Source organism: Lepisma saccharinum, chromosome 13, assembly GCF_977018435.1.
Source record: "Lepisma saccharinum chromosome 13, izLepSacc3.1, whole genome shotgun sequence".
In the NCBI taxonomy this organism is placed as follows: Eukaryota; Metazoa; Arthropoda; class Insecta; order Zygentoma; family Lepismatidae; genus Lepisma; species Lepisma saccharinum.
This window is the reverse complement of record NC_139241.1, coordinates 84,444,688-84,588,866: the sequence shown is the minus strand read 5'-3', so window position 1 is coordinate 84,588,866 and position 144,179 is coordinate 84,444,688. Positions and strand designations below refer to the sequence as shown.

Below are 144,179 nucleotides of genomic sequence, written 5' to 3'. Positions count from 1 at the left end.
TTTGCATTATAATTGCAATAAACAAAGAATAAAACCTTTCAGTTTATACATACTGCAGTAATGTGGTTTTATTTCTCTGTGCAGTGAATATTGTCTTTGCCTAACACTACCCCTGTACCTGAGAGGAGTCTGTGTACTTCACCGAGTCTCATCGTTCACCGCTGAGTATTATTAAGTTAATATTAATAGTAAAATAATACAACGCGTCAATTACAAGAACGTATCAAGTTCGTTGACTACATCGAAAATATCATAAAGATCTTGCTGTTTTTGACAGAAAGATTCTACAAGGGGAAAATATAACATCCATTGCTCATAGTGAGTACAAAAGTACAAAATCATCTACCATATATTTCTGAAATAGACTACTGAAATTGAACGAAGTTGCGAAATTTCATTGATGGACAATATATTTATTTCATATCATGATTATCATTGCACATAACGCTTGTAAACTGGAACGTAATGTATTATTCAAGAAGTACTGAATATCATTTATGGCTAGGAAGAAAAAACACGACCTTTACACTTCGAACTACACAATTTCCGACAATTTCCAATGCAGATATACAAATCGAAATCAACATTTTATTGAGTGTCAAGTAAAGGAATATTAGTAGTTACATCTGTTAGGTAAATGCCAAACTACTAGAGATTTACGTACGATGCTTCTCGAGCCCGATTGAGGCCTCTTGTTATATTAACTCTTTGATTCGATATTATGTAACTGGTGCATAGCTGAAAAGCCACAACCAAGTATACATTTATATAAAAAAAAATCGATACTGCTCTCGTGGACTACAATATTGGTGTAAGAATTTATTTGGATTTATCGCATAATCCTTTTTTATCATTGAAAATAGTGATACTTCCTATTTAGGGATCTGGTAAGTCGATCAGCTAACTAACGCAAACAAAAGTCCTACATAGAATTTGACAGTAACTCTTAGCAATAGCTCAGGCTGTCTACCAGTCGTGAAAGTCAAGAAAAAGTCAAGAAATGAACGAGTAGGTCAAGAAGTGAATAAAAAAGTCTAGAAATTATACTTGTCGTCAATAATTTTTGTTGTCAAAATAACTGATTGATTGATTTATTTTATTTTACTTCACTTTTCTGCACTTCTCTGCCCCTTTGGCTAATCGCAAAGATGATGATAAATGGTGGTAAGATAAGATGGATGAAGGGACAATGACAAATATACAGGAATGACAACACGAGCCCCACATATGATTGTACTGGCTGTGAGTCCAGACGCCAGAGCCTCGCTAGTCTGCCAAATGCATGCCAGAATGCTTAATAGATAAAGCAAGTCTAATTCTCTGGTTAAGTTCAGCTTCAGTTTACATCTTAACTGGCCTTTTGGTTGGGGTTTTTCATTAAAAAAATATTTAATTTCTTAATTCCTAATTTTCAACTTTACGTAAGTAGGGGTCGTATAAATAAAAGTTAAGAAAAACAAAGAAAAGGTCATGAAAAAGTCGAGAATTTTGGATTTGTTATTTTGGTAGACATCCTGTAACACCAGCAATTTGAAACGTTTATTGTCAACATTAAACACCACAATTCTTGAGAAATTCATTCATTTTCTCAGCGGCAAGTACGTGTTAAAAAAAGTATATTTTGTTCAAGTTGTCTGTGGAAAATTTGCACTCTTCTTGATAATGCATATCTTTTTAAATCTGAGAAAATTACAATTAAAAAAATAATTATCGTCGTGAAAGATCTGGTTTATATTATCCGTAGGATAGGTTATCGCAGTTAGATCGCCAGTAAGCGTTCTCCATCTTATCAATTTACCAACACGCCAAGCGGAGTCTAGATTTTTCAAGTCTATGGAGCGGGAGAAAAGCTGAGGAAAATTCCACAGAAGTTACAGAGAATGTTCCCAAGAGAATCTGCATTCAGTAGAGCATTGTTTATTGTGCGACAGCGTTACGTAATGTTCATTTCACTCTGGTTATGGAATGTCTAACGATTATTGATTAAGTAAGTATTAGCGAATTCTAGCAGACAATTCCATGGGGAGGAGGTTTTTAAAGAAATTATTCTTATCGCACCTGATATCCTATGTTCGTCTTAGGTAAAAAGATAAACAATGAATAAATGAATTCAGACAAATATAAATACTGTTTTGTAGTATACACCTTCGCCAGTTGGCATTTTATTCAATCTTATATCGTACATTGTTGCTGAGTGACACCGGGTGTTGGTAACAGGGAACAAATCGGGCATTTGGATGAATGCATTTGTTGCTTGATTTTTTAAACTATTGGAACACAAATATAAAATGTTGACGTCGGACTTACACCATCCAACATGGACGTCCGCAGGATATTTTTCATGGAGGGCAAGTATGGATTTTTTCCAGGGGTCACCACAAACGAGGTATATTTTCTCCAATAGTCTTGCCCTCTAAAAAAAAGGAACTCCTTCAGTTACAAAATTATATATTATTATTATTTAACTCTAAAGAAATCATTTATGTAAGAAATATAACTTCTTACGTCCTGAATAAGTTCAAATACGTCGCATGTCTTTGTGGATGATAAAACTACCTTTTCTATTCGTTTCTCGCTTGTGAATAATAGTGAAATAATTACTCTGTGGAATACACAGTCCTCCTATTCTTGCTTGTTACTATTTCCCTATTTTCGCTCCAAATACGCTCCTCTTTATTCAATTTCACCAAAAATTAAGCGCGTGGTTTTTTTACATGGGCTTATTTTTGTCAAAAGTCAACATGCAGCCATTTGACATCATCTGCTCAACCAATGCATGTTACTTACCCTGATGGATCCACCTGTACGTATCCACCCTGACTAAAAAAAATAAACTTAAGAATGCCTTACGTAATAGTTGTGTGAGAATTTTCTTTTTGAAAACAATTGTGAGAAAACTGGCAGCGTAACATGTCGTGAAGATTAACTGCCGTAACAAAAGTGATCCCCCCCCCCCCATCAGACCGCTTAAAGTTCTTAACGGACAAATAATTTTCAAGGATGACGATATTCATAGGCGGATCTAGAATTTTACTCTGGGAGAAGCACAGAATATGCCGTAAGTACATAAGATGTAGCGCTGGAAATAGGCTTACAATAATCTGAAGATTGTAAACAAATTAATGTATATATGAATATCACATCAAGACAATTACAAGGATTAGTTTTAGAACCAGTTCATGGTCCCATCGAGACTGGAATTTCAAAGTGGAATCTCTACCTAGCAGGAAACAAACCCAAGTAACCTTTGATTTTTTAAGATTAAAGCATTTTGTTTTATGAAATAATGGCAATACTAAATTATTTGTAGTAACAATTATTACAGAAAGGGATAAGCTTGAGAATGTATTCCCTTACGCAAAACTGAATACTCTCGCTCTGTATCTATCAGTTAATGTTATTACTTTCCAAAAGTCCCGGATTCGATTTCCGGTGTCGAGTTACTTAATTGTCTACTAAATCTAGTCCCGATTCAAGGACGTATTTAGGGGGGGTCAGGGAGTCCGGACCCCCCGAAAGATTTATCAAGAACTAAAATTAAATAATGAAAAATATATTCGTTTAGCCGTTGTATAATTTCCTCTGAACTTATTGGAAGACAAGAATTATATTGGGATCATACGGCTTTGAGGGACAGGAAGGACGTATTTAGGAGGGGTCCAGGGGTGCGGACCCACCCCCGAAAGACTTACCAAGTACTAAAATTAAGTATTAGCATTTGTTGCATAATCGATGGTTATTAATTTCCTCTGAACTTTTTTTAAAATCGAAAACTTACTTTTCTCCAACTACATGTGACATCATTTTTGTTATTCGATAAATATTCAATTATTCATCTCTTGGACATTAATTTCATTGCTACAGCACTTGTTTTTATTTAAATTATTCCGATCTTAATTAAAGGTAAGCTGCGTAATGAATATGCGCTGTTATACTGTATCTCTATTTTTACAGTCTTTTTACCTAACTGTGTAATAATAATACTCGTATAATATTAATTTATGTATTGAAGGGCTTGGCTGTAAAACATGGTAAGTGACATTTTGGTACTTTTTGAGTTACTAAGTAAAATGTGCCATCGTTCAATTTTCCAGTGAAATTGCCATGTCATACAATTTGCATTGAAGCCTTCTGAAATTTGTAAACACAACACAAAAACTATTTATCTACAGTATAGCTTCTAATAACCTTTTTTCTAAATAAACTCAGAAATGACCAAAATGTCACTTAACATGTTTTACACCCGAGACCTTATTGTAATTAGTATTAATTTGATTTAATATAATTATTTTAATTTAAACATTATTATTATTACAATAATAATTATTATTATTCCCGAGAGACTTGCTTCGTACCCCCCCCCCGAAACATATTTCTAGATATGTGCCTGTCCCGATTGATGTATTTGTGCTACACTTTGTTTTATTCTTTTGCTATCCGGAAATGTATTGCTTCAACATTTTTTGTTCATTGTAATATAATGCTATCAATAGTTTTCATAATACCATGGTCACATTCCACTCCCGCTAAATCCGCAAATGATGTATTACATTCGCTTCTGTAGTATTTGATATGGTATCAAAACGGCCACTGTTGTAATTTAAAAGTTGGACAACTATAGGAACACTGACAAGAGGAAGCAGAGGGAAATTTTTCTACTGTAGTTGACTTTCCACAGACTGCTGAGACTAACCTCTATTTCTCTCTCTCTCTCTTTCTCCCTCGTCTCTATTTTCCGTGGTTTTCTTTTTCTTTCTCGCTTATTATTATTTTGTCCCTTTATTTCCCTCTTTCCTTAAGCAACTTCTTCCTCTGTTCCTCGTTTTCCTTCATTTTTGTTTGTCCCCCGATTTCATTTCCTTTCTTCATATCTTTCTTCCTGTGATTTTCTGTCTTTGTTTCTCTCTCTTTCCCCTTTTCTTTCTCTCTACCTATTCAACTCTTTTCTTTACCTACTTGTCTCTAGTTTTCTCAACCTCTTTCTATCCCTCTACGTGCATGTGTGATTTTTGCTCTTACGTGAATGATTCTAGACTATTTGTAATGGCAACACTGTTTTGAAAGAAAATAATGAACATAAAAGGGACTAACAGATAAGATGAATGATGTAAGACTTGAAGCTTTCCTGGCAGAAAATGATGAAAGGATTCTCTCTGGCTATCGACCAGGTGAGTCGTGGAAAGGATTCCAAGCCAGAGTCTTTTCAAGATAAATGATACCAACTTCTACACTTTACGAAAAATATTCAAAATACGAACATTTTTCATTACATCAGGTAGCATTATGTTAATAGTCTGTGCTATTCCAATAAACTTTAATAGTTAGATAATGCATAATGGGGCGGTATTGATAGTTTTTATCCCCCTCCAAAAATAATAAATACTTTTTATGGGTGAATAAATTAAGCTACGAAATTAAGGAAATGTTCTCTGTAAATTATATTTTCCACAAAATGTTTTATTTCCTTTTTCACCTAAAATTTTACCCGAATTTCCCGAGCCGAGCGAGATTTTCCTTCGTGCGGCAACACTGCATATCCCTGTGTTGACATCCCTAGATATTATTGCTAAGTACTGGTTAAATAACTTTGAGACCTCCTCTTCTTCCAGCTGCCAAAATGCCATGGCAGAGATGTCTTGGAGCTCTCCTCTGGGTGGTGAACCGAACAGCGGACCCCCTCTTCAGGCTCGTCAACTACAGGAAGGGGAGGCGGATCCCGCCAATCAAGAACCCGATTCTGCTGGAAAGTGCCACGTCATTGGCTGAGAAGATTCGCAATGGAGAAGTAAGTTAAAATCCTATTTTATGGAGGTGTTATATTTCCATACTGTTATTTACGTATCTAAGATTATATGAATAACGTATTCTCCATGCTTCCTTCCTGCTTTCTGTGCTTTCTGTGGCAGAGGTAGTGTTGCTACACGAAGACAAATTTCCCTTGGTGCAGGGGAATCTACGTCCAATTTTAGGTAAAAAGGGAGATTTGATGAAAAAATATCAAGATTGCTGGAAAATTTGAAGTTGTCGGACTCCTGTGTTTGTTTTACTTCCATGCCTGTGTTGGTGTTTTGTTTCTACTGTATCTAATTCATCTAGATAAGCAGTGGCGGCCGGCGGCAAGTATGATGGGTAATGCCAACGTGATCAAGAAATCGAAAAAAAAAAACCTCTGCAATGCCCCCGTCCCCTCCTTGAGGTTGCCTCACTGGCCAAGATGTTTATCCTCGTTTGGTAACGTGGAAAACAGCGTGTGTTTAAGTAATAACACACTAATCCGATTCATCTTCACTCACTAACCCATCTTTATACACTACAGGACACTTCACTAAAAACACAATTACAAGAAGAAGGGAAAACAAATCTTCTCACCTTCTCCTCCCTCATGCACACGTATTCCAACTGGATGTTGAAAATATTCTAGACATTTGATGTAAAAACAAATTGTCGAAATGCCAAAGGAAACTCGCATCACCATAGGATTTTTTACTTTTATATTTTTAAAAAGTCTGGATTGCCCTCTAGGAGCATCTATCTATTATCAAAATGTTAATTTAACTTTGGAAAAATACTAGGTTCGTTTCTCCAAAAGTTGGCAGAAAAGTAGATAGTACCTTTTTCACGAATTACTTCCCCAACGGGTCTTACAAATCCGTCGTATTTAGCGACTTATCTCTGAAGATGGCAACTGTGTCAACGCTGCGAAAGTTCCCTCGCTGTGCCAAAGCGAAAATGGGCACGGCCGGTGTCTTATGGGCTAACCCCATTGGCTAACACCACCCCCTGCCACCTTCTTCCCGGCTCATGGTGGAAATGTTACTCGCTGAGACTTCTCCAACCCTCTGCACATGTTTCAACTTTGTTAGGCCAGCTCTTGGGTGGCGCGGACCGCTGCCTCGCCGAGGGTATGAAACAGCTGGCGATGCATTGAGGAGGTTGGGGCGGTCATCACGTCAGCTTGACCGATTGCAAGATTCGAATCTCCTTGTCTGTAAACTATCAATGTATTAATTTAACAATACTTGGGCGAGGTATGCATTTCTTCTGAGGGTAGTGCCATGGCACGGCGGCTCTCCCCCTTGAGCCGCCGCTGAATATAGGGCTGTGTGTGTATAATAAATGGACATCATTGTACACCATTTAACATGCACCATTGCTTTTCCTCAGTGCATGAATTTATGAACCTCCAATCCACAAGTATGTTGCCACAAGAGTGTAAGTGAAAATGTAATCAGTAGTTCCAACATAGACCCACAATAGGCTGGAAGCCTTATCACTAGGGATGTGATCTTCCATGCTGAAGATTTTCACATTGCTTTAATTCTGGAAAATTGAGACAAATTTTAGTTTTAATGACCAAAAAAAAAAATATAATAAGGGCACCTTTGTGAGAAATGACGAATTTCTTCCATTTCACTCTTTTATCTCATCATCCACTAAATATGAAATGTTTATTGAATGATATCACCCAAATCTATCAAAACAGTCATACATATAACCAGTGCCAGATCTACAAGCCGCAAGGCCCCGCAGTGCAGGGGGGGGGGAGAGAAGTTAGCCTTTAGGGGTCCCTCAGCAATTGACATAGTACAGGGTTCTTATATGCATATGTAAAAAATAAACGTAGGTGCTCAGGGGTACAGAAACTAATACAATATATACAGGTAAAGGTAAAGTTCCCTGTGCATATAACACCGTGTCATGAAGGCACATTTAGGGGGGCCCAAGATGTGTAGATCCAGCACTGCATATAACATTTCCTTAACAATGGCAAAAAAATCTCTCTGCGACCTCAAAATACCGTTTTGTTTACACACACAAATACACACCCCTTAACCCCCTCCCCTGCAACACAACAGGTTCCTAATCTTCTCCCTGAAAATTTTCCCGTTCCTGGGAAACTTCCCTTCTGGGAAGATCCCCAGCGAATTCTACTCCAGGACAAGTTCGAAGCATTGTCAGTCATTTCTCCACCAAACTGCAATAAATGAAGCGTGACTATCTCTATTGAATCGAACTTGCACCAGCTAGTCTAGAAACAACAGATCAAATAGCGCTGAACAGATGAAGTGTTTATATTGCATATTTCGAATTAAAGTGCCAAATTCGGTGTTATTCTGAAAAATTCGCGATTCCAAAACACCGAAAACTTTCCTCCTTAACCTATCCAAATACATTTTAAACACTTTATTTTGCTTTCCTCAACTTTTCAGTGTTATTGTTAAAACGAAAACTTCACGTCCCTACTTATTACATATCATATCTGTTATGTCATTTGAGTGCAATTCTTAGTATTGTATGTTGTTATAAGTCTTACCTTTATATAATCCCACAATAGTTCATTTCCACCTGTTCAAGTGGCTCCGGCACCCACCCAGCATTGTACAAAGTGGGTACCTGGAGGAAACTCTGGGGGGTAAAGGTGGCCAGGGGCGTGGTGCTGATCACATCATCCCCACCTTCGGCAGTGATCAAGAAAGTGTGGGGCCCTAACTCCACACCCCTATATGCCTTCATGGTGAGGTGCAAAGTACAGGGGAGCACTTTACCTTTACCTTTATATTGTAACCTCAACATATTTTACTGATGTTACTATTATATAATAGTATCACTAATCTGAGTACACACCTTCCAGCATAAAACTATAATAGGCTAAGGTATCATTTCATTCTATCAAGTCACTATATTATATTATTGTATTTCATTGTATTAGTATATTGCAATGTGATTGTGAACACCAATCGACCTGTCTGATACCACAGCATATAAATGCAAACATGTGATTCATGGATGAAATGAATCTAATCTAAACAACCAATAAGAATCGTTGCAGTTAACAAATAGCAAGTAAGGGATGAGGCGACAGACGAGTGGAGAAAGTTACATACCTTTGAACTGCACAATTTGTATTCACGTCCAGTTATTATTAGAATAATAGGTGGGCAGGTCATGTGGCACAAATGGGAAAGGTAAGAAGAGTTTGTATGTAGGATTCTTGTTGGGAAACCTGATGGTAAGAGACCTGTAAAAAAGGTAAAGTGCTCCCCTGTGCTTAGCACCATGCCATGAAGGCATATAGGGGGTGTGGGGGTAACGCCCCACACTTGCTTGATCCGGTCATGAGTGAGGGTGATGTGATCAGCATCACGCCCCTGACCGCCTTTATACCCCAGGGTTTTCCCCAGGTACCCATGTCATTCGAAGCTGAGTGGACGCCGGGGCCACTTCCTACGTTAGAAAAGTTCCCAGATTTGAACCGGCTGGGGATCGAACCCGGGACCTTGAGCATGGTAGTCAGATGCGTTACCAACTGAGCCACCGCAGCCACTGGTGGCCTGTAGGAAAGCCAAGATGAAGATTGAGGGATGATGTTGAGATGGACCTAAAGGAAATCTCTAAGGATGGAAAAGATTGGATTGACCTTGCCCAGGATAGGGACAGATGGAAGGCTTGTGTTGCTGCAGCCATGAACCTTTGGTTTAAGAAGCCTAGAGAGTGAGTTAGCAGTAAACCAGATCGAATTTTCAGGATACGCCACTGGACTTTATTTAGAGGGATGAGCATCCCCCTAACTCAATTTTAATATTAGGTATACATGAGTTACACTAGAAAGTAAGTTCCGATTATTAATAGTGTATAACTTAACTCTTGTGTTTTCAGCTTAAGAGTGAAGATGTGGTAAGAGCTTACATAGAGCGAATCAAAGAAGTGAATCCCATCATCAACTCAGTCGTGGACCAAAGATACGAAGAAGCACTTCAGGAAGCACGGAACATCGACATCTTCGTTCAGTCGACGACGAGAAGCAAAGAGCAGCTGGCGAAAGAACTGCCATTCCTCGGAATTCCAGTATCGGTGAAGGAAAGTTTAGCAGTGAAAGGTATAGTTATTTCACTGATTCATGGATTCAGTCCCACTTATGTTGAACATACATTTTAGCTTGTACTACAGACATGGATGTTGCCAGAAATTTTACTCACCTGGGAGGCAGAAATAAATAATAATAATAATAATAATGAGCATTATTATGAGCAGAAATAACTATTATAAATTGGTGGGAAAACAATTTTATTCTAAATTGATCTTATGATTGTTATTAATTATGATTATTATTATGTGCTTGGAAAGACTTCTACTCGATCCACCAGTGAGCAAATATACAACACAAATGTTTTTCATTATAATTTTACTTGCAGTGTACTGAAATACATAGTTCTGTTAGTAACTTTTACACACAAAAGTTGGGTGAAAATATTACTCATAATATTTATGTCGTGTGACCTCTCACATAAAACTATATTTTTTGGAATTTTGAAAACTGTGGAACCATTTAATCTTTGAATTAATGGCAGAATATGAATATATATATATAATGAATAATCAGGTTCCACTGTGGTAGAACATGCATGGAGTGATTCACATAGAATTCAGTGGAGCAACGTAACGGTGTCACAGAAAGAACCAAATTGGAAACTAAGGAAAAACAAAGAAGCAGCCATCATAGCAATGGTCCAAAACCCTATGAGTCATCCCAGTGCGGAATTCAAGTATTATGGTCCCCTTTCCTCAAAAATTACAAATGGTAGCAAAAATGGAGAAAAACTCAGTACAGAATTCTGGAGATGTGCCTTGAAGTAATTGGTTAAAGAAGCAGATTTGTAGTAAAAATCGCAGGTCTGCTGTAGGCTCGATTCCCGCCAAAATAAATTTTACCTGAAAACAAGAGAAGAAATGCTCTCTCGAGACTAGTGTTAGAATGAGGATAGCTCAAAGCACTAGACAATGAATAATGTCCAATTAACATTGCATGCGAACATAACAGTTGTTTATGCAAACCAATCCACACTTACCTATTGCAGCAGCAATAACTTGACACCAGTTCACAGCTTAAGAACCATTTCTGCCAACTGGTGTAACTCACCGTAAGCAATGCAGCGAAAACTTCCAACACTGGGAACTTACAATCGTAAAATGTTTACAATTTAGTTGATTGTAGGCTTTTAGGTTAAACACCCTGTGGAACAAAGGAAGTAAATATAAATATTAATATAAATAATAAAAATAATATAATAAGACCCTCCTGAAATGTTGCCCAGAATTATTGCTGTTGAGAGCTCTACGGGGCGACCTAATAGATGTGATTGCTAGATATATTTGTGAGTGGCTCTGTAGCAGGGGGACGATGGCAATTCTCGCTTAATTGCAAGGTAACACTTACTGAATATATATGTAAAACTTAATGTGGCTCATAAATTATATTGTAGCGTGATGTCCCAATTCCTTCATCAATATATTGTATGCCATTAATAATAATCACTATATTATAGGGCTGATCCGATATCAATGTCGATATATCAGTATCAGCCGATACCATTGGTATTGATGTTGGAAAGTATCGATTGGATTATATTTACCGCTACCGGTAAATCTTTTGTGAGGTCCGCAAAAATGGCACGTGACAGTTTTGCATAGTCTAATTATGCAGAGTGGTCACAAAGTGGGAGTACCCATCTTTATTTTTGACTACGATAGTAATAGTTGGATTACTTGATATTAACACATACCTGTGTCATTGATTCATCACCTCTCGGACTTCTTGGAGGCCCTTCAGAACGTATTGAGGTCTTACTCACACTTGCATTGTGAAATGTGCCAAAATATGGTGCAGAGTTCGGCTGTGCTACAAAAAAGACTGTCTCCATACCGATGTTCTGGACACGTAAACCATCAGGTGTGTGTTCATATTATCAAGCATTCAACCATAACCATCGTAGTGTCAAAAATACAGGAGGGGGGATGCCCACTTTGTGACCACCCTGTACAGAAAGTTTTGCAAAGTACGAATTTTCATTTATTTTGTTTCAATATTACATAAAGGAAGTAACTGTATTTTGTGATTACATTTATTCATATTTTGAGGTAATTTTTTTTAAATATTAATAGCTAAACTCTGGTAAATAGATACTTATAATTGTAGTGAAATATTCACCCAGTAATATTAACCCTAGGAAGATAAGGCTTCGTCAAATTACGTAAATACAAAAAGATATCCCCCACCCTTTCTTACCACATGATGCGCTTGGCACCCTCAGTATCTTCAATTGGCCTTGAACTGTGGAGGGAGTGATACTGTCAGAGGTCAATTGCTGTCCAGTTGACAAATTATTTTATATATTTATAATCATCGTGATGAAGCATTAGCTTTAACATAAGCAAATTTGACACATCTATTTTTTGTTACGACAAGGAAACAATCAATTGTGTTATACAAAACAAAACTAAAAAAAATGTCGTTTCACTGCTTTAGACAACTCACTGCACAGCATCCATCTATCAAACTTCCAAAAGGTTTAATTAATATACAGGATGACTTGTAATTAGATGTATTCCCTGAAAGGGGTGAAAGTAGAGACAATTTGCAATAAATTTGACCATATGATACCCCGTCCGAAAATTAGTAGTTTTTGAGATAATCGAATTTCTATTGTTTTTTTAAAAAATGACAATTTTCCACATAAAATGATGAATTGAGAAAAAACTGCTCATTGCATGGAACTTATTTCAGCATTTTCTGATAGCTAACAAATAAGTGGTTCGTTGAAAAAAAAAGTTTTTCACAAATAACAATCACATGTAAGTAACGAGTGGGTCTAAACTTACAAGTAATGATAAAAAAATGCACTCTTAGTTTACTTCGCAACGTATTAATAACAAAAATGGTATGACACAAAGCGTACAAATTACTTTAATTACTTCCTTGTGTCATCTGCTATCAAACAAGATACAAATGTTGCTAACATTCACATTTGTGTACAAGAAATAATACTTCATTCATCTTCATGTGAATGGAATCAATGAACAATACAATTAAAGGACATTGCACGTCTTGCTCAAAGTGGGCACCTCCGTTACGAATGCAGGCACGCAGGTTTTTATGGAAATTTGGTCTCATAACTCGTGATGTGATGGTGTCCTTGATGTGTTGACCAGCTGTTAAGATTCTCTCCCTGAGTTCTTCTTGCGAGTTTACCAGTGTCTTGTAAACTGATTCTTTCATGTGGCTCCAAATGTAAAAGTCGCAAGGCATCTTCTTGGGAACAACATGCTCATACACACGTTGCATCTGCAAATCATTCATGAGGCTATTGTGGGCCGATCCATGAGAGAGTCCTGTCATGTTTGCCAAGTCGTCTATCGACTGTCTGCAGTTTTGACGGACCTCTTCCTGAACTCTGGCAATCATTTCTTCCATTCTTGCTGATCTGGGTCTTCCTGGATGTGGATTATCTTCGGTGGACACGTGAGCCCTTCTGAATCCCTTGTGCCACTCGTGAACTTGGTCTGCGACATTGCTTCCTCCCCGTATCCTTGGCGTAGCAGAGTATCAGTTTCCGTAAATGTCTTACCCAGTTTAACACAAAATTTGAGGTTCATTCGCTGCTTTTGAAGCTTCATCTTGCCATCCAATGAACTGAGGTATCGCAGCAGATAGCCTTTGCCGTAACGTGTTTACTTTCAGAGCTGCATGTATGAACTGTCTGCTATGCACTTCATACCACACCAGCTAACCTTCTGTGCAGCCGCAGGCCAGTCATTGCAGATACAATGTCGTGGTGGCCAAAGTTCAGTTTATTTTTGACTGTACTGGTATGTACAACTAGCTAAAATATGAAACCAATTCTGATCTGCATGAAAAGTTTTCTAAGTAAATAATGTTGTTCACTTGAACTTCAATGCTCAACAACCCCTTGCAATGTCCTTGTGAATTTATGACTAAATGTCCATATGCAAAAGCTGGATTTTGTCCCTCCCAAGTTTAATGCTCAATCTCCCTCTTGGAAAACCTTCTACAATTTACTACTAAAAAATCTATGCAAAAGCTGGATATTGTCTCCCAAAACAATACTTTCCTTCTCTTTAGGATTCCTTACTATTGTTCAAGTTGCTATTAATATACAAGAATAACTAATCAATGATGAACCAGGGGCAATAATGAATCAATTTTTCCAGTCACATTTTCATTACAGGAAATTCCTCTTTGAACGTTCTGTGGATGCAACCTCCATAGTGGAACTGCGTACCTCTATTTTAATCCCACTGACTGAAATCAAGATTAATCTGCCATATTCTTTTTGTTCTGCTATAATCCGGTTGATATTAATTCTTAGTTTCTTTTTGCAACAATCCAAAAATGATTAACTCCAATATTTACAAATTGCTTATATGATATCCATGCTAGCTTCCTCCCTAGTCCCCCAGCCCTGAATTATTGGGGGGACACATTCCCCAGTACTCCCTGCTAATGACACCCTTGGTAAATGGAGGATCAGTGTTTCCTGAAATATACATCAAAATGCAAAACACTGGTGAGATTTACATTAATTATTTGTAATTTTCTTCACAGGTTTGAGCCACACTGCAGGCTCCCGGTCAAGGGCCAATCACAAGGCTGAAAAGGATGCAGTTGCGACCCTACTTATCAGGCAGTCGGGTGCAATCCCACTTGTCGTCACAAACGTACCGGAAATGTGTATGTGTTGGGAGACGTTCAATAAGTTGTACGGAACCACCAAGAACCCTTACGACACAAACAGGACACCCGGAGGCTCCTCTGGAGGAGAGGTGGGTGCTATTCAGAAATGTTGTAAGGGGATGGAATACACTATAAAGTACTTCATAATTACCATTTTTAACCTTCACGCCGACCTCCATGGCAGAGTGGTTAGCTCAGTATTCTGCATATTCATTAGAGAAACACTAAATGTCATCCACTCAAACCAATCAAAATTTACCTAAAACAACAAAGTACACAGATACCAAACAAGAAATTCCCAACGGTTTTCATCTGGAGACATGGGCGTCCGGAAGGGGGGCAAGGGGGGGGCATGCCCCCTCCCCCTGGAAAATGAAAGTCAACTAAAAATTATGTATTTCACACATATAATTTCATTTTAGCCACAATAATATGTTTTATTTATTGCATGAACATCATAAATTCAAATTTAAGCAATATTTTATTAGGGAACAACACTATTTTTGGAGTAAATGTGCCGTGTTTGCCCCCCTGGAAAAAAATACCTTCCTTGCCCCTCCCTGGAAAAAATCCTGCGGACGTCCATGTCTGGAGACACACAAAACAAACCACTCAACTAACAGTACTTTTCATAAAGGTCTTGTAATGTACAACAAATTACCTCAATGAATCTCTTGGACTTTAAGAAAAACATTAAAATACTGTTATTAAAACATTCTTTTTATTCTCTAGCCAAATACCTTGATGCACAATTGTAAGTTCTATTCCACTTTATTTGAATCTATGTGTATGTTTATGCAAGGGCGTATTTAGTTACTATTTACAAAAATTAAATAATAAAATAACTGAAATTACATAATGGAAATATACATATTCTTTAATCGATGTTTATTTATTTCTGCAAAACGTATTGGAAGGCAAGGATTATATTGTAAACATACTACGCACTTTGAATTAGAGTGGCAATGTTACTTTTAATGTAACATTCATAAACTATCATCAGGAACTTTACTTTTCGTCAACTGGATTTAACAACCTTTCTTTATATTTCATAAATATTCAATTCTTTATCTATTTGACATTAATTTCCTTGCCAGGGCAGTTTTTTGTAGAAATTTTACCGACCTTAACTATACATAAGCTAGACAATGAATACGTGCTGTTGTATCACTATTCTTGTACTATCCTTTTACCTATTCATGTAATAAAAATATATTAATTAATTTGAATATTTTAATAGTTTTTTAATTAATTTAATATAATAATTATTTTTGTTTAACATTATTATTATTATTATTATTATTTTGAGACACTTAGTTTGGAACCCCCCAAAAACTTATTTCAAGATACGTGCCTTTGTGTATGTGTGTCTATGAATATCCACCTATATATGTGTGTAAGTGCATTGTAATGACACCGTATATTGTAAGAAAAAATGTACTCTTGCTAGAATACGTACAATTTTAATTTTATGAAATTATATTGTATTGCTTACAAAAATGTTAAGAATCATGTAACATAGACGAAACCATGGATTATTGTAATCCCTAAAGGTGAATAAATAAATCAAATCAAATCAAGTCCCAGGTTCGTATCCCAGTCTGGGCAGTGGTGTTCTTTGTGAGTGTCCCTTCATCAATTTCATCATACCATCACTCATCCTCATCTTGACAGTTAGTCAAAAGTGGTGGTAAAAGGAGAAGTAAAATAAACCAAATCAATCAATCATTTTTTAACCTTTGTTTCAAAAGTCGTTTAAAGACAAAAATTGTAATTGGGAGTCATTTTTAAGGGGGATTGCACTTTCCTCTGCCCCCCCAAGTTCTTTACTTTGATTTTCTCAAAATTTTCAGAGGGGCTGTAGTCCCATCAGCCCCTCCCCTTGTATACACCAGATCAGTGAGCACAGTTTAACAGATAATCATTGCTAGGTGAAACCAACTGAACTTTTTTTTTATAAATGTATATTTGTTTTACATTTCATAATTTTACAATTTCATAATTTTATTATACAATATTTTCTCTCACAATATAGTTGGTAAGTAGGCCTACATATATTATTTTCTTAGTCGGTCTCCTCAAAAGTGTTGACAAGGCGTATGCGCCATTATATCCTGCTTCTTTTAGATCTCTTAAGAAATAATCACGCGTAGTTACATTAAGACGACATTCAAATATAATATGATCAGGTGTTCCTTCACTTGCACCACACTGACAGATTGGGGATTGAACAATCTTCCTAGTGTACAAGTCTTTAGGTGCTAGGGTGTAATTTAGCCGACATCTAAGAAGGCTTGTTAAAGAGTTTCTTGAGAGGTTAATGTCTTGATACCAAGGTTCTTTAGGTATAAGTGGTTGCATTGAATAATATTCCCTGTAATTGTCCATTGTTTCTGCCAACTTTTCAACAATTCTGTTTTAGCATGCGACTCGAGCGCTTTTGCAGAAAATTTGATCCGAATCGATCGGAGACTTGATTCTTCAGCTGCATACTTGGCTAATGCATCTGCTATATGGACCAACTGAACTTGAATTCAGACTTTGGTTTGCAATAATTCCTTTAAAATAATAATATTTGACTTTGCTCCATCGACATAGTAACGAATTTACAATAGATTTGGAAACAAGCAGTACTTCTGGTAGAATGAAGGGAGCAATGGAAAATATGCATCAGTTCTCAATTACATACAGTGTGTGACAGAAAAATGTAAAATCCGGGAATGTAAAATCAAGGTTCCAATGTATTTTGAAAATATAAATTTAATTTCAGTCACAACACTTTATGTTAATTAATATAAAGTTGTTCTGGTAATTACAAGTGAGGCTGATACGGGCCAACACAGGAATGTGAAAATTTCAAACTCGAGCAGTGTTTGTGAGGTGCCAGCACTGCTTTGAAGAGAGAGAAAAAAAATGTGCCTTAATTTCTTGTGATAACCTGTAGGCCTATTTAATTATCAGTCCCCTAGAATAATTAATGCAAAGTGCTGTCACTGAAATAAAATTACATGCTCAAAATGTGAAAAGTTTGTTCCTTTAATTTCTGGGGCACAGTTCCTAATGATTATATGGCTGATAATGTAAAATTGTATACCTTTTGTTGTACATTCTGCCTGTCTCTTTTTGATGTTCTAATCATAGCATTTCTCATTAACAGGCTGCTCTGCAAGGTGCTGGAGGGTCCCTGATAGGCCTCGTGTCCGACGTAGCTGGCTCCGCGAGAATACCAGCCATGTTCACTGGAGTCTTTGGACACAAACCAACACCAGGTGATTAAAAATAGCTTAACAAGATTGTCGACAATTATGAGAGCTGCACTCACCATGCGTTTTCATAAGCCACGAGAATTACTATTTCTACCATTATTATTATTTCTACTATTCAAGTTTTATCAATGGCCTGACCCCTTGGCATGCCAATTGTTCATAGCATATCATCAGAGAGGATAAAACATCTATCTTTGGTGATGTGGCGTGCTCAGGCTTTTCGAAAGGGGGAGGGGTATATCTACTTTTTTTTTTAATCAGCTCTCTCATTTTGCCATCTTTTCCTGCTTTGATGTTCTTTTTTTTAGGAATACTGGGCCAAAGGGCACACCACTGTGTACAGTTCATGTAACAAATTCTGAATTTAACATAATACGTATTTAGTAAATGTTTCCAGTTTTCCCCATTTATAAATATTCTGTCTTTACTTCAATTTGTGTACTTGTGCAAACATGTATGAACCTGTTAAAACTAAACAAACTTCTTAAACTTTCAATAAACCTTGAATGACGGCAGTGGCGGAGCGTGACCTTTCCAGCAGTGTAAGCCTATCATGATGAAGGTTATTTCCCATTGTGCTTATTTTTGGGCTGACATGGTTAGTGCTTTATCCACACACATCGACCCCCACCCCATTTTTTCAGAACACTTCCCTGGAATTTTTCATTTAATCCCTGGGATTGGTGTTTTCTTTGCTAGGCTGTGTATCTCCTACATTTCAACTGATAATTAAGTCAGTCTTATTCCTATCACAATGAGTAACATAACGATAAAAATATGCAAAGTTATATAAAATGAATAATAATAACAATAATAATAATAATAAAGAAACGAAAAAAGAAGGAAACAGAAAAGTGCTGAATACTTTTTACAACCGCATAACCAAGTATCAGCTTCGTACCATGAATCACAAAATTGACGCACTTTATTTTTCGTTTCTGTTACTATGCCTGCTAGAGAAGGAAGGGGTGGGCCTACCTACATCCACAAGTTTCTTCTTGGCAGCAAAATCCTTGCTGGACAACAGTGTCTTCAACAAGTTCTCCAGCCCACCTCACAATCACATTCATTTTATTCCATAATGCACTTCACTATCACACAACACCACAGGGACGACAGTCCGCTTTTCAATAGATGGAATTCGCAAAACCAATACCTCGAGACTTGAACAAACACATAACAAGAAGAAGGAAACAATAAGAAACCAGATCCAAAATCAGTCACTGCTCAAAGCAATGATCTTTCAAACTGTGAGGGGAATATCCCTTTCTGATATAAATAAATTCCCTCTCTTGCCTTAAAATTATATAAAATATAAAAGAAATGCTCACTAATTGTAGAGACATATCCAGAAATTTCTATCAAAGGACATGTAAGTGCTTTCTTAGGATACTGTAAAAGCAAATCTAGCACCTAAAAGATCATAAACAGGCTTTTCGAACGCTGTTCGAAGAGTGTTTGAATCACGGACTATGTAATTAATAATATTTGGTTCACATTTGACATGAGATTTGTAAAATTAGTGCACTTTTTAGCTCAATTATTACCAGCTGAGTACATACATAAACGGAAAACAGAGATCTTAATATTTGTGATGTTTATACTCTCCTACAAGCAAAAAACAGAAACAAGAATTTAGCACATCAATGTGTATCTAGTTTTCCCGTATCCCGCTCATTTTTAGGTTTCTCTTTTTCCCCCTTCCTGTTAGATTTTTGCTTCAGAATTCCCTGTTCCTGGAAAAACCTCCCTGAAGCACCACCGGCTCAAATTTCCTTTGCAGTCAACCATTCATACCCGACAATGCTGGAGCCCCTCCTCTTGCAGGACCTGTGTCTCGCTTGCACGTATTCAGTGAAGCCAACCCAAGCATAATGGTGATAAATCTCGCACAAGTTTAAAAAGTCGTTTGTAAGTTGGGGATATAAATAAAACAAGAGGGCCACTTTTCGTTGTGCTTGAATTCTCTCAAACTTTTCACATATAACGTCGAACCCATGCCGTTGGTTGAACCATTCGAATTTATATTTATGTTTTTGTTATAAATAAATATTAATAATATGAAGATCCCAGAACAATTTAGTAGTGTGTAGCATAATTTCGAAGTTTAAACGACACCATGGATGTCCAGAAGGGGCAAGGCAAGGAGACACTTCCTGAAAAATGAATGTCAACCATTTTCACAAATATAATTTCATTTCAGTCACATCAAATTGTTAATTATTGTAAGGGCGTTGCAGAAAAATGTTAACTTCAAATTGAATTAGTATATTTTGAGAAGGGAAATATACCTGGCTTACCCCAACCCCTGAAAAAAAAAATACTTTGCTTAATCCTCCCTGGTGGAAAGAAAAACTGCGGACGTCCATGAACAACACTTTTTCTAAACATGAGGTTTGCAATGCTGCTGTAAGCCTCTGGCCGTAGGTATACAAACAGGGTTTTGGTCCACTCTTCTCCCTATATTCCTTGCTCTTCTCCATCCAGATACGGTATGCGCCAGTAGGCACTGCTTGTTCGCGATCAGAAATTTGTAAGGCAACATTCAGATGGCTTACAACTTTCCGCAAGCAGAAGGTGGGAGTGCCGCCTGGTGTTGAAGTGTTGCAATGTAACAAACAGAATCTCGAAGACTGGTATCGGGCCGAGTTGAACTTTGAAGTTTTTACGAATTTTGCCATATAATTACATACATTTTACTAGAACTAATAAAGTGTAAGCCCGGCTTACACGGCTTACATGGATGCCTGAATGACGGTAACAGCCAAAAAAATGCCATTCTTGCCCTACCAGAGGACTTGATTTATTAAGTAAGCATTTAATTTGCATATTTTGAAATGTACATATAATTCTTTCTGTTTCTGTTGCAGTTGTTGTGTCTGGTGAAGGCCACATTCCGGCCGTGACAGATGAACAGTGGCACAGATTCTTCACTGTTGCCGTTATGAGTCGTTACGCTGTGGATATGCTGCCAATGATGAAGGTCATTGTAGGAAGAAACAGCCACAAGCTTCAGTTGGACAAAAAGGTAATAACCGCTGGAACAACAGCCCTTGAGGGCCAATGCCTACCTGCTGACTGCCGGCCTCACTCCCACCTACTGGGGTGGGAGATCATGCAACCAGTTACGGGGTGACGTGTGGTCAGATGACAAACACCCAGTCACCGTTGTGGGTTTCCATTAACGGGTTACGCTACTCATTCATAGCTCTCCAATTTCCTCATGATGGTGGGTGGCCACTGTTCCCATACACAGGCACGTAGCCAGGGGGTGGCCTAAGGAGGCTGAAGCCCCCCCCCCCCCCCGAATCCTACAAATATCTAATTTAAATAGTGTATGTTGGTAATTAATTTTACTTCCATAGCAAGATTAAACATTAGAGCAAAAAAAGTTTAGTGTATAATAGAGCAACCAGCTTATTATATTTTTATATTCTACAATTTAATCCAAATAACAAATGGATCCACAGCTTCCAAATTTATAGTTTTTTTTGGGGGGGGGAAAGGTCACACAATATAAACTGTATGAGTAAAATTTGCCCCTCAGTTTCAGTCTTTTTTTTATAACGGAATATGTAAAAGTTAATAACAAAATACAATAATTATGAACTTCAGTACACTTAACTGTACAAAATGTAAGGAAAATAATGTCATTCATATGGTGGATCAAGTAGCAAAGCCCCTCCATTTATATAATTACAATAATAATAACAAATTTGGATTGAAATTGGTTTATTTTTAATAACCTATAATAGTTATTATTGTAAAATGACAATTATAACTGTTGTAATAATTATAATTGTCATTAATATTAGTGGCTGCGGTGGCTCAGTCAGTAACGCATCTGACTACCATGCTAAAGGTCCCGGGTTCGATCCCCGGCCGGTTCAAATCCGGGAACTTTTCTAACGATGGAAGCGGCCCCGGTGCCCACCCAGCATCGAATAACATGGGTACCTGGGGGAAACCCTGGGGGGTAAAGGCGGTCAGGGGCATGATGCTGATCACATCACCCCCACTCATGACCTGATCAAGAAAGTGTGGGGCGTTACCCCCACACCCCCTATACGCCTTCATGGCATGGTGCTATGCACAGGGGAGCACTTTACTTTTTTTTACTTTACATTAATATCTCTACTAATCAAGTTTTATAAATGGCCTGCCCCCCTCTACAAATATTTCTGGAGACGCCTCTGCTGATTAGGGATGAGCCCCCCCCCCGAAATAAAATGCTGGCTACGAACCTGCCTACACAGGCTGAAATCTCAGGAGAAAAGTACGCCTTGCCCAGGAGACACTAACCTGCATGCATCCCATGGCAGAAGTCCAAAGCATGATGCCTTAGACCGCATGGCCAAGGTGCAGGACCATGCTGAATATAATCCTTCTATTATCATGACCATGATGTTTTTAAATTTGTTTCTTATTGATTAATTATATCTGTGACAAGGATTTGTTGCAAGAATGGCCCATGAGGTTGAAACACGTCTGCTTAAATTAAGACCCATTCTATTCTATGTTTTCTGTACTTGTTGCAAGCTTTCTTCTTAAACGATGATGCTGTTGTAACATAAAATTAATTCTCAATATCCTTGTTTGCTGCAATTAGTTACCATTTAGCCAATTTGTAACCACAACCTGGCACAGGTATGTCTGCATAATGCAGGCATGGATCCACAGGGAGGGCGATAGGGGCAATCGCCCCTCTGAACTTCCTGATTTTTGGATATATTATAATGCTTAATATTTTTCAAAACTTAAATGTCCTGTCTTTTATAACAAACTTTAACAGGCTCGAGAATTGTTTTCTTTTTTTACTTCCCTTCGCGGGTCGCTTGAGAAAAGTTCTGTCAATGGTCGTGCAAAGTGCCAGAGATCAGCTTTTTAAAATATGCTAAATTAATGGTCTAAAACGTCAAATTTTTAATTATTACTTTCAGATCCCCCCTTTGAAGAATTGAGATTCTATAAAACTGAGAAAATTTAAATTCTTTAAAATTATAAAAAGGCACTCTTCGTTATTCAGACACGGAACGGCAGACCGGATTTTCAGTATAAACTAGGTATGCCTACAGTCGCTCATGCACTCGGACAGCAAGGGTCTTCAACGAACCCTCCTTAGCTGCTCAAAGATCTTACTAACACTGAAAACAAAATTGTGCTGTGAAAGAGGAAGGTCAGAAACTCAGGTAGACAGAGGGAGGATGTTGACAAGACAATCATTGATAAATAATGATGTTAAAACCCCACACCCAGAACCGTGCACGACCAACTCAGGGTTAAGTTCACTTTTGCTTATAACTGGCTAATCGGAACTGGACCTACAGTTAAAATTTGGATCCGAACCACTCTGCCTCAACAAAGGGATTGAACCAAAGACCCCTGCAGATTTTTGGTTTTCGTTTATCGATTTCATTCTTAATATCTCATCGCTCCGTGCACCATGACAATGGAACTATGATAATAACGAAATGCAATAATAGCCAAGGCACTTATTTTCAGCACTAGTCCATATTTTGCAACAAAAAACCCCCGCTAATCTCTAGAACATAGGTGGTTCCTGCTAACAGAACCATATATTGTTTAAAACAGTGAAAGTATGGGTTACAATTGATTCTCAGTGAGGTGAAGTGAAATTCCCCCCTCCCAACTGTAACTTCTGGATCCGCCACTGGCATAATGTCATGGTAGTACTATACTTTAGCTGATGAGACTTTTATCAGTGTTTGGAAGTAACTAGTTGCAAGTAACTTGGTTACAAGTAACACTTACTTTTTTGAGGAATTGTAACTAACTAGTTACTTTTAAAATCAAGTAGCTGTAATTGTAACAGTTAATTTTTTCAGCAGAAGTAACGTTTCAACAGTTGCTTTACAACAATAAATTGTTATTGTGACGTAAATTATTTACGATTTGGTTTCGGTTTTCTCTTCGCCAGTCATTTGTCACACTTTCCTGTCAGACAGTTGGAAGTTGTGTTTGGCGAACACAGTAGCAGCTTCAAGGGATACCTGGAACTGTCCAAGTGGCGAGCGTCAAGACATCACCCCTGAAGTGATGGTCAACGACAACCTCCCCTTATCCCATTTCTCTGTCCATGGAATTTGCCAGAAAGTAACATCAATTCATAATATTCATCAATTTTATCATATCGTCACTCATTGCTGCGATTACCCAAAAGTGGCAGAAAAGCTACGTAAAATAAGCTAACGGGTATGTTAGGTGGTATCAAATCATTATCTTACGCTATTTTCTTGCAGTTAGTAGAATTCGCCTCCCCCACTGGAAATTTCTAAATACAATACTGATAATATAAATATGTGAAGACTTATATTATGTACCAGGAATAAAACACATGTAATTCCTCCGCATATTATTTTATTGTAATTAATGATTATTGATTGTGTGTAATTTATTTGCAACAAAATTTCCAGCAGAAAGTTACTGTAAAAGTAACTGTATTACTTTCTAAAATGAGTAACTAACTAACTCGGTTACTTTTAAGAAAGTAAGTTTCTGAACACTGGTTTTTATTAATGGCATTCCCTAAGTCTGCCCTTGAGTCAAGGCTACACGTATATGTTTTTGTTGCAGGTAAACGTAGCGGAGCTGAAATACTACTACATGGAGGACGATGGAGGATCCCCTCTAACACTACCAGTGCATCCGGAAATCCAGGGTGCCATCCGGCGATTTGTAACATACCTAGATGATAATTACGGAATAAAAGCTCAAAAGGTAACTGATTCTACCCTGAAACTTATACCGAGGAAACTACATGCATGTGAGTGTATGATAAAGAGAAGCATGTAAAGTATAAGCTAGCAGTCACTTTGATGTCTGGTGTGGTACATATCATTCTCCTGTGTGGTTGGCAGTTTTGCATCTTGTGATTTTGTGGCAGACTGCACGATCAAAATTTGATTTGGCGGGGAGGGGGGGGGGGTGTTTTCCTTAATATAAAATGCAACATGTGTATATAAGTCTCATAAGTAATAGCGCAAACTGACACAGGTGAAAGTACACAATAATAGAAGCAAAAAAGTCTCAGTAAACATGGGTCTGCAAATGAGCCGTTTTCGAGATAAGCCAATATGTGATTACCAGCCGCCACTGACTTCATTGTTTGTAAACATTGCTCTAGTTGGTAAAATGCTAATAATGTCTGCGAATATGTAGTTAGAAGCCATCACTGATTGCATTTTATAAACACCGAGTGCTTTACTCCTTGCGTGTTTCAAGGTTTGCTCTTCGTTTACAAAACAGAACATTTACGAGAGGTAGCATGGGAATCAAACAGGATGGATAAAGCACTTGGACCCATGTTCAATGAGACTTTTTTGTTTCTATTATCGTGTACTTTCACCTGTGTCAGTTTGTGCTATTACTTTTGAGACACCCTGTATATATATATTTGTTTAATACATGTAAATAAAAGTTTACACTAGCACCATGCTGCAATATGTGCAACGAGACAGGGGAGGAGGAAATCAAGATATATTTCCTCAGCAATGAATTTACTTTTGCTGGTTCCAAGTCAGTTTTGCTACTAGGTGCACCATATTTAATCTATTAGATGAAGAAAAGGAAGCATCTAGGGTAGCAGATCAAATGAAGTGTTCAGTAAAGGTACAAAATGAAACGTTCATTCGTAGGAGAGTAGGATACAGTGCTGTCACAATTAAAAACTTTATGGGGATTATATTATCTGGGGAGATGGGAGATGTGCCAGTGCCATTGGCCTTGGGGGGAATGGCCATCTCTGCTCCAGATATAGTTTATGACAGGAAATGAGTATGAAGTTGGTGTTTCCAAATAAAACAAATATACCACAGTTCCTTGTTGGCAAGTATTGTGTGGTGGCATGACAAGTACTTGCCAAGAACGGGCATACAGTTGTCCGCAACAAGAAATTAAACTTTGTTATGATGTAAATTTTTACTTGACAACAATATTCTTATTCTTTCTTTTTTTCCCTTTATTTGAATGTGATCATGCTCCCACAAGTAATGAATGACCGATTCAGATGTGCACTTGAAGTGCGAAACCCAGTCCTGTGGCATTGAGCTAACCTTTTACTAGTCTCACACCCAATTAACATTCTTGCCGTTACTTTGATTAAAACTGAGAGAGTCAAAATTTTGTGCAACTTTCTTTGAAACTATATATGGATGTATATTTCTTTCAGGTTAAAATAAGACAGTTGTACAAAGCTTTTGAGATAGCTGCAACGATTCTTCTACACATCAATGGTGTTCCTAATGTTCTTCAAAAGTCTTCAAATTCAGAAGTAAGTATTCATTTTGTTGATTTACTTGAAAGAGTTCCAAAAGTAGATTTCTTTTAATTTTCAAGACTCATTGCAAAGCAACGTATGGACATTTTTTTGGCATGTTCTCCGAGATTAAAATTGTGGAAATGATTTCAAGCCACGAAGAGCTAATGTCAACACAGTCAACCCTCAAAACTTACGTGAACTGGATTAACTTGTGTCTCTTTCACTTCCCATGGTGTGGCTCATGAGTGTAATTCTTCTGCAGACGTTGTTAAGTTTCAAATGTCTGCATGAATTGGTACCATTGTTTGGTTAACTACACCTAGAAGTTGGATGAGTTCAGGCTTCATTTCTTGAAATTATATAAGAGCCAAATTCTGCTTTTATGAAGTCGGAAAGTTTGTTAACTTCAGTATCATTGATACCCAATTGTTTTATTGTTGATTGTGTGTTTCTGAAGTGATCATGTGGTTTACCAGTGAGATATACTTGTAAGAGGATTAATTGATTATAAATTACATTAGTAAGCATTAGTTTAGTTTAGTTTAGTTTATTTGCGTTCAAGGACTACCGGTGTGTAAAGTAAAGTAAAAAGTAAAGTGTTCCCCTGTGCATAGCACCACGCCATGCAGGCATATAGGGGGTGTGGGGGTACGCCCCACACTTTCTGGATCCGGTCGTGAGTGGGAATTGATGTGATCAGCATCACGCCCCTGGCCGCCTTTACCCCCCAGGGTTTCCCCCAGGTACCCATGTTATTCGATGCTGGGTGAGCGCCGGAGCCGCTTCCATCGTTAGAAAAGTTCCCGGATTTGAACCGGCCGGGGATCGAACCCGGGACCTTTAGCATGGTAGTCAGACGCGTTACCGACTGAGCCACCATGGCCACCTACCGGTGTGTACAAATTCCAGTACATGGTAATATAGGACATGTCAATACTTACATTACATTACAATACTACATTAACAGATTTTACAAATACAAAATACATAGCCAAAAATTGTAAAAGATTGGGTCTTACTCTGGTATTATATCAAAATCACAAAAAAATAGAACATGAGAAGATATAGAACATTACAGCCTACTTCCAGGTGATACTAATTATCCACCTTCATTTGACATTTAAATTTACAAGAATAATATGTGATTATACTACATTATATACATTTTGCCTTATGTAAAAGTCGCTTCCATGTATTCAGCTATAGAATAAAAAACATGCTTCAGAAGCATTGATTTTATCTTGTGCTTGAATATCATCAATTTTTGTTCTTTCCTCAGATGTTGTGGTAGTTTATTGTAGAGATCTATGGAAGAATTTAAGGGGCCTTTCTTACATAAGTTAAGGCGGCAGTGTTTTATGTGAAGTTTGTATTTATTTCTTGTGTTTAGGCCATGTATTTCCTCATTTGTGGCAAAGTTGGAAATATTTTGCTTAACATAAATTAAGCATTCATAAATGTACATGCAGAGTTAACATATTAAGTTTACGGAAAAGAGTTCTACATGAATAAGTTTTCTTTACTCCAGCTATGATTCTTATAGCTCTTTTTTGAAGCATAAAAAGGACATTGGAGTGGCCCTTGTTACCCCAAACCATAATCCCGTATCTTAGTAAAGCATCAAAGTTTGCCATATAAAGGCACTTTACAGTTTGGGTGCTTGAGATGTCTACCATTAAATCTTTAACTAATGTAACAATATGCTTAAGTCTGTAAATTTTGATTATTGAGGAAATATTACGATACCTGTGTGTAACAATAACTCTACATTGTTCCTTTCTCCCTAGGAAACCAAAAATGTTCTTGTTGAGACGGTGAAGTGCCTTTTCCACATGACCAGCTACACCTCTCCACCTCTAATATATTGCTACCTGAAGAAGTTGGTGGACGAGATGAATCCAAGGCTATTTGAGCATTATAAGCAACTAAATGCAGAACTCCTTCACGAATTTTTGGTAAGTAAGAGTATCTTTATAAAATTTCATACAGAATTTGGCAGTGCATATTAGCAGGAAAATTCTGATAAATTATTGTTTTACAATAAAATTTGTACAGTTTATCTCCCTCGAAACAAGATATACTTATCTGGTAAGGAGAAAATTTGGAGAAAGTATGGGTTACAAGGAAAACAATCAAGAAGAAGTAGAAACATATGGATGACTATGTACCAAGATGGGCTGTGATTTAAACCAATAATAGCTGCAGGGTATGAAAGACCAACGTACAACCTTAGTGACAATGAAGTTCGACCAGTCACAAATATAGGAGTGCGTTGTGAAAGAAGGAGAACACATGCATATGCTGAACATATTTTATTCAGCAGGCTACATGGAACAAAGGAAAACATAAATTTCCGCTGCAACGCACCAATGTATGGTGTCCACACAAAATAAAACATTTTCGTCCATCTACACGTGACATTGAAGTTCGACCACTGTTAGAGGGGATCCTGTTTACAATGATGTGACGCTGCCCCGTCTGCGAATAACTGTGGCAATGTGTCGGGGCATGCTGCGGACGAGTCGTTCAAGGTATTCCACATCGATGCGGTGCCATTCCTCCTGCAGGCAGGCGATAAGAGCAGCCACCGTCGTGGGTCCCCTCTGTTGCACACGTCGCTTAAGAACACGCCACACATTCTCAATGGGCGAGAGGTCGGGACTCGATGGTGGCCATGGCAGAGTTCGCACGTGATGGCGAGTCAACCATTCTCTTGTCAGCCGCGCTGTATGAGGCCTGGCATTGTCGTGTTGAAAGATGAGACGCCGAATGTGGAACAGGTGCCTTCGCACTGTGGGAAGATGCCGCTCCAGTATGCATGTATAGGCGTGTGCATTCACAATGCCCTCACAGATGTGTAGTGGGCCAACCCCAGATGCCGTCATGCATCCCCATACCATCACCGACACAGGTTTCTGTACCCGACGTGCATAACATTTTGCTTCATTCTGTTCCTCCTTCCGACAAATGACTGTTTTCCGTATTTTCCCGTACACAACATTGAAAATGGATTCGTCCGTCCACAAAACCCTGTTCCACTGCCGAAATGTCCATCCCCGGTACACGTGCCCACCGTAGTCAATTGCCTTTGTTCAACATGGAAAGGAAGGGTTTACGTTTCGCCTTGTACACTCGGTAAACGCATCGCTCTAGGTAACGGCGAATGGTTCTGGTTGACACTTCAATGTGAAAGCGTTCTCGAGTCCACAGTCGTAATTCGGCCACAGAAACATGATTGTTGGTCTAGATATAGCGCCTAAATATCCGTAGGTCACGCACGCTCAGCAGACGTTTTCGACCGGGGGCCTTACCTGGCTCTGTAGTACCCGTATTTTGATGGTGTTTGATGATGTAGTGGACGGTTGACTTGGGTAAGTTCAGTTGGCGCCCTATTTCCCATTCACTGAGTCCATCCCGTTGCAACTCCACCACTCTTCTCCTCACGGTGTTGTCAATAGGTTTGCCCCTGGCCATGGTGATGATGCACTGCGGTTCCTCGGTGCACAGCACGTGCTTATATACGGCGGACTCCCTTATCGTGTCCGTGACGTCATGCTTCCGTCGAATGCGCCACTATCTGGAATGGGCCACTATGGGTCTGGTGCCTGGTCGAAGTTCAATGTCACGCGTATAGTTCCCCGTTTTCGTTCTTTACGTGACCGTGGGTGCAACATGCTGGGATCACAATTCTTGCCTGCTCACACGCCTTCTCTTACACACATGCATCACTTCTGCGGGTCACCCATTCCACCGCCTATACCTTTGTGCATTTAATCACGTATTCCTTTCTGGTCGAACTTCATTGTCACCAAGGTTGTATTAAATCAGGGGTGCCCATCCCCACCAAGACCAATGCCACATCCCCCCAAAATCATGTCATGCATCCCCCAAAATCAAATAATTCGCACCCTCAAACCACAAAGCATTTATTTACGACAGCGTGTCTACCGAAAGTAACTTTTTACTTAGCTTTACTGTACACTATACTTGATCTGCCCTTCCTCCCTAAACAGGGTGCCCATCTCTCAAGACCACCCCTAAAATCGTTCATCATAATCAATAATATCCTTAAATACTTTCTTTTCTTCACCTAATGGATTAAATATGGTGCACATAAGGTGTAAAATTATTATATATTATGGAAAAATATATAAATGTTGAATTTTATATTATTTGAAGGGAAAAAATCCCCCCAGAAATCTTGAAGGTGCAGCCTGCACCAATATTCCTCCTGTGAGCACCCATGTATTAAATAATAAAATGGTTGTGCTGTGAGTCTTGCCAATACTGATATGAGAAATTATCCAAGTTTGATATTTTTTACGGCATGGAAATAGAGAAATGTTTTTTTTGCAAAAATGTTTGAATTTATTAAAAGTAAGACTTCTGATTTGCATGAACAGGCAAATATATGTATTTAACGCATCATTGTGCTCGAAGTAGAAAAGGTATATGGAAAAACATTGTTTTCCATTTTGAGTAAAAGCTGTGACTGGTACAAAATGAGAAGTGCATAATTAAGTGAAGATTAGTATAAAAATAACTTTTTTAAAAAAATCACTGATTATAACAGTGATGCAAGGCTGTTGCAAACATTTTTGATGCCCATAAATACATTTAAAATGATAGTAAGTGCAGGTAAGGGAAATTGGGAGATGTATATCTGTAAATAACAATAATACAACAAACACCTTGCAGAGAAAATTGAGAGAGGGAGGTAACATATGGACTGCGGCATTTTGAATCCGGCCCTACCTACAGTGAGCGAATATATATTCTAGTGCTCAAGGTAGAACTGAAGGGACGTTTTAAGACGAGCACCAATATAAGATTCCTCATGTCTACCAGAAGTCAATTGACATGAGAAAAATGAGGGGATTGCTAATTTGTTAATTTTTATATAGCTTTGTGAATTGAAAAATCAGTGCTAGTTTTCAGGGAGCTTTCAGATTGAAGCAACAGGTGACAAGCGGCACATGTTGCTTGGAAGTGAAATCTCAGTAACCAACATAACCATTCAAACTGAAGTGATGCGACACGTTACATGTATCACTTGTTGTTTACATGTCACTGAAACTGGGCAGTTTTCTCAAAATTGTGCATCACGTCATGTCAGTCTATTGGTAGCACATGTGTACTGAATACTTGCTTATAGACTGAAAGAGCTCATGTCGCTTGTTGCTTCGGTGCAAAAACTGCATGTCGCTTGTCTCCTGTCACATGCCACTTCAGTCTGAAAGCTCCCTTAAATGTCTCATCACCCCCTCCACTTCCCTTAATTTATCCATGTTCAGGGAAATTTTTGATATACATAAAGTACATTTAAAGTGATGGTAAGTGCGGATAACGGAAACTGGAAGATGCCTTTCTGTAAATAATAATAGAAGAAACAGCTTCACAGGTTTTGTGTGTGGGTCCAACAGAAGAAAAAAAAATTACAACTCTTGCATAACCAGCACCTGATGTGGAAAATGTTGGCTGGGGGATGTTTGGTCGAGCTGGGGATACCTGTAAAAAATTTGCTAACTGGGGGGATACCTTGCCCCCAACATCCCCTCAATTTGAGCACTTCCTATAATTATATTATATGTATTATTATATATTACTATATATCTCTGTGTGTTTTAATCATCTCTGTTATTAAACAAGTGCAATTGTTGCTTTTTCAGGACCTGTTGGGTGACAGTGGTGTGTTCATTTACCCAACATTCCCACGCTTTGCAGGCTATCACAACCAGACATATTACAGATGCTTCAGTACATCGTATTCTATGATATTCAATGCTCTTGGGATGCCGGCTACAAACTGCCCCATGGGACTTGGTGGGAAAGGACTCCCTATGGGAATTCAGGTTAGAAAAAATAATGCTTTTATTGCAAATTGTACCATGGATTTTTATGACTCTTGGGCGCCATATTTAATTTCTTTTTCAGAGGGGTATGAACACATTTAGATTTTGAGCTTGTAGTAACATATTTCCCATAATATCTAAATATAGTATTTCCATCTTGTTCTATTTTAAGCTTTCTTTTCTTCATTACATTTTCCCCGCTTCTTGCATAATCTCTGGGTTCTGTTCTTCTCGAAGCTTCTCTTTGGCCCACCATATTCTCATATTTGTATTTTCATTACTTAGCATTGCTTTTCTGCCTCTATGGTGAAATTGATGAAGGGGGACTTGCAAAGAACCCCCACGTCCAGGCTGGGACTCAAACCTGGGACCCCTGGCATCACAGCATGCTGTGCTAACCACTCTGCCATGGAGGTCATCTTATCTTGATTTAGTGGACTATCAAACTTCTGTTGTGGAACCACATGTTCCTTCTTTTGAGCTCTTGTAGTGTAAAACGTTAAGAATAAAAATAAAATTATTGGAGCCCATTTTTACAATTTCAATGTTCACTGCCAGGCACGGATCCATGGGGAGAGATGATAGGGATGATAGCCCCTCCCTACTCCCATTTTTTTGGATATACATATTATTATTCCTAATGTTCTGTCTTATCACCGAATTTAATAGGCTCAAGAATATTTTTTAAAGTTTGATAGTGGCCGCGGTGGCTCAGTCGGTAACGCGTCTGACTACCATGTTCAAGGTCCCGGGTTCGATCCCAGGTCGGTTCAAATCCGGGAACTTTTGTAACATTGGAAGCGGTCCCAGTGCCCACCCAGCATCGAATGACATGGCTACCTGGGGGAAACCCTGGGAGGTAAAGGCGGTCAGGGGCGTGATGCTGATCACATCACCCCCACTCACGACCGGATCAAGTAAGTGTGGGGCATTACCCCCCCCCCACCCCATATACACCTTAATGGCATGGTGCTAAGCACAGGGGAGCACTTTACCTTTTTTTTTTGTTTGATTGAAGCCCACTTTATGCTCATGATAGGCTAATCGGAACTGGACCTACAGTTTAAATTTGGATCCGAACCAGAGACCCCTTCAGAGAATAGGTTTTTGTTCTCTTTGTTTCTGCACTTTACTCCTCAACTGATCATTCCTTTGCCATGGCAACGAAAGGAAATATGATATCGACATGCAATTATAACCATCTATTCCAGCCGTGGACTCTATTTTTCCAAGAACATGGAAGTCAGCTTGGTTCCTGCGTATTATGGTATTGTTTACATGAAACAGCGGAAGTGTAGGTTACAATTGATTCTCAGTGACATGACGTATTCAAACCAAAATTCGCCTCTCCCAGCTGTAACTTCTGGATCTGCCACTGTTCACAGTTCTCTGGCACTGTAAGCTTCATGCAATTACGAACTAAAATAATAATACCCGAGTGTCCATTGCAACAAAGCATTTGATTCCTAATATGTGTCAATGTGGCATTGGTACATAAAACTGCATGTCCACTCCAAACAGATATCTGTGTAAGAAGAAACTTGTATATTCTTCTCGTGTGTGTTTTAGGGATATCCAGATCCTAGCAGATCCAAAATCTGGATCCAGATTTTTTGGATCCGGATCCGTTTGGTCATCCCACATGAACGCTTGTTTGGAAAGTAAGAATGTGTTTATAACATCGACAAATGGGGCATCTGGAGCAAAGTCATATTTTTTTTTAAATGGAACCATATACAAAAACATGCATAATATAAAAGAGCACACACAGAGAAACACAACGCCGTTGGTCTCATGCATCTACTGCACATAGGAACGAAGATATGGCCAAGTGAAAATATGTAAACAAACTAACAAGTGGCCCACTTGACCGTCAGTACCACGGCATGTAAGACTTCTCAGGTGCCTGACAGAACTGCCTTTACGCAGAGCAAGTTTTGATAGCGGGTCCACGAGATCGTGTTAGTTCATAGCAAGCAGTCGTAGTGGTAAGAGCGAAGATTATGGTGTTCACAAACATAGAAGAAACGGACATGATCCTGATTTATGGGGAATGCCGAAAGAATGCCTCAGAAGCCTACCATGTGTACGCAGAGAGATATTCGGACAGACGACAGCCATCTCGACGTCTGTTTGGTAAGTTATTTATTAAATTAAGAGACACCGGAAGTGTAACACCATGAGCACGTGTGCGGAACAAGCCAACTACAGGTGAGGCAGGTGCAACAAATGTTCTCGCCACTGTTGCTGTGAATCCGCACATTAGCTCCCGTGAAATTGCCATGGATGCTGGGATGAGTCAGCGAAGTGTATTGCGCATACTGCACACACACAAGTTTCACCCATATCATATCTCCCTCCATCAGGAACTTCACGGGAATGATTTTGTGGACCATGTTCAGTTTTGCACATGGTTGTTACGACACGACACACCCGATTTGTCACGTACCCTCTTCACTGACGAGGAAACTTTTACCAATCATGGAAATGTCAACCTAAGGAACATGCACTATTGGTCGGTGACAAATCCACATTGGCTTTGCCAAGTGGAACACCAGCGCCCATGGAGTGTGAACGTGTGGTGTGGTATAGTGGGTGAACATCTCATTGGCCCTTTTTGTATACAAGGGACACTGAAAGCTGACCGATACATACAGTTTTTACAACTTGAACTGCCTGTACTATTGGAGGACATACCACTTCAGACAAGGAGGGACATGTGGTACCAACATGATGGGTGCCCAGCTCACAGTGCAAGACGCACTACAGCATGTGTGGAAAATACATTTCCAAATCGTTGGATTGGACGTGGAGGGCCTGTCAAATGGCCGGCTCATTCCCCAGATTTGACACCGTTAGACTTTTTTCCTGTGGGAAAAGCTGAAGGACATTGTCTACCGGGATGTGCCAACAACTCCAGAGGATATGCAACACCGCATTACTGCAGCCTGTAGGGACATTCCCTACGAGATGCTACATTCTGTGCAACGATCTTTGCGTGGGCGCCTCGTTGCCTGCATCTCAGCTGACGGCCACCACTTTGAACACACACTTTGACAGGTTTTCGCTTCTTACGCAGTGGTTCTTCGACATACTGTCATGGTCATTTTCATTATGCTGTAACACTGTCAAATACATGGTGCTGACAATGTCTACTGTATTTTCTCTTCCTTTAACATGTTCTGTCTTCATCTTGTCCAATGGCTTCCGACATCTCATACTTGTACATGCCGTGGTACTGACGGTCAACTGGGCCACTTGTTAGTTTGTTTACATATTTTCACATGGCCATATCTTCGTTCCTATGTGCAGTAGATGCATGTGACCAACGGCGTTGTGTTTCTCTGCATGTGCTCTTTTATATTATGCATGTTATTGTATATGGTTCCATTTAAAAAAATATGACTTTGCTCCAGATGCCGCATTTGTCGATATTTTTCGACCCACCCCATACCTCCAATTTACGAGCCCCATTTGATATTATTGTTTCCCGCAAACCTCACATCGCTACTGTTTCTGGTTTCTTCGCTATTTCAGGTGGTACTTTTAGGTGCCTCATGCGGTATATATATAATAAATACATAGGGTGAGTATGGAGAGAATAGTGTTGCACATATTAAAAGTTCTAGAAATTTAAATCTTCTTTTGAGTGCAGAATAAATTCATCTATTGAGTAGAAAACCTCTTCTCTTAGCCAGTCTTGCAGAAAATTTCTAAATTTTTCAAGAGGTGCATAGTGGGCTGTCCCTGGCAGCTGGTTGAAGAGTTTTATTCCCAAGTGTTTGTTATTATTTTGTACTTTGCTTTGCCTGGGTAGAAAGATTAAGCTGGGAGTGCAAGAGAGAGGAAGTGTAGGAATGAGAGAAAATAGACCACGATAGAGAGAGAAAGCAGACGGGGACAACCTCAGAGAGAGAGAGAGAGAGAGAGAGAGAGAGAGAGAGAGAGAGAGAGAGAGAACAAAAGCAATATAGGGAAAGGACGAGAGAGCAAAGGAGAAACAAAACAAACTTGGAGAGAGAGCAATATAGAATAACACAGATAGAGAGTAATATAATGAAAGTGTGTGATAAGTAAAAGAATGGACACAACAGAATGGTATAGACCAGAAGATAAAGAAGAAGAGACAGCCAAGATATTGTTGAATGAACATCATTCTTGTTGTATATGGAAGCAAAACTGAGATACATCATTACTAGGGAGTGGAAGTTGATGAAATGTCATCTTTTTTCTGACATCTTGGGCACGATGCCCATTAAATAAACACTATATTACACTTCGTCTAAAACCCAAAAAAGGTAAATCTAAAGTGCATTTATTTTTGCCAATTTTCATGATTTAGGTCATTTTCCCTGATTTTCGACATTTTTCCATCATTTTTCGCAATTTTGGTGTATTGTTTCATCATATTTTGTCACTTCTTTCATTTTGGTAATATTCTTGAGTCTTTTCACCAAGGTGAATCATTTTACACCAATTCATTCAGTGTATACGACCTTTTCATTAAATTGTTTTAAAATTATTCGGTCGTTTCCATTGGAAATCCTCGTTGCATATTTTAATTGAATGCGCATGTGGTATCATTTGGTACCTTTTTTTTTTTTTGAAAGCCAGGTTGCAATTTGTTTAATTACCTTCTCATTTCAATTTTTAACCTGAAACTAACAAATTTAATGGTCATTTTATGCATTTTTATGTCATTTTTTCCCATTGTTTAGGGCATTCTATAGGTCATATACCTATATTTTTTAGGTCATCAACTTCCGCTCCCTAATGATTACATATTCATATCTATGCAAGTATTTAATCTGAAAACTAATATTATTTCAGATTGTAGCAGCTCCGTACCAAGACCATCTTACTCTCGCAGTAGCGGAAGAAGTGGAGAGAGCATTTGGTGGTTGGGTGGAACCACCGCCATTTGTTGAAGAAGCCTCTTCATCTGCAGTGATTGATTAAGCATGTGCTTCTTTCAACAATTGTGTTCAAAGTAGTGGTAGACAATAGTAATATTCGGACAGATGGGATATGCTATCTAAATAATATGCCATGTTAGGGAAAGAAATATTCCCTCAGCAACATGTATATCATGTGGATGATATTTTCTTTACAATTCACTATTTCACTAACTCATAATCTTCCCCATCTGAAATGTATTTTTAATAACTAAAATCCAATTGGATTGAATTGTTGTACAGTCAATTCCATTGGATTAAAATGGAATAAATTGTGTAAGATTCTTCAATTAATTGGAATAAATTACACAAATTGGAATATTTACTCACAATTTTAAACATTTACACTGTACTGAAGCATACTTCATATGAAAAACATTTTAAAGTGAGTATAAAAGCAAATATTACAAAAAATTAATATAATTCTAATTTATTGAAGCATGCCTAGTTCAATTTTGCTCTGGTTAATTCCAATTTACGAGTTGGTTCTTTGTGTACTGGAATATACTGCATTCAATTGTTTATTGACTTTGTTTATTTTACTTTGATTTAAAATAATCCAAGTCAATAAACAATTGAATGCAGTATATTCCAATTCACATCTTGAATTCAACGGGTTCATTCCAATAGAATGTGCAGTGCAACCAATAGAAAAATCCAAAAAATATATTTTTTAAAATTGATTTTCAGTCCTTACCTTTCTTCATCCTGAACATAAAAAATACTTTTGTTCAACACAAGACTGTGACATATTTTCACTGTCCATTGCTCTGAAGAAATTCAAGTCTTGATACATTTTGATTGGCCAGACAGCACTTGTTTTCTATGTATAGTGTTAAAAAAAAATGCCGCATTATAAATATACTTACACAAATACACACATGGTCATACGTGTATGACACAATAAATCCTGTAAATTCATATTATTTCACATTTCTTTAAGTTATTTCTGAATTTGAGTTTATCAAGCTGTGTGTTAATTATTTCTAATTTAGATTTTTATTACTAACATATGATATCCTAGAAATAGTAAAACATAAGACAATATTTTGATTGAATGAACCAAATTTTAGAAAGAAAGGCACACACATGAGAGTATGTACATACATGTTTATGAAAATGTTTGTGAACAAACAAAACACATTTGCATTAAGATATTTTCATGTGATGTAGATACTTTTTACATTAACACTAAAATAAACTACACGTTTAACCTTAACGATATTTAATTTTTAGAAAATTTTATCATGTTTTTTTTTTTAAAAGAAAAAGCAAATAATTATTAATAACAAAATGACTGATTCTTAATACAGTATTTGCAATTTGAAATAATTCTAGAAAAAGATTCCTCAAGAACACTGAATGAAACAAATTCGCTGTGATTAACTTTAAAAATAATATCTTCCTTGTTCTAATTTTATAACTACATATAGACTTTGAACTGCCTCAGCACATGAAAACTGAACGAGGAGTGACATATATATTTTGTATAAAGAAGATTTTTATGTATATATTATATTCATATAAAGATTGTTTGATCACTTGTACTTGCATTATACTTAAAAAACCTCTAAATCTAAAAAAAAATACTAAATGTATATGCATTAAGAAATTGTTATATTCTTATTGTTTGTATAGTTCACCTACAAATAACTATTAAAGTGACATAATTCAAGGAATGAATGAAAGACATATTTTGTTTTTAAATTTCTCTTTAATAATTACGTTTAACAATATACACATGAATAAAAGTCACACTTTGTAATTTTCATTCATTTTCATTAATACAATACTGTATAGTGTTAATATTTTGTCATATTTTTATTTATTGTCATCTTAATCAGACAAATATATTCTAATAATTAACTATGCTTCTATCTGTAAATGCTACAAGCAACATTATGTTCCATTTTCAAGTTTTATGTGTGGGGTTTTGTATGGGAAATTGTAAATAATTAGCATTGTATGTTTGAATATAATGAACTTTTGTACAGCTTCTTGCAAACTCTGAATAGTAATAGTGTTATGTTTGATAACTTTTATTAATAAACAATTAAGTTTTAAATGAAAATTGTTGTTTACAAAATACATGTTTCTTGTACTTTTTTCTATAAACTGAACTATAGCAATTTGAATTCAATAATAATATATACATACACTTTGAGCAGAAATATATTTTTATTATTTTTACTGTAGATAATAATAGAAACATAATAACTAATGTAAAGCATGTATATGACATTTGCTCAAGTAATGTACTATATGGTAAGAATTTAATAAATGTATAATTTTTGCGAGTGGTTAGAAAATTGGTTATGAAGAAAGTAAATCTGTGCATACATATTAACAATGGAATTGACTGTAAATAAGTGTAGTTTAGGAAAACTAAATTTTAATGTGCACTAAGAAAATAAAAAAAGTTATTTTTGTAATGTTTTTGTTGTTGTTATTATTTTTAAAGGAGATTTTGGTCCCATTTAGGGTGACCAGACATATACTTTTAAAAAAGAGGACAGGGCATGGCGAAAAAGGAGGACAAACCATAAAAAAGAGGATAGCGCAAAAAATGGCAAAACATTTGCAGTTACTCATAACTAGGGCTCGGAAGTTGAAGACCTATAAATTGCCAAAAAAAATACCTAAAAATATCAAAAAAGGACCTAAAAACAGAAAAAAGGATGTATAAATGTGATCCAAATTAATTAATAACTTCAGTTTTAATTAAATATTTAATGCATAAAAAAATACAAAATTTTGGTGGTATGGAACACACAGTGTGAAAGAACAATATGAATGAAATGCATCTTCTTTCAGATATTATATATTTTTTAGATAAACATAATTTGAAAATTCATATTTGAATAATCATATTTGGCCTAACCACACTAGGGTTACAGAAATAGGACTTCGGAAACCTTACCTCAGTTGGGTGTGTGTATGTGTATGTGTGTGTGTGTGTGTGTGTGTGTGTGTGTGTGTGTGTGTATATATTTATTTCTTTACTACAGAAAGGATGTTTAAGAGGTGGTGAACTGATGATGATTCGAATTGAGAATGGGCAGTAAAAACGTAGTCAAAAGAAGGTGAAGTTGCAAAAAAAAAAAAAAGCCGTTAAAACCTAAGAAAAGGCTAAAAAAGGACCAATAAGCCAAAAAAGGCAAAAAGGACAAATAAAACCCACCTTTTCCTGGCCTACAATGACCCAAAATGAACATATATTATGTTGGGCCTCGTCTTCGGACACTAGGGGAAAAAAATGATTTTTCCTCAACTTCCGAGACCTACTCATTACTTAATCAATATAATACACAGCTTGACAAAAAAACCCGGCCACTTGCGTTTTTTTGTGATAACGCATAAATTCTGATTCGAAGGCTAACTAAATTACTGGAAATATATTCAACAGAAAACAAACTTTGAGGATTAAGGTGTCCAGTTTTCTTGTCCAGCAGTATAAAATCTTACTAAGATTTTGCTCACATATACTTTTCAGGTGATCCCTTGCAATAACTTCATCTTACCTTTAAGCAAAGAAGGAATCTTCTAATCTGTTATTTAACAAATGACAAAGAATATCTACAATTTGAAGCACAGAATTTTACTCCTTTTCTAATTCTTGGATATTAGAATGAAATTTCCCCACAAGTGAATGCAAATGTAACAAGTAAGATTCGCTTTAACTTATTTCCAAAAACAGAATTAAAATTTTGGATAGTTTAGATTGGGTAGAGAAATATGATGTTAATGCCACGAACATTTCTAGCTCTCTTTCAACAGCAGGGGAAAGTGATATCCACCTTACACTTTATCTCATATTCGATTCTTCCATCCTTTTCTTGCAAAATCGTTGTTAAATTTACAGTTTCGCTTCGTTATTTCATGAAAGTAAATATTACATAATAATCAAAATTCTTACTATACGTTTCTGTATCGCGTATGTATAACTCGAAAAGAAACTCGCTGAGTGGTTAGCACATCGCGCGACAATGCCAATGGTCCCACTCTGTGCATGGGTGTTCTTTGTGAGTGCTCCTTCATCAAAATCATCATCATCATCGCTCATCCTCATCTTCGCGATTAGCTACGTAAAAGTGGCAGAAAAACGAAGCAAAATAATCCAAATTGGAACATTGTTTACTACATTTTTTCTTACAATGGCGCAAATTGTTTTTGCATCAATTGTTTAAATTCCTACAGTCGTTAGCACAAGCTCTTTTTGTGAGAATTACTTTAATTGACGATTCCCTGCAAATGTGAATTTCGATCAAAAGAGTATTAATAGTTTGTTAATCGTTAGCCCACTATTATGTATAAACTGAAGTGCTAATACAGTACAACTGTGCATTGTAAGAAGAAAATTGAAATAAGTTCACATTCATTGTCAGTTTTTAAATGTTAAGGTGCCTATTTTCGTATCTTTTCTAAATTTATAGTGCCTTCTTAAGTGCCTATTTTTATCATTTTGGTGCCTATAAATCAGCACTAAACTCAAGACTAGAGTATGGTTCCTTTATGTACAGTCGCGGACACTTCTGGGTTGTAACAACCCAGCAGTGTCCGTGACTGTACAATGATAATCTAAGTTGGGCTTTTAACACGTTATCTTCTATCCAATATAGCAGTTTATCCAGGATTTATGGCCTTTGGAAAGGAACTCCAAAACAAGCAACTTTCGTAGAAGTGGGAGATCCACCATACAAACTTAGAGTTAAATATCTTGCGAGCAAATTTTTACTTAAGAAAATTGCCAACACGACATCTCCGATCATACCAAAACTTCAATTGTTAGACTCTTTGATGCTCAACAGACGTACAGCAAAATATAAATCCAGATTACCTATACTACTATATTATGCTTATAAGGACATTAATAAATTTCAGGCTAATATTATTAGTTTACCTAATGCACCATGCTTCATGACATGAGGATTCATTTTCCTGCCTACCCAAGTAGAGATTTCAGGAAGACAATCCCTACAATTTCAAATAATATATATCAAGACTACATACAGTCAAAATTACAATGCGAATATCACATACAGGGTGGCCCAAAAGTCCCGGAACGATCACATATCGTGAGAAATACACATCGAATCGGAAAACGAAGAAATACGTGTTTAATAAGTGAAAGAAAGCTATTCAATGATATCACACTTGATTCCCCACCCCGCCCCCTGGCGGAAACTGTGAGATTTTAAATGGAAACCACCATTTTGTATTGTAGAATCGGAAAGAGGACTTCATTCATAGTCCAACGAGCTATCCAACCATCCTCCTAGCTCAATTAGGAACGGAGATATGGCGATTAAAAGAAAATAAAAAATCGAAGGGACGCCCTACCCTGGCCCTAATTGAGCTAGAGTGAAAGCAATTGCAGATTCGGAATCTGCACGTCAAGACCTTTCAATAGAGTATATGGTAGACCCCCTTTAAAATCTCTATAGGCTATCTCCGTTCCTAATTGAGCTAGGAGGATGGTTGGACTCGGAATGAAGTCCTCTTTCCGATTCTACAATACAAAATGGGTGTTTCCATTTAAAATTCCACAGTTGCCCCGCGCCCCACCCCCAGGGGCGGGGGTGGGGAATGAAGTGTGCTATCATTGAATAGCTTTCTTTCACTTATTAAATCACGTATTTTTTCGTTTTCCGATTCGATGTATATTTCTCACGATACGTGACCGTTCCGGGACTTTTGGACCACCCGGTATATAGAGATGCTTCAAAATCAACGTCTGAAAAAAACAGGAGCAGCATTTTACTGTGATAATTCTGCAGAATTATTTTTTTTCCCTTTGCCATCGTATCTGTCCATTTACACTGCAGAAGCTTTCGCAATACGACAGGCATTGCTTTATGTACAAAAGAAGAAGTTAAATTCAGTTCTAATTGCAACCGATTCAGCCTCTGTGCTAAATTCTTTACAGTTTGCATCATGGTCATGTCATACAGAATGGTACATTGTTAACATAAGAATACTCGCACTGAAATTAACGAGATTGGGATATGATATCAACTTTATTTGGACACCTGGACATTCTTTAATAGAAGGGAACAATATAGCAGATACTTTGGCAAAATATGCAGCGAATCAAACAATCCAACGGCCGCTTTCAATAAAGATTCCGTCCGTAGTTTTGGAATCACACACTAGAAAAATACTACTTACTGACTGGACAAATACTGGCACTCAATGCGGTAAGGCCTACTATTCTATACAAGAAAGAATTCCAAAGGAATGTTGGTTTAAACAGATTAACTCTCCCGGAGTTCCCTCACAACTATAATGCGCTGCAGGTTAAATCACACTATCGCCGCAGCTCATCTGTACAAGAAGAATTTAGTGACTTCACCAGTTTGTTTGTGCAATGAACATACTGCAACTCCAAACCACATTATATTTCAATACAAACTTTATGAAACTTACAGAGAACCATTTTTACAGGAATTGTACAGGAGTGGACATCAAGCGCCACTGACACTGCCTTGTTTACTGACTTCACCTTCATCCTCGGTAATCTATATTCTTACAAAATATTTTAATAAGTCGAATATAATTCTGTAAAAGTGTAATGAAATTTGGTAACTATTTATTATGAAAGGAATAATTGTGAGTAAATATTATGTGCATGCATGTATATAATACCAATTGATAAATTGTTAACTGGTGCATGGATTTTGTCCACAACCAATAAATATTTTATATATTAAAAAAAAAATCCGCACGCTACTAATGACTCAGTTGAGAAAGTGATCGTGTTCAGCTCCCAGATGCTAGGTGAGCATTCCTCGAACACTTAACGCACCCCAAGTGATATGCCTTAAATGATGATCCTTATGTGTGGAAGCATTCTCTAGGCAGCACATTTGCTATGGTCGATGGTATACTCTATCCAAAAAAAAGGAGGACATTTACAGATTTCTAAAAAATCCGCCCGGATGCCGGACAGACACCTAAAAAGGAGGACATGTCTGGATAAAAGAGGACGTCTGGTCAACCTAGTCACATTTAACTTGAACTCAGAATCATCTGTGACAAATTTGAGAGTAGATAAATTAACACAGTTACGTAACGTAATACAGTCAAGGAGAACAATTTGTGTGCTAGTCCTAATTGGTTTATCACAGATAAGTTTTGTGAATTTTTCAGTAAATTTGTACATCCTTCACAGAAAATATTGCAGGGACTAATGCAGATATTTCGGAATATGAGCCAGGTCAGTTCCGGATATACTTCCCAGCTTTCAAGGGTTAACATCACTCACATCATCAGACATTCAATCCCTTAGAGAGCTAGTGTTACACCATCAAAATACTTAGTTTAACTTTCCCAAGTCCAGGAGTGTGTCGATCCCGTGTTTTGGGTGAAAAAATTAAGTGTCTCACAGCACATGAACACGAAAATGTATTATAATAACAAATATTATACTTGTGGTCGTGCCGCGTTTGCTCTCACACACGAAGACAGTTAGTTCAGTCCTGTTACGTCATGCATATGATGCATACTTCACGTGGCAATTCCACACTGCCATCTAGCGAGCAACCTAACATACATTTAAATTATAATTATATTAATATGACAGAACTGAACACTAACACTACTACCATCTTCAGGAATTCAACCCCTGAGAGAGCTAACACTACTCTTATAGGGCTAACATCACTCTCATCTTAAGGGATCGAATCACTTAGTGAGCTACTGCCACTCATCTTCAGGGATTCACTCCATTGGAGAGCTAATGCTACTCATCTTTGGTGATTCAATCCATTCGAGCTAACACTATTTCCATCTTCAGAGATTCAATCCATTAGAGAGTTAACAAACGTCTCATCTTCAGGAATTCAATCTGTTAGAGAGCTAATGTCACTCATCTTCAGGGATTTAATCCATTAGAGAGCTAACGCCACTCTCATCTTAAGAGATCTAATCCATTAGTGAGCTAACGGCACTCTCATCTTAAGGGATATAATCCATTAGTGAGCTAACGGCACTCTCATCTTAAGGGATCTAATACATTAGTGAGCTAATGTCACTCATCTTAAGGGATTCAATTCATTAGAGAGCTAACGACATTCTCAATTTCAGGGATTCAGTCTGTTAGAGAGCTAATGTCACTCATCTTAAGGGATTCTATCCATTAGAGGGATAACGCCAATCTCATGGTCAGGGATTTAATCCATTAGAGAGCTAACACTACTCTCATCTTCAGGGATTCAACTCCTGAGCGAGAGCTAACATCACTCTCATCTTAAGGGATATAATCCCTTAGTAAGCTAATGCTACCCTCACCTTTAGTGATTCAATCCATTAGAGCTAACACTATTCTCATCTTCAGAGACTCAATCCATTAGAGAGCTAATGTCACTCATCTAAGGGATTAAATTCATTAGAGAGCTAACACCAGTCTCCTCTTCAGGGATTCAATCTGTTAAGAGAGCTAATGTCACTCTCAACTTCAGGGTTTCAATCCATTAGAGAGCTAATGTCACTCATCTTAAGGGATTCAATCCGTTAGTAAGCTAACGCCAGTCTCATCTTCAGGGATTCAATCCATTAGAGAGGATGCCACTCTCATTTTCAGTAATGCAATCGCTTATAGAGATAATGCCACTTCCATCTTCAGGGATTCAATTCATTCGAGAGCTTACTTCACTCTCATTTTAAGGATCTAATCCCTTAGTGAGCTAATGCCACTCTCATCTTCAGAGATTCAATTCAATAGAGAGCGAATGCCACTCTAATCTTCGGGGATTGAATCCCTGAGAGAGCTAAGATCACTCTCATTCTGAGAGGTTGAAGTACAGAGATATGCATGGTCGTTGAGGTGGGTGTCAAGTTGGTCCATCTGCTCTTTTGTAACGAACTGAATGATGCCAATTTCCAGGGTGGGGGCCAATGGACCCGTTCGACCCCCTCCCGATGCATATGATCATACACGAAAATACTTTGGTGTCGCTGGATAAAATAGTAACAGGCAGCAATTGTTAGTGAAATTTAAATCCAATGTACCTTTGTCAAAAGAAACACAAATCCATAATCTAGTTTATAATTTCTGAAGGAAATTTGCTATAGAAACATATTTTCCAATTGATGTGTTTTGTGAACGACAGATATCCGTTATAAGATTTAATATCTTCTTAGTTGACAACTTTTGTTTATAACTCTGTATATTCCCAACAGATGGTAGCGTATTTTGTTATTTAAAATTCTGCAATAATTTATGTAAATTTGTATAAATTATTGCAAGAATACTACTCGTTGTATCATAATTTGAGAAATGTATCACACGTTAAAAGTTAATTTCGTTTCCTACATTTATATTTTACTACAATTTTTAAAGAAGATGATATCCCACAAAGTTAATTCTCTGATAAGTTTTATAAGTGACTGAAAGGTGACTAAACTAATATTAAAACTAACTAGGATTCTGATCTCCTTCTAGGTAAAAACTAAATAAATCATTTCTTATTTCTTCTACAAATAAAATCTACGTTTGTTTCCATTATTATGTGAAGGTAAGTAGAAATGGTAATATAAACTTTAAGAAAATATTTTAAACCAGGGTTGTTGAAGGTCCAGAAACTCATAAATTGTAATGGGTTCTATTGGGTTCCCCTGCAGGACTGGAACCTCCTTTCTCGCATAATTTAAATTCGGTACAAGTTGCGTATTGTTACATTGAAAAAAGGTTCCTGGACCGAATTTAAATATACTTTACATATAAAAAGGTTCTTTACGGTCCAGAACCCATTTACGCTTGCTGATTTTCTCTCCTGGCCCGGAATTGAATTTATTTAAAATTCCTTGACCTTTAACAACACTGTTTTAAACCGTATATTGCTTGTTATATTATAAAGGTTCGATTATTTAGCCTCACCCCCAAAATTTCCCCTACCTACCCTTCTCTGCGCACCCCTGATTGCAGACACATTCTTGGAAAGGATTTAAAAAAAGCGTGATGTATGCGCTTGACAAAATTACGAGCAACATTTTCTTTTTCTCTCCGTGATTAACTAACGCTAGGCTTAGGCCTAAACGTTTTGTATTAATTACATAATCAAATCAACAATTAATCATTTCATCATATTACTTTGAAGAATTTTGAAAAATTTACTTATGATTTATTTATAATGGATGGACACAAATTCTTCAACTACAATAATGCTATTTTTTCTTCTTAACCTAAGCATATTTCAGAATTTGTTATGATTAAATGTACCGTAATTGGCAATAATTTATGTAGTCACAAAAGGTGAAAGCATATTTTGGTAGATTTTTCCAAAAGTTGAAAATAGAAATTGGAATGCACTCCTACAATAAGCACACTCAAGAATTGTGATGCTGTTAATACGTGCACGTTGGTATACACAGTGAGATTGTTTAAAATGAAGTATATTATTAATCGTGAACTGTTTTATGATAATAATAATTAGTAACCCTTTGACAAATATAATTATTAACTTTAAGCATGTTATTGCCAGCCTACTCAAAACTATGTCATATACATATACATTTTACGAGTGTAAGGAACTGCTAGGGCACGAATTGACCCAAAAGTTTGAATGAAAACTTCTACAATATCGAACTTAAAAATTTTACAGTCGCTAGACAGCTCAGGGGTTTTTAATCCTGTGTCTAATCTATACCCCTTTAGAAATAACAAGATCACAATATACGTTCACAGCGGCGTATACTCTGGGTCACCTAGGTAATCGGAGATGACCCGGCTATAATTTTTTTAAATAGTTTTTTTTTTTCTCTCTTCGAAATATTCTTCCGAACCAATTTTTGATTCACATATTTCTTTGCTTCCAGCGCGCAAATGTTTTCAACCATTTGCCGCGGAATGTCCGTGAGCATGGCCGTAGACAGAAAAATATTTCGGGGGGGGGGTTTCAACCATAATTGATCATATAGTTAATAGTATTACATGCAGTCACTAAACACTATATGTGTTTCATGGCACGAAAAAATGGTTAAATGTAAATACTACACTAGCTGTCCTGCGGGAATAGTAAGAGTAAAGTACGAAGTTAGAGGGTTCCAGGTTCGAACTCTGGTCAAGCATGGGTAGGTACATCCTCATCGTCGCGGTTAACCCACAATGTAGAAAATCGACATAAAATAACTAAAATAGAAACTTATATGCAGTATTTTTTTTTGAAAATACAGAAAACGTCTACTTAATGCCTCAATGATGTTCTCGCAACAACGAAAAGAATTAGTGAATAAAGAAATGAAGAATACGTGGCAGCAATAATATTTAAAATGTGACACATACAAAATTCAAATTCAAACTTTTCTCCTACAATAATGATCATCATGGTGATGATGATGATGATGATAATAATAATAATAATAATAATAAAGGGAAACAACTCACCGAAATGGAAGCTACAATACAAAACGCCGAGAACGCTTTGAAAACTGGTCGAGCACATCCTCAGCGTTTATCTTCATGTTGCGATGAACAGACATCAATGCCAGACAGTTGAGTCGATTTTCACTGGTGGAATTTCGAAGGTAAGTCTTCAGTCGTCTGAGTGATGAAAATGTTCTTTCCGGTGAAGAAGTTGAAACTGGCAATGTAGCCAGTATCTGTAGAAGTTTACTTATGTTCGGAAATAATGAAGAATTGCACTGCACAAATCCTTCTACAGCAGACTTGGGTGGTGTGTTGTGCTTCTCCCATTTTGATTTCCACACCGCAAATTCAGCGTGGGCAATACTGGGCTCAGGAAGGCAGTTTTTATAAAAGTCTACACATTCCTTCAGGTCTTCACTATTGGCTGTAACACATTTACTTGGAATAACATTTTGCAAAGAAGAGATCAGTGTCCTGTGGCGTTGGAATCTGTCACTAAGCTGTGTTATAATATGGTTTAGAAATGGAAGAAAAACATTCAACTTATAATACTCCTCACAGGTCATAGACGGGATATTGTCTCGATGGGCTTGTCTTTTCACGATCCTGGGAAAATCCATATGGCCACCGTTTTCAGTAACCATGTAAGTGGCATAGGCGAAAATCTTCTTGAATTCTTCTTCTACATTTTCGCGCATGGCATTTAAAGTATTGATAACATGGTCCACATGGTTGCAAGCTTCTGCTAAGTCTGCATTTACAGCCTGGAGTTGTCTACATAAAGTTAGGGTGTAAGAAAATATGTTTTCTAAAATCAGGAGGGGGACAACGAATTTAGCTCCTTCAATGGCACTTAACAATTGGCATGCCTTTTGACCAGTCTCTTTGTTTGCAGACGATTCTAGCAACTCCAGTGCATTCACTACAGCTGGGTACAACTCTTTAAATCTGATAACACTCTCGTGCTTATGGACCCATCTTGTTTCACAAAGACCTAACAGAGTTGCATGTTGACATTCTGGTAGGTTTTCTTTTATTGCCGTTTTCAGAACTTCGTTTCTTTGAGCAGACGAACGGAAGAAATTTGCAACAGACTGAATGCTTCCTAGGCAATTGCGTATGGACGATAGAGTACACGAATTTGCCAAAGCAAGGTTCAAGGAATGAGCACTACAATGGACGTAAAGAGCCATGGGGTGGTCCTTCCTAATATATTCATTAACACCATGCAGGTAACCGCTCATGGCTGATGCTCCGTCATATCCCTGTCCAACCAAGAAATGACAGTTTATGTTATTTCTTTTTAAGGTTGCAGAAAGCAGCATGGCCAAGCCCTTGCCTGTAAGGTCGACTGCTGGAACAAATTCAAGAAAGTCTTCGCGAATTTTACCTTCCTTCACATCTACATAACGCACACACACAGATACCTGTTCAATTCGAGAAATGTCTGTAGTTTCGTCTGCCATCACAGAGAAACACTCGGCAGCATTCACTTTCTCCACTATCTCTTTCTTAATTATGTCACCACAAATCGTAATTAACTCGTTCTGAATGGTAGGGCTTGTGTACTTTGAATTGAGCGCACCCGATTCCAAATGTTTCTGAAGCACAACGTCACCTGCACTTACACGGAACCGTAGTAAGGCACGGAAATTACCGTCGTTTGTTTCAGCCTCCTCAGACTTCATCACGTTTCCAAAGTCATCCGTTCCGCGAAGGGCAATTTCTTGACGACCGCAGAGAATAATTGTTTCTATAATGGAGCGCAGTTTCTCGCGATTTTCAGCTCCTTGTTTAGCTCGCTGCACAATTGGTCCACTATCTTATTACTTTTCCCTTCAGTCACTTTTATGAAATTCTCGGCTAGCTCTAAACACCGTTTATGGTATGACGTATTCGCATGGTTTGCAATTTTTGAAATTGCAGTGCTCTTTGGTAACAAGAGCCCCTAAATGTTGATGCCCCCCTTTACCCCCTTCCTCCCCTCGAGAAAACAGTACGCACACTTTGCACAATGCGCCTTCCAGTTTACTGGAATAGGCTAGCCACGGAAACTTTTCCAACCACGTTAGCTGAAATCTTAGATTTCGTGCAGTTCTGCGTGGGAAAGCATATGTTGAAGAAGGAACCCACGGATTCTTCAAAAGTTGTTATTTTTTCAGATTGTTGAGATTTGCTACATTAAGGTAAAGACCAATATGATTTTCACAGAAAGAACTATCACTATTAGTTACCAACAAATCGGCTGATGCATTTGTGATAATATCATTTTGCTTGTCATCCGTTGATTTCGCGGCGAAGTCATCATTAGAGGTGTTACCACTGTTACATCCATTTTCACTTTTAGGTTTTTTCTTGAAAAACATCCCAATCGAGAGTTGTCCGCTTCTCCCATCTGCACCGCGTTTCATTTTTGGGTTCGCAAAGCACTAAAACTCCGGCACAAGAAACACACTCGTATCACACCACAAGGACGCGATCTAAAAGGACAAAGATACTTCCATCCAGCAATGACAAATTTGAGACTGGAGGCTATTGGCTAGGACAACGACTGGACTATAAGAGTCATGTTTGTTTGACAGTCAAATCTAAATTCAACCTTAAGCGATCCATTCATTTGTCGCGATGCAGACGCATCTCGCGCATGGTGCAGTAATATTCCCAGTAGGGAAATTGTTCAAACAAGGGATTTTGCAGGGGGGGGGGGATAAATAGGAAAGACGGAAAAAAACGTATAAAAATATGCAATAAACTGGGAAATGAAAACATTAAACTTTTTCTTTTGTATATCTATCTTAAACTTAAAGACGATATTTGAATATTATAATTATAGAAATGAAAGGGGAGGGGGGTTAAACACCTTATCTAACAGCCCAGGGAATTTAAAAGTTAAAAGGGGAAATTTTGAGTCCCAACCAGAAACAACACTGAAATGAGAAAGGTCAAGTGAAAGTTTAAGGGTCGCGGGTGGGTTGTGGACATAAATAGAACCTGTTTTCCTCAAGTTTCAGGAATTCCAACTGTTTGAAAATTCTGACTAAATTGTCCCAAGGCGGATTTCTCTCCACATTGTCTTCCTGTTGCATTTTTGTACCTAGGTAGAGCTGTGAATAAGTTTTCGACTTTGAATTCTCAACCTGTATAAATCTAACATGTCAGACGTTTCGGGGGGGGGTTGAACCCTAAGAACCCCCCCCCCCTTAAATACGGCCATGTCCGTGAGGGGTTTTCTCCTTGCTGGTGGAATCTGGTAACGTCAGGGTGAGATTCCACCGGCTCCCTTTAAATCCCTTGACGGGAGGGAGGGGAACGAAACACTGCTTCTCAGGTGCGGTGATTCCGTGGCAAGGGTAACATCCTTCTGGAGAGAGCCCATCGGTCGCAATCTCCACCCCAGAGCCTTTTCAGTTCCCTCGGCTGGCAACCTCTTCTGCTGTTCTTCCCCGATAGCCTTTGTATCGTAGGAGCTGTGTTGTTTACGACAGGGAAATTTCTCAGGAAACAGAATTCTGGGTTCACAAATTACGTACTGAAAAGGAAAGTAGAGAAAATACATCTGAAAATGCGCGAGAAACAGGGAAATCTGAACAACATTTGCGAACCAATTCTATGTTAATTCTCATTTTACATTTGCTTTTGTCTTCCTGATCTCTGCTATTTCAACAGATATTGTCAAAGGGGAAAAAAATAATATTGAAGATGAAGGTAATTAAATAAATTAAAATTTTAACTAGAAATTCAAGAAATTACACCGACCTCTGTGGCGGAGTGGTTACCACACCTCCCTACGACGACAGAGCTCTAGGGTTCGAATCCGGCCTGGGCATGCGTGTTCTTTGTAAATGTCCCTTCATGAATTTCATATCATCACTCGTAGTGATTAGCCAAAAGTGGCAGAAAAGCGACGTCAAATAACAATTTAATCAATCGATTAATGAAGTAATTAAACTATTTATATGCTTACTTTTTTTTCATTTTTGTATTTTAAAATGCGTGATTACTTTCTTTGTAGCCTTCAAAACCAGTGAGAGTATTTCTTTCACAGAAATGAATAATTTTTAAAAGGGAAAGCTATCAGAAATAAATTATATATATACGTATACATATATTAGGTAATTTAAGTTGCTTCCCCCCATTAGATTAATAATGACCATAATGATAAAAGACGTTTGAATGTAAAATATATAAACAAAAAGCGCAATGATTGAAGAACCTCACCTCGCACATCGCAGGGAATATAAAGCTGGGAAAGGGAATTTTTCAGCATCCATAGGGAATTTAATTCTGTGTCAAGCAGGAAGGAACCACAATAGAAGATTGGCGCAGGGAATTGAATGCGTTTTGTAGCGATTCGAGAATTTAATATTTGTTTAGCTGTTAGTGGTTTAGTATTCGTGCTACTGCTGTGTTTACTGAAGTTAAAGGCAATGGATATAATACAATATTTGCGTGTGAAAATATTTGGAACGGGATCTTTTCCGGAGAAATTGCAAATAGTTAATGCAGGTAGGCCAGTAACATCTCTTGTACCACAGGTCTTGAACTTAAACTTCCATGTATAAAAACAAAAATCGGGAATGTACGAGTAACTGGGTACTGGGGTAACTTGAATTATACACTTCAATTAATATTGAGGGTTTTTATTTCACTACCGCATTCCTTTCATATTCTTTGTTACAGTTTTTTTATATAGATTTATTATATTTTCTTCTTTTATTATTTGAAATTCTAAAAGTAGATTAACTGCAAGTGAAATCACAACAATTATTCGACAGTGGTCGCAACAAAAAGGTACAATTTTTAACACATGTACTCATAAATCCTGTATGGATGTTGAGGTAAATTTACAGGGAGACTTCAGGAGTGGGTGGATGAATCAAGTGTCGGAGATTACCCACTAGTTAAAACCAGCATACGCCACTGTACGTTCAACATATTAACATTCTTCTTCTTCTTCTGACCCTGTCAGACAAAACACTGTCGACTTTGGCCAATGTTTCTGTATTTATACTATGGGACATCATTAGTCTGTGGTATGGGATTTCTGTTACACAACTTTTCCTTACAATACGCAACAGATGACACTAAACAATCTTCAATTTTTACACTTTTACATTCTATGTTCTGTTTATAATTCAATTTGACATTTTCGAGCGTATCCATATAAAATCCAAATAATTGGTATTGATAAATCAGATAAAAGAGAAAGTAAAGATATAGGAAATGGAATTTTTAATCTTATCAGATTTTTATATAATATGTTTCGTTGGTGAGAGAATTGATCACATTCCAAAAATAAATGTTGGGCATCTGGATTATCTTTACCACATGTACAATTTTGTTGATGTATAATACCAATTTTCGCTAAATGTGCTGGTGTACGTACATGACCAGTTCGCAATCTATTAATAAAAACTATAACCTGTCTTGGAAGAGGACATCTGTGGAACCATGGTTGACTTGCATCAAATTCCGCCAGCCATCTATATGTATGACCTACCATCGTCAATTGTTCCTTGCACCAAATTTTCCAGTGATTTTTTATTTTAATTTTAACTCTAGGTAATAGATCTGTATAAGGGAGTCTGATGAAAGATATTTGAGGTAAATCCCTTGCTCTCTTAGCGTACACATCTGCCATATTATTACTCTGGTTAATGTGATGTGCCTTGACATATGTAAACTGAACAGTAATATTTTTGGATTGTGCTTGTTGAGTTAATTGTATAATCAATATAATGAAAATAGATTGACGACATAGTTGAGGATATGATGATGTTAGTGCCTGTAAGACACTTAAAGCATCTGTTAGAATGAGTATTTTTTTATAGTTATTTTGTATGGAATAAGTTAATGCACGGTAAATAGCATAGCATTCTGCTGTAAAAATTGTAGTGTCTGCTGGTAACCTAAATATTTGGTGTTGATTCATTTCAGGAATATAAAACGCACAACCTACATCCTGAAATTTTTTGGAGCCATCAGTATATATGAAAATTAAATCTGGCCATATTTCTCTATACCGAGCGTGCTGACCATGATCTAAAAATTGGACGTTAGCCTGAGCATAAAGAGGCAAATCTAATTTATATACTGGAGGTAAATGATATGTGAAAGAATTTTGGTACGCGTCAGGATCCATACAATAACAATGAAGAAAATAAAATTTCGGGTTGATCGGATCTATAACATTCATAATTGCCCACTGTTTTTGTGTTTCAAATAGCAAATTAAATGGATGATTATGATTCTCCCAGGTTTGAAAAAGAAATTTATTTGTTAATTGTTTGCGCCGATGAGATAGAGCCATCACTCTATTTTCCATATAAACACTTACGTTTGGACTAGAATTCATCAATCCAGAGCAAATTCGTAATGCTTTGCGTTGTAGTACATCAATTTTTTGTAACTGTTTTGAGGACGCACCACCGTAACTGAAAGCCGCATACTCAAATAAGGAACGAAAGCAGTTTCTATAAAATAGTAACATAATTGTGGGTTGACTGCCCCACTCAGTAGTTGCCAATCCACGAAGAATGTTTAGGACAGATTTCCCTCTATTTATTAAATAATCTATATGCAGTTTCCAATTATTTTTACGATCGAAATGAATTCCTAAATATTTACATGTAGATACCACTGGGATGTCAGAAATATGATTAATATTATTAGGAAATACATTTTGGCTACGAGAATTAAAAATCATAACTTGAGATTTATTAAGGTTGAAAGATAAACCTACTTCATAAAACCATGCTTGAAGTTTATGTATTAAACGTGTCATGTCTATTAATCCCTGTGTTGCTTGTGGAGTAATTCTGTAAAAACAGAAATTATCTGCATACTGAATAAGTTCAAAATCCTCCAATTGTTCATTGTGTAGAGACTGTGTGTATAGGGGAAAGTGGGGGAATTGTGCGCACCTAAGCAATTTTCATTATATTTGGAAAGGTTTTGCTTGAGAAAATATGAAATTTAGCTTAATACGTTTTCATTCTTTCTCCTTTTGAATGAAATAATTATAATTGAAAGAAAACAGTGTGTACGTGAGTAATGCATCATGTAATGCAAACCTGCATTTGCGCACAATTCCCCAACCTATGGGGTAATGATGCGCAAGGGTAGAGCAATGGTGCGCATTAATAAATAGTTCAGCAAATAAAAATGTATGTAGTTATATATCAGATTAACAACATATAAATTGAATGTGTTAAAAGTGGTTGCCTTACAATTGTAGAAGGCAATTGAATTGCTGTTTCAATATTTAAAATTGAAAGAAAATTAATGGGGAAGACGATGTTATTTTCGATTACAAAAATCACACACGTAATTGTTGGCTGTATCGACACCAGTACACTCTGCATGGCTCCATTCACAGCAAGAAACACATCGATACCATAATTCACCGTCTTTCCCAAAATCACCACAAATTCCGCAACGTTCATTAGTGTCTTGTACAATCAAAGCACTGCCTTGTCCGCTTCCTAAGTCTACGTCATCCAATTCATCGTCATCAAAAACAAATTCTTGATCCTCGGTGTCTGACTCAGACGACTCTGAAAGTTGCCTTTTCCTTATCAGCTTCTTCTTGATGCTTTTCATTCCACACGGACGTTTATGGTGTCGCGTTATTTTGTCCAACTTCTTCTTACTTCCTTCTTGTTTCTTCTTTTGGGCCTCTTCTAACTTGCGTTTAATGGGCGTACTGGTCAAAATTTCTGAATGTTGTTTTGCTCGCCGAGAATTCTTTACAGTTTTGGTATCACTCCCTTTTCCTTGACGTAATCCCATTGGGACAAAGGAAAGGAAAGAGTTTGTCCCTGCAGCAGATGTTGAAGGCACATTATTATCAGGATTTGGATGGATGATTTCTTCCACTAAGTCTTCATCTGCACTGTTCGGAATGCCACATGATTTGTTCGAACATTTAGGAGAGGAAGAATCTTTGTTTTCTTCCACTAAGTCTCTATCTGCACTGTTCGGAATGCCACATGATTTGTTCAAACCTTTAGGAGAGAAAGAATCTTCAGCGATAACAAGTGTAACTTCCTGAACAGGAGCAAAATCATGATCCTGAAACTTGTCGGGATTAAAGGGAAATATTCCTGTAGAGCGGAAACCTGAAACAGCTTTCTCCATTGTTGCAACTTTTATGAAAGCATGATTTAGGAGTTCAGACAAATCATATTCTGTCACCCTCTCATGGCCAGTTGTAGTTAAATAAAGATCATATTCCCTGTACAATGCATTTTTCAATGGACTGAAAAATGTTACGTCGAGCGGCTGCAACCGGTGTGATGTGTGCGGTGGCAGAGATACCATATGAATGTGGTTGTTCCTGCAGAATTCATAACTCTCAATTGAAATATGGCTTGCATGGTTATCTAAAATAAGCAGCACTGGGTCACTTGCTGCGGGTTTTGCAGATTTCTGGAAGTGAACTAGCCACTCAGTGAACAATTCTGCGTTTGTCCAACCATTTTTCGAACACTTGTAAGAACACCCGATAGGACCATTTCTTTGTAATTGAGGTGTCATACGTTTCCGCGGATGAATCAGCATTGGAGGAATATAAGATCCAGCAGCGTTGACAGCAAAAACACCAGTTATTGTGCGCCCTTTTTCTGCTGAAGTAGCAGCACCAATCCTCTTCATACCTTTCGCAGCGTAAATCTTCGGGCACTTCTTTGGGACGACCGTTATTCCTGTCTCATCCATGTTGTAGATTTGCCTTGGCTCAAATTTATATTCATCCATAACTTTCTGAAGATTTGAGAAAAATAGCTTCGTTTCTTCTTCATTGAATGCAGTAATTCTATTTAAGCTTGTTCCTTCGGGTTGTCGTAGAGTTACATCGGGATTTCGTTTTAAAAATCCGTACAGCCAGTCTTTACCTGCTAGAGCCTGTTCCATATTGAAAGAATGTACAATTTCGTGATCTTCTGCATATCTAAATGCTATGCGTCTTAATTCTTTCGGAGTTAACCCGTAGAATAACTTTGCCAGTGTCAGAACATAGTCCTTCAATTCACTTTCCACTTCAACAGAAAACGTTGATTTTCTTCCAAGCCGGGTTGGAGTAGGCAGATCACGATTTTCTACAAGCTTTTTCCGTAAAGTAGACTCAGGTATGTTGAACCATCTGCCAACTTCCCTTATTTTTCTTCCTTCATTTTTGATAGCGTCCAGAGCGTTTTTCAGATTACCCTGAGAGTAGGAGTTCTTCTCAGTTTTTCTGTTGTAATTTCGTGGCATCTGTGAACAAAATAAAAACCTGGGTATTACTACTTGTTTCACCTTTAATGTCGTTTGGGGAAATTGTGCGCATTCAATTACATATACGGGGGAATCGTGCGCACCCTTTCTCCGAAGCGCACCATTGCCCCACACCAACCTTACAAAAAATTTACTTTCTAGAAAAAAATATAAAAACGTTAATCTCGTAACAAGTAGACACGTGTATAGACATGATCATGCACTATCGAAACAAGCATAGTTCAAAACACTAGAGTAAAAATTTCAGACATACCTCCTTATTTTCGCCAACAGCAAAATAACAACAATGGACACAAAAACAAACATCCACTCGCTACACACAACACAATACAACTGGCGCGAAAAGCCCAATGTAGTAGTATTTCCTGAGACGCCCGCTAGGTTATAGCATGAATCGAAAGCTCATTCTCTGGCTCGTACCTTCGGAAACGTGGTGCGCACGATTCCCCGCCGTGCACGATTCCCCCACTTTCCCTATATTAAAAAGTATAGGACTGAGTGGAGCTCCTTGTGGAATTCCTGTAGTTGTGAATCTAGGCCCCTGGATAGAATTTTGAAACCAGGCAAAAAATGTTCGATCAGCATATAAATTCCAAATTAATCTGGGAATCATAGGAGATATATATATTCTTTCTAGTAATTGACAAAGTTGCATCAGTGGTACAGCATCATAGGCTTTTTCCACATCGATAAATAAACTATAACAATAGGAATTCATAACAATGTTATTTTGAATTACAGCGTTGAGAATTGCAATGGCATCTTGACTACTATGTTGTAATCTGAACCCAATTTGCGTAGGGGGAAAGAATCGTTGTTTTTCTAAATTCCACATAAGACGTTTTTGTAGCGTGCGTTCGAATAATTTTTCCAATACTGAAATTAGAACTATTGGTCTGTAGGAACGGGCATTTGATGGTGGTTTATTCGACTTTAATATAGGGATTACTACATGTGTTTTCCATTCTGAAGGTATACTACCCCCGGTATATGTTTTATTGTATATAGCGACTAAAATATCAAATCCCCTTTTAGGTAAGCTCTTTATAGCTTGGTATGGAATTCCATCCATTCCTGGTGCTGAATTTTTAACTCTATGTAGTATATTATGTAATTCTATGACAGTCACAGCTGGAAACTCTCTTGTAAAAATTTGTTGTGGAACGAGAGGAGGTTGATATTCTATATTTACTGAAGGAGGCGCAATCATGGAGAGAAATTCATTTTGCCAGGTTACATCAATTGTCTGTTTCCTGCTTAGTTTCGGGTGTCTTAAAGAATTAAATTTTTTCCAGACGAGTTTTATAGGTTCAGCATTTCCTAAAGAGTTACAATAATTTATCCAGGCTATTTTTTTGGCTTTTTTGAAAGCTTTTTTAGCAAGAGCCTGACTTCTTTTCCAGGCAATTTTGTGGGTAATTGTGGGTCTGCTAGCAAATGTTTTCTCATCACGTTTACGGTTCTGTTTAGCAGTCTCGCATTCTGGTGTCCACCAATATAATTGTGGGAATCTATGTGTATCTTGCCCTTTTGAACGTACACCTACGATATCCAGAGTTTTTGTAATTAGTTGTATAAATTGAGAATACGAGATATCAGTATTAGATCGTAAATTTTCTGATAATATCAAGGAGTCAATTGTTGTGGAATACAATGACCAATCAATAAGGTTAGTTTTCCAGCGTCTAAGGAGAGGTGTATTTCGCGGGATCTGTACATTATACATAAATCTTCCTTGAACATGTATGGGTAAGTGATCACTTCCACGCATATCCTCATCCACAAACCAGGTAAGTTGGGGGAAAATTTCATCAGACACTATGGTTAGATCTATCACAGAAGGATTATTTCCTGATCGAGGAATATGTGTTATGGAACCATCATTAAGTATGATAAAATTATTATGTTCTATCCAGTCCACTAAAATCTGGCCTAAATGATCTGATCGTGAACCGCCCCACATTGGATGATGCCCGTTAAAATCTCCTACACAAATATAAGGGCCTGGAATATTGTCCAGAATACCTTGAAAATCTTGTAGTTGTATTTTTTGAGATAACGAATTCGAAGGTATGTAAAAATTAATAATACTGAAATAAAAGTTTTGTATTTTTATGCGCACTGCAATGATTTCTACATGATATCTGTTTACTATATTAATTTTTGGGTATAAAAAAAGAGTTTGGTGGGCCACACTCTCATGAATGTGTATGCTCACACCTCTTTCATTGTGTTGAAATGGCGGACCTATAGTATTATAATATTTTAGATTGTAATTCTCGTATTGCTTTCCTTTAGTCTCTTGTAAACAGAGAATTAAAGGATGGGATTCCTCAATTAGTTTATTTAATTCGATTTTACGTGCGGAAAAACTATTTATATTCCACTGAATTAAAAATTCCATTCCCTACAATATACTATTAATTTTTTCCCCTTTGATTCCTGGATTTATGAAATTAAGTTTTGTAAAACAGTCAAGAGATTCCCTGTTAGCTCATGAATATGTTTAAGTAGTGGTTGTTGTCTTCTAAGTTCTGATATATTTATTAGTGCCGACCACAGCTCTGGCAAAGTTTGCATTAACGATTTATACAGTGCCTGAAGATTTTCCGCTGGAGGATTTGAAATGATCTGTCTATTTGATGATCTATGCTCATGTGGATGTTGCTCAATGTGATTGGATCCAGACTGGGGTTGCGCATTTCGTCCAATTGGGGGTGATGGCGTATTCTCCTCGTCTTCGGATAAACTGTCAAGTGATGAAGATTCATAAAATAGCTCTTTAGGTGGTTTTGGAGTTTCTCGTGTCCTTATATTACTTCTACGTGAGTGCAGCCCATCTTTGCTCACACTCGTGTGATTTTTCTGTTTTCGCATTGAGGGTTGCGAGGATGTAACTATTTTAGGAGTTATTGACTCTCTAGTTGTCACAGATATTAATGGACTTGCCATTGTACATTGGATGACCTCAGCGTGAGAGGGGAGCGGTGGAAATTGTTTAGCAGTTAATGGAGGTGCCAAAATGTCTCTTCTGGTTAGAGGTGGTTTATATGTCCCCAATATTTTTGCCTTAGCTTCAAAATAAGATAAGTTTTCCTCCGCCATCCGCGTCTGTATTTGCTGTTCTATTTGTCGTTGAGGGCAATCTGGGGATGTAGCTCTATGATTGCCTCGACATATGACACAAATAGGAACTTCTGTGCAGGAATCTCCATGTTTTTCTTTTCCACAGTTGATGCAGATTGCTTTTGAACGGCAGTTCTTAGTTTGATGCGCATAACGGAAACAGTTTTGACATTGTAAGACAGACCTCGTTCTAGGTCGGACCTCGAAAATTTCACTGTTTACTAGTATTCTTTCTGGTAAGACATTACCCTGAAAGGTTAGGCATATTAATTTTGTGTCTCTCAGATCGAAAGAACCCGTATTATTCCATACTTTCTTCTGCATACGCCTCGCGCTGATGACTGGGATCGCCGATTGCACTCCATCCATAATGTCTTGTACACTGATATCTATGCCAACTCCGAAAATAAGACCGTCTCGCTGTACAAGAGCTTGAGGAATTCTAGCTGGAACCTGTAAATCTTTATGATACATTTCGTTTTGTGTGAAAGCATTTGCAGCTTTTGCATTTGGAAAAGTCACACGGACTCTATTTTTACCACACTGTTCGATCAATTCTATGTCTAGTCCTGCCTTTCGAAATTTATTCCCTAAACTGCCACCGGACAGTTTTCCTATATTTTTTCCTGTTCCCTCTAACAGTACTATATATGGACCTGATTGTGCATTGTCATATGTGTACTGTCGTGATGGAGAATTTTCATTCTCGTTCGATCGGATGATTTTATCTGGTTGGGCAGTTGATTCTGAATCCGCCGATCTCTTTTTTGCACGATGTTCTTGTTTTTCTTCCTCCCCTTTCATGATAGCATCCTCGTCATTCACTCTTGATATATTATTCTGTAGAAAGACGGGAGTTTCACCACCGCTTAATGCTAATAGGGTATCAGCAGCACATAGGGTTGCTTCTTCCCCCATTACACTGATTAATAGCGTTCAGGTGAGTCAGTTTATCGTTACCACTACTATACTCTTATTTACACAAATACACACACTAAGTTAATAAATCCAAATTAATTTTCACTTCGAATACCTCACAAGAGGTATTTTATAGTCAAACACGTAATAACTACGAAATAAAAACCGGATAACACAATCACGATCCGAAAAACCTCGTAGCCGAACACAAGCTCAACGCCATTTGTTTCCAACATATTAACAACTGAACTAACATTTTGCATGGTAAGATCAAGGTAACTTAATATATAAGGTAGCGCCATCCGAAAATTGCCGATCATGCACGAGCGCGTGACATCATATGGGAGGCTCGGGGCCCCTTCGGTTATGTTCGCTCGGGACTTGTCCGAAGCAAACGGCCGCTATCATTTCTATGCGAGTTTCAGAGGGGGAAAGTGTTTCATTACTTTGAGGGGGAAATATTAATTATCATACTTCGGGATGGTATTGAGGTATTCCTTTAATGATTAGTAACATAATTAAAACATGCTACTTTTAAAAGAGGGAAAATTGCACATGCAAACGTATTGTAAAAATTCATGTTTCTGAAACCTGATCGATATATTACAAAGAAGGTTGTCCGTGTTCTCATTAGAATTTCAGATTTCATCATTTCATAAATCGTATTATGATTTTAATAAAAAATGTTGCTAAAGAAGAATTGCATAGTGAAAGAGTTAAAAAGAAATAATTGATTGACAGATTTGGTTTATTTTTGCTTTTCTGTCCTTTTCTTAAAATATAAAAGGAAAACCCATAAGCGGTAGTTCCCTCCCCCCGCCGTTCTCTTTCTTTGTTTCCACAAGCCGGCCTCAGTGGCGTAGTGGTTAGCACATCGCGCTTCAACGCCAGGGGTCCGGGTTCGAATCCTGGCCTTGGCATGGATGTTTGTGAGTGTTCATTCATCAATTTCATCATTTCATCACTCATCCCTATCTTCGGAAATTAGCCAAAAGTGGCACAAGAAGCGATGTAAAATAAAGCAAATCAATCAATCAATCTTTGTTTCCACATATACTATCACATTTACTAAATTCTCAATTTTCTCATTAAGGACAAATCAATGTCTTACCCGATTGGATTCGAACCCGGGACCCCTGGCGTCGTAGTGCGTTGTTCTAACAACTCTCCCACGGAGATCGACAGAGGCCTCCGAAGTACTACGGGCCTCACAGAACGCCACAGGAGTATTATCGGCTTATAAATTATGGATATTAGAGTTTGGATAACAAATAAATAAAATATATAATATATAATCTATAAATAAAAAACAACTGTTCTTTATTTATAAAATTTCAAAGAGAGCGATAGCTTGCCAAACTAAAAAATATCCTATTTTGTTCTCACGACGATAAAAATAGAAGGCATAATCGAAATAAAAATTGGTAAGTATAGATTGACACAGAATTGAATAAGCTGAATTTTGATGTAACTGGTTTTTATGTGGTTCTACTGGTTAACTTTTAATTGGAGTCTAACTCTTGAATATCCGTAATTTTTAATCCGGTAGTAGTCCGGTATAATCTATTTACAACGTTTAACACAACGCAGTACCAAAGCCTAATATTTAGTTTTCTGACTGATCGTTCCTTCGTATTCATTCAGAAAGGTGCAAGAAAATTTCAAATTTTACATAACATCAGAATGTATTAAAATAATACTGATATACTTAAAATCCAATCTTTACCGTTCTCCATAATGTAACTTTATCTTTCAAATTATCAAGTGAAATGAAAGAAGCAATATACAATCTAGATAAATTTTACCCTGCATTTCTTCATATATATATTTACTGTACAATAATTTACGGATCAAAGTTCCACATGCAAAATTTTTTTGGAAAGTTTTATGTGGAGGAAGAATGACGAAATAGTTTGTAAGATAGTAGTTTCAGACTTTGAAAACGCAATTCCAATTTGTAATTTGCAGTTATTTTAAATTTCTCTGTTTCAAATTTGGCTGCAAGTTATCGTTGTCATAGTTCTAGTTTTTCGTATTAAGAACTTTACATACACACGTGTGCAGAAGGCGAGCCAAAGTGTACAAGTACTAATTTAACTAACTTAACCTACTCGAAATACTAAATGTCTTAACTTACTAATTCAAGCCTATAGAAATAGATTTATGATCACACGGTAAATGAAACGCTTTGAGAATATCCATGAAAATATCTTAGTTCTTAGTTTAATTAAACAATAAAGGAGAAAAGTTACATGAACTCACAAAGATTGACCGTGCAAGTGTACGAATTATTATTCGTTAAAGGACTTTGTCCGGAGATTTTCCATTTCTATTTCCATTTCCATGTGTGTCTGAGTTTTATAACCGGAAAATATACTCCAAGGCTGATATGCGACACACATTTGTACATTAATGAAGTATCTTGCATTACACTAATCATAGATCTTGCTCTTTTTGACAGAAATGTACTACAAAGAAATAAAGTAAAATCCCTTGGTTTATATTGAGTACAAAATTAACCACAATGTATTTGTGAAATACCAAAATTGAACAAAGTTGCAAAAATTTCAATGATGGGTGTAATATTCACTCATGTAATATTTACCATCGTGTATACAACGCTATGTAACTCGAATTGAAGATGTAAGTGAATTTCATTTCCAATAGCGTGAAAGTCAATACGCGCAATCTTCGAAATGCACATTTCCGACAACGTTTTTTCAAAATAATGTGAACATACAAATCACAATCAACATCGGTTTGTGTTAAATAAATAAATTTGTTAGTAATTATAAATCCGACTTACATAAAATGTACATAACAAATCAGTTAGGCTCACTACGTACTTCGCACTAGTTGAACACATTTTCAAGATATTGATGACTTTTCTTGCAGTACTGTCGGTTAGGTTACGTTGTAGATTTTGAACCTCTTTATTTAGTTAAAGCAGGTTGAAGGAGGTTGTTTGTAATCTTTAATTTATTTGTTTCATTATGCAGACGTGTGTTTCTCCTTTGTAAACGATCGAATATGTTTTCCAACAACGAAACATTGCTTGCAGTTTGTGTATATACCTTCGTCTATATATTTTTCTCTTTTTTTGGCAGCATAGTCTTTAGCCAGTTTAGGGCACGTCTCCTTATTGTATGTCTTTCGTAGCGTTCATCTCTGCAAACCTTATCAACCAGTGACGTGTACTGAGGAGTAGCTAGTCTAGCAGAGATAGATCAATCAATCTCACGTCTCTAATTATTTTCAAATCACAATATTTATTGTCTTGAAGCCTCAGTTCATATGCAACACTTCTTTACACGCGCTTCTCGTCCCTCGATGTGATCAGCTGGCAAGGTTGGATACCCTAGCTGGCTCTTCCTCCACCTTATCAGATCCAGGTATAGACAACCGCCCGAAGGGAAAGGGAAGATTTCTGCCTGTACCTCCCTTGCCCCCTCGTCCCCCGCTCCAATCGTTGAAAGCCCGTGGTTTCAGGTCCTCCAGTCTATCTCCTATAGGACAGATAGGGGATTGGTTTCCCTTCGATTCCCTTGTAAATCCTCTGAAGAACTTCTGCAGTACTTATGTTCTCTGTATTTACTCAACCTTTTAAACGTTGTACAATATGTATGTATAATATTGGATGTAGTTTTACTTGTCTTATGTGCAGACAAAAATGTTATGGTTTGTTTTCTATTTTTTCAAATATGGAATATATAATGATTAAACAACAAATATTTGCTCACGCTCTCTCTCGCTCTCCTTTTAGTAGTGTTTTATTTAAATATACTAATAATTTGGCCTCCAATAAAAAATTGGTAAGCTAAACAGTCATAAATACCGATGTAATATTTTGGGCAAGAAAACGCGCGGTCTTATTGTTGTTGTTGGTTTGGTTTATTTTACTTCACCTTTCTATCACATTTGGTTATCACGAAAATGAGGATGAGTGATGATATAAAGAAATTGATTAAGGGACCTCACAAAGAACAATTCAGGCCGGAATTCGAACCCGAGACGAGCGCGCATTCTTGTTCCTATGTGTTTTACTCTGCAGGGAATAATGAAATAATATGGAATGAAAAATGTATCCCAGAACTCAAAAAGTCAAATGAATATCATTGAAGAAAGTAGAAAAAAATGTGTTTTGTTACTTGTTTATCTCCTCTAATATATTGAATTTTTGCCACCTCCCATCGCTTTTTCTAGCTGTATAGATTTAATCGCGATACATAGCCAATGAACTTATGGAAGTCACGAGGGACAATCATAAACAGAGAACTATGGACTCCTGATTTCACACTGCCCTGCAGATGCACTGGGAGGAAATTATTTGTAAATTTCCCCCTTTCTTTAGCGTTGCTTTTCCATCACTTTACCTAAATTCTGCCATGACGATGAACGTTCATTAAATTAAACGGATGAAGGAACACTCATGCACAGGCCAGGGCTCAAGCCCGGATCCTTCAGTAACGAAATTGTGAGATGGAAAAATTAGGGAAATCAAGCAATGCAAATATTTTGAAAAACGTTAATCATATACAAATATGGTGTTTCAAAAATCCAATTGAAATTTACGTACCACTGAGTAAATACGCAGTTTGCTTTACCGATACCCACGTATCCGAATAGTTAGAGCTTTCCACTCATCTTTGTTGTCGGCCGACCTCCGTGGGGGAGTGCAAGTGGCCCCGGATCGGTACCTGGTGGAGGCACATAGTGGTTCGGGTCCCACTTTAAACTGTAGGTCCAGTCCCGATTAGCTTTTATGTACGTAAAGTGGACTTAAACACCAAATCAACCAACCGCGGGGGAGTGGTTATCACTGCACGATATGACACCAGGAGTTCCGGGTTCGAACATCGACCTCGGCATGGGTGTTATTTGTGTTTGTCTCTTCATTAATTGCATTGTATCATCTTCGCGATTAACCAAATGTGTCAGCGACGCTAAGTAGCATAAATAAAATCATTGATTGATTGTTTGATTTGGTTTGTTTTACTTCGATTTTCCTACACTTTTGGCTAATCGTCAAGATGATACGATAAAATTGATGAAGGGACAAATGCAAATAACACCCATCCCAAGGACGGGTTTCGAACCCGGGATCTCTGCCTTATATAGTCAAATGAACATGTTTTGGATTTTCGAAAGTGGGTGGGATTAACGTGTGCTTCTTTTCAGTAGTCCTTCCTCATTTTACAATCCTTTCCTTTCTTTGACGTTCTATTTTTAGGAATACTGGGCCCTAAAAGGGGGGGGGGGGGATTATGACCCACACCAACCTCGCTACCCCAAGTGTCCACATCACCGCACGTTACTGTTATCAACACGTCCTACAAGCGAATCATATTGTGAAGATAAGTGTTTAGGAGAACTACACCATTTCGTCGATTATTTGGTACTAAAGTAATTGGGTGTAATTTTAGCGATGGCACTGCAGTTGGCTTCTGCACGTTCTTTGGTGGAAAATACAGAAATTCTGCTTTCAGATCTCGCACATAGTCTTCTTCACAATAATTGGCACTGCACACTTGCATTTTTTACATTTCGTCTACAAGCATGAATCCACTGTTTACTTACGCAATTATCGACTGGAAATCTATGATATTTTATGTCAGTTCCTTTAGTTTTCTGGTTATAGTTTTCACAGCTTGCTACAGCACAATTAGACATGATGATTGCAGACTACAAGTACAAAAATACAATAAAAATAAATCGAACGCTACAAAATCAAGAACCTGTTTGTTCCGTGTTAGTTGCTCAATGTGCCCCGCACCAATTCTTCCCAGATGACGTATTGCATCCACGGACGACTGCGCATACGTACTGCACATAGCAACGAGCATCCCCTGTGGTAAGATATCTCAGCTCATAGATTACATGCACCTGGTTTAGTTGCACGTGCTTCTTTCGAGCTGCCACCTAGGAAAACGTGAGATTTCTGAGTAAGGGAAAACGTGAGATTTCTGAGTAAGGTACTTGACCGCCACAGTCTACAAACCAATCTAATAATAAATCAGAACAACAATCCCCATAGCGCATTCAAAACGCCAATATGACGTAATCGATAAAAAAATCCTAGCTTCAACAGCGTGAACTGTTACGTTAAGAGTCAAAAATATTACGCAACAACACACTTGGCATTTCAATTCTCAAAGTTTTTTCAACCTTTTCTACCAAACCTGTATTTTACACACTTCTGACCTTCCAAGCAGAAAAGCGCAAAGCACTAACCTTGGCAATGGATCGGTGTGAACGTTGTAAGTGTCTGTCTTGTTTGGTTTTATCAGTAGCTTGTTGACTTGACGAGGAACAGCAAGGTCCTTCCTTCTTGGTAGCGATTGTCTGAAGATTCGTGTGCAAGGGTAAGTGTAGAACCGTTGAAGGTGAAGTTTATAGAGGTGGAACCGCCTGAAATAGTCAACAAGTGCAATTAAATGAAGTCGCAGGGATGCACAAGTATTGCTTGGCAAATTGTCCATGATTAGTTTCCTTTTCTTTTCTCGTTAGAGATTGTCGAGTATGTTTGGCATTTTGTTTCAATTCTTGAACCTCTCATCACATAAAACAGAGATTAAACATAGTCATGGATAATTTGCGCGTGGTAATACTTGTGCATCGTACTCTACATTGGTTATACATATAATTTTAACGTGTTTATGTACCATTAATTCACATTATATACCAGAGGCGCCAACTTAAAATAGATTTTGGGGGCTTGCGAGTGGCAGAAACTGCCTTACCCCTCCCGCATTATAATACGTAGACGTATCCTTGAAAAACACACTACGATTTATTGGTTGGTTGGTTGAGTTGGTGTTTTAAGTCCACTTTATGCACAGTAAGGCTAATCGGGACTGGACCTACAGTTTAAAGTGGGATCCGAACCACTTGTACCTCCACCGGGTATCGAACCCGAGACCCCTTGATTACAAGGCGACGACGCAACCACTGCGCCATCGGGGAGGCCACCACTACGATTTATTTTTCCATCAAATTTGTGAACCCTTACGTCAAAACTTAACACTAACTAGGAAAAGTAGTTTTCCTCTTCCATCTAATGTCATTATTAATGAAGAATTCGAAGTAATTATTTGTCCTTTAATTTCAAGTTAGTTTTAGACGAGTAAAACTGTGTAAATTGTCGAGTTTTATACTAAATTGTATATTAAATTTCCGGTTTACAAATAAATTTAGTAAAATGTTCTTGCTTGCTCCGCTCGCGAAATAAACTTTTCGGTAAGTGTCAACTCAACCCCCTTTCCCCCCAAGCCCCATGGAGTCGGCACCTATGTACAGTAAGTAATCCATAAGTATTGCTCAGCAAATTGTCCATGACTATTTTCGTTGGTTCTTACCTCATCCTATCCTACGTGTTTTTAAGGACTGTATTTTTACGTGTACTGGTTCAGAGGTTTTAAGCAGATTGTTTGATGTTTTATGTCAGTTCTTGAAGCTCTCATTGCATAAAACAAAGGGAGTAAACGTGGTGATGGACAATTTGCTTGGCAATACTTATGGATCCCACTGTACCCTCCTTGTTAAAGAAGTGCTGGAACTGCAAACAACTCGTCTTTTTTCAATTTCCCATTTTCGGTGCTTTCCTGTCGTTCTTTCTTCATTGCCACGATTAACACAATAGTAAAATTTCAAGCCAGTCTAACAATAAATCCAATCCTTGATCCTACGCAAAATCTTTCACTTGCACAAATTCATTTTTTAAATAAATATCATTAAAACACAATATTGAGGATATGCATATTCAATTCAATGTAAACTTAACAACACATTATTCAATGTGAACGTGTACAGTGGGATCCATGAGTTTTACCGTGCAAATTGTCCATCACCATGTTCGTGCACTTTATTTGACCCAATAAGAGCTTCAATAATTAAAATAAAACTCAAAACAAGCTGTTGACAACTTCTGCACCAGCATACATAATAATCCATTGCTTAAGACACATAGGATGTAAGAGAAAAATTAATGAAAATGGTCATGGACAATTTGCACGGTAATAATCCTGGATCCCACTGTACACATCTAGAAATAACATTAAAGTAACAAAATATTTACCGATTTTAAAACAATAACTTATTTATAAATTAAACCGCAAAATAACACCGAGTTCCAGTACTAGTAACATTGAAATTCAAGATCCTAATTTTGATATACGTATTAACATGGACAAATCATTTCAATATATCACTTTTTTCGGAACAAGCGCTGCAAAGAATACTCTATCCTAACACTTTTCAATCGGTGCTCAGATGTCTGAACACTAGCTCTTTATTATATAAGCAATTTAAGCTCAAAATCAGGATGGGGTCGTTCACGTAATTTGATACGTAATCTGCGAAAATCAGAACATCGGAGTTGACCTTTTGCTACAAATTTTTGCACGTGTTGTCTGAAGTGCATTTTCAGAACGTCTGATTACGTCATAACGAGCAGTACAACACGTGGTTGTGCACATGGTCGACCTTAATCAACATATCTTTTTTATATAGCAAGGTGACCTCGATATTTTTTTTATACTGCTTTAGTGACGTTGAAAGAGAATTTCTTTAGGGTGGACTGAAGAGCTGTCGAAATATTTTTCAGGCGGACTTTCCTGCTAAGAATTATAAGATGCTGTTTTCATTTCTATCTTTCCCCTTTTTTTCTTTTGCGTACCAACCCGCCGTTCCCCAACTTGTTGCGACGTCCCGGTAAGTTGAAATTTATCGTACAAAAAGATAGGAAGGTTAGTTTTTGTACGATAAATTTCAAATCTTTTCTTTCATTTGTAATTTATTGAATAACAGCCAGATGTCGAGCACACCTGGTACTGCCCTCTGACACGACCAATATTGCCAGCTCGTAATTAAAAAAAACAAACTCTTTTTTATGAATTTGCCAAAATGTATCCCATAAATCGTCACTAAGGCATAACATGTAATACTTTATCGTTTTTTAAATTCGAAAAATACCTACAGCGACCATCGATACACATCGAAAATTATTGCAACTGACTCCACAGCTGTCTTTTATCCATGTTTGTTTCTGCTTCGTACAAAAACTTTTTCACATCTTTGTAGCTTTTCCCTCATACTGAACGTTTATGTACATGATTTTCTTGTACAATGATTAAAAAATATCCACATAGACAAAGTTAATGCCCAGTGTAAGTTTCATGTCCCTATAGCTTTTTATACAAAAGTTACATACTTTCAAATCTCGATTCCGTGACTTTTTGGACACCCTGTATAATTGTCAAGTTGCATGGACGTCACTAGAATATTTTCCAGGGAGAGGCAGGCAAGGTATTTTATTTTATTCCAGGGACAAACGAGGGCAAACGAGGCACATATTCCCCCCTTGCTTCAGTTTGAAGGTATCGTGTTCCTGCAACGCGCTTTTAATAATTAACATAGCTACATTACTGTGACAAATGAAATTGTGTGTGTGAAATATATAGTTTTTGGTTAACTTTCATTTTCCAGGAGAGACTCCCCCCTTGCCCCTCTTCCGGACGTCCATGCACCCTAATTGTATTCCATTGATGCATTCTTGCATAATGTTAAAAACAACGTAAATATTCTACAGTCCTAATCTTGTACAGAAATCACTTTGACCTACGATTTGGTGATGACAATGAAAGAATCAACTACTCAAAATACCGGGTGTCCCAGAAGTCTTTCCCTGATTACAAACTTTATTCATATCCGCTATATGCAATATAGAGATGTGAAAGGGGTGCCAAAATGTTGGAAATCTAACCAAGTTTATTTGTTACAGGTTTCAGTAATGTGGCTGTAGTGTAGCAGTGTCAGTGCCAAGGAATCCGGAATTAATGCTCTTGACATGGGGTGGCATCTTTCCATACAATGTTTCTTGGACTTGACAGGATTTGGGAATGAAGATAAATTCCATTTTTTAAATACTAACTAATTGATGGCAGATATTCTAGACGAAAGAATTCTGTACATTTGAAAGTTCCTCTGCAGTGTTATTGGTGACCGGGTCTCGTGATACCAGAGGACATGCTGAGCTTTCTCCTGATTTGTGAACATTTCCGGTTTTCTGGGCACTGACACTGCCACACTACAGCCACGTTACTCAAACCTGCAACAAAAAAAACTTGGTTAGTTTTCCAACATTTTGGCACCACTTTCACATCTCTTCCTTGCATATAGCGGATATGAATAAAGTTTGTAATCAGGGAAAGACTTCTGGGACACCCGGCGTATTATTTAGTTCACTTCTGAGTTAAAACCGGGACAATTAAGCGTCCCGAAGACTCGGTATATCGGGAACTGGTCACTCTACCTTAGTGAGATCTGATATATCTTCCAATCCACCAGTTTGTAATTTTGTACCTAAATATGTTGAGATTTGTGAATAGGCCTGTTCGCGGCAGAGAAAAATATGCAGAAAGATTGTAACACCATTAAGCCTTGTTTCCATAATATGAAAAACTAAATATGCTGACCAAGGCAGAAATTTATTTTATTATAAAACACAAACTAAACGTAACGTTTCAACCTTCTAGCAAGGTCTTCTTTAGACTCTGTACCATGTAGTCCCTGAAGAAGACCTTGCTAGAATGTTGAAACGTTACGTTTAGTTTATGTTTGATAATAAAATAAATTTCTGCTTTGGTCAGCATATTGAGTTTTTCAGAAAGATTGTGTTTAGCACAAAAGAATAAAGCCAGGGCAGTCAAATGGAGACATTTAAAACATTGTAAATAGCAAACACCACACGACAGGCAGTCAGCAGATAAAGTTTGCATGCAAATGTATGAACTCAGCGTTTTAAAAGTGGGTCACGAGATGAGCTTCTAGTATGCTGAATCAGACTGTTGTAACAGGCCATTACAATTTGTGAAAATACAAAGAGTAGTGTATGAATTGAGAAAGAGTTGGAAAGATCTGTAGAGTGTTGTACATGCTTACTGAAGATTGGGTCTTTGTTCTGCTTCATTAGAGCACTGCGGTGCTTTCTAGCTATTGAAAAGGTACGTAATAAGTATAATAAAAATTAACGAGCTTTGGTTACTCAGACCTGCAAGAGAAAGAAGAAATATAAGGATAGCAAACTCCCTATGTAGTACGTGAATGTGACGTTGACTAGAGCCATCTATCGATTGGTTCGAAACTACTCTGCTCTTACACAGGGTTCGTGAGAGAACCTGCCCAACAGTCGCGTTTAAACTAATTCATATCTTAAGTAATCTAATATTCTCTCTTAACCGTGTTGTTCAGTGTAAAAATAGCGGAAGTAAATTTCTAATTCTAAAAAGAAACTTATCTTGCGAATTCAATTTAAAATCATTGCCGAATGTTAATCTAATTGTTGATTCGCTTAACTGACCTTCGGATGATACTTAAAATTGCGTCATGAAGTTCAGGGTTCGAGTCACGACTTGGAAATGGGGGTTCCTTTGGTAGCGTTATTTCATCTATTTCAATCATAATTCATCCTCAACGTAGCAATTAGCCAAAAGGGGCAAGGAACAACGTAAAAAGTTACAAATACAAAGTGATTTAACAAGCTACCATCTGACGGTACAGTGGGATGCTTAAGTACTACCAAGCAAATTGCCCCTCACCATATTAATGTACGTAATTTTACCCAGTGAGAGCTTCAAGTTAAATTATACAAAATAGTAATTTCTCCTGTAGTATTGTATGGATGTGAAACTTGGCACCTTACATGAGCGGAGAAGGTTTACATAATTTAGAACTGCATAATTTGTATTCATGTCCAGATATTATTAGAATGATTAAATCAAGAAGACTTAGGTGGGCAGGCCATGTGGCACGAATGGGAGAGGAAAGAAAAGTTTACAGGATTCTTGTTGGGAAACCTGATGGTAAGAGACCTGTAGGAAGGCCAAGACGAAGATGGAGGGATAACGTTGAGATGGACCTAAAGGAACTCGGTAAGGATGGAAAAGATTGGATTGATCTTGCCACAAGATGGAAGGCTTGTGTTGCTGCAGCCATAAATCTTCGGGTTTAAGAATGCTAGAGAGTTAGTTAGTTAGAGAGCTTCAAGAATTAAAAGCATGCATTCATTTAGTTCCACTCATGCACACATAGTATTTATTTTGTTAAAATAAGACATTAATCTTATTCTCACCTACAAAACGTTCGTTAAAGATGCGTACCGCAAGAAAAAAGCATTATATAATACATATATTAAAGCTGTTTTTAATGTCACAATTTTCAGTATACTATATTTACAACGTTATGCTTTCATCATATTCTGTGCCCCTCCCAGAAAAATCTAGATCCGCCTATGGTGTATCCCATGGATATACAAACAGAGCCATCTACGAAATTACCCTGGAACTATGAGAGATAATTACTAGAGCTCGGAAATTGATGACCTAAACCATCTAAAAAAAACTGACCTTAAAATTATCTAAAAATTACCTAAAAATTTTAAAAAAATTATTTAAAAATAATTTTCAGTCTTGAAATGAAAGCTTGATTATATATAGGGTATAGACAAATGAATGGTGCGGTTATAATGTCAATAAAATTGTTAGAGGCGGAAAACTGTCCCAATTTTTGATACGTGAGTTAAAATTACAATCCCTCAATGTGGGCTCCCCTGGTCACACGACACACATTAACGCTGTAATCAAACTCGTTCCAGACACGGTGTAACATGTCCTGCACTGCATGCATTATCCGATCACGACGTTGCTGGATGGAAGTTGGCATTGGTTGTGCATAACTCCTGTCTTTAATAAATCCCCATAGAAAGAAATAGCACGGCGTAAGATCCGGGGAACGAGGGAGCCAAGGGAGAATGTGATTTTTTGTGGAAAATCCTTACGTGATAGAGAAAAATGGAGGCCGGAATCAGCGTATCAAAAAGATTGTAATTTTAACTCACAAATCACAAACTAAGAAAGTTTCCGCCTCTAACGGTGTTTGTTGCAACCACGTAAGTTGAAAAATGTATTTTTTTATTAACATTTATAACCGCACCATTGATTTGTGTATACCATGTATCAATGACGTATTTAGAGGGGTCCAGGAGGTCCGGATAACTCCCGAAAGATTTACCAAGTACATAAATTCAATAATGGAAATATGCGTTGTTTAACATTTCTTGTATTAGCGAGGGTTCTTTGTTTCAATTTATTTGAAGGCAGTAAATATTTAGTTTTTACAATTCCTTTATTTAACATTAATTTGATGTGTGTGTGTGTGTGTGTGTGTGTGTGTGCGTAAACAAAAGCTAACGCAGTACAAAGACTCTTTGTTGCAAATTAATTTAAAATTTAGGAAACAACAGGAGTAAAGGAGCAAAGAGAAACCTCAAAAACGATAAAAATGCAAAGACGGTAAAAAAAATACTGAAAAATGAGCTAAAAGGTAAAGGTAGGTCAAAACGCGTACGATCTGATGACGTCAAGTGGGATCGTGTGAACCTAACCCCAGAAAAAATATCAAAAAAGCATGTGGAAGTGTTGCATTAGCCACATATCTAAGAATAGCAGAAAGTGAAAACTTGAAATCTAACAAAGAAATGCTTGTATCTAGATATGTCAGTTTATTTATGGTTCGTAATTACTAATATTCGTTAGGCTATAATTTTTCACTTCAAGAGGGTTTAAATTGCTGATTGTATAATGCAAAGCCACGCTTCAGTATTACAAATGTCCATATTTAATGTTTTTGCCACTATTTTATACAATTAGTACCACACGATTGACTGATTCATTGGTTTGCTTTATTTTATTTCGCAAATATTTATTTATTTGGCAAATTTGCGAGGATGGGGATGAGCGATGATATGATTCGAACCCGGGACCCCTGGCGTCGTAGCGCGATGTGCTAACCACTCCGCCACGGAGGTCGGTCACACGTTAAACAAAGTAACGTACAAAGGGGAGTTTGAGTTTTAAACTAAAAAGCAAGTATAAGTTGCTAAATTAGTTAATTACTAGTTCAAGCAAAAACAATTGAATGTGTACATGTATATACCTATGGTTCGTACTGTTGTATCTTGTAGTGATAAATTAGTTCAGTGAGATTTCTTTAAAGAAGAAGAGCCACTTCTTGTTTTACTGGCTCACAACGCCTTTAAGCGATTTCTAGCCAAAGGTGGAGAGTGGTCTTTTATGGTCTTTGTTCTTGTTCGAAGAACAGTAATCTGTGTGTTTATTCACTTTCCTCAAGAGATTATATTTAAAAAACCCTAGATCGCCTGCGGAAATCCCTGAGAACGTGCGGAAGATGTTCTACAACATTTCCGCCGGATACGGAAGTGGCTAGAACAATCAAATGGGCACAAAGGAAAAGAGTCTATGGTCAGAGCCTAACTTGTAAATGATCGTATAAATTCAAGCTATTTGCACTTTAGAGTATATTTGTATTACATTTTGTGCAGTACTGCGTTACGTCGTGCATATTCAAGCAGTTGAAGTTTAAAAACAAGCTGTTATAACGATTTTAAACTTTCCTATGACGTCATGGGAGATCATGACGCATTTCACTACTCAAAGTTGGTTATTGACTAACTTGTGGTAACACCAGGGGACTAAGGACATTAAGTTATAGGTGAGTTTTGATTTAGTGTGTTTGAAAATTACTATCTAAACCAAAGCTTTCAAAACTTAAGCTCATTCTGGAGAATTTTGAAGCTTTATGATTCAGCTTATGTTGTTGGTGGTATGCTTGAGAATTCAATAGTGTTGGCTAAAAGAAAAAGCTCAATTGTTTGGCACTGTAATTGTCCTGTGACTGTAGAATGTGTATTTGTCTTATGGGAAGAACAGAACAGTGTTCCTCAACCGCCGGGCCGTAGCGTCAATTATACCGAGTCGCGAGAGGTTCCCCTGGAGTTTGCGACTTGCAGCCCGAGCAGGCAACCACTGGAAAGATGGCCATTCGTTCGGGTTTCGTGTTCGACTGCAAGAACAGGAAATGCTTTCGCGACAGGGGCGGTGATGGATCAAACTATCTACGGGGGGCGTCGCTTCTCGCCTCCAAATTTGTAGTTTGACGGACGGACACCACGGCCACTTTAGTTCTCGCAGCAATTTTCATTAACAAATATATTGAAGTGGAAATATTATGATTAATTGGAATTTCCCGGCGTCCGAAATGGAACATTCCAATGAAAGTTAGCACTTACCAAAGGAATGTAATGACATTGTCCAGAGGAACTAAATTAAAACAAATTTTATTATTTGTGAACAAGTCTAGATACGTAATCGAAATAATACTCTCTATGATTATGCCGCGGTGGCTCAGTCGAGTCGGCCTTTGTGGCAGAGTGGTTAGCAGAGCGCGCTACAACGCCAGGGGTTCCGGGTTCGAGTCCCGGGTAAGGCATGGATATTTGTGTTTGTCCAAATGAGAGAAAATGAAAATGGATTAAAACCGAGAAATGAAAAAGTGAGAATAGAGTGAAGAACAGGGAATACTACCGCTTAGGGGCATTCCTTTAAAAAAAAAGTCTGTAACGCGTCTGACTACCATGCTAAAGGTCCCGGGTTCGAACCCCGGGCCGGTTCAAATCCGGGAACTTTTCTAACGTTGGAAGCGGCCCCGGCGCCCACCCAGCGTCGAATATCATGGGTACCTGGGGGGTAAAGGCGGTCAGGGGCGTGATCACGACCGGATCAAGAAAGTGTGGGGCGTTACCCCCACACCCCCTATACGCCTTCATGGCGTGGTGCTATGCACAGGGGAGCACTTTACCTTTAAGATTATGCCATAATCGAGTTATTAATATGAAATTCCAAGGGTACATATTAATTAACGTATAAAGTTTAAAAAAATTAGAACAAGTAAAATTGTTGACATTAACTTTTAAAAAACGAATTTACCGTTCCGCGGGCTCACGATTTAGGTTTAGAACCACTGGTAGAGAAGACACTAGAAACCGGATATTCGTGTTCTAGTATACATCTCAGTAGCTACAACATACGTACATACCGTGAGAAGAAGTTGTCTGAGTATCGTGTCAGATTACCCTAGCCTAACTGTATAATTAAATACCCTCCTCTGAAAATTCTCCCAGCAGACAGGCTGAGTTTCATCCCTCTAATCAAAGTAGAAATCCATACAATTGTTTTGTAATTTAAATTGGTGTAAAATGAAATTTATGTGTAGAGTGAGAAAATAAACGTTCCTTGTAGGCTGCAAATGTGTTTTCCTGTTTGCAAAAGTTAATGGCTATTTTATTTTAAGGAAAAGGTAGACATATTTACATAACTATGGGGTAGTGTTTAATTTTTACCACCAGATGGTTTGATCCGATTTGTTGTTTTAAGTCCACTTGACGCACAGTGAGGCTAATCGGGACTGGACCTACAGTTTAAAGTGGGATCCGAACCACTTTGTCGTGTGTCTCCACCGGGAATCGAACCCGGGACCCCTTGATTACATCGGAGAGGCCCTCTTACCATTTAGTTTTGATGTTTGTTGTAAGCTGGGTGTGCCCCGCACCAGACCCGGGTTTGTCATGCGGGATGCTGTTTCCCGAAGGCAGTGCCGGATCTACAAGCCCCAAAACCCCGCAGTGGGAGGGGGGGGGCAGACAAATAAGCTTTTAGGGGACCCTCAGCTATCGACATAGTAGAGGGTTCATATATGCGTATGTAAAAATATAAAGGTAAGTTACTCGGGGGTACAGAAACGAATACAATATATACAGGCAAAGGTGAATTTAAAGTTCCCTGTGCATATAGCACCGTGCCATGAAGGCGCATTTAGGGTATGTGGGGGGTAGGGCCCCACATATTTTCGATATCGGACATCTTGGAGGTGATGTGATCAGCACTATGCTCCGGCTGCCTTTTTGAGGCTGGTTGGGCTATGGAGCTGATTTATGCGGGGCCAAAGCCGGGAAAATTCCTACCTTAGATCACCCACCCTGGGTCTCCCGCGTGGCAGTCAGACTAGAATCAAATCAGGCTAGAATTTCACGAGAAATGAAGCGGTGAAGGTTTCTTCAACCTATCTCTAATCAGGTAAAAGTTATGACTGCATGATTGTAACAAATGTATCATTTTCCAGGTGTGAGAAAACACTGTCATATACATATATCACATCACCATGGGCGCCGAAACCTGGGAGGGGGGGGCAGGGTGCCAGGGCCCCTCCAGTTCTCGTTTGGCCCCCACTTATTATAAGGGGCCAAATGTATAACTTTTGCACACAGAAACTTCGCACACAAGTTGCAAATTATGCAGTATTGTGCTCTGAAATGGGCAAAGTCAATAATTTGGAGGCCTCTCTGATGGGGTAGTGGTAACGTCGTCGCCTTGGAATCAAGGGGTCGCGGGTTCGATACCCGGTGGAGGCACATGGCACAGTGGTTCGGATAATACTTTAAACTGTAGGTCCAGTCCCGATTAGCCTTTCTGTTTATAAAGTGGACTTAAAACAACAATCCAATTGATCAATCAATTCAACAATGTGGAACTATCACTCAGTTTGAGTGTCGTTCTTGTGCTGGTGCGTTTACTATTTCAGTATTTCCTTTTTCAATCCAACAGGGTTAGACTACTAGAAACAGAGGCGTCTCGTGAACGCATGCGTCAATTGTGGGAAAAAGGAAATCTTGCTCTGCGACGACATTCATGAGCATTTCTACATTTTAATTTCTTCATATAGGAGAAGTATTTGCTTTACACGAGAGCGCTCAACTAAGCTTATATTACATTTCTTGGATCTGAAGTGAATGAAAGTAATAATTCTTTTCCCACAATTGACGCATGCGTCACTTCAGATCCAAGGAATGTAATATAAGCTTAGTTCAGCGCTCTCGTGTAAAATAAATACTTCTCCTATATGAAGAAATTAGAATGTAGAAATGCTCATGAATGTCGTCGCAGAGCAAGCTGCTGTTCCCCCCCCCCCCCCCACACACACAATTGACGCATGCGCAGCATTCACCGCATGCGTTCACGGGACGCCTCTGAGAAATAATATATAAGCTGTGTATTTATCCTAGGGGAATCAACAATGGATTAAGGAAAACGCATGGTAGCCTATATTATGAATGAATATGTGCGAAAATCGAGGAGAAAACATGGGAATACTGTAGTCTTCATGCTCTTCAATGAGCCAGTCCCATTGCAAAATAGTCTAACCTGTTTCTATCATGACCAGTTGTACCCAGCCTAAATCCCTTACTTTTCATAGGGGGTGTTAAAGGACCTTTGAATCCCTGTAGGCCCTTGTATGTGACTTTGTCAACATGAGATAAGAATTACACACGCACACACATTATACGTATATGTGGCCGCGGTGGCTCAGTCGGTAACGCGTCTGACTACCATGCTCAAGGTCCCGGGTTCGATCCCCGGCCGGTTCAAATCCGGGAACTTTTCTAACGGTGGAAGCGGCCCCGGCGCCCACCCAGCGTCGAATAACATGGGTACCTGGGGGAAACCCTGGGGGGTAAAGGCGGTCAGGGGCGTGATGCTGATCACATCACCCCCACTCACGACCGGATCAAGAAAGTGTGGGGCGTTACCCCCACACCCCCTATACGCCTTCATGGCGTGGTGCTATGCACAGGGGAACACTTTACCTTTTTTTACACACATTATATATATTCCTGAGCCCGGGCCAAAATCCCGAAATATCGTAAGAAATGGTGGGATTATCATAAAACCCACAAATATTGGAAATTTACTAATATATAAGTTATAGAAAATACATTATGCATAATACAGTTATAAAAAATATAGGCCTACACACTACAGTCTCTCTCGTTCATTGTTATTTAGGCTTTCAACACTTCGGCCAGTCTTTTTTACAGTGTATCAGAGGTTCCCCGCCCCCAAGGCCAATGGCGCAATCCCCCCCCCCCCAAATCATGTGGTAATCCACATGAAGTATATTTAATTACGATAGCGTGTTTACTGAAAGTAACGTTTTTTAAGCTTTATTGAACACGATACTTGATCTGCCCGTTCTCCTTAAACAGAGGTTTCCATCCCCCAGCTAGACCGTGGATGCATTAGCCCTCAAAATATTTTTGGTGAATACGTAATAATTCATTTTATTTTAATAAAATTGCCTATTAAACTTTCCATATTTTTTAATGATTCGAATTTTAGAAATAACGAAAAGCTAGCCATCTCAAGTGTCATAATTATATAAATATGTATTTAAACAGTGTTTGTGGTTGGAGAACAAGATTTTAATAACCCACAATTTGGGTATTTATCACAAATGTCTTACACAACTTAAGATCGAGAATTACAGAACCCTAGCTAGAAATTCCTAAGGCCGGGACGAGAATATAATAAGGTGCCTCCTTCAAAGAACTCACCCCCTCTGCTTTGGGTAACTACAATTTTTATAGTAATCCATAGCAATAATTACATGGATTTGATCTTCAGTGCAAATTTCACTTGCTGAAGCAAAATTACCCTGCAACAATAACTTAGAAATGCGAACTTGACACTATTTATTTTCCTGTTTTATCGAGTAATGTGCAAGACGTTACTATGAAGTACACAGTTAGTACAACTATTGCAGCATAGCCTACAGGGAATCAATAATACAATAACATTGCTAATAGAAACATATCATCAAAGTGACTCGTCTGTTTTAATTTAGGCAGTATACCGAAACTAAGTATTATATTTTAAGAAATTATATTATTAATAAATATCGAGAATATTGTTTGTCTTGTAATGCAAGTATAATTCTTCACAATCATCTCATGAAAATGCCAGACACGTATTTCGGCAATGCAAAATCGCGAGCGAAGCGAGCAAGAAAATTTTAATATCCATTTCTTTGCACTCTTGCAAGAATATTAATTTAATGGGATGTCAATACTTTCATAGGATCCCTCGATATTTACTCTTTTCCAGCTTCTCTTTTCCCATGTTCGGCGCCGAAACGTGCGCATACCATATCGCTAAATATAGTTCCCAAATAAAATATTCGAACCCTACAAAAATCCCTTGACAATCTAAGATTTTACACTTTGTTAAGAACTCCATATCTCCTCCCCTCAAATTTAATATTCAATCCTCCAAACAAAATTTTGGACTTGCTGTTTATGTTGAAGAATACCTAGATATTACCGCTCTAAAAGAAAAAATCTCCACCCACAAACCACATTTTCCGCTACAATATCAGACGTAATATTAATACACAAGAGTTGGATATATCCCCCAAATATAATGTTCAACCCCCCTAACCAAAATTCCCAGGATAATCTAAGATATAACACTGATATTCAAAAGTCTGATATTGCCTCCCCCTCCCCCAACGTTTAATTCCCAATCCCCCACCAGAATCCACGTGTCGATTTAAGACCCAATGTGTAAGAGTTGAATATCCCCCCTTCCTTAATAATAATATTACCCGTTTCAATTTCCTTGGCAGTCTATAATTTGGTATTTATGTAACAGCAATGGATAGTTAATAACGTAATTCAACTTATGCCAAATGCTGTACTGTTTTACATCAAATTTCCATCACAAAAAAATTGTCACCCCCCAAAAAAAGTTGCTTGGACATAACGAGAGTCCACAAACCCACCTGTGGGCATCGCTACCTCATAATACTTCAGTTTTTTCATCTAATGGATTAAATATGGTGTACCTAAGGTGTTTATATTTATTTTGGAAAAATATATAAATGTTGAATTTTATATTACAATAAGGAAAAATCCCCCCCAAAAATTGCGATGGCGCAGTCTGCGCCATAATACCCCCCTGTGTGCACCCCTGCAGTGCATTTACAACAATTACATAAATTGTAGTCAGGTCGCTGCTTGTGTATAAAGTACGTCTGTTCTTGTAAGATAATGAGGCACGCCTGGCAAGGGGTTAATCACGTGTGATTAAATTCGCGTGAGGTTCGTATTGCAGGACATTTTCAGACCTGTGCGTACGTTCGTTGTGCAAGGCGTTCGTTATGCAGCATTGTATATATGGGCGTCCGGAAAGGGGGGGGCAAGGGGGGTCGGTGCCTTTCCCCCCACCCCCTGGAAAATGAAAGTCAACCAAAAATTATGTATTCCACACATATAATGTCATTTTAGCCACAATAATATGTGTTAATTATTGCATGAACATCATAAATTCAAATTTAAGCAATATTTTTTTAAGGAACAACACTTTTGTTGGGAGAAAATGTGCCTTGTTTGCCCCCCTTGAAAAAAAATACCTTCCTTGCCCCTCCCTCGAAAAAATCCTGCGGACGTCCATGACTGTATATTATTAAATATGTAAGAAAATGGGTTATTTTCATCATATCTCCTTTGCATAATCGAAGACAATACGCAACATTTTAAATTATATTCCAATAAAAAAAAGTGGCTTCACTAGTATCGAGCTTAAATATCGAAAGTTCCTCGTTGTTAGACTGCGTTGTCTTCCCTCCGCCAGATGGCTCTGCTTGTACTGGGGTACAGTAGCCTGTGGTTCAGAAAGCAGAAAAAAGTGTTAGGGGAAAACGATCAGTGTCCCATCCTGTAAAAGATTATTCTTGATTGCAGTGTTCAAGGTTCAAAACCAGAAGCAACATTCTCTGCTAATTCGAAATGTATTCTGTTTAATTCTTTCATCATTTAGCATGAATTTTACATGAACTTTGAACGAAAAGTTCAATTTGTAAGTATTATACATTTCTTATCTAATAACATGATATAAATATCAAATACTTCTCCTTACTAAACTATATAAGATTTATGACTAGTGGCATTACTTCTGGTTGCATTAAGTGATAAATATTATCTACATAGAAGCTTGCGCTACGATGTATCCTCGAGTTTGTGTGGCCATGTAAAAACTGGTGTTTGTTTTGCGAGTATTCGTAAAGTGCTATGATTTCGTTGCGAACAATTTCCCACGTGTTTCCGTGGGTTTTGCATACAACCTACAACCACTAAATGATCTAACATTTGACTGCAAAAGTAACGACGTGTACATGAGGTACAGAAATCTTACTCTTGGAAATTGTCACTTCATTACTATTCAACAATTGTTTTGGAACGTTCAAGTTGGATAGGTTAGGTCAACTTTTCGAAACCTTCAATCGGTTTCTTACTCCAAAACTTGTCTTAGGTTCCTCTCTATACATTACTTTGTGTATGGATTATCCGTGAGTTCTTGATTACACTTGGAGTGCGAGAAAAAAACACTTCGCGAAGTAGCAACGTAACTGGGGAGCCTACCTTTGAAAGGGGCAGAATATGCAACTCAGGTTCTAGAAGGTTAAAAAAATAACCCTTACATATAAACTGTAATAAACCTGGAAATTTGATGACGAGTGCCTCCACCAAGTTACGATCATGTTGCGAAGTATTAACCACATCTGATTATTGATTAATACCAGTCTTTTTATATTTGGTAAGAATTTACAATATAGAGAAAGTCTCCAATTTCGTTAATTTTTGGTATACTAACTAATTTTGGCCTCCTAATTACGAATCTGTTGTAAAAAACCAGGGGTCACGTCTGGAAATTGTACATTTGATGAAAAATTGTTTGTTAGCGCCAAAAACCATCCACGGGTAGCCCCACAAACCATTGACGTTAGCCCCAAAAAACATCCACGGGTAGCCCCACGAACCATTCACACGAGGTTAGGTTAGGCCTGTTAGGTTAGGTTCCATTAGCACTCATTTCACCCCTAAATTCATTGAAAAAATAGGGATCATACTAGAATTGAACATCATAAATCATTTTCTTGTAAAACAACGGCGTGGTTGGACACAATGACAGGAGATTACATTTTTGTTCGTAAAACTACTCATATACACCTATATATAAAAAAAATTCAACCTGCTTTTTTTCAAATTTTCAGACGTGACCCCTGGTTTCACGGTATCCCTCTTGCATATGACTTTCTTCATTCTATTATGGCCCATGTAGACTCAAGTCTTATTTAAATAGTCGTTACCACACTTTCCTTGCTCAATATTATCCCGTGACTGACAAAATGCATGTAAATATTAACATTGTCATTGCTATGAAGTTTGTACCATCCTGAAAATATCGAGCATAATTTTATATCTCCCGAACATGTATATTTCCACGCAGTGACGTGCCCATGGAGGTAGTAGGGGCTATAAGTCTCTTTAGCACAGATATCCTCATTGAAAAAACACTGGATGAAAGATAGAACATGATGGTAACGCCGTCGCCTTGTAATCAGGTGACCTCTGGTTTGATCCCCGCCGGAAGCATATCGTACAGTGGTTCAGATCCTACTGGACACTGTAAGTCCAGTCTCGGACTTACACTGGGGTAAACTATAGGACTGCCTAAGAAAAATTCGCCCCCAACAAACTTCCTGAACACAAACTTCATATCAATCAGTCATTCTACATAAAGCAAAGTCAGAAAACCTAACCACGTTTAATCTTTTAGATTTTCTTTCAAGTTCTATCATCATGAATATAATCTAAACCTTTCTACTGACCTTGATATGTTACTGGATTGTCCAGCTGTTTGAATGAATCTCGCTCATGGACATTTTAGTGAAGCTTACGGAAGTCTTGATTCAAGGTCACTGCTAGTCTTTGAAAGGTTAAACTGGAAACAACCACACGAACGACCAGGATAGGATTACAGGTGATTTATATTCTGTCAATGTTGATAATGCTTCTGCACAGAGGCATGTCTTTGAGATATGTGTGTTGCACAGATAGTAATTGATAAGGTAAACATATCGTACAGCAACTAACGAACAGTAGTGAGTTCTTGTGTGTGTGTTCTGAGATCATGTATAGCATTTAGCTCGAGTTCTTCAATTCGCATGTTAGGTGACAGCACCGGTCATTGTAGGTGCGGTAAGTTGCTCACGTTTCTATAGGAACAATCTAAGAAATTAACAATGCTTCTCCTTCACATTTACAGGGGGATTTGTAAAGTTTGAGTCCCTAGACTATCCTTTGTTTTGGGCCCTGCCGACATTATTATTATTATTATATTCTGAATGGTTAATACAGTTGAATATGTTTACCTTAGAAGAAGGAAGAAAATGAAAAGGAAGAATCTTGTACAGAAGATTTTTATCTTTCCAAGTAGATATTGAATACTTTTTTAATAATATATCTTATAAAATTCCCAAATATTCCCAGAGGAATATCTCAATTCTAACATATGCCAGAGATTTAATAGTTGAACTTGTAAAAAGCTACAATATGAACTTGTGATGATGTATAAGATTGTAGGAGGCATTGTATTATTTTATAATTACATATTCAATTTTGTTATTTTGTATCATCTATTTTGATATTGTGATGTACCTGGTTGTCAAATCGTGCTCATCACTTAATAAATTATTATTATTAACAGTGAGCTTTCTCTTGCATTGGCACCATAACCAGTTCCAGCGCCTTCTGTACCAACTCACCCTCTACGTAGAGCAAAGGGGGAAAACTTTTATCAGTTTCTCTTTCGTTTGCTACAAGTCATGTAGCTCTGTAATAGTTTCTTTGTAAAAACCTTTGCAATGTTGGAAATACTTTATGGTCACCCTGAATAACCTATGTCTCACGTGGGTGCCACTTTCTATTACTTGCAGCTGAGTTATGGAGTTGATCCTGAGGTTCGTTGGGTTCCTGCAGACGATTGGATACTGGCTGACCTATCCATTCTTCTGGATACGAAACCTGACGGGTAGAAAGACCGTTTCGCTCATATCGGACCCCATCTTGCTACAGAGCGCCTCGCAATTGGCTAGGAAGATTAGGGCAGGCGAGGTGAGTACGTCATATTTATAAAGAATACCTTTTTGTCTACAGTTTGCACGGGTAGACGAATCGGGACTGGGCTTACAGTTTTAAAAGTGAGATCCAAATCACCGTGTGCCTCCACCGGTACTACTTGATTACAAAGCTACCACTACGCTACGTCATCTGGAGGGCCTCTATAGAAAATACAATCATTTTAAGCCGCCCTCCATGGGGGAGTGACGTCAGGCATTGACGTAATTTGGGACCTAACATTTAAGGGGTCCGAATCGAAATTCGAGCTTTACTTTGGGGAGGGAGAATAAAAAAAAAACAAGCCCATAAAAATATCGTCCAGGACTATTTGATACATAACTTATACATTTGGGAAATCATTAAAAAAAATACTCGTTGCTTTGTTCCTCAGGTTTCGGGAGGTTAATGAAAGTACCATCAATTTGTAAGTTTTCATAAACCCAAAAAATTGAAATGGGAAGTGCCCCCCCTTGCCCCCGTCAGTTACGCCTCATTTCATCACTCATCCTCATCTTCGTGATTGTAGTGGCAGAAAAGCAAAGAAGAATAAACCAAATCAATCAATAAAAATAGCCGAGCTCTACATAAATCGGCTCTGGGGCTCACCTGCCTCTAATTAACGGATACCAGGAGGCAATGACATTCTCAGGGGGAGCTGATACGGCTGCAGCCCCTCCGAGAAAAGAAAAAAATCAAAGTTGAAAGAATTAAAGAATCAGGGAGGAAACAAAAGTGGTAACTGAAAACCCCCTTAAAATGAGCCATTTACCATTCTTGTCCTTGAAAATTGTAAAAACGAAGGTTATGTCTATTTACGAAACATTTTATTGTAGGAGCCGGCAGAAGAAGCTTACGGTTTTGAAATTTGTATACCGGGTGCTCTAAAAGTCCCGGAACGGTCACATATCGTGAGAAATACACATCGAATTGGAAAACGAAAAAATACGTGTTTAATAAGTGAAAGAAAGCTATTCAATGATATCGCACTTGATTCCCCACCCCCGCCCTTTGGGGGTGGGGCGGGGGGCAACTGTGAAATGTTAAATGGAAACCCTAATTTTGTATCATAGAATCGGAAAGAGCACTTCATTCCGAGTCCAACGAGATATCAACCATCCTCCTAGCTCAATTAGGAACGGAGATATTGCGATTTTAAATTTTCGAAAAAAAAGAAAAAAAGAAAAAAAGAAAAAAGAAAAAAAAAGAATTTCATAAAAAAAAATTCAAAGGGACGCTCTGCCCCTAATTGAGCTAATTGAGCTAGAGTGAAAGCAATTGCAGATTCGGAATCTGCACGTCAAGACCTTTCAATAGAGTATATGGTAGACCCCCTTTAAAATCTCTATAGGCTATCTCCGTTCCTAATTGAGCTAGGAGGATGGTTGGACTCGGAATGAAGTCCTCTTTCCGATTCTACAATACAAAATGGGTGTTTCCATTTAAAATTTCAGTTGCCCCCCCCCCCGCCCCAACCCCAGAGGGCGGGGGTGGGGAATCAAGTGTGATATCATTGAATAGCTTTCTTTCACTTATCAAACACGTATTTTTTCGTTTTCCGATGCGATGTGTATTTCTCACGATATGAGACAGTTCCGGGACTTTTGAACCACCCGGTATAAATAAAACAATTAATGTAATGCAAGGTTTAATAATCAAAAGTGCTACAAAAATAATTGCCATTTTCAGTGCTTACATTAATTTTTCTTTGTTTTGAAAGTTGTGTCCGATAAATGATAAACCTTCATTCCTTACACATTCATGTAGCCTTGCCTTTAAGTTGGACGTCGCCCTCATTTCATTCGGAATTCCCGCTATTTCGTTACGAATCGCTAACTTGGAATCACCAATTGATGTTCAAATGTTCACAGTTGGATTGTTGTGTGAGGTCTTTCAACGGCGGAGTGGGGGGAGTGCTCATTGTCATCGTCGCTCAACGCCATTTCAGTTAAGATGGAGCGGTGGACTGGGTGACACCGTGCTTTTGTGTTAGAAGCATATTTTAAAAATGGCGAGTCCGTTGTCCAAACCCAACGTTGGTTTCGAAGGGAGTTGCATGTCGATACGATACTGCTTTGGGTCAGAACTTTTCAAGAGACAGGGTCAAGTCTGAAAGAGAATCTCAATGTTCATGGTCCGGCAAATGTTTCCTGGACGTGTAGTGTCAAGAAATGGTAACGTTCCCTGGCCTCCTCGCTCCCCGGATCTGACGATGTGTCAATATTCCCTCTGGGGCTCCCTTAAATCAAAAGTGTATGTTGAAAGACCTCACACAATTGGTGATCTCAAGTTAGCTATTCGCAACGAAATAGCGGGAATTCCGAATGAAATGCTCGTGAGGGCGACGTCCAACTTAAAGGCAAGGCTACATGAATGTATAAGGAATGGAGGTTTATCATTTATCGGACACAACTTTCAAAACAAAGAAAAATTAATGTAAGCACTGAAAATGGCAATTATTTTTGTAGCACTTTTGATTATTAAACCTTGCATTACATTAATTGTTTTATTTATGCACACATTTCAAAACAGTCAGCTTTTTCTGCCGGTCTCTGTATATTTCGCCCTGCTTTCCAGAACGCAGCTATGTAATATCGACGTAACGCGTCACATCACCTCCAGTATGGCCTAGATAGAGAACTTGTGAAATCGTACCTCCACACCCCTTATGGCAAGGTTGTCATCGGCAATAGAAATGAAACACTTACATCCTGAAACATCCCGCTTGCCTGCAAGGCGTTGTGTTGTGTGTGTTGCCTAAAGCTAGGGCGATAAACGTACTTCAATAGCAAATTTGCAACCAGATTTATTCTACAAAACCGTAGCGAATTATCTCGCCTCAGAACAGCGAGTAGGACGTGAATGGCGAACGTATGGGCAGGCAAAATACTATCAACATATAACAGCCTATGCTACAGAAGAACATAGAAGTATCAGTCAACTTACACAGTACATCAAACATTAAAAAAATAACTATTTACGAAGAAAGTGCGCGACACGAGAAATTTCACATAACAGTCTTTTCTCCGTCAACCATTGGCACTCTAAACTCGGGTGCAACCTAACTTGACAGTGACGTCAGCTGCGACAGCACTACAACTTGATGTATCAATCCGCGCCAAGCACGAACAATTCTCTCCGTCACATTTGCGTCTCAGAGTCCGCAGAGAAAGCGAACATAAGGAGCGGAACGATCTCGTGTGCAGCTATCTTCATGGGGAGAAATGTCAATGCTTGGCGCTAACGAAAGGTTAAACAAATTGCAAAGTTTAAAAATATATTTGGACTGAGAAACTAACGGACTTTTAATGTTTTGAATACGTGTAATAAACGAAGTACTGACATAAAGTAAACTTAGTTTTTACAATTTACAAGTCTTGCACGAAAACCACTCTTGATGTACTTTTTCCTCGAAGCATCGTTTGGTACATTCTCATTGCGAACAGAATGATACGGATTATCCATGACCAGGGCCGAATTAAGGTGGGTGCTATTGATGCTGCAGCATTAGGCCCATTCCTGAAATAGGCCCACATGGGCGTCCGGAAGGGGGGCAAGGGGGGGGGGGGCGTGCCACCCTGAAAGATGAAAGTCAACAAAAATTATGTATTTCACACACATAATTTCATTTTAGCCACAATAATGTGTTAATTATTGCATGATCTCCATGAATTCAAATTTAAGCAACGGTTTTTTAGGGAACAGCACTATTTTCGGAGAAAATGTGCCTTGTTTGCCCCCCTGAAAAAAAATACCTTCCTTGCCCCTCGCTGGAAAAAATCCTGCGGACGTCCATGGGCCCAGATGAAGAATTTTCAGAAAGCTGAACAGTGTTCTTTTGCTCCATAAACCTGAAAATAATTCTTAGAATGAAATTTGGAGACCCAATTTCGGACGCCTAGGCACACCGTTACTTATTATACAGTTACTATTATTCTTTGCGCTGTGACGTAACTATAACGTCGTTGTGTTTATTGTTCACCGAAGATTTCAAGCATCAGGCCCAATTTCGTGTTAATCCGGCCCTGTCCATGACAATTACGCTATTTGGTTGCAGTTCGGGTAGAATGTCGACAAACCACGTCTCAAAACGCTGTCTCAACGACTTTTCTTGAACGAAGCAACAAACACTTTCCACAAAACCATCTTTTTTATATAGTGTTGCCAGGTACTGTTTGAAATTATTTTCTGCTTTACGTTTACAATATTACTAACGGTAAGGATCTGGTTATAAATGTTCAGTGGCAACTTCTATCACCGCCCTAGGGTTAGGCAACACACACAGCGCCTTGAAGGGAAGCGGGCATTTCAGGCTCTGTGTGTCCAGTTTATTTTTATGCTGGCGACTGTACCATGGACACGGAATAAATAGTCTTAACCTTTTTTTGTTTTGATTCCCAAGTGAGCCAGCGCAGATGTTTGTTTTGTTAAAACGAAAACTGGAAAAATCGACAGAATGCAAATCAAATTAGCAGTGCTGTCACAACAATGCCACTTTCCATTGTTGCTGGCTGTTCTTTTCAACCGAAAGCTACCCACGCCGCAAAGACTAAGTTCCGCCCAACCGCGAATGGCCGCTTTTCGTTCTTTCAACGCCGAAACACCACATGTGCAAAATTTCCCCACAAAACAATGCGTTCCCTCGGTGACGTCATCGTTTCCAGTTTCGCGCCACCGAAGATGGAGACAAAAGAATAAACGCCGACCGAGGGAGGATGGGGCGGCGCAATAAAATGTTTCTCTCTCAAGTAGAGCGGCCAAAATATTTAAAATGTCGTTCGCTTTATCGATTCGTTTTATATCACTTCGCTTTTCCGCCAATTTTGGCTGATCGCGAAAAGCGCCGTTCTTGTCGGCAGGCTGCGGCTTAGAACAGAGAAGGGGAACCAGGGCCGTGGAGAGGGGTGGGCTAGAGGGGCTGAAGCCTAGGACGGCATGCACAGAGGGACGTGCAAGGTGTTCTATATTGGGATATTTTTTGGGAAAGAGTCATGAATATGGCTCTGAAGTTGAAGACCTATAAATTGCCAAAAAAGAAATATAAAAAGACCTAAAAATATCTCAAAAAGGACCTAAAAACGAAAAAAAGGACGTATAAATGTGATCCAAATTAATTAATTAACTTCAGTTTCAATTACATATTTAATGAATATGCGCGGCACATCCTTATCTGACTTATCTTTGCAGGCGCGTGCTGGCTGGTCGTATACACCGCGCTGAAAGCTTCAAAACAAGAGAAATTTGCCACTTACAGCGCAACCTTCCAGACAAGTTACGGTTAAAGGATCTTGTACCGTACCTGCTTCAGTCGTCCAAAAATGTTTTTCTCTCGTTTCAGGGATGGTTCAAATATATTTCTTTTTTTATTTCTTTACTACAGAAAGGATGTTTAAGAGGTGATGAACTGATGATGATTCGAATTGAGAATGGGCAGTAAAAACGTAGTCGAAAGAAGGTGAAGTTGCAAAAAAAGCCGTTAAGACCTAAAAAGAGGCTAAAAAAGGACCAATTAGCCAAAAAAGGCAAAAAAGGACAAATAAAACCCACCCTTTTCTGGCCTACAATGACCCAAAATGAACATATATTATGTTGGGCCTCGTCTTCGGACACTAGGGAAAAAAAAAGGATTTTTCCTCAACTTCCGACCCCTAGTCATGAATAATGCCCAGTATTTCTGCACATTGATGATGGGTGGTGTACGTAATGCCGTTCGCAAGGGGGATGTTGTCTGCAAATGTCATTCTTCACCATGACAATGCACGGCGCCACATGCTCCATGTTCTTACACTCCGGACTTAGCCCTAAGTGATTATCAGATTTGTTTGAGCATATGAGAGGGAAGAAACTGAAGACAGATGACAAGAGATGTCCTGCAGCGTCTACGACAGCAGTCACCTTCCTTCTACGCCAAACGACTCAGGGAACTGACACAATGATGGCGGCAGTGCCTGGATGCTCAGGAGGATTCATTTGAAACACTCGCATAGTTTGGTGCTCCTACGACTTCCCAATTTTTTTCGTAGAAATAAAAACCTTTGAACAGGCTGTCGACTCGATGCGGCAACACCGCAATTTGTCATCCGCCTAGTTCGATGCCTCTGGCTATAGGTATCGGTGGCAAAATCTGGGATTGCGTTCCTGATTTTTGCTTTCTTTTAATCTCCATGGTAACCAGGAGAGCAGCAGAGCTCCTGGTGGCAAAGCGAGAAAACAGCGCACCAAATTAATCACGTACTCAGTCCCTTATTGTGGTGTGGTTTGCTGTAATCCCGTGTTGATGCGTTTTGCAGGAGCTCCAAATCGGTAGAAATCTGTACAGTAGAAATGAGAAAGCGTTGGAGCTGGTGTTTCAGTGTTGCCACAATATGAGGGCACAATTTCCCTTTCCAAGGGGCAAAATTTCCCTTTTTGGACCAATTTTTCCCTTCACCTAAGCAAATTATATAATAATAATTAGTAGTAGAGTAGCAGCATTATTAGTGGTGGTGGTGGAAGCAGTAGTAATACGTTACTCGTTTGATAAAAAATGTTTTTAAAGAAAATCACATTTCAGTTTCATCACTTCCTGACCAGATGTCCCACGTTTGAATCCTGGTCAGGAATCCATTTATTGTTAATCCTCATCGTTACTATTTATCCAAAGATGCATAAAAGCAACGTACAATAAACTTAATGGAGCAGAAACAAGTACGAATAGCAAAATAAATAAATGACGTAATACTGTGGATATGAAATTCGAAATTAACATAAACTAATAATGTAGTCACATGACTTTAAAATTTCCCTGCAATTGTGATATTTTTCATCGAAATTCCCTTTTTTTCCATTTTGGCTAATATTTCGGTCTGAATTTCCGTGCAAAAGGGAAATTTCCCTTCATGTGCCAACACTGTGGTGTTTACGTCCACGCCAGTTTGTGTAACTATGACTTGAATGAGGATGGTCTAAATTATTTGATCGGTACTGACAAGTTTTCTTTTGTTATTTTTAAAGTGGATTTATTTTTAATAGGGCTCACCGATATTTGATTTGATTTGTTTTTTGTTATTCAGTGTCGCTTTTCTGCCACTTTTGGCTAATCGCGACGATGAGGATGAGTGATTAAATTGATGAGTGGACGCCAGTGATGTGCCATAGACTATAAGTTTACGTCTACATGCGTTGTCTACACGTAATCTACGCGTAGATTACATTGGGTTGTAGTTTACATAGACTACGTAGACAATCTAAAGTGCATTAAAATTAATTTTCAAGGGTTTCATGAAAGGAAAGTGACATTTCAAATTATATTGGTTCCTAACGAAATAAAAAGAATCCTATTTACAACAAATTTCTCTTCTCTTCTATTATCAACTATGGAAGAAGATAAATAGTATGCAAAAAGCAACAACAGATGGCAGTCGTGAGGCAAGAGTGGTCTTTTCCCCATAAAACACTAGAATATTTCCTACATTAGGTTTCTTCCTAGGTGAGAAATTGTTCGAATTTGGAAGAAAGAGTATGAAAAGTTCTCCTCACACATCAGCAACTGATACGCAGTACAATTTTCCTTCAATTCCACGGCGTCCTTTGTTAAGTTATCACCTTTCGCCATGTTGTTTACATAGATTACCTAATCTACGTGTATAAAATAGTCTACGTGTAGAATGTAAACTATCGTTGTGTACGCGTAGACGCACATCACTGGTGGACGCTCACAAGAAACGCCAATGCCAAGGAAGGGATTCGAACCCGGGACCCCTGGCTGTATAGCGTACTGTGCTAACCACTCCGATGAATGATGTTGGCATTTACCTACATAAGAGTTGCCGGCAAGAGTATTTAAATTCTCTAACTGTAAAAAAAATCATTAAAATAGAATAGTATAAAATTTCTTGTCTTGTAAACTTTTTACAACATACACCATTAATATCAAATAATTAAATAACTGTTTCTTGCCAATAAGATGTGGGGTCAGCTACACTGCTTGTTAATTTTATAAAAGGGAAGCAACTGTTTATCTGAATTCGAATACATATTCGGAATTTGAACCATTCCATTAGGTTATGTGTGGCAGACAGTGGCGGCGATTAGGAAGGTTGGGGGGGGGGCAGTTGCCACCCACTTTTTGTCACTTTTGCCCCCCCCCCCCCCCAAGTTTTGGAACCAAATCGCCGCCACTGTTGGCAGTTAATGCTTTAATGATAGTTAGATGGCAACAGACGTCATTACTGGCGTGGTTAGCAGAGAGCGGTCAAGGGCCCAGGATTCTTCTGGCAAGGGTGTTCTTTGTGAATGTCCCTTCATCAATTTCACCATATCACCAATCATCCCCATCGTCGCTATTAAGCAAAAGTGGCAGAAAAGCGACGCAAGGTAACCTAATTCAATCAATCAATAAAATTTGGTAAGTATGTGGACAGAGGCACCTTGCGGTATTCATTGCTGGGGAATTCCGGCTCTACCGTGTGCGACATTTCACACATACATAGGATGCATGGGTCTGGACATGAGATTGGATTATAATATTCATAATGAACTGTGTCATGGAATGATTAAGTACTTTCTGACGTCTCCTAACAAATGTATATATAAAAAAAACTTGAATACGATGACGTAGAAAGCATTAACGATAATATGTTACGTGTGTGATGCTTTAAAAACGTGGGCCTCCACGATGGTGCAGTCGTAGCGTCGTCGCCTTGTAATCAAGAGGTCGCGGGCTCGATATCCGGTGGAGGCACACAGGGTCGGATTAAGGTGGGTGTTATTGATGCTGCAGAATTAGGGCCATTCCTGAAATGGGCCCAGATGAAAACAGACGAGAACTTTCCGAAAGCTGAACATTTTTCTTTTGCTATATTAACCTGAAAATAAATCTTTAGATTGAAATTTGGAGCCCCACAGCGTTACTTATTATACAGTTACTATTATTCTTTGCGCTGTGACGTAACTCTAACGTTGTCGTGTTTATTGCTCAGCGAAGATTTCAAGTTGATGCTATCAATTTTACGTTAAACAGCTTGCTTAGTAACTTAGCTGCATTTTTTGCAATATCTTGGCGATTGTTGTCACTTTATTATTGTTCGGTAAGTGCGACGTAGTAAATTTTTCACTTTGAAAGTTAGTTGTACAGAAAAAATCGACGATATGCAGCATCAGGCCCAATTTCATCTTAATCCGGCCCTGGAGGCACATAGTGGTCCAGTTCCGATTAGCCTTACTGTGCATATAGTGGACTTAAAACACCAACTATCCTTCCTTCCCTTTAAAAACGTAGCAAAGATTCTCATTTGTCTGTGAAGCATTCAGATGCTGAATTCACAGACATTTAAACCTAAATGCAATTAAAAGCAATAATAAAGTTCAGATTAATTCACTTTGTAATTTACATGGAGTAGGAGCACTATTTGTTGAATCCCCACCTGCTAGGCCCCTGCAAACACTGCACAGATGGATAACAGTAGAAAAGCAGCCCAGTGTGTGAAAACGGAATTTGACCTTGAACCGCCGAGTTTGGGTAGTATAGATGACGTGTTTTGGTTAACGTTCATGATCTGAAGAGAGCTGCCGCCACGAACGTGGGTGGGGATAAACAGTGGGCCAGTTGTTTTCGTCCCATCACACTCGACCTTCAGCCAATGGGCGTAGCTGTCATTCTGCTCGTCTACTCCACGTGGAGTCCTTGAGCCAATGGGCGCAGCTGTCATTCTGCTCGTCTACTCCACGTGGAGTCCTTGAGCCAATGGGCGTAGCTGTCATTCTGCTCGTCTACTCCACGTGGAGTCCTTGAGCCAATGGGCGTAGCTGTCATTCTGCTCGTCTACTCCACGTGGAGTCCTTGAGCCAATGGGCGTAGCTGTCATTCTGCTCGTCTACTCCACGTGGAGTCCTTGAGCCAATGGGCGCAGCTGTCATTCTGCTCGTCTACTCCACGTGGAGTCCTTGAGCCAATGGGCGTAGCTGTCATTCTGCTCGTCTACTCCACGTGGAGTCCTTGAGCCAATGGGCGTAGCTGTCATTCTGCTCGTCTACTCCACGTGGAGTCCTTGAGCCAATGGGCGCAGCTGTCATTCTGCTCGTCTACTCCACGTGGAGTCCTTGAGCCAATGGGCGTAGCTGTCATTCTGCTCGTCTACTCCACGTGGAGTCCTTGAGCCAATGGGCGCAGCTGTCATTCTGCTCGTCTACTCCACGTGGAGTCTCAGTCACATGACTGCAGATACGCTGTTGCCGTACTTTGCAACTTGAATGTGGAGACCGTGGGAAGGCGGAGGGACAAGGTGGCGTAGAGTAGATGTGTGGCAACACTGTGGGTTGAATGTGATTGTTGCAGCTGGTGGGCGCGCTTCGTGGACTTCAAAGCCAGCCGGTAGTTAACGTAGCTAGCGTGTCGACTTTTTTTTATTTCCGAACTGTGATCTGATGCTTACGTCACGTTGTTTGCCTTTCAGCTGAAGAGCCAGGAGGTTGTAAGGGCGTTCGTGGACAGGATTCGAGAGGTGAACCCTCTGATCAACAGCGTGGTGGAGCAGCGCTACGAGGAGGCCCTGTCCGAGGCCAGAGAGGTGGATGTCCTTGTACAGTCTGGAACGCACACTCCAGAAGAGCTGGAGTCCTCCAGGCCATTCCTAGGGGTTCCAGTTAGTGTGAAGGAGAGCATAGCTGTAAAAGGTACTTGTAGTCTCGTCTAGTGCTTTTAAAGTTACTCAGATTTAAGATAATACAGGGTGAGTCAAAAAAGTGACTCGTTTTTAAGCAAGTACAGGGTGATTCAAAAAAAGATGGCATTCGAGTAATGGCTGGTCCTTTTGAACATGTTATCCAACTGCGTATTCTGAACATTTGACCTTGTTTACCGCAACAATTCTTATTTATTGTATGTATGCAAGTAAAACAAAAACAGAAGTACAAAAATTTCAAATGTTTCAGTAATTTCTATATTTTTCCACAAAATTACCCATTTTACCTAAAATTGGGCTGAATTTCCTTGCACCAAGGGGAAATTTTCCTTCATGTAGCAACACTTCCTCTGCCAAGCGCGGCACAGAAAGCAGGAAGGAACGAGCAGTTTTCTCCCGCAAACGCTGTTTGCAGCCTCTCACTTCGGCTCTCCCGCGTACAGGGTCACCCTTATCGCACAACGCTTGGACAACCTTGTATTATGACGTCAGATGAGGAATGCCCATGTTGTTAGGTTGGGTTCTCTTAACACATTTGTTATTTAAGCTATAAAGATAACTAAACCTAACAATTGAGGTATTTCGCCTAATAATAAAAGCATTCCCGCTGATGTCAGAACGGGAAGGCATAAGGGAGCCCGTACAATCGGGAGTAAACCCGTTCGTCATAAGGGTACGATGCAGAACGATCAGTGTCGTGCGCAAACGAGTCTTTTAAGTTATTCAAATTTACTCAAATTCTGGTTTAGAAGCTTATTTTAATACTTTGCATAGTATGTAAGTAGCAATTTAATTACGAGCACCCGGTACATTCATGATTGTCCCTTCATCCCACCATTCGCATTCAGCCAAAAAGTCGCAGAAAAGCGAAGTAAAATAGCCAAATTAATCAGTAACTAATTGAAGCTGTGGTTTGCAACACTTGTGCTTCTTATATTGCAGGAATGAGCCACTGCGTTGGTTCCCTGTCCAGGAGGAATCACAGAGCAGACGAGGATGCAGCGTGCATCCGGCTGATCCGCAAGGCCGGAGCCATACCCGTGGTTGTCACCAACACCCCGGAGCTTTGTCTCTGCTGGGAATCGAACAATTTAGTCACGGGAAGGACCAACAACCCTTATGATGTCAGACGCACGCCCGGGGGTTCATCTGGCGGGGAAGTGAGTTGAACCTATTTACTTTCTTCCTTCTGTAATTTTTTAAAATATATATATACGAGGGTTGTTCGTTTTGTCGTGCCGCTTCTGCTTGGACTTTATTGCTGCACTGAAGTTCAGAGGTGTTCACCCACCGAGATTTCTCCCCAACCAAAAATCTTGTCCAAAATATTCCCCGACCAGATTATACTGGAGGGGTAAGTTTTTATTTTAACAACAAAGATAAGCAATTAGTTTTGACTTCAAATATATTTTAGTAAGGATAATATCGAAATCACAGAATAAAGAACGAAGGAAAATTCCTCCCTCTCTCTCGTTCGTTAACAATCTAAACCAATAAGAATAAGCGCACAATAAAAGTAAACCAAGAATACAAGGCAAATAAATATAAGTACAAGATTAATAAAACTAGGGTAAAACTGTCAAAGCCAGGAATCGTCTGTAACTCGTTTATTCTGTAATTGTTTACATTCGTACTTACTTATTCTGCATTGCGAAAGATTGTTTATCAAGGGATTTCGCTTCTTTTTAACGAAATTTGTATCTATTGTCGACATATCGAGTAATTATTGTTCATTCTTTTCTCGCTTCCTGAACACGCAAAATGACTGGCAAATCTTGACTAGCGTTGTGTTTCAAACGGCAAAGCAGTGTTTCAACCTTCTTAACAGAAAAGTTCCCGCATAGACCCGAAAATCATTCCCGCATAGCCAAAAACCATTCACGCATAGCCCCAAAAACCATTCTGGATCGTATAACCATCCACGAATAGCCCAAAAACCATTCACGATAGCCCCACGCACCATCACGGTAAAGTTAGGTTAGGTTGCTTTAGGTTGGGCAATATAGTGAAAAAACTGTGTGTTTGGAAACACTTACTGGGGATTACGTCATCAGATGGTCGCAATATCAGGTTCAAGTACATGGATGGAAATGCAAGCAACAGCTTTCGTTCATCGGACGGACATTATTATAGAAAAATACATGAATTAGCGTCCAAATACATTGAAAACTGCGAGAAAACACTTCTACGACCTTCCGAAATTACACAGAAAATCAATTCCGTAAGTACTTTCTCCCGTAAATTTGAAGAAATCCGATTCCCGGCTTTGACAGTTTTACCAAAACTAGTTTATTGACATTTTTACCAATTTGGTAAAGGATTTTGTTTTTTACTTCATAAAGATGTATGTATATATGGAACATTCCATTGTCGAGGGTGGAATGCCCAGACAACATTTTCAATATTAAAGTAACTATTCTACTAATAGTTAGGCAACATCATTCTTACAGTTTCTGTTAAATGAAATATGAAACAAAACACTGTTGATTAAACATAACTACCCCAAAAATACTTTCTCAGATTTGTAGTTTTAAGTTAACGATTTTGCGTCACGGGTAGGACAGGTATGGTTTTCTTGTAACCGATACTGGAGTGACATCTGTTATGATTATAGTGAGTTCGTAATCGCCTTCCTCTCTACTTAATAAATTGCTTTTTGTGTCACGGGTGGGAAACAATACAAAACAAAAAGTTAATATAAAGGAATAGTATGTAAAATACATTCTACCTTCTAACTAAATTATGTATAATACTTGAATTTTTATGCGAATGACAAGTCTAGATTCTTGACTCACAAGATAGAATAAAGTTACATCGTTTCATTTAATTTTAAAAATTGATATTCAGTGATAACAGGGTGTCTCAAAAGTAATAGCGCAAACTGACACAGACGAAAGTACACGATAATAGAAGCAAAAAAGTCTCAGTAAACATGCGTCTGCAAACGAGCCGTTTTCGAGACAATCGCGAATGTGTGGTTACAAGCCGCCACTGACTTCATTGTTTGTAATCGTCGTCCTAGTTGTTAAAATGCTAATAATGTGTGCGAACGTCACCTCTCGGAATTGTTCTGTTTTGTAAACATTAAACAAAGAGCAAACCTCCGACCGCGCAAGGAGTAAAGCACTCAGTGTTTACAAAATGCAATCAATGGGGGCTTGTACAAACAATGAAGTCAGTGGCGGCTTGTAACCACACATTCGCGATTATCTCGAAAACGGCTCGTTTGCAGACCCATATTTACTGAGACTTTTTTGCTTCTATTATCGCGTACTTTCACCTGTGTCAGTTTGAGCTATTACTTTTGAGACCCACTGTGTGTGTTTATATATAAGTAAAAAATAAATTCCTTTATTACTTTTATATAATAATAAGTATGCATTATCAAAAAAAATCATATATGTGTCTGTGTGTATGTACAGCACCGGCAAAAATATGGGACACCTAGATCCTGAAATGCTCGCTAGCCCGCATGGCGCTATGTGTGTTGCCTAACTTGACGGCGATGTTAAAAGGTCGTTACGAAGCATTCTTTTTACACTCAAGTGAGAAACCTAATATGCAGTGTGTCAAACGTCGTAAAATATACTCGCACCAGGATGTTTACGTTCCTACATATTTATAATACTTTCATTTGCAAATTTGTTCCGTAACCCCCAGAAATTAATTAATGAAAACATTTAGGATAAATATAATTCGCCCATTAGCTATGTCTGATGAACGATAAAATAGCTACGGTGTGCAAATATGGCAATCATGTTTAATGGCGGAACTTATCTATCCAACCCAGCATAATTCCGATTTGGTTGCGTGCGAGTGTTATTAACTGGGAATGAAAAGTCAAATCAATGCATCCAGGCTAAACTAACATTTCCATAGCTTGCGTGATCAGGTTGTCAATTCCTGCGTGGGCATATAATCAGTGAACTGGTTCAACAAGTATGTCTGCCGCGTCAGCTGGCAACGATTGGGAAAACGTTTGCGATTGGTCTAATGAATCCTATCCCAGAGCAGATTGGACACACTCTGGGTCAGCATCTTCTCTCGTCCACGATTCTGAACGGTTTTTGCCAAGGTGGGCAGTTTTCTGGGGGTTGTAAAAGGATAGCGCGGCTGTATGCTGTGAAAGTCGTTGTAGGAGTTTGCTAATCTCCATACGTCACGGGACTTATTGTCCACAAGGCAAACACGGTCCTGGAACGTCCAGGTTTCTCGTCCGCTCCAGCGCGCGTGATCTAGAACTGTCCACTCTGGTTGTTTTCCAAGGACGTGCTGGTCTCAGATACATTTGGGGAGGGGAGGTACCGAAGACATCTCCCCCTCCCGATCTGTCAGAGTGGTCCTCTCGGTGAAGGGTCGGTGTTCGAACCCCGTTCTGGGGAGTCTGAGACCACTGTTACCAATTTCTTGTATACTCTATCCCGGTAATTTCTGGAGCAAGGTCGCGCATAGCGGCAGAGAAGGGGAGAAAGCGAGTGGCTGGAGCGAAGCAGTACACGCGGCTGCGAAGGCTGGTAGCTCCAGTTGCTTTCTCCGCACGTGTTGATTGGTCGGGTGCTCTCAAGTCAGTACTTGCGCAGAGACTTTTTTTATTTCAGATAAATGTTTATTTATTTTTAAACACAACAGGCGAATGCCCAATTAAAGTGTTCTACATTTCTTGCTTTGAGTTTGTAAATTTACAGTTTGATGAGAAATATTATTGTGCAGAAATGTAAATATACATAAAACATGTCAACGCTAAATTATATGTGTATACAACAGTTAACAAACCGAGTTATAATAATACATGTTAATTGAAGAGAGTGGAATAAAATATCTAACTATTATCTACAAAAATAGCCTACATGAATACAATATTTCAATTATTAAGTACAATGCACAACGTATTTATCTTTACACTCAGTATTTCAGATGTTTACCACCATGTACAATTACCGAGATAGAGTGCAATCGTCGCTCATCCTCATCGTAGCGATTAACCATAAGAGGCTAAAAAGCAACGGAGAAGAGCAATAATCAGAAGAAACGTATCCGTGGGCACCAGCAGAAAAATTTTCCAAGTGGCCGAAATCGAAAAGTTCTGTTGTCATGTCTACTTGTCATCGTAAGAAAGCAACGTTCCAAAAAGATGAAGTAAAAAACAGTGGAGGAGGGGGAGAGCGAAAAAGACGCGAGGAACATAAAAGAGAGATAAATAACGAAGGAAAGACTAACGAAAGACTAAGGTCAGGAAAGAGAGAAAGATAAAATATAGAGAAGAGAAGATAGTGAAACAGAGAGAATAATGAAAAGGAATACAAGAAACACGGAGCAAGATGGAGAGAAAGAGATGAAAAGAGGAAGAAGAAAGAAGATAATGATACAGGAAAATAGAGAAAGAGAAGAAAAAAAGAAGATAGGAGAGAGAGGGTGAAATAGAGGAAGAGAGTAAGAAACACACACGCATGAGAGAGAAAAGCATAAAGAAGCAATAGAGAGATAGTAAGATAAAGAAAGACAAAAGAGAAAGATGCAAGCGAGAGAAACAAAGAAGAAAGAGAAGAAAAAGCAAACAGAAAGAAAGAAGAAAATACAGATAAATAAATTATCAACAAGAGACAGGGAGTGAGCACAGAATAAAAACAGAAACATTGCTTGCTTCACAGTTAAGTGTTTATGTTTCAACAATGTAACATTATTGACAATATTCATTATATAACTCCTTCTTATCTTATCTATCGCCTCAGAGTTAAGCAACACGCACAATGCTTTGCAGGGAAGCGAACATTTCAGAACCTGCCCCCTTCTTTATTGACGGAGACAAAATCGAAGCATGTACAGCATGTATACACCACGAGCGTATCTTCTAGGCTAGCTAGGCTGCCTGCGAAGACTGAAGTCTAGAGAATAAAATACAGGAGGAAAATCGATTAGAAATTGTAAATAGAATCATTCATATCAGTGTGATGATGATGATGATTCTAGAGTTGGCAACCTAATTTATTGTGAGTTGGCAACCTGATTTCTCATGAGTTGGCAACCTGATTTCTCATGAGTTGGCTGACTCAGTATACGTCACTGATGTACACCATTATCAACAAAGTCACAGAATATAAACCTCATGGTTCAAACCTGGCTTGGCTTCCGAGAACATTTAGCCAACTTTAATTGTGACAAATTCATCTCATCGCATAGACAAAAATCGACAAGAAAGCGAAAATGAAATAAATCAACAACAACTTCTTCTAACTTTGCCTCCTCTCTTCTCGGCTCCTTGTCTTCTACATTCCAAGAACTTCCCCATTACAATATCACTTCTTCCATTGAGATGTCAACAGTTCCATAACAAGATAACCTTATTTGAGAAGGAGTCGCGCTGAAAGTCTCCATAATTGTTGTTTAAGGGTTGAACATCGCATTGTTTACACACATGCTCCCCATGCGTTAGTGTCTGAGCGGGAAATCTCTAAGCGAGTCAAGTACCTAATTTACAAGTTCCTGGAGTTCTAGCTTCAAACTGCATTACAAGAACATATATTTTTTTTTTCAGACTAGAGACTTTCCTAGTCTTATACCCTATATAATTGATATAAGCCGCTATTGAAGCAACGGAATCCTTTCTTTCCGGCATCCTTATGATGTGTAAAAAAGACACACGGTTCCTTAGCAACAGTACTGTTCGAGACGAATTGGAATAAAGTAATCTATAAAATAAATCTCTCTTCCGCACATCAACTGCACCAAATCTATTTTCCAACGCTCGGTTGTGGCAGTTTCATAGTGGGCCATGTTGAAATCATGGTTGGGTTTTTACGCGTAAAACAGGTGTAAATTACGTAAAGTAATATGCAAAATACGTAAAAACAACCAACTAATTATGCCTAAAAAAACACGCACACACAATCCAGAAATCGTGTATTCTTCATTATGTATTGTCACTGTTTGGAAGTAACTAGTTAGAAGTAATGAATAAACAACTAACAGTTACTTTATGAAGAATTCTAACTGTACTACTATTAATAGTAAGTAGCTGTTACTACAACAAAGTTACTTTCTTTCAATGAAAGTTACCTTATCAACGGTTACTTTACAACACTACAATTTCTTACTTGAACGTGGCAACCCTGTTTCCAACTCTGTGTCATCTCTGGATGCTAAGATGAAAGGAGAAACTATGGCAAAGAAGCTAGAATTCGTTGCATGCTAAATTTTTATTCGTTATTTCTAATTACACTTTAAGACTAGTGTTTTGTTCAATAGTTTATTTATAGTAATAGCATAACTATATGAAGACATATATTATCTACCGTTGTGGGCAATGGTGGAACATAAACTATGCTTAGCATACCAATGTGGCGGTGCTCCATCGTGCTGAAAGATACAGTCTCTGAGCATTTAACTGCTGCATGTTCAGAAACACGAAAAAAATGCAGTCATTTGAATCGGGTGAATTATTTTGAATTACCCTGTATTTATTTCTGTATTCCAGGCTGCGTTGATAGCTGCTGGCGGATCAGTACTTGGCGTTGGATCAGATATTGCAGGTTCAATTCGAATCCCAGCAATGTACAGCGGTATATTTGGACACAAGCCTACGTCAGGTTAGTAGCTGTTAATACAGGGTGTCCCCCTGAAAACGGTCTCATTTATTTTTTTCGGATATTCGTCACACACTACGCCATTATAGTGATTGTTATAAATATAATGCAGGGTGTCCCCTGGTAACCTGTCTTATTTTTAATTGGTTCGGAATATTTGATTGATTGATTTGCTTTATTTTACTTCGCTTCTTGTGCCACTTTTGGCTAATTTGCGAAGATAGGGATGAGTGATGATGTGAGCACGATGTGCTAACCAATCCGCCACGGGTACCCACTCGGAATATTTGGACAGACGTCTACGGCAGATCACTGATTGTTATGAATATAATACCGGGTGTTTCACAGAAAACTTCCTTATTTTAAATTTTATACGATATATTTGTACACAAGTCTACAGCAGATCAGTGATTAATCTTATATAAGGTGTCACCCCTGAAAACGGTCTTATTTTAATTAATTTGGTATATTTGAACACACGCCTACGCCAAGTTAGTGATTGGTACAATACAGGGTGTCCCTCTGAAAAACTCCTTATTTTAATTTGTTCACATTGAAAAAATGTCACCGTAGCGAAAGTACAAGGACCAGCGAAGAAATATACATTCACTTTAACGTAAGTATAACAGTTTTTTCTAAGATCGAACATTTCTACATATTGCATATACTGTGCGTGACAAAACATAACATCCTCGTTATACTCTTTGCTTTCAGGCGTTGTGTCTATCGAGGGACATTATCCCAATTCAGATGACCAGAATTTCGAAAATTTCCTTACCATTGGTCCGTTGGGTCGTTACGCTGAGGATCTAGCCCCAATGCTGGAGGTTTTAGCTGGACAGAATACCTCTAAGCTCAAACTACGTGAAAAGGTAAGTGCTATTTTTTTACAAGGTAAAATATACGAGGTATGGTTATTAAGTTATGATGCAGTGCGTCTGTCATCTTTTTCTTTGGCGCGGAATTTGAACTGCAAGGAATACGAAAGCTTATATGTCTCCTGGTTTGTGGTATATTTTAGAAGCATATTTTCTGTGCTGTTCTTTGCAAATTTTTGGATTTTTCTTACACTTTAACTTGTGTGCTTTTCAAGGAATAAATAAAGAACACATTCGAATTGACAATTGGCTCACAATTTCCATAATTCTCTCCATTCTTTTTTTTAAGGTATATTGTTGTCCCATTGTTTCAGAATAAAATTTCTCAAGGATAATTTTAAGTCGCTGTAGTTTTCTTTTGGAGAAGCTGTCTTCTTGCGATCCTGACTTTTATGAGCCCTGTCCTCTTACGGCCAGGACTTTTTGATGCCCTGTGTGCTACGCTGAATTCTGGCGACTTACTCCTAACCTCAGTCCTGACATGCCATAATCTCAGTCCTGTATTTCGTCTTGAATTCAATCCTGACTTCCATCTTGAATTCAATCCTGACTTCCCCCCCTGAATTCAATCCTGAATTTCACCTTGCTTCACTATCTTACGTCCTCACTTAGGTCCTGACTTACAAACGTAGGTTAGGTTTGGTTGGTCAGGTGACGAAGTGAGGTCAGTTAGATAAGGTTAGGTTCGTTATTTCAGGTTAGTTTAGGTTATGTGAGTGGTGCAGACAGATGTTAAATAACCAAATACAAAGCTGAATCTTAGGCTCTGTCCGAAATGTTCAAAGTACATACTTGAAGTGTGGTCTTGGCGGAAGTGACGTCACCTAGTACAGTTCGAAAGCGCCAAGAACAGAAGCACGCAAGTACGCAGCTCTCAGCAGTCAGCACAGATGTACAGCGCCTTGAATAACGTAGAGTGGAAAACGGCACAGTTCTGCGCGCTCTGGCTGGTTCCACTCGAAAATGATACCGCTAGAGGCGCTGGTGTTGAACCCGGTGCCTGATGTTCGACTGCTTATAATGGAAGTAAATGGAGTTTTCGCTGCAACGTCTGATTCTTTTACATGAAGCATTTCTATGAATGTGATAATTGCTATGATATTTGGTACAGTGGTCGCGAAGATATTAACGAACATTCTAGACAGTCGACCACGTCCTGTTATCGTCATACTTTTGTTAATAATACGGGAGAAAAAATACGCGTGGAATGTTCTTGGCAACTAAATTTATGTGTATGAATTAGGTTCATTATTATTATCATCATCATCATTTCTTTTAAAGATATACACACTGAAGCATTTGTATTTTGGATATTTACTGTCTCTTTTCTTCCGCTTTAAACTAATCGCGGCGATGATGATAATGATGATTCCATGAAACGACAAGGGGAACCCCACAAAACTTTCTTAGTGCCATCGACATGAGTGTAAGAACACTTTCAAACCAATGGGACAAGCGACACGGGATGTTCACACTGTCACACTAGTGACACACACTTCCAGACTGTAAAATAGCCTTCATTGCACATGAGGGTCCAAACAGCAAACGACACGTTCATATGGCGTATTCGCGTGCTACGTGTTACTTCGGTCGGAAAGCTCCTTAAAGGAAGGGTGCTCAGACCGAAGCGACGCGCTACAGGGGGAGTTCCCAACTAAGTGAAAAGCTACATGGTGCCTTCAGTCTATTAGCAAGCGTTCGCTGCTAATTGTGCGAACAACAGATAGGCGACACGATAAACTGCACATTACAACAGATCTAGGCGACACGATAAGTCACACGTGTCGCTTTGTCGCTTGTGGGTCGCTCAAACTGGGCCATTTCCTCAATAGCTTGCAACATGTTGCCGTGGTTTGTTGTTCGCGCATGCGCGATGCAATGAGTGTCTTGCTTTAGTGAGATTGCGCACCAAAGCGGCACGCGACACTTGTCGCTTGAAGATTTCACCAACCGAACGCTGGCCTGTGCTTCCCGTCATGCCGCTGCGATGTGAAATGTTGCTCTTGATTGGCTCGTTTCCAAGCAACATGTGTCGCTTCGGTGTCAAAGTTGCCTTGGACCGAAGAACCCGTGTCGCTTTGGTGTGAAATCCTCGTATCGTTTGTCGCGTGTCGCTTTGGTGTAAAATCTCCTTGAGGAAACGGTGCAGTAAGAGTTTGTGTCCCTACGGTTCGAAAGGCTGCATTGATTACGGACTGCTCGCTTCCAAGCGACACTTGTGGTTTGTCGCCTCGGTATGAAATATCTCTCAGGATACTATTTATATTCTAATAACATAGAAAAATAAACTCTAATACACAGTCCAAGACCTGACGTCCGGAATCACATTGCGATGTCTCTTCTTGTGTTACGCATGCTATTTATTTATTAATTTTATTCTACTTTTTCTTTCCAAATTAATGTCATTTCGTGACTGCAAATCACTCAACAAATATAACTGTTTCCATCAATTCACTTACCGCCTTTCTAGAGAAACAAATCTACGTAATATATTCCAAAAACTAACTAAGCCACATTACTTTCATAAGAAAATTAGCACCGACATTGATCGCACTGCCATCTATGTTTCTCATCCGTCTGGGGAACCAGTTTCTTGGGTCGTTTTGAACACTACGTTATTCAAGGCGCTGTAACAGATGCTTGGTGAATAGGTCACGTGATATCCAAACTCGTTGCTCATTTGTTTTGAATCGCGGAGATGGAAAGCCAGCAACACGGGTTAAATATGAGTTATGGGTCAGCAAGTTGTTGGTTAAAGTTCTTCTAATGTGTGGAAATTTATGTGTACGAACATTTGAAAATGCTATGTGATTTCTATGGTTATAAATAAACAAGTGTTTAAAACGCGAGGGAAACAACGTGTCCTCCGTTTTATCTACAGATCGTATTTGGCGTTGCAGTCGAAGTGCAGTTCGAAAGACTTTCACTTCCAGTCCACGACTTGAAGACCATACTCGGAGGATGCTCGCTTCAAGTACGGTCTTGCACCTTTCGGTTGACTGAAAATCTTGTTGGGGGGAGGGGGATTAATGCTCTTTTTAAAAAGTCATTTTACGACCGACTTATCCTTTTTTGCCTTTATCATTTTTAGTGCTTCATGGAATATTACCATTGAATTGAAATTTATACAATGAAGCTTAATTTCTGTCTGCAGGTCGACATGAAGAAGCTGAGGGTGTTCTACATGGAGGACGACGGGGGCTCACCCTTTATACTCCGCACAGCCCCCTCCGTGAAGCGGGAAATACACCGGGTACTGCGACACCTGATACAGAAGTACGGGACGGAAGTGGAGAAGGTACGTTGGCTGATAACAATTCTCAATAGGTTAGTAAGATGGATTTTAGAAATGACGTGGTAGTTGCATACCACTCATCCGCTAAAGATCACGTGTCCGTTCGTGTCTGTACTTGTCAATCCATTGGAACACGTTTAGTTGCGGTGTAACACACTTTCCACATACTGTGGTGCAAGTCTCCTGTTACACACCTTTAGACCACCAAGAAAGGGGCAGTGTTTGCTGTTCTTCTTTGGTGCAAGGCGAGAGTGGAGCGGCCATCTTTACCCTGCAACAACAAGAAAAGAATATGAGCTATGAAGGTCAAATTTTATGTGCGCGCAGAAAGCTGTAATAACAACTTCAAGAAAATAGCAGCAAATGTGTCAAGTAATTATTGATTGTCCCTCGTATATACATATGTGCATGTTAGGAATGGTCAGTGGTGAAATAATAACATATATATATATATATATATATATATATATGTATATGTATAAATATTAGAAATAAGCCGATACCTCTTTGAAACGATACCCATATTGTAATAATCAAAAGTCCTTCAAAATATTGATTAATAACATTAATGTAGGCGCATCCAGAAAGTAAGTTTCCCACTAACCCACATTGAAACCGTTTTTCCGCATGCGTGAGAGGCACATGCCCTGGCTAGTGAATGTCCTAGAAGACGCCTCCCGAAAGTCCTCAGTAGCGTCTCGGCAGCGATGAAACATGGCGGCTCTTATTCCATCTCCCGCCGCGTGCGAGGTTCGTTCGGTGATCAAGTTCTTGAACGCACAAAACATACAGCCGATAGAAATTCATCGTCAGCGGTGCCAGATGGTGCGTCGTTGGTGCAGGACATTTACTGAAGGCCGGCAAAATGTGCATGACGACGAGCGCAGTGGGCGACCATCGGCCGTTATGGACGAGCTTGTGGAGCAGGTGCAGCAGCGCATATTGGAGGATCGTCGCGTCACGATCACGGAACTCAGCAGCCATTTCCCGCAGATTTCTCGGTCGTTGTTGCACGACATTGTTACCATACCCCTCTTGTTCCGGAAATTGTGTGCCCGGTGGGTGCCGAAACAACTGACGCCCGAACACAAAGGAAAACGCATGGGCAGGGCACTGACATTTCTGCAGCGTTAACATGATGATGACGATTTTCTCAACCGGATCATCACAGGGGATGAAACGTGGGTTGCATACAGAACCCCAGAAAGCAAGCAGCAGTCCATGCATTGGCGTCACAGTGGATCTCCATGCAGGACGAAGTTCAAACAGACTGTGTCGGCGAGAAGAGAGATGTGCACGGTGTTCTGGGACAGACAAGGCATTCTGCTCATCGAGTTTCTGCCCATAGGTGAGACTGTGAACGCTAACCGTTACTGTTAAACACTGGGGACAATGCGACGAGCCATTCAGAATAAGGGATGCGGTAAGCTCAGTGCCGGGGTGATCTTGCTGCACGACAATGCGAAGCCGCATATGGCTAGGCGCACTGAACTTCTGGACAGGTTCGGTTGGGAGGTGTCGAATCATCCATCGTACAGCCCGGATCTCGCTCCCAGTGATTACCACCTGTTCTTGCACCTGAAAAAGTTCCTGTCCGGTAAACGTTTTCACAGCGCCGAAGAGGTTCAGACGGCTGTCACACAGTGGTTCGGCGCTCAGGCAGAGGACTTCCACGACGCAGGTATACAGAAGTTGGTCCCAAGCTATGACAAGTGTCTGATTCCCGGCGGGAATTATGTTGACGAGTAGCTGGACAAGTGCTGTATCTGTAGCAATAAATGATTCAATGAAATAATGTTTTCTTCTTGTGCAGGGAAACGAACTTTCTGGATGCGCCTAATATTACATTCCAATTATAATTATGTGTTTACCAGAGTTTTGGGTTAAAACTATTCAAAAATTACATCAGAATATGAAAAATACCTTCTTACGTAAACACAAAATACAGTTTTACCACACAATATTGGTACAAAATAGATGGAAGCTTCTAATTTTGTATAACTTCCAGGAAAATTAGAATCCGTTAATGTGTCGCCCGGAGATCCTGTGAAATACCAATCCCCGGAGAAGCATCGGCAAATAACATTCAACGGATACTCTTCCGATACCGATACTATTAGCATCGGTATAAGCCGTATAAATGTTTGGTTTATTTTACTTCGCTTTTCTGCCACTTTTGGCTAATCGCGACGATGTAGATGAGTGATATGATGGAATTGAAGACAGGACACTCGCAAAAAAAAACACATGTCGGAATTCGAATCCGTGTGCAAACCACCTCTGTCAAAGTTTCTCCAGAAAATTTATTCTGGTCACAAAACACAAATATAATTCAAATACCAGGCCGTACCTCTATCAACTGTCCCCTTGCATCTTGCAGCCTGACCTGCCAGAGATGAGGGACGCCTTCGAGATAACAATAGCCTTGTACTTCGGCCTGAAGGGTGTTCCTGATCTCCTCCAGCATCCAAACAAGTTGCAGGTGAGTCGCAGTTTTTCTTATTGTTAGGCACCTTGCTTTTTCGCAAACGCGATAACTAACTAACTAACTCTCTAGCCTTCTTAAACCCAAAGGTTTTTGGCTGCATCAACAAGAGCCTTCCATCTGTCCCTATCCTGGGCAAGATCAATCCACTCTTTTCCATCCTTACCGATTTCCTTTAGGTTCATCTCAACGTTATCCCTCCATCTTCATCTTGGTCTTCCTACTGGTCTCTTACCATCAGGCTTCCCAACAAGAATCCTGTAAACTCTTTTTTCCTCTCCCATTCGTGCCACATGGCCTGCCCACCTAAGTCTTCTTGATTTAATCATTCTAATAATATCTGGACATGAACACAAATTATGCTCTTCTAACGCCCAAAAACGTTAATTATAAATGTTTATTGGCATGTTCTAAACACATTTTTCATGTATTTGAAATCGCGAAATAGCGCGAATCTGGCATAAAAGTGCGAATTGAGACCTTTTCCCAAAATTTCAACATACCCTGGGCTTAAAAAGTGCAAAATATCGCGAAAATCCAACATTTGTATGTTTTAGGCTTAAAAAAATCCAAAAGTGCGTTACTTCCGAGTGAATGAAGCAAGCATGTTTGACAATTGTCTGATGCGGTGCACATCCACCTGCTAGCAGTCACTAAAACTAACTGCTAAGAATTCTAAACCTGGTTCTCCCAACCTAACTGCATATTGTTAGAACTAAATGGAATTGTAGGTTAGGAATTGTTAGTTTAGAAGGGCCAAGTTTAGAGCTCTTGGCATGTAGTATTAGTGACTGTTAGCAGCTGGATGTGCATCCACACTAGACCCTGTTTGTCACATAGGAATGGAACGCAACGCAAGGTCACTAACCAGATCTGTCCTTTAGTGAATCATGTTGTAACACGTTGATATTTCATCGAACAGCACATGAGACGGCGTACTCGGGGAATAACTTTTAGGTTACGTAAATTGTTTCTAACATTATTGAGTGTTCTCTTCCGCAGGGCCGCAAGTCGATTGTCCTGGAGATTGTGAAGGCCTTCCTCAACTTGTCCAACGTCTCGTTGGCTGCGGTGGCCTACTACGCCTTGTGCGCGGTCAACGGGTTCGTGCCTAGTCGCGCCTATAGCCACTACCTCGCCAAGAACAACGAGCTACGGGAGAAACTGCAGGTGGGTTTCAAACACTTTGTTCTTCTGATAGGCGGAACTGTTTCCGGATTTGAAGAAGGGAGAGAAATCTTTAAAAAGGATCGCAAGATGAAAAATCCGAGATATATGAAATATTGAGGAAACCCGTTTGGCCTAGCTTTTTTCTTTTGGCATTCTTAAAATAGGAATTTGGTAGATTTTACAAAATTTGGTAATTTTGACAAAAATATTTGGTAACTATAAGCAAATGTGCACGATTCCTAAGAATTTGTTTGTACTGGACAGTTACTAAAGGGGTTTTGTTCCTGTTGAACACTAACTAAAGGGGTTTTGCTCCTGTTGAACAAATACTAAAGGATTTTTAATCCCGTTGAACAATTACCAAAGGTTTTTTTTGATCCTGTTGAACAATTACTAAAGGGTTTTTTGGTCCTGTTGAGCAATGACTAAAGGTTTTTGGTCCTATTGAACAATTACTAAAGGGTTTTTGGACCTGTTTAACAATTTCTAAAGGGGTTTTGATCCTGTTGAACAATTACTAAAGGCGTTTTGATCCTGTTGAACAATTACTAAAGGAGTTTTGGTTCTGTTGAACAATTACTAAAGGTTTTTTGATCTGTTGAACAATTACTAAATGAATTTTGTCCTGGTGAACAATTACTAAATGAATTTTGTCCTGGTGAACAATTACTAAAAAGTGTTTGGTTTTCGTAAACACACTTGAAGGGCCAGGGGAAAAAACGATGAATGTCGATTTTTCGCCCATTGTGAGATCGCAACGCCATCTGATAGTTCAGAAGCTGTACTATAATAATGAGAACGGCCTTGGTTGGGAAATGATGAGAAGTGTCTGAAAAACGCATTATTATTTTGGCATATATTAACGTACTTATGAAAAGAAATACTTTGTTTTTCATTTCCTGGCAAATCGTCTCGAATGAACATTCATCGTTTTTCCCCCTGTCCCTTCACTTGTTTCACTCCTATTTAAACAAATAATTGTTTGTCAGAGACTATTTTTTTGTAATTCCAACCAAACTCTTTTCTCTGGGTATATAACAACATAGTTTTTACTACTGATCTACCTGATCCGATGGCGTAATGGTAACGCTGTCGCCTCGTAATCAAAGGATCATGGGTTCGATCCCCGGTGGAGGCACATAGTGGTTCGAATCCCACTTTAAACTGTAGGTCCAGTCCCAATTAGCCTACCTGTACATAAAACTCAAACTTGCCAGCCCTTTGTGCATGCGAGTCAGAGATCCTAAGTTCGATTCGTTGGCAAATCATGGTAGTTTAAGTCCGTTTGTCATGGATTCATGAATTTCTCAACGTCGCGATTAAACAGCGAAGTGAAATGCGAAGAATTTGGTAAGTCCGGTGTGTAACAGCAAAGCTTGCCAACCAAAATTAGTTTAAGAGCATCCTTCAGATAGCCTAACGAATAGTCACACCTGCGAATCGTCTCCAGAAATACATAATTCATTGCATTAGCGGTTCCTTTTGTATCCGATGGCTTGACTGTCCAGGAATCCTCCAGTTAATTAACTAATTGGATATGACGTTTATTGGGTGTTGGCAGGAACTGGTTTCTGCAAAGCTTTTCTCGTGTATCTTTAATTTGTACGGCCTCCAGCAAAATAAAGTTGCAGTATAATCGTGAAACAGTAAGTGAACTTTCAATAAGCTAAACTACATTTTGGCTTAGCAATGGGCAACGCATAGGGTATTCTGAGGTTGCCTAACCTACTAGGATATATGATAATGGCCGTGGCAATTATTTTTGTCTTATTTCGAGGACAAATGTCACTCTCGTGGTTAGTCTCAAAAAAAATAAGTCTCAGTCATGTTCTACGCGCAGGAAAGGTAAATGTTTTGCTTTAGAGAGACTTCACACCAAAGTGGCACGTGTCGCTTGGGGATTTCACCAATCGGCTTGTGTGACCGGTCATGACGCTATGGTGTGAAACGTTGCTGCTCATTGGCTTGTTTGCAAGCGATATGGGCCCCTTCACTCTAACGGAGGTTTCAGACCGATGCGACAAGTCGCAGGCGACAAGCGAGGCTGTTATTTCACATCGAGGTGACGAAGGGACATGGGCGCCTTCAGTTTAAAACTAAACATTAACTGCGCATGCGCGAACAACAGATCCAAGTCGACACGGCGCACGGTGTTGAGAAAACGACCCAGTTCGAGCGACAAGCGAGTGACGGAGAGAGTAATAAAGAGACAAGGCAGAGAATGGGAAGAGAGAAAATAATAAAGAAAAGAGCAAAGAGAGGGAGATGAGAATAAAGGGAATGTCGACAGAGAGGGAACAACAAGGAAAATTAAATATCCACAGGAGAGAGATAGTAAGACCCAGAAAAGATGACGGAAAAAAGGAGAAGATACGTGATAGCAACAAGGAAAGGGAATAATAGATTAAAACAGAATGAGGATTTGATTTAAGTACAGTTTATGCACAGAGAGGCTAATCGAGACTGGATCTATAGTTGAAAGTGTGTTTCGAATCATTATGTGCCTCGAACCCGGGCTCCCTTGAAACAGAAGAGAGAAGAAATGCACAGACTTGATTTATGTTATTTAACGTCTCTTTTCTGCCACTTTTGGCTAATCGCGAAGATGAGGATGAGTGATGATATCGATGAAGTGACAGTCGCAAAGAACGCCCAGGTCAGGATTCGAACCTTAACAATTCAGAGAACGAGAGAAAGAATAAAGTGAGACTGGGAGATACATGGAAATAAATTATTTCAGATAGAGAAGACGGCACAAAACAGAAAGAAGGTGAAAGATCCAGAAGGGAGAAAGTGAACACAGAGACATAGTAACACAACGTAAGACTAAAAATGAAAAGAAGAAACATTAAAGAAAACAGAAAAAAATAAGGATTCGAACAGAAAATGGACAGAAAATAAAAATTAAGTTGGTAAGTTACCCCCTTGAGTCTAATTACTAAGAAACCAAGTACAACGGTTAGCATTTTGTGTACCGCCACTTTTTTCACAATAACTATTGTGATTGGTCATTTTGTTAACCAATCCATTTCTGTTTCCCTTGCCATCTTGAACCGACCGTTCTCTGTTTCAGACCTTGCTGGGAGACGACGGGGTCCTCATCCTCCCTACTCACCCGACCCCCGCGCAGTTCCACGACCAGATCTACGTGAAGACGGGCGGCGTGTGTTACGCCATGATCTTCAACACGCTGGGCCTCCCAGCCACACACTGCCACATGGGCTACGACGAGGAAGGACTGCCAATAGGCGTTCAGGTGAGAATATATATAGACACCTATTAGTATTTATTTTTATGTACGAGGATCGATTATTATGTTGGCGACGGTCACTGGTAATATACGAGGGTCGATCATTATGTTGGTGACCATCGCTAGTAATATACGAGGGTCGATCATTATGTTGCTGCCCATCGCTTGTAATGTACGAGGGTCGAACATTATGTTGGTGACCGACCCTTGTAATGTACGAGGGTCGATCATTATGTTGGTGACCGACGCTTGTAATGTACGAGGATCGATCATTATGTTGGTGACCGACGCTTGTAATGTACGAGGGTCGATCATTATGTTGGTGACCGACGCTTGTAATGTACGAGGGTCGATCATTATGTTGGTGACCGACGCTTGTAATGTACGAGGGTCGATCATTATGTTGGTGACCGACGCTTGTAATGTACGATGGTCGATCATTATGTTGGTGACCGACGCTTGTAATGTACTAGGGTCCATCATTATGTTGGTGACCGACGCTTGTAATGTACGAGAGTCGATCATTATGGTGGTGACCATCCCTAGTAATATACGAGGGTCGATCATTATGTTGGTGACCGTCGCTAGTAATATACGAGGGTCGATCATTATGTTGGTGACCGACGCTTGTAATGTACGAGGGTCGATCATTATGTTGGTGACCGACGCTTGTAATGTACGAGGGTCGATCATTATGTTGGTGACCGACGCTTGTAATGTACGAGGGTCGATCATTATGTTGGTGACCTTCGCTAGTAATATACGAGGGTCGATCATTATGTTGTTGACCGACGCTAGTAGTATAAAACTGAGAAAAGATACATGTACCATTGTAAAGTTCTTACAATGCCTCCAAACTATAATGTCAAAATGTTAATAGTACTTTATAATTATTAAGTCATTTACGCTAAAACGTTTAAAAATGTAATGGAAATCTAATTTTCTCCAGATTTTGTTAATATGCATCAGAAAACGTGTCAAGTACAAATAATATTCTTTATTCTATAAATTGACCAATCGTTTCTTTTTAATTTGGTGCAAAAATGAAGATTCTGTCTCTATTCTGAGAGAAGTTATACGCGTTTAAACATTACACTACGAATTCTGACGGCAGCCACTTTGATGACGTCATTTAAACGGGATTCTTTGTGGCTTTCTGGGACAAATTCAACGCAAGTACTACTACGTATTCCACCAAGTTTGGATTCTTTTTTTTTTTCAATGTTTAGGACTCAACTGTATTTCTATAGCTACTGTTTTTCTTTTTATTTCCATGAACACCCTTCCATTTTAAAATTGTATTTCTATCACGTGACTTGTATTTTTGAAATTCCAGGTGGTTGCTGCCCCGTACAACGATCACTTGGCATTGGCTGTTGCCACGGACTTAGACAAGGCCTTTGGCGGTTGGGTACAGCCAGCCATCGTCTCGGAAAGTTGTATAAAATCGTGACGCTAGGCTGCGCTGTATTCCTCCAATCAATGTTCGTCTCTTATTTATCGAGTACCAGTAGAAACAGACTTAAGAAGAATAAGTGTTCATGTGTCAAGTGCACAAGTGTTATGTAAAAGTCACTAATACTGTTGTTCTAAACTTATAAGTGCAAACGTTTAATTGTGTTAATACTTAAGACATGAATTTTGGTTGATGTGCTTTGTAATATATATATTTATATAATTAAAACGCAATTTAAAATTAAAGAGATAGTAGAGTAAGATTGCTTCCGTAACATCTCTCGCAGTTATGCATTTGCAGCTTGGAAGCGAGTCTCAATTCCTGAAGCCTCCAATCAAGAAGCGATCCGCTGACGTCATCTCAATGCAACACCTATCGCTACACCTCTTTCTCCCGCTCTGCACTGTTGGTAGACTCGCTAGCTAGATCCACATATAGCATGAATTAAAATTTTAAGAAAGGGGGCGTTTATGGGTTCGAACCAATGTTACGTTATTTATAAGGCATGGATGTTCAATCACGTAAAGAGAGATTAAAATGTACGAACACAATTTCAATTAGATATGATTAGAATTGTACATTGCGTGAACGGTCACTGGTTCGGCCGATGGAAAAGGACGATGAAGTTCCTTGTTCATCGGTCTTCGTTTACAAGCCAAATGTTGTTTTTACATGTAGGAATCAAAAATCGAAAAATCAGAAATCAGAACACTGGACACTGAAATATGTTACGACATAAATTTTAATACATCACTGTAGAAATACTTACAAACTCTGGTCGCTCACTTACGCAAGACAAAACACTCGCGGACCCATGATGCACCGGGTCAGAACAAGTTAGCAGCGCAGACCGCTGATGGTCGGCGTTATACGTACATAAACGCTATGTCTCAAGCACCATAGCCTAACCAGTTACGTTAAAGAAGCTTGAAATCACAAAGCTAAGAGTCTAAACTTGGTCCAGAGAAGATAAAACAGTTTCTCTCTGACCTACAAAGGTGCTGAAAGTTTTTACTGTGAATGTTCTAAAACTGTCTCTCTAAAATGTGAATGTCGAACTGTGTTTTCTAAGTCCTTACTTCGTCTTTTTTTTCGTTCTCCAAAGAATTGTCCTTCACTCTATTGGTCGTTGAACTTTTTGCTCCGCCCATACGTGGTCACTTCTGCATGTAGGGGCGAGAATCGTAACATACGGGGGTGATAAGGGTGAGAATCGCTTAGCATAAAAACACAATAGCACCTTGTTTGAGAGCTGATCTCGAGGAAGAAAAATACCATGTTCCAATTAAATTTAATTGCTCACAGCTCAATTTATATCGCTTCCAACTCGGACACTTCGTTAAAGTTATGTCTTCCTTGGCTGCCAAAATCCCACTGAAGCGAAGAGATACGAAGAGAAATGTTCTGGCGGGGTTGAAGTTCAAAATCTCATACTATTTACGCTTGTCACTTCACTGTCACTGAGCCGAGCCTTCGTGGAATATATGACGTCTCGTCCAGGCTGACATGTGTGGGGCGATTGTCTCGATTCCGAGCCTGGCCACCTGCAAACTCTCTCGAAAACAGAGGATCTTTGTCTAAACGAGGGAAAAAATCTTCTTGGTGGTTTTAAATTTTAAAATGCTCGAAGTTCCGTGATAGGCTCCATCTGGGCTTGAAATTATCTTGACGTGAGCCAGAGTTTAGATGAATTTGTACGGGACAGATATGGGAGTTTATTGCCGGACACACTGTTTCCTTCACCTTGGAGTAGGGGCGGTGATATATGCAGGGCTTCATGGGAAAGAACGCTGGTTCCTTGAGACATAACAGCCCGCTGGTTCCTTGAGGCAGCTGGGTTTCTTCTCAGAGAGCAGAAAAATAAGATCTCGGGGGAAAGCGTAGAAACACCGATGGAGATTGGAAGTTGTAATTGGCACATCGGTTATACATCCCCCTGCTCCCGAATAAAATTTGCTGAACTGCAGGGAAGCAAATTTTTCAGCTAGCTGTTGCGTTACCTCCTGCAGGACTTCTGATGTGTCTTGCCTCCCGATGTTAACTTAGGTCAGACTGTAACCCTAGCACCCGTAGACTTAAGTGTTCGGGTCACATCTGCCTCTTATTGGCAAGTCTACCTGTCTCTTTCCTCCTCCCATTCCTGTAGTTCTCTGGTGCGGCTTCTCCTCCTTCCTGGATTGGCTCTGGGCAAGTGAGTGGTGCCCTCGCTGCTTCATTAGGTGTCCATGGCATCTTCTTCCCTCTTCCAACTGCTAACTCGGGCGTCGAGTGGCTCAGGAGTACGGTTGGTAATAATGGTGGGCCGCCCTCATTGTCTAGTTATCTTGGAATAGTAGCCCGTCCTGGCCTCTTCTTCTGCCATCTGGTCTGCCTGGCTGGAGTTCTCGATGGTATGCCTGGCTGGGGTTCCCGTATCGGCTGGAGAAATGTGTCCGGAGTCTTCTTGGTGCCTCTTCTCCTGCCATCTCTTTGGCTGTAGTATTTTATTCTGTGAAAGTTTTTAAAGGCATTAGAATATGCTTAGTTGAAAGTCTTAACCTATCTTCATGCACTTTCTTCACATGTCACAACTTCAAGTCTCTTTACCACTTTAAGTTCCTTGTCTTCGTGTACTTGACCACTATGTCTCTTGATTACATTTTTACGAGCAATGAAAATTACACAAAAAATTTTGTAGCTTCTACTTAGATAGTATAATTATGAAAATCAATACATGGTTTAACAAGATATTATATAAAAATTTGTCGGCTAGTTTTGAAATTAAAAATTGAAAAATTACCGATACACATATTAAAATAAGAAAATTCCCTTCATTTTATATTTTTCATGCACCCTTCTCTTCAACTTTATCTCATCGTTTTTAGCTTATTTCATATTCCATTACTGGGCTCAAGGCTTTACCAACACAAGTCTATTCCACTAACACACTTCATAGGTTAGGCAGTATTTACTGCACGGGCATTCAGCCCCTTACATGTGCATACTTAAAACTGTAATGGCCACTAAGGGCAAATCTTCTGCTCTATGGCAGGAATTATGTGTGCATCATAGGCACATTCTTTATGCTATGTAAAGCATAGGCCTCCTTGGGCAAATTAAAATTAATGCAACCCTCTTATAACACCAAAATCCTTGTTGTGTGTTGTCGGCAAGTGTATGTGGTAGGTGTATTTATTCTGTGTCTTATACCTTACATTAAGTAAAATTATGCAACTTGAGCCACTTAAAATGCCAAAATTTAAATACTCTCCTTATCAACATAAAAACAAACAGTGAATAATCATTATGGGGATCTAGCCTCCATTTTCTCCTGATCAAAGCTAAATGGTGCATGAAACTAGTTATTATAAAAATCTATTCACTATTTTAGTATACAGACCCAACTTATTTTCTTCATCATACATCACTGGCCGTCCCATGGCTTGGTTGGTCTGGTCTGTCTAGCCTATCAAATATTAACTACAATAAATCAAAATACACATTTAGATAAAAGTAGATAATCAAATAATAATCCATTGATATTAACATTTTCCTGTAAATATTGACAAACAAATGAAACAATCAAACAACTACTTCTCCTAAGTAAATAAAAAGATTACATGGCACTATGATTGTGCTAATTATCCTTAATAAACAAAATTATAAGTTTCATCACTAACTTGACATTAATAAAATAATAAGGTGACTTACTGAGTCACGTGTGTGCATTTATAGTGTTGCACCTGTTTACACGAGTTTACAAAAATTAGGATTACAAAATGATAAAAGACATAAAATTTAAACACATCAAAATAATAGAGGATATTATTGTTTAAATATAATAAAGAAGTTAATATGAACAAATGTATGAGGTGAGTACAAACAGAAGACCTAACACCACCTTCTGTTAGTTACATCATAAAACACAAATCAAAAGATTAAAATACAACTATATTACAAGTGTAAGCACGTGTACGAAATTCTTGCTTTTTGGTCGAGTGTAATTGTTGCCTTACTTATTCTTAAGCAATAGTTGCAATGTGTTAGCCCCACAGGGCTATTTTATGAGGACTACATAGTTAGGCCCTAACTTCTAGCAGCCAAATGTCGACCTGTCACGTGGCTGATAGAATCCAGGAGCCAAACACGTCCAAAACCCCACCCGCATGTATATATAAAAGAGCCCCCCCCCCTTGAATCCGACAGCAAGATGATATGTTGATATAAAAAAAAAATCCCTTAAAGTCTAAAGAAGGCAAAGTGTAAAATAAAATATGCTCCGCGCATGAAAACTGTCGAATTCCGCAATGATTAAGTCAAATCCATATTTAAAATCATGTTTAGCTCACGCTGCCATAGCGTCTTATGAGCTGTTGGGAGGACAGGTGACACGCGGTGTGCTCCAATCTTCCTCTTCCTAACTCCTTAACTTCCACACCAAAAAAAAATCTTTTAAGTTAACCGGGGTATACCAAAAGTATTCCAAAATGGTGGCAAAATAAATTTTGGGTTCTAGTCTCCTTTGAGAATAGAAAATTTGATCTTTGAGGTTCTCTATAGCAAGAAATTAACCCTAGGGAGATATATAAAACAAAGAAGTTGGTCTCCCTTTCATTATAAATTCTTATCTATCATCAGGTCATCCGTCGCATTCAGCAGGTACAGGTAAGCACACCTGCTGAGAAAATATTAAAGCTGATGGTTGCAAAACCATTTATAATGAATTGTTATTTAGTAACTATTATACTGTATGATTACACAAGTCACAGGTATGTTGGTTTAATCAGTACATCGAAGAAAGGTGATTTCGGAAAATAATTCCTTGGAACGTCGAAAATTTTCTAAAGAATTAGCTGGCAACACTGATTTTCACTAACTTTAAATGGTAGTTGGTTGCAAAACTTCTTGAACACTTATATTAAATAATTACACAAGTTTGAAGTAAATATCATGAAATAAATGTAAAATTTTTACATAAATTCGAGGTTTCTCGGTTTACGAGCCTCCGATACGACACCTTCGTATAAAAACTTGATATTTAAAAATAAATATATGCAAGTCCTGGTTGATTTTTTGTAATTTCCTTCAAGGGTAGTCTGTTTATGACTTCAGTAATTAGTTTTCATAAAGATCCAACTGTAATTTAGCATTTTATGGCTGATTTAAAATTAAAGTTCTCCGCAAAAGTACTAGTTCAGACAAAATTTGGAATTTTATGTTACAGTAGCTCAATTTTATGAAGCAATACAAGCTTAACTCTTTATATTTAAGTAATTTATAGTTTAATTGTTATTATTAAGTTCTAATTGTAAAAATTTGCTACAAAAATTGTAGCTTTTATGCTGAAAATTCATTTTAAGTGCTTTATTTAACAGCGTAATGCTTTTAAGTTTGGAAAATGAAAGATAAGCCAAATATTGTTTTAAGAACCAATTTTTAGGTTGAAGGAGAAATAAAGAACAAGATTCTATTTACGCCATCCTGAGAATCAAGTGTAAAAGAGTCTCCCAGCCTCCAGTCCTTTAAGAGGACTTCCCTTTCGGCATGGGATTATGTAATGTTATTCGCGACATATTATCAGACATCTATCTACATATTTCTCCAAAATACAGTTTTAAAAATCTTTCTCTTCCTTTTTTCTACTCTATAAATGTATTAAGATATCATGGTAGTCTAAAAACACTACTGGTACCAGTAATTCTGGTATGCAAGGTTTCTATTCGTTCAAAAAATGATAATCACAGTGGCTGCTATGCCATCTTGCAGAAATTTTGTGAAATACAGCTAATTTCTGATCTAATTTTGCTTTCGTTTTGTAAACAACTCAAAAACTGTATGTTGGTAAGAAGTATGGGGTGTTTCTGCTGTTCCGCAGCTACGAAGTTACTGAAAAAATTAATTTTGGAAGAAATTGCTCATTATTTACACTTATATTGGTGTAATAAGTGTGTACATTGCACAGTCATCATAAAAATCTGGTCTCTTACCTTCTGGTACATTTGTGTACTTTACCTCTCTTCTTTTTTCTGTTACCCTTCCATACTTGAAACATTTTATGCATGTTGGGTGTTGTCTGGCCTACATGGTTACGGAACGAGGCGGAAACGTCGTGCCGTCCTTTACCTCTGACATTACGCAGAGCCGTACAAGTGTTGCTCAATGCTACCTTAACTTCGTCTACTAGAATGCTAAAAAGATATGCTTTAGTGCCTTAGCTACAGTTAAGATTCATGAGTAGTGACATACTTTCGTTGCTGGTTAGGTTAACGCTAGCTTCTGTACATTTAGTGCCCTTGCTCAGTTCCTTGCTGGCAGGCAAATCATAGAGGGGTATCATTAATTCATTCACGTACTTGCTACCTTGAGCTATCATTAATGTAGATGCATTATTCTTGCCATTATTCTCTACTTTCCCCCTTATTCCCCTTCTCTCATTAATCCTCAAACTTTCAAAGCTACGCAGCCTACTCCTAACCTTCCCATTACGGTACATCCATCCTATTTCACCATACTCAATTAGCCTTAATTCATCAGCAATAATCTTCTTAAAGTGGGTCATATCTCCCCTCACTCCTAGCTCAAAAGTTACTCTCTTACTAATAGCAAACTTATGCTTCTCAGCTCTATTGAAATCCTTAACAATAGCATTATCCTGATTAGGCCTAACTTCTGCCTGCTGTACCTCACTAACAATTAATTCATCATCATTCACTTTGTCTACTACTAGCACTTCATCATAACAATCTGGGGATGCATCTAATTTAGAACTATTTTCATCCCTACACTCATCTACTTGGTTTATCAATTCTTCATTTCCCCTTATTAATGAGTCTATTCTTTGGCTCAAACTTGCTTCTAACTTCCCAAATGTAACTTTCAATGCTTCTTTTAAGGTAGCTCTAATTGCTTCTATTGTCACTGCCATAATTGCAGTTACAATTTCACTTTATTTAGTTATGTAACAAATCTATCTCTGCCCCCTGGCATTTAAAAACAAACACTAGAAATTCGTAAAGCATGGTCGTCTATTTATTTATCATTCTTCATTTTCATGGTAGCGATTAAGTTATCTCGCCCTCAAAATTAGCTTTTAGCTCCATAGTTCCCCTTTACTTGTACTTTCACTTTTTACGTATGTGCTTTTCAATAATATTGTCAACTCGTTGTTTCCACTTTGTTAACTTATGCTACTCGGAAGTTAGTTCACTCGCGAGGCATGCAACTACTATTGTAGTGTCCTGATTTCTTTTAAAATTTAGGGCAAATTTAGAATTTTAGCAGTACATAACAAGTGACAACTTGGCTCCACACAGTCAGCTGGAGATGTTCCGAAACTAATCGGACTATACCTGTATGTTTGAAACATTCCTTTAGAATGCATTCAGTTGTTGGGACGTTCTGTAATTTGAGTATATAGGAAACAATGTATTGTAAATTCTTGTTTGAATTTTTGCTTTTAGACCACTTTAAACATAGATAGCCTAAACGGGACTGGACCTACAGTTTAAGTTGGATCCCAACCACTAGGTGCCTCCACTGGGCATCAGTCCAGGTACACCTTGATTACAAGCGGACGGCGTTACTACACAGCCATATAATAGAACGGCTGTGGTCCAATCACTAGCATGTCTGACTGCCACGCGGGAAACCCGGGTTCGATTCCCAGGATGGCTCATTTCAGATAGACATGTTTCAAGCGATGCCCGTGCTTGAAGCGGCTCTGGGGTTCACCCAGTCTCCAATAAAATCCCTTATGGCAGTATCGAGGAGTCGATAAAGGCGACTGGAGCGTGTTGTTGATCACACCACCTCCAGAAATTGATGAGATTATTAATGTTTTTACCTTTTATAATATAATTTAATAGAATGCGGGGCCTCCCCGATGGCGCAGTGGTAAGGACGTCACCTTGTAATCAAGAGGTCTCGGGTTTCTATACTCGGTGAAGGCACAGAGTGATTGACTAATTTGGTTTATTTTCCTCGCTTTTCTGCCACTTTCTGACTAATCGCGACGTGATGAAACTGATGAAAGGGCACTCGCTGTGCTAACCACTTTGTCTCGGGAATCTATGGAGCAAGGTCGCGCATAACGGTAGACAAGGGAAGAAAGCGAGTTGGCGGAGCAAACGGCTGGTAGCTGCAGCCGCGTTTTCCCCTCTCACACGTTCATTGGTCGAGCCCTCTCGAGTCATTACGTGTGCAGAGGACTTGCTTTCGTTTGCATGGTTGCTATTTGTTAGTCACATTACTACCATCAAGCTAAAAGGAACAACAAATTTCGCTTTGGATTTACAACGAATAACTACAGTGGCCTGCTGATAGTACACTCCTGTTTACATAAAGATGCACTCGTTATAGGGTTCAAGAGGTGAAGAATGTGCTGCTTTATCTGAACAGGTGTGTACACTCACCGACAATAAAAGTGGGACGCCTAGATCCTGACATACTTGCTTCCCTTCAAGGCGATGTGTGTGTTGCCTAACCCGACGGCGGTGGTAGAAGTTGCCATTGAAAATTTCCTATCGCCTTGCAGGGAAGCGAGCATTTCAGGATCTAAGTATCCCACTTTTATTGTCGGTGAGTGTACATAAACAACCCCTCCATTAAAAAAACTTGATACAACAGTGAAGGTCAACAACAATCCCACTTTACGATATTTTTTATATTTTGTGGTTCTATTTCATCAAGGGGGCAAAAGCCCTCGTCATTATGACCAGTACTCCCCTCACTTACACTCCATCGATGCTTCAACTCCAAACGTTCCACAGCTAATGAAACACATTCCTCTTTATTCTTCAAGAGTGACGAAAATATTGAATTAGACATTCTATAAACTGAATTCTTCCTTCTGTAATGTTTTCAATTTAATTAAATTTCAGAGCTATATTGTCACAAACACTCACGGAACCATCAGACTTGGCTTTGTGCTTGAAGCAGTTCGAACAGGTTACGTGACATGACATGAAAGCAACATTAATGTTAATGATGGCAACAGTGGCGGCTATTGTATTCCGAAACCCGGGGGGGGGGGGAGGTCAAAGGCATATATAGTATATAAGGTTTAGCATAGTCCGTGGGCAAAAGTGGCGAAACTCCTAATCGCCGCCACTGGATGGCAATGCTATATTTATTTCATCTTTAATTTCGATGCTGGCTTAGAACAAAAACAAGAAGTTGCTTTTTTAGAGTGGGAATCGACAATACCTGGAAAGAATAGAGATAAAACATTTAGGAAAGAAAGAAAATTGATAAAAGCAGAAAGAATGAAAGAAGAAAGAAAGACAGATGGATAAAAAGTGAATTAAAAGCATAAGAAGAAGATACACAAAATTAAGGAAGCAGAAAGAAAAAGAAAATTAAGTAAAGAAGACAGAACAAAAAAATGAAGATGAATAAAAAGAGGAAGAAACGTGTAGAAAGAAAGAAAAAGAAGGGGCATAATTGAAGAAAGAGAAAGAGAAAAACATCAAGAGAGTATATAGAGAGAAGGAATGAGAAAAGTAACGTTAGAATCTTGAAAGAAAGAGATGTAGACAAAATTGAGAAAGGTACAAACATAGAGGAAATATGTAGAGAAACTTGTGAACAAAAGGAGAATAAAAGAAATGAACAAAATTAGAAAGAGAGAGAAAGATAAATTAACACAGAAAGGGAACGAGAAGCAGAGGAAAAAGAAAGAAAAAAGGAAAACATTGAAAGAAAGAAACAGAAAAAGAGAAACACCAGATCTTACTGATACCTTTATTAATCACGTTCTGGCAACATGATCCGCTTGAAATAAAGTTCCGCTGGTGCAGATGCATTCGGCAACCATTCTCAATTTCCACACTGCTTCCTCTTAATCCCAGTTACCAGAATCAAAGGAACGATTGCAAACGAATATCTGATTTACAACAGTGTCATCTTTCAACCGATCTCCGCAACCAGAAAATCACAGATACAGACGTAAATGTAAATAAGTTTTATCTCGTCGTTCCATGGTTGCTATCTGCAGCAAGATGTCACTGAAAGTTGTGGATTTCTAACAGTGACGTTAATCATCACACAAGTGAGAATCACTGTGATGCATGAATCACAGTTACAACTGTGATTCAATCCTACAACAAACTACTATTACTCTCGTACGGAAATCACAGTTAGCAGGGCAATACGGATATCCGGATAATTAGATAATCTGTACACGCAGATCGCTATTTACTTTTTCAAGTTCATTAAGTTATTCTGCTAAGAATGGTTTCTGAAATTAAGGAAAATATTATCAAATAAAGGTTGGAGATTATCATTGCATAAAATAGCCACATTGAAAAATAAGCAAACAGACGCGATAAATACTCAACTTAGTAGCACAGAGACCTCTTTTAGGAAAAAAAAGTAAACATCAGAAGAATATGAGGAGAAGCCGTGATACGGTAAAACATTTGGATATTAGAAAATACGGATAGAAAATTATACGGTGTCCAGACAAATTGGGCCAGAATAGTGATGTATCGTAAGTTCCTGTACGTACACCCCACTAATATCTGCACTTACATCTTTTCCTGACAGTGTTACCATAATTATTCGTAACTCTCTAGCCTTCTTAAACCCGAAGGTTTATGGCTGCAGCAACACAAGCCTTCCATCTGTCCCTATCCTGGGCAAAATCAATCCAATGTTTTCCATCCTTAGAGATTTCCTTTAGGTCCATCTCAACGTTATCCCTCCATCTTCGTCTTCCTACAGGTCTCTTACCATCAGGCTTCCCAACAAGAATCCTGTAAAGTCTTCTTTCCTCTCCAATTCGTACCTCATGACCTGCCCACCTAAGTCTTCTTGATTTAATGATTATAATAATATCTGGACAGGAATAAAAATTATGTAGTTCTAAATTATGTAACCTCCACCCACCTAATCACTTTTAGGTCCAAATTATATAATTATTTATTTTAAACAATTCATTAATTTATTCGATTTTTCTACCACCAAAGCCCACCAGAAGATATGGCTTGACCCAACGAACCCCTCTCTTGAATGCGACACTGAGTTTTAGTAAGTTCACCGCTGTAATTGTTGGCAACACTGTTTCATACCGTGACGAGTTAAACGATGCTGATTTGACTGCCGAACTTTCATTCGCTGAGCACGATCTTTGTGTTATTTGTGCGAGAAGCGGACCTTTAACATCTTCGCCGGTGTCGTTCTTCATGTAATCTTATATAGCTTTTGCTCAGAGAGCGTTTTCCTTGTCCATTCTGCCGTACTGTCTCCTTCCTGTCGCAATGAACAGAGTTAGTTAAGGTGATCTTGAACCCCTGCGAAAATTTGAACATTTTCTTAAGCTTAAGGGTTGATATTTGGTCACGATTATCTGGAGAACCAATCGACAAAAGAACTTCAATTTTTACCTTAGCGCTCGGAAAGGTAGTTCCTAGAGAACCACTGTCTCATATTTGTATTTACTGCATCGACTTTATGAAAATGTATTAATTTTACTGCGGCAACCCTGCTGTCACCTGGCGGATACCACAGGATCTTGCGGACGTATGTTTGGTGTTGTTGCCATGTATTTTCAAGTTGCTAAGGCTGTTGCTAGCCGCTTGAATGAAAGAATGAGGTAGTTTACTTTTAACACAAAAGATGGCGAAGCGATCGACATAAATGTAAAATCTCTTACTAGCTTTGCTATTAAGAGGTTTCGTTATTATATCCATTAATCATGCACACACATCAAAAGTTATAAAAAATAATTAAAGTATAGCAAGCCTTTTGACTTAATCAATTCAATGAAAATCACTTACCTTCGTCAATTGTCCTTATAAGAGGCTAAACGTTGTGACTAATTAATATATTCTTAATTTCTGTAGTAACAAATTGTTTAAATAACTACCGTAATTTAGATTTATGTAAATATTTCAGATACCTTAGCAGTGTTACATAATTATAAGAAAAATGCTGAACAAGGCAGAAATTTATTTTATTATAAAACATAAACTAAACGTAACGTTTCAACCTTCTAGCAAGGTCTTCTTCAGACTCTGCATGATGATGAAACGTAACGTTTAGTTTATGTTTTATAATAAAATAAATTTCTGCCTTGGTCAGGATATTGAGTTTTTCATATCATGGAAACAAGGCTTAATGGTGTTATAATCATAAATACATTAGTTTTGTGTTCAATAAAAATAGTGTCAAGGTTATATTATTTTAAAGAAATCCTCACTTTTTCCTTCTAATTCGTTCATTTAAATTAGATTTATCAACAATGAGGCAATATTTGGTGAGTTTTTTTGGTATTTTGTCTAAAGTCAGCGATTTTAACCCTTTTACTGATATTAAAGACGTGATAACCTTGTACCTTTTCGTTCACAGGTGGGCGACTTTAAGAAAGACGTTTCTCGCTGTGGAAGTGTTTTATGAGCGATGAGGGCGCCCTCTCCTCGTAAAACAAAGCAGCATGCGAATGGGAAAATGGCGTTTGCTGGTATCGCAAAATGACCCGGAGTGGAATACAGTGACCTATATTTCCATACCATATTGAAAGAGCGTGTTGTGTGCTGGATTCGCGATCTCGCCAGGTAAGGTTGTGGGTTCGAGTCCAAGAGAAAGCCTGGGTCATTCCATGTGAAATTAAACAATGAAGAGGCACTTTATAACCTCACATATTTTGATTCATTTGAAATTTGGCGTACTGAAAGGGCGACCTGAGGTAGGAATCTATGCAAAGTTGCAGTCCATTTTCGGAATTACAGTGTTGCAAACTGTGCGATTTTGACCAATTTCTCTTCAACATCTTGCAATATTTCGGCGATCAGGGAGGGCACCTATAGAAGTGATTCAGATGGCGTTGGAAAAGTCCTGAAGGGCTGTTTGTTTCACACCAGATATAGCAGTGTAAAAAAGCAATTAAAGATGGTGTAAAGGACATTTTAGTAGACACTATTACTCAATAAGTGTACAAAATTTTAAAATGGGCGCCAATGAAATCCGGAGTTAGTTTATAATGTACAGTGCTTTTCATGGTCGAGTCATCCGTGGCAGATGTTCCTGTTCCGCACAGAGTGTGTATTGAAAACTTGTGAACAAAAGTAGGGAAACAGGGCACGACGTTGGAGCGCGATTGGAACGTACTCCTCAAACATCCTTCCCGCACCTCGCACAAGAAACAGACATTTGCACGACTTCTCCGTGGCGCGCTACCAAGCTTTTAAACATGAAGCCATACATTAGAATAATTGAAAGAAAACATCAGCAGAGAAATTGAAGCAATTCCGGAAGAGAAACTGAAAACGTGTTGGTGAAAATTTCCTTTAAATATGCCGTAAATGTGTGAATGCAGGAGAACATCATTTCCAACACCTCTTGTAACAAGGTACATGCTCATTTTAACTGTAACAGTCAATGTAGTTGTACGAGCTTATTTCATTACATAGCTAGCGGTTCCAGTTACGCGGATGTGGCATCCAGTTTGCCGGCAGGCGCGCTCTCACTTCCCGACGCGCTAGCCGCCACTCCACGGACGGCTCGGCCGTAAAAAGCACCATATTTCATTTCTGTTAGACTTTTACTTTTGAATTACAGGAATTTGTCTATCAAAATATGTTATCATGCATTATCTGCTCTAGCCTATTCTAACCCTAAAAATATCCCAATTGACAAGTATTTATAATGCAGAAAATCAGACGTGAATATCTCTCAGTTTTCATGATATAATCATTCAAAATTAGGATCACGGGACTTTCGAAACACCCTGTATTTCTGAATTACTAAGCAGACGAATCTCCTACGTTCAACTGTTTTTGAGGCCCGCGATTCATATCACAGTTCGTATTTCCAGTGTATCTAAGTAACAACAGCTGAAAATGTCTGACTGTCTGAATTAAGTGTCTTACGAGCGCTTTTACAGTAGAAAGAACATCAGACAAATCGCATCGCAAGTCTTGTAGCTTTTCCCAAACCTTCCTCTCCTCTAGCGCTAGCTTTGTATCGGTATAGTTTGTGCTTTTAAGCTGATTGTCAGTAACATACACAATATACACTACCATACATTTTTGAATCCATGTCCAGAGGTTCAAAACTTGCAGTACCCGAAGTTCTGTGGATGCTAGTTTAGGCAATAGACACGTACCTCTTCAAATTACAACTTAACGCCCATTTCCTTTTAGATATATATAGGTTTATTCATATTATATTTACAGAAGTTAATTCTTGGCCGTTATTCACAAAATTACATTCCGGTGTACCCTGTCCCCCCTTCCCGAAGAGAGTGTGTAGACTCGCGTAGCCACTGGCTCCACGAGTAAAAAAAATATAACCCTCAGTACCAAAAAAGGTGGCTGAAGGTATGTGTGTTGTGTACCCGGTTTCCCACATGAAATAAACTATTGGAATAATGTGAAAAGAGCAAGTGTGTGTACTAAAAGAAAGAGAGAAAGTTAAAGTATCCGCCTATTCATATTATCAAGAAAAGTCTTCGTTTCGCCCCATAGAGAAGAGACACCTCTTTACCTCGCCGTATCGCACCGAAACATCTGAGGCGGACTGCTGCCTTCCCTTCCTATTTATAGGCCCCGCTAATGACCTAAACCGTTACTGGAAACTTACCGCTCCCCAACGGCCAAGAACTCAAACGTACAGGACATAGACATAGGCATACACAATTTATAACATAAAAAAGGATCCAGTAATGATCGCATCATTACAGCTTTTAATATCATCTCGTGTTTTCCTGCAACTTTCCCAAAATACAATATTGCACCGATATTACGACGGTTAAAGGTAATTCTCTCCTTGCTTATGTGGAGATAACGACGTCACGTGGTTAGGTGTAATTCGCTTTGCGGCGTGAAGATGACGCTACTGCTCCATCAATATATTAGCGCATGTTTCCATCTGAGAAATCCTTTCAGAGGATACTTGTTGTAATTTCTAATTAATATTCATCTTAATTGAATATACTTGCTGAATCTTCCGACTTCATCGACTTTCCCTGTGATCATAAATAGTTTTAGAATAGTTAACACGCTTGTATGGGTTAATAGTCTGATACAATTTAGTAAAAGTAGGAAGCTACACAGAAAAAAACTGATTTGGAATTACCAAAAACGTTTGGTTGATCTGTTTGGTTATGCTTTTTGTTTCCGATAACCAAATATTGCTTGTAATTACTAAATAATTTTGTTTAAGAATACCAAAAAATTTGGTCAGACGAAATATGGTACTCGTAAACAAAATGATACATAGGCTATGTAAGTAAAGAGAAACAAAACGTTTGGTTCAATTACTATATGTGCGTGAGCGTGCTTTCGAATTTGAAATAGCGATTGTCCAGTTTCGTCGAGTGTAGTATGAAAATCCTTTGTCGAAAATTGAAACTCATGTAGATAGATAATTACTCGAAGCGAGTCTTTATCTTGTGCAACGTAATATTCTGAAAAAAGCTCAGTATATACTTACTTTATACTGAGTTTCCTACACCGGCCGCTAGATGGTTCTGTCAAAATGTATAGAAGAATCATAAGTTTTTGGACAACAAATAATGGTACGTTTGATTGTAATCATAGTGAGAAATTGTGCTTTAACACTCTTCAAAAGATATGTGAACATCAAAGGTACAAATTAAAGAAGAAAATGTACTGCAGTGAATAAAAGTGAATCTCCTATGATGAGCAACCTCTTTGATTCTGGACATATAAGTAGAAGCTAAGCGTGGCGCAGAAAAACAAACACGCTCCAGAAACGGATAGTTCACGTGAACTTTCTATTCTACTCGTTCTTACTTCCACGTTCACTGGTTTTTGTGTGTGTGTCTTTTTATTTGGCAGCATTTTATTTTCATTTTTGTTTGAAAATTTACAGAAAGTATAGGTATTGCAACTCAGGGCCCATAAAGTGAACTAAAAATAGTACGTGAAAATATCTCAGCATGTCCTAGATATTGATGTTTGAAATAGTCCAGTTATAAGGGCATCTTTTTTCAAATTGTAGTGCATATTTTGTAAAATGTTAGGTCATAAGAGCATATTTTACTTTGCATAAAAATCCTAGTCCCACTGATAAGTATAAGAAACAACCAGTGCCTGTTTAAGACTCTGTAGAGCTCTAGGCTGTTCGCCCCCACACCCGCCCCTGGCCCCTTTACTTCACGTACCTCAAACTTACAGTACGGACTATTCTATTCAATTTCCAGACTGAAACTATAATTATACTCAATATTGGAAAAATGAAAGATCCTCCCTCACTTTAACGTGACATACGTCGTCATGTTGACTTGCACATGTCTATCTATACCTCACGTAACATGAAATCAACCATGGGAATCAATTGAAGCAATTTAACATTCGATATCTACAAGTAAAAGATGGCACAGCTGGCTGAAATATCCGTAAAGGATCAATTACAAACGATATATGTATCAGGTGGTTATAATGAAAGTGACGGTGTTCAGAGTGGTACAGCACGGGCTGTAATGAGAGTAGCAGTCTGAAACTTCGTAGATATGCTAATGAAGCAATGCGCTCGCGAATTATGAAAAAAAAAAAAAAAAATAGTTCCAATTCTCGCCACCAGGGTAAAAAATGGCGCTGTAAGCAGTCAAAACTTGGTATAGTTACAGGAAAAACACTATAAATCGCAGAAAACAATACTCTTTGTAATAAAATATCGCTACAATTTCACTATTCGAATTACATGAACATTACTAAAGGAAAAAGCAACAAGCGTCACCAACAACAACCAGGGAGCTCACACACTGGTTAGGCAATTTCACCGACTTTGACGTCAGAGTTATGGAAAATTCCACGTTTTGACTGCTTACAGCGCCGTTTTTTACCCTGGTGGCGAGAATTGGAACTTTTTTTTTTTTTTTTTTTTTTGCATAATTCGCGAGCGCATTGCTTCATTAGCATATCTACGAAGTTTCAGACTGCTACTCTCATTACAGCCCGTGCTGTACCACTCTGAACACCGTCACTTTAATTATAACCACCTGGTATGTGTGCGTTTTGATTGATTGATCATTTGCTTTTCTGCCACTTTTGACTAATCGCGAAGATGAAGATGAGTGATGATGTGATTGAATTAATGAAGAGGCACCCACAAAGAACAACTATGCCCAGGCCGGGATTCGAACCCGTGACTTCGTCGTAGCGCGCTGTGCTAACCGTGCGTGCGTGTGTGTGTATTGGACCGTTCCATTCTATCAAAACATTGCTCATTGTTTGCGTTTCAAGTGCACTTTATGCAACAATAGGCTAATTGGGACTGAACCTACAGTTCAAAGTGGAATTCGAACTCCTATGTGCCTCCAACAGATATCGAAACAGATACCCCTTGATTTTTATTTTATTTATTTATTTATTTAATTGAAACACAACAGACGCATGCCCAATTACAGTGTTCAATGTGGGATGACACCATTACATAAACAAGAAAATTAACAAGAAATATGAATGATGCAATATACATTTTACATTTAAGAATAATTGTGAGAATAAATTAATTATTAGATTATAGAAGCAAAGGGAACATAGAGACAAAACAACAATAAATGACGCCAAACTGTTGGATATAACCTTACAAGCTGAATGAAAAGCAAAATTCAATGAACAAAACAAAACATACAGAAATTCAGCGAATAGATCTAATGTTACAATTACATTTAAAGAGGTCTACGCTTGGATTATTCTTAGAAAATGAATTAAATAACTTGCACATTCTCCTCATGGGTTCAGCTTCGGTCATTTTGGTTCTTCAGAGGGGGATTTTAAAGAGGTCATTTAAGGGACTTAACATACAGTCTGGCACATACAAATTTAAATTCGACAACAGATTAAAATAATCTATTTTACCATTGATAAGCTTGGAGAGAAAAGTTATTTGACTTGTTTGCCTCCTTTCGTCGAGTGACGGAATATTAATTTCGCGTAATATGTTGCTAGGAGTGAGTTTTGGATATTTACCATCAAGTTTAAATAGTAGATATCTGAGAAATTTATTTTGAAGCTTTTCTAATTTTTCGATATCTTTCTTAAGTTGCGACTTCCAAACAAGAGAAGCATATTCGAGTTTAGATCTGACGAGCGTATAATACAGCAAGAGAAATGTTTCCTTTTTTCTAAATTGATCATAAAGCGATTACGTCACAACTACGCCATCGGGAAGGTCTGCAAATTCCTCATGCTACCTATATCCACATATAAGATTCTGATGTGAATTTATGTGTAAACCTAGTAACTGCTTTCGTCACAAGTTTCAAATCTGCTTAAAAATGCACTATGCCTAGTGACAAGGCACTAGGGTTGGCAACACGCTAGTGTCACTGATGTAGCTAACCATCCCACGCCCCTTGTTGCAACAGATGTCGTCTTGTTCGACTCCCATCCCCTCTTCGTCCATTTTGTGCGAGCGAAGGCAACTCTTCAGGGAATTCATATATTTTTTTCCTGAGGTATCAGAAAATACGAAACACAACCAACAAACTCGTCTCAATGGGGAAAGGGACACCGCAGAATGGCCGGACATATTTACAGATCCATGCTTACGTTAGAACATCAACAGTCCAGATGTCACGAATCAAAGAAACAAAATAATACCTTTTTACTTGCTAACAAATGACGTGGGGATTATGCAAACTCTGCATCATGGCGAACAACACAGCGAAAGCTCTACAAGAATATGCTTCGGACAGGGACAGGAATTCGTTATTCAGAGTAGCCAGGTTCTGGGAACGGAAGGAAGATGTTGTGATAACACTAGATTCTTTTTTATCTAGGTGTGATGCAAGGTGGTTACGTAAAGGTCGATCAATCAGGAGTGTTCGGAAACTCGCCTTGATGACGTAGAACGAATATATTTGTAGGTTTCTTATTTTACGTCGGTTTTCTTTGCATTTAAGTTGATCGTGGCGATGACTATGAATTATGATCAGAAGAAATTGATGGATACAGACTCACAAGTACCGTTTTTACAAATAAAGAACACTTGTGAAGCCTGCGATAACTATGAATTGGGAAATTACTGCATTAACATCGCGTGGTTATACTAGCAGTGGCATGCCCAATAGGGGGTTTGTGGGGATCATTACCCCCCCTTGGACCCAATATTCCGTCAAATATGGCAAAATGAGGGCTGACTACTAAAACCGGTGCATGTAACCCCCCCCCCTCCTTTTCGAAAATCCTTGGCATGCCCCTGTTTGATACTAGGTGAACTTAGAAGGTAAGATGAAAGCATATAGCTACAAGAAAAAGGCAAGGAAGTGAAAGGTGTCAGTGGCCTGACACCACCTCAATATTTGCTATCGTGACTCGGAGATAAATTACTTAGTGCTTAGCCGAATGGTTGTGCTCTCACCTTTGATGCGGGCGGTCTCTGGTTCGATCCCCATTGGGAAGTCAAGCTTTCGGTGTTGTGAGGACAACTGGGGAGCTATACTTGAATGCAATACGCGTAGAAGTGGATACCTGTCTTGAAAGCAAGAAAACAGCCAACATCCCGGTGGCTGGGCGCCTTTAAGAGGTCGATTTTTTTAACTTTCCTGGATCGAGACCCGGACTGGGCATGGATGTTCTTTGTAAATATCCCTTCATCAATTTCATCATATCGCCACTCATCATCATCGCCGCGATTAACCAAAGATGGCAGAAATGCAACGTATAGTAACAAACAATTAAATCATCTTCAATACTTAAATTAAAAACCATACGCCGACCGTACAGTGGGATTCACAAATATTACTCGGCAAATTGTCAATGAATATGTTCATAAAACTTCTTTAGAATGCTACGTGTTTTTAAGGATTTTTTTTATTATTATTGTTTACGTATGCTGGTGCATGCTTTGCGTTTTGCTTCAATTCTTGAAGCTTCAATTGGGTATAACAAATAATATAAACACGGTGATGGACAATTTGCTTGGTAACAGTGGCGCAACCACAGGGGGGCCATGGTGGCATTGCACCCAACCTTGGACGGAAATTAGTTCTAGGGGGCTAGGAAGGGGCAAACCTTGACGGCGAAGTGTACCTGCAGGGGGCAATTACCGCCCACAACTTCAAATTTTATGAGAATAAAAATACTTTTCGTAAAATTTTCTTGCTCGCAAGTTCAGAATAGTAGTATGGGAAGCGGTGGGAGTCGGCCCTGGGCACCGAACGATCTAAATGAAAATAAGTTGTAAAATTGATTGATTGATTTGTGGTTTTAAGTCCGCTTTACGCACAGAAAGGCTAATCGGGACTGGACCTACAGTTTAAAGTGTGACCCGAACCACTGTGCCATGTTCCTCCACCGGGTATCGAACCTGTGACCCCTTGATCACAAGACGACAATGTTACCACTACACCATCGGGTAGGCACAAGAGTTGTAAAAGAGAGAATGTATTGGCGTCCCAAGAAATTATTTGCACCCTATTAAATCAATATTGATTTAAGCCTGGAAAAAAATCTGTTTCAAAAATTTTCTTGCTCACTTCGATTGCAGTGTATCATTGTTCTTTGTAATGCATTGTGAATTCCCAGACAGAGAAATAACACTTATGTTAATAGATTCTTGTCTTAAATGCATGAACAATTGTTTTGAGGAAAGGGAGCCTGCACATTTGAGAGACAATTTATGTAATTTTTGCTGTTGGTTTATTGTGAGGTGGGTGAATTGGCTGTGTAATGTATTTAAATAATATATGTTGTAATATGTATTAAGGAAACTTTGCATACGCAATTTAGTGTTCACGTCGCTCCATGTTGCATATGTGTGAAACATATATCGTGCATAAAAGTTATACATGTTAATATAAAAATTAATTATATTTGGAATGCATTTATCAAGCATTTCCTGTCTTTCAAAATTAGTTTGTGTGCTTGTTTTCCATTATTAATGTGAAATTGAACGTGTTGAAAAAATAATTCAAATCTTTTGTTCGAACACAAATGCTTTAGCACCAACTTCTACCCCCTTTTTGCGTAATTTACGAGGGTAATAATGTCTTTCATACTACTACTACTACTAATAATAATAATAAAAATATTGGTTCTGGATTCGAATCCCGGCTTGGGTATGGATGTTGTGAGTGTCCATTCATCTACTTCATCATATCATCACTCATCCTCATCTTCGCAAATTAGCCAAGAGTGGCACAAAAGCGAAGTAAAATAAAGCAAATTAATAACAATAATAATAATGTTATTATTATAACATTATTAATAGCATTATTTGTATTAAAAATATTATTATTATTATTGGTACGTTTATCCTGGTACTTGCCTCCCAAACAAAAATTCGTGGTTGCGCCCAGTAGCGTGCCTAGGATTTTCGAAAGGAGGGGGTTAGGTATTCATTTTTAGTAGTTAGCCCTCATTTTGCCATATTTTACTGCATTTGATGTTCTTTTTTTTAAGGAATACTGTGCGAAAGGGGGGGGGGGTATAACCCCCACTAACTCCCCCCTTGGGCACGCCACCGGTTGCGCCTCTGCTTGGTAATACTTATGCATCCCACTCTTCTAGCGAATATTGTAGATGTTCCGTTAACTAAGAAAGGACATCCTCGATTAGCACTTCCGGTTTATTGTTTACTTCCGAGACGAAGCGAGTCAACTCTCGGATCCTTAATTATTTTAAGCGGAAATCTCGCCTAAACGCTCCTTCGTTATGGCGGCAGTAATCACCCGCAGAAAGGAATGAACGAACGATTGCTCTTCGCTCCCTTTGCAGTTTTAATTGAACTTGCCACCGCCAGTTGGTGCGAGTGTCGCTAAGTGCTTTTATGTTGCGTCTTGCTCCGTAAACCTTGCTTGTCGATTTCATTTCTGGAAACGAATTTTGCTCAACGGTTCGGGCTGTTTGTCTGAGTGAGGAGGGCTCTAATCTATTGCAGGATTAGCACCGTATAGGTTAGAACTGTGTTGACGACCCCAGTTGCATTCTCGACTACTAATAAATATGTAAGAATATCTTGTGAAGATTGTGTGGGAACTTGAATGAAAAGGTATGATTTCCTTAAACGACCAATAACATGACCTTAAACTAATTATAGCTATGAAAATGAAACCTTGATTTTTTTCATAAATTACAAGAGAGTAGTTGAATAATTCGACAAAAGCCGTTGTTTGGTGTTTTTTAAATTATACTTTAAAACCACAGATTAATGCGATAATAGTGGCCAGGAAAGGGACTTCAAAGTAGGCTGCACCCAAAGTATTTAAAATATGCTGGAGAAAAATAAATTTGCCACAAATAATTATTTAATCTATTGCCAGAGATTTCAGTTAAAAATAATGTTGTGCTTTTCCATTGATTGTATTTTCGATCATAGGCGTGCGCAGACCCTCTGATAAAGGGGGGGGGCAAGAACCTTTATGAAAGTTCAATTAGAGAAAGAAAAACCTCATTTCATCTTACTATTTTATTGTATTGATAGGTACGGAATAGGGGCTCATATATAGTGTGTGTCCGGATCCGACGAAAATCAGTATTAGAAGAAATCAAATTCCCGTTGCACCAGTGTTGTATGCCCTGCCCCCCCCCCTCCTTTATTTCCTCTCTCTGTGGGTCAGATATTAGTTTACATATAAACATGGTTTTGTACAGCAGATTGATAACTACGCATAATTTATTAAATTAAATTAGTGGCGGCGATTAAGGGGACGTGGAGGGGGCAGCTGCCCCCACACTTTTGCCCCTGCACTATGGCCTTTTAAGCCCACATCACACGGAACTGGATTTCAAGTAGGCATGTCCTAGTTGGCGCTGGACTGGCTACCAATTTGCTAGTTTTCATCTCACACGATACTTATCAGCGTACTTGTCGATAGACTTGTGTTCCCATACGAGGGAAGTTGTAATGGCGGCCGCGTGAGATGTAAACAAAGTATCACTTCACATTTCTAAAAGCCGATAACTATTCAACCGAGAGGAATAACGTTTCGTATAAACTGTTATTAGATACAAAAGCAATGGCACTGCTTAAATACATACTTTACAATGTTTACTGTACACGTATGGAAGAATATTTTACTTGTTTCAAATGTAAACACCGTGCACTCAGCATAGATGGTGCAACTCAACGCGCCTTTCATGATGTATATGTTATACATTGTTGGAGTAACACTCGGAAACCACAGACAAAAAAACTCCCCTTTTCAAACTCACAGATTATCTTCACATGGCCAAACTTTGCTCTGATTGTATGTTCCACAGAATCCAGTCGAGGAAAACAACTAGCAATTAGAACATGTCCTATTCCTCCAAACCAGTCAAGCAGTCAGCCAGGCGGCCATGATTGCTACCTAGAAAGTTAGTTCAGCACCAACTAGGGCATTCCTACTAGAAATCCAGTTCCGTGTGATAGGGGCTTTAATGCATGTCTACAAAAAAAGTAAACTCTTCTCCCCCCTCCCACTTTTGTAACACAATCATCGCTACTGATTTTCAATGTATGGGCCACAGCGGGTTCTGGTGGGGTTATGTTCAAGTCCTACAAGTTCAGCCGTCTGCCGATAGATGACTCTGAGTAGGTTTTACTACAGTGGGCGTTCTACAAACGCATAGAGACAACACAGCTAACGAATAAAGTGTGGCGGATTGTTAATAGTAAGAAATTTGCTACAAAACGAAGTTGGATAGTTTAATTTCATTGGAAATGCAGTAATTCACTTTATTTCACCTCCCAAGTCGCTTGGAACTTTCGTCGGCTTGAAAATGTATGTAAAGAGCATAATATTATTTAATGACAGAGATAAGGTTCCTCTACACTAAATTTCTAAGTGACAGATTGATAACAACTGACCTCTCTTGCCCCCCCCTCCCCGGTGCGCACGCCTATATTTTTGATAAATGGCGAACTTGCTAAAAAAGCCTGTCAGGAAATTGAAGCTAGCAAATGTATTTAAAAATCACGACAGCAGAGAAAGAAAAGCAAAGTACAACAAAAACTGCAAAAAAAAAAAAAAAAAAACACAGAAAAATGACTTAAAATTCGGGAAAATGCAAAATAAAATTAATGTTTTCTGGTTCTAACTGAAAGAAAATGGACTGATATCAGGTTTAACATTGTTTTCAAGGCTCAGAAAAAAAATACGATTTGTCGTCAACTTCCGACCCCTAGGTGTTTCATTTCTTGCGGGACTGAAAGTTTCCTAATAAGCCATTCATTCATTCATTCATTGGTGCCAAGTTTTGAAACACATTCGGTGGACACCGCTCGGTAATTTGTCACAAGCAAGCTATTTGCCCCAAAATGCCTTTTTTTGTTACTTAACCAGAAAATTTATTATTTTAAGTTTGAAAACCGATTCAGGCCATTTCTCAATTGTATAGTGGCTGTCTTTGCCTCCTTGGTGCCTATTTCGAAGTGCCTAATCCGAGAAATTGAAAAGTCTGTCAATATTCATAGCTTTTAGTGCCCACTTTGTATTTCCTGTGCTTTTGCCTGCCTATTTTGAGAGTTTTATTGCCTATGTAGCATGTATCCTCATTCTGGCTATAAGTCCTTATCCTCCCTTACTTTTCTAATAACGACGTGAACACGGATAGACTGTAAATAATATCGCAACGTTCTGCTAGGAACGTGGGATCGAGCCAGGAACCTCAGTCATCCTGGTGGGTGATGTAACTCATGGCATCATTCATCCTCTATGTTATGAGCACTCGCCCCTGGCAGATAGCTTGATGGTAATGAGCGAGAGGTTGACTATACACACTTAAAAATGGCAAAACACATCAACTCAGACTTCTACACTTCCAAATCTGGATTGATCGATTGATTTGGTGTTTTAAGTCCATTTTATGCACAGTAAGGCTAATCGGGACTGGACCTACAGTTTAAAGTGTGATTCGAACCATTATGTGCCTTCACCGGGTATCGAACCCGGGACCCCTTAATTACGAGGCGACGACCAGCGATGTGACGTAGACTATAAGTTTACGTCTACATGCGTTGTCTACACGTAATCTACGCGTATATTGCATTGGGTTGTACTTTACATAGACTACGTAGACAATCTAACGTGCATTAAAATTAATTTTCAAGGATTTCATGAAAAGAAAGTGACATTTTCAGCTATATTGGTTCTTAACGAACTGAAAAGAATCCTATTTACAACAAAATTTCTCTTCTCTTCTATTATCAACTAAGGAAGAAGATAAATAGTATGCAAGAAAAACAACAGATGGCAGTCGTGAGGTAAGAGTGATATTTTCCCCATAACACACTAGAATATTTCCTATGTTAGGTTTTTTCCTAGGTGAGAAATTGTTCGAATTTGGAAGAAAGAGTATGAGAAGTTCTCCTCACACATCACCAACTGATGCGCAGTATAATTTTGTTTTACTTCCACGGCGCCCTTTGCTAAGTTATCACCTTTCGCCATGTTGTTTACATAGATTACGTCATTTACGTGTATAAAATTGTCTACGTGTAGAATGTAGACTATCGTTGTTTACGCGTAGACGCACATCACTGGCGACGACGATACCACTCCAAGTCTGGATCAACATGGTTGGAATAGGATAATACCTGTCAATCACTGACGCTGAACATTCCTACAGAAAGCTCTCAAAAGTAATCCTGTGCTTGTTCGCTCAATCTCTCCCTGTTTCTTTCCGCTCCAAGACAAAAGACCCCTCAGCATCCGTTGCTCTCTAACTTATTCCTTCTTCCGACTCCCCGGTCATTGCTTTGCAATACCATTTAATCAGCACCTTAACTCCAATAAACCAGGAAGATTTGTTAATTACTGACATGGCATTCTTTGAGTGCCTTAGAGAGCAACGGCCGGTGAATTCTGGCTTCATACAATTCTCTATTTAGAGGAGATTGATACGATATAACACAATGAAAAGTATCATATTTGAGATGTAACAACTTATCGTGAAATATATTTATAACAGTTAATAATTAAGTCGTGAGAATTAATGAAGAAACACTTGGTTTTCTAAAATCATTCCTAAATAAATTAAAAATAATAAACATAGCATAAAATAAATGGGTGGGCTCGAGCCCCATAAGTTGGTGCCACTGTTTTTTCATTGTTTACACTGCTTGCAGAGGGGAATTTTTTTCTAATAGGGCTTTTTATTTTGTTTCTTAGCATCGCTTTTCTTCCATTTTGGGGTCATCGTGACGATAAGAACGAGTCATGATGAAATTGATGACGAGACACTCACAAAGAACGTCCAAGATGGGATTTGAACCCGGAACCCCTGTCTTAATAACCCTATCATCCTACATTGCGGAGGTGAAAATACTTCTAAAGGATTTTTCGTCCTTTTTTATTGAGGCGAATATCTTTAATATTCATTCTTCTTGTGACGGTGATTTTTTTTTCCAGTCTTTCATTCTTGCCTAATTCGTCTGGGCACAGGTGTACGTACAAGACAGCTAGACTTACAACTTTTCTTAGTAAGCTCATTAAGGCGTCTTTTCGCCGCTAAAGCTGTCGAAATACAAACAGCAATTTTCATCCTGTGCGTAGAGATTCATGGTTGCCATAACAGTAATATTTTGTTGGAAAACGACAAAAGTTTTAGCATGAATTGGACAAACTGAAGAAGCCTTAGTGAAAAAATGTGTGGTTATAATCGCGCTTCGGTTCAATTCAAAAGGAAAACACCGGATGCGCGAAAATATAGCATTGAACAGAAAAAAAGCTCTAATCCCCGACTTTAAGATCATATTCAAACCCCCTTACACAATGTAGAAGCACGCCACAGCTTACACATATCGCAAGCATATGGGCCAAGTAAAGATTTATCTGGGCTGGCAACAGTGATATCAACAGAATTTTGCTTCTCAATAATACCAACAGATGGCAGGCAAATAGTTAAAAAAATTAACGGATTTAAGAAGATAAATTTCGCATATTTTAACACGAGCCACTAAGTCCAAATAGGGGTAGAACTCTTGAAGCGTGGAGTAACATGTTCTAACTTGCAGGCAATCAAAGTGACTTGCTACCGAGGCGTTAATTCAAGCTCTCGAGGATAAATATTGCATCAATTCACTTTAATTCGACGCAGCTGTAGTTTGGTGCGCAGTGTGTAGGAATGTGCAGGTTTCGTTCGAAAAGAATATCCTAGCATTGATGGTTGAACAATGGACACAGCCAAAACGCCTCATTGTTCAAATTTTAATTCTAATTTTAGTAGAGTAATCCTCGCAATCTATTGTAGAGATATGGAGACT

At 38.6% G+C, this 144,179-nt stretch overlaps 3 protein-coding genes across 10 annotated transcripts in view; 2 read left to right on the top strand and 1 right to left on the bottom strand.

Moving 5' to 3' along the window:
* Positions 1–39,317, top strand: part of LOC145997482 (fatty-acid amide hydrolase 2-A-like) — a 68,977-nt gene extending 29,660 nt beyond the window's left edge. For 2 of the 3 annotated variants that reach the window (XM_083134580.1, XM_083134581.1), the window contains exons 2-11: positions 5,610–5,785; positions 9,658–9,877; positions 14,402–14,619; positions 17,688–17,799; positions 20,667–20,824; positions 24,391–24,534; positions 25,985–26,086; positions 27,862–28,029; positions 31,744–31,926; positions 36,757–39,317. In XM_083134580.1, coding sequence (XP_082990706.1) covers positions 5,610–5,785; positions 9,658–9,877; positions 14,402–14,619; positions 17,688–17,799; positions 20,667–20,824; positions 24,391–24,534; positions 25,985–26,086; positions 27,862–28,029; positions 31,744–31,926; positions 36,757–36,885 — 1,610 coding nt within the window. In that variant the 3' untranslated portion in view covers positions 36,886–39,317. Of the gene's footprint in view, positions 1–2,957; positions 3,059–5,609; positions 5,786–9,657; positions 9,878–14,401; positions 14,620–17,687; positions 17,800–20,666; positions 20,825–24,390; positions 24,535–25,984; positions 26,087–27,861; positions 28,030–31,743; positions 31,927–36,756 lie in introns of those variants that run through there. The other variant, XM_083134579.1, reaches the window with a different exon arrangement.
* An 8,958-nt stretch (positions 39,318–48,275) lies between these two features.
* Positions 48,276–49,934, bottom strand: LOC145996843 (52 kDa repressor of the inhibitor of the protein kinase-like). The gene has a single exon (XM_083133374.1). The coding sequence runs from the start codon at positions 49,932–49,934 to the stop codon at positions 48,276–48,278; it is 1,659 nt and encodes a 552-aa protein (XP_082989500.1).
* Positions 49,935–67,781: 17,847 nt separating this feature from the next.
* Positions 67,782–117,267, top strand: LOC145997096 (fatty-acid amide hydrolase 2-A-like). Of its 6 annotated transcripts, none has more exons than XM_083133718.1 (11): positions 67,782–67,928; positions 86,089–86,266; positions 96,703–96,922; positions 97,873–98,090; positions 104,402–104,513; positions 105,225–105,382; positions 108,543–108,686; positions 111,064–111,165; positions 112,171–112,338; positions 115,412–115,594; positions 116,925–117,267. In XM_083133718.1, the coding sequence occupies exons 2-11, from the start codon at positions 86,096–86,098 to the stop codon at positions 117,039–117,041; spliced, it is 1,593 nt and encodes a 530-aa protein (XP_082989844.1). In that variant the 5' UTR covers positions 67,782–67,928; positions 86,089–86,095; the 3' UTR covers positions 117,042–117,267. The 6 variants fall into 6 exon arrangements, with proteins under 6 accessions (XP_082989844.1, XP_082989845.1, XP_082989843.1 ...); XM_083133719.1 differs by lacking the exon at positions 67,782–67,928 and adding an exon at positions 76,040–76,131; XM_083133717.1 differs by lacking the exon at positions 67,782–67,928 and adding an exon at positions 83,036–83,168.
* The last annotated feature ends 26,912 nt before the right edge of the window (positions 117,268–144,179 follow it).

Coding starts and splice junctions, on each gene's coding strand:
- LOC145996843 (XM_083133374.1), bottom strand. CDS start 49,934: ATGAAGTCTGAGGAGGCTGAAACAAACGACGGTAATTTCCGTGCCTTA.
- LOC145997096 (XM_083133718.1), top strand. CDS start 86,096: ATGGAGTTGATCCTGAGGTTCGTTGGGTTCCTGCAGACGATTGGATAC. Junction 86,267..96,702: donor GGAAGATTAGGGCAGGCGAG/GTGAGTACGTCA, acceptor TTTGCCTTTCAG/CTGAAGAGCCAGGAGGTTGT. Junction 98,091..104,401: donor GGGGTTCATCTGGCGGGGAA/GTGAGTTGAACC, acceptor TCTGTATTCCAG/GCTGCGTTGATAGCTGCTGG.